Source organism: Rhopalosiphum padi, chromosome 3 (assembly GCF_020882245.1).
Source record: "Rhopalosiphum padi isolate XX-2018 chromosome 3, ASM2088224v1, whole genome shotgun sequence".
NCBI lineage: Eukaryota > Metazoa > Arthropoda > Insecta > Hemiptera > Aphididae > Rhopalosiphum > Rhopalosiphum padi.
The window spans coordinates 20,981,821-21,125,999 of record NC_083599.1 but is presented as its reverse complement, the minus strand read 5'-3'; the positions used below and the strand labels follow the sequence as shown (position 1 = coordinate 21,125,999).

At 27.4% G+C, this 144,179-nt stretch overlaps 7 protein-coding genes and 1 long non-coding RNA gene across 9 annotated transcripts; 6 read left to right on the top strand and 2 right to left on the bottom strand.

Annotated features, from left to right (window-relative positions):
* The first annotated feature begins 38,145 nt into the window (after positions 1-38,145).
* Positions 38,146-45,147, top strand: LOC132926660 (leucine-rich repeat and calponin homology domain-containing protein). Its single transcript, XM_060991035.1, has 12 exons — positions 38,146-39,002; positions 39,077-39,221; positions 40,718-40,950; positions 41,249-41,385; positions 41,481-41,663; positions 41,730-41,809; positions 41,877-42,002; positions 43,915-44,005; positions 44,090-44,299; positions 44,367-44,504; positions 44,582-44,659; positions 44,789-45,147. Exons 1-12 carry the CDS (start codon positions 38,831-38,833, stop codon positions 44,927-44,929), a joined length of 1,734 nt encoding a protein of 577 aa, XP_060847018.1. The 5' UTR covers positions 38,146-38,830; the 3' UTR covers positions 44,930-45,147.
* A 12,622-nt stretch (positions 45,148-57,769) lies between these two features.
* Positions 57,770-63,109, top strand: LOC132924613 (cullin-2-like). 2 transcript variants are annotated; one of them, XM_060989022.1, is made up of 11 exons: positions 57,770-58,313; positions 59,997-60,334; positions 60,400-60,679; positions 60,770-60,936; positions 61,014-61,245; positions 61,315-61,701; positions 61,767-61,997; positions 62,078-62,144; positions 62,217-62,416; positions 62,476-62,673; positions 62,749-63,109. In XM_060989022.1, the coding sequence occupies exons 2-11, from the start codon at positions 60,015-60,017 to the stop codon at positions 62,875-62,877; spliced, it is 2,211 nt and encodes a 736-aa protein (XP_060845005.1). In that variant the 5' UTR covers positions 57,770-58,313; positions 59,997-60,014; the 3' UTR covers positions 62,878-63,109. The 2 variants fall into 2 exon arrangements, with proteins under 2 accessions (XP_060845005.1, XP_060845006.1); XM_060989023.1 differs by lacking the exon at positions 57,770-58,313 and adding an exon at positions 58,635-58,976.
* Positions 63,110-71,110: 8,001 nt separating this feature from the next.
* LOC132927673 (uncharacterized) lies at positions 71,111-82,887 on the top strand. Its single transcript, XM_060992253.1, has 3 exons — positions 71,111-71,215; positions 80,345-80,617; positions 82,639-82,887. Exons 2-3 carry the CDS (start codon positions 80,353-80,355, stop codon positions 82,878-82,880), a joined length of 507 nt encoding a protein of 168 aa, XP_060848236.1. The 5' UTR covers positions 71,111-71,215; positions 80,345-80,352; the 3' UTR covers positions 82,881-82,887.
* On the bottom strand, positions 76,521-77,690 carry LOC132924897 (uncharacterized). The gene is made up of 2 exons (XM_060989339.1): positions 77,315-77,690; positions 76,521-76,673 (listed from the first exon to the last, which is right to left on the bottom strand). The coding sequence occupies exons 1-2, from the start codon at positions 77,639-77,641 to the stop codon at positions 76,521-76,523; spliced, it is 480 nt and encodes a 159-aa protein (XP_060845322.1). The 5' UTR covers positions 77,642-77,690.
* Positions 82,469-113,927, bottom strand: LOC132927674 (uncharacterized). The gene is made up of 3 exons (XR_009661781.1): positions 113,622-113,927; positions 112,142-112,212; positions 82,469-82,863 (listed from the first exon to the last, which is right to left on the bottom strand). It is a non-coding gene; the product is annotated as an uncharacterized LOC132927674 (long non-coding RNA).
* Positions 92,557-98,324, top strand: LOC132924635 (L-xylulose reductase-like). Its single transcript, XM_060989055.1, has 6 exons — positions 92,557-92,629; positions 94,085-94,297; positions 95,394-95,637; positions 96,347-96,461; positions 97,120-97,330; positions 98,028-98,324. The coding sequence occupies exons 2-6, from the start codon at positions 94,150-94,152 to the stop codon at positions 98,129-98,131; spliced, it is 822 nt and encodes a 273-aa protein (XP_060845038.1). The 5' UTR covers positions 92,557-92,629; positions 94,085-94,149; the 3' UTR covers positions 98,132-98,324.
* On the top strand, positions 105,743-123,207 carry LOC132927672 (endoribonuclease Dicer-like). Its single transcript, XM_060992252.1, is given in 29 exon segments — positions 105,743-105,760; positions 106,379-106,536; positions 106,622-106,799; positions 108,265-108,390; positions 109,360-109,532; positions 109,604-109,823; positions 109,881-110,213; positions 110,318-110,445; positions 110,549-110,786; positions 110,857-110,969; positions 111,596-111,728; positions 111,810-112,043; positions 112,126-112,299; positions 113,009-113,222; positions 113,320-113,477; positions 114,576-114,757; positions 114,815-115,029; positions 115,100-115,341; positions 115,423-115,461; positions 117,583-117,726; positions 118,125-118,337; positions 118,392-118,457; positions 118,459-118,534; positions 118,930-119,129; positions 119,198-119,471; positions 120,159-120,379; positions 120,445-120,613; positions 120,947-121,019; positions 122,844-123,207. Coding segments are annotated over 29 exon segments (4,884 nt in total). The 3' UTR covers positions 123,016-123,207.
* A 5,238-nt stretch (positions 123,208-128,445) lies between these two features.
* LOC132924381 (uncharacterized) lies at positions 128,446-134,320 on the top strand. Its single transcript, XM_060988664.1, has 7 exons — positions 128,446-128,565; positions 129,518-129,736; positions 131,144-131,596; positions 131,680-131,778; positions 133,230-133,420; positions 133,732-134,029; positions 134,105-134,320. Exons 1-7 carry the CDS (start codon positions 128,446-128,448, stop codon positions 134,318-134,320), a joined length of 1,596 nt encoding a protein of 531 aa, XP_060844647.1.
* The last annotated feature ends 9,859 nt before the right edge of the window (positions 134,321-144,179 follow it).

Genomic DNA, 144,179 nt, shown 5'->3' with positions numbered 1-144,179 from the left:
TACAACAAAAATAAAATATAATTTTTAGTTACACAACAAAAATAGCATCAGTTATTCGATTTTTTTCTTATGGATTGAAGTTAGTATTTTATTAGCTTAATCTAGTGAGAATTTTTTCGTTTATTTTTCGAACTAACGTTATTTTTCTTTATTTGGACGTCACAGCACATATTTTTACTCTTAATAAGTATAATATATACATTATTCAAGCGACATAATATAACCTACTCGTATTTATTAGGTATACTCGATTTGTTTTTTTCTATTGATCTGAATATTACAACTTCAGCTGCTACATGATTATGTGTTATAGTGTTTTAATAAGATTTCATACAGATTAATTTATTTTATAGAAATTAACGTTTCAATATTGTCGCCCCAGGGTCTGGTCCGAGTGATACGTCTATATGTGGTGTCCTATTTATCGAGTTGGTATATAACGGTTAGGATTGTAATATAATAGATATGGTAATTTTTTTCATTTATATGCGTACATAATAGTGTATTTCTTAAATACTTTAATATAGAAAACCAAGAAACTACCTATATAAAGAACGCGTTACCTGCAAATTAATTATAATTAATATTTTTGTTATATACGCTTATTAATTGTGAACATAGTGAATATGCGTGAAAAGGGTTAGAACTGAACGGGATAGGTCGTATTTTATATTTTTATTTATGACTCATATTTTGTTTTATTAATAATAGCAGTGAAATGTCGATTTCGTTAAACGGGCAATACGCATAGGTAATTTTTTCGCGTCTGAAAATTTTGAATTTATAAGAAAACGAAATACCTACGTAGCGGTACTTATTAGTCATTACCTATTATATTATGAAGTATATTATATACTGCATATATTATAATATATTACTGTAATATTAAATTATTTTTGCACGGATTTCGACTACATATATAGATTTTCATTTTATTCTTCGGTGTACGATTTAACGTTCTGTTAACTACAATATCAATTTGTTATATTATAATATTATCATTTATTCGTAACTATTGCAGTAATACGGCGTATAATAGCTACATATTTAGGTGAATAGGAACGGCCATGTATTTCAATGTACAGTCGCAGCTATACTTGGAATACGACTTTAATTCATTCTATAATAACATTGTTATCACGATGACGCAGAATATGAAATTATTAGTTGTTAAACGTATTCCTATAGTTAGTTTAGAATCTGACTAAACTGTTATTAATAATATTTTTTATTTGTTTTTTTTAGCCTAACAAATATAACTACTGCGAACATTGTGTTATATAATATTATATTTAAATACGGTGATGATCGTCAAATGCCGATTAAGTATTGTGTAGATTACATATTATATTAATATATATGGTTTCGGAAAATATGTTTTGGGTTTGTTATTTACATATTATAGCGATGTATAGTGAAAAACAATTATTGTTCAATTTTAAACGGTTTCATTTAATATTTAAACACATTTTTATCTGTAGTTTGATTACATAAACATTAAACATTATTATATTATTTTAATACATATCGTTAATTATATTAATAATTATACCTAATAAATAATATGTGTGTTAAAAAAAAATAATTGATTTTGTTGTCCGTTAATCGTTATTAATTAAGCAATAGTCCAGATAAATAAATTATTATGTTGACGAAAAACATGGCAATAATACAGCCATACGTCATTAATAATTATTACAAACTTGATAAAACATACTAATACTAACGAAATAAAAATTAAAGAGACGGAATCGATTACGGTTTTAATATAATTGTTTTTCAGCTAGTGTATACGCATAATAATATATGTATTGTATAACAACATTTTAATGCGCATTTCCAGAGAACGTTGGTTGTTGAACACCAGAATACGTATAATATGATGTTATATAATATCTTCGAGTACTTGTACTTAATATTATATTATTATACTTGAATTCATAATATTCAATATTGAGTTTCGTTTCGATTCTGTGTTTAAGTTTCGCGAATATTCGTCTGAGTAAATGTATAATATATTATACAGTGTGATTCATCAAGGATGATGCTGAGTCCCTTTTTCATTTTTAATAATGCAGTTAGGTAGTCAAAACTAGATTTTTGGAATTTTTATTGAATAGTTTTTGAAATCCATGGGATTTGTCATAGGAGTGTCTAGTGACGATATATAAGCTTCTGTTTTTTTATGACGATAACTTTCCTTTTTTATACTGACATTATATTGTGAAAATTTTTCTAAAAATGTTCGTGTATCAAAATCAAAATTCAAATAAATAGTTTTAGAACCATTTAAATTTGTGTGTTAAGTATAACATGTCCGTGATAAGGGTTTTGGAATAAACGATGGGTAGGGTAATTTTAAAATGTTAGTTATTTATATTGTTTTATAATTTATAAAAATGGTCCAAATTTAAGTGGTCCTCTAGTTACTACTAGATAATAGATTCGATATTACATTTATTTTATATTTTTGTAAAACTATTTTTCTCGGAATCTTATCCTTGAGATTAACATTTTAATAACCGAAAAACTATCTATTCATTCTAATTTTGAACTAGGTACATCAACATTACTAAAAAAATTATCCACTAAATAATAACCACGATAAAAACAGTTCCCATATGAAAAACAGAAGTTTGTATCGCTAAACGATTCTGTTTTTAAACAGTACAAAAAATTTCGAAAATTATTTTAAAATGTGATCTTGATCTTGGAGTATAATATATATATTGTACATAATTTAAAAATTGCAGAATTTTAATAAATTTATTACAATATATTAAATAATGAGATGAATATGATTGGTGAATCACACTGTATATAATATCCGTAATACGACGTAATACGTATTATATTATGTATATGCTATATATAACTCGTAAATGTTTCATTATTCTTGCGATTTCTGGTACCAGACCGATCTGTCGATTATAATATTATGTATTTGTATTTTGTAAGTCGTTTGATATTGTTCCTGTGCGATGTTAAAACATTATTGTTATTCATTATCCCCCGCGGAAATAATAACAAATAATAATGAAAATACATTCAGCGTTTCTAAAACGTGAAATGATTTTACATGCAACACGACTGCGTTCGCAGGTGGATCAGTGCAATACTTTCGTAGCGCGCGTTTGTACATTGTGTAGCTATATATATATATACCATAAAATAACAATTTATAATTAAATATTATTGCGCATATCTTCTTATTCGTAATGCCATTATAAACTATTACCGAAGCGTTTTAACTCGCGCTGGTGACGATGATAATATATTTTATAATAAGTGATGTGCGCGCATACTATATTAACACGGAACGCGCAGTCTAAGCTTTTCGATTAAACATGCTTCGGAATATCGAATGAAATTGACATTTAATCGACATCGTCGACAATTATTACGTTATACCATCGAGAGCGTAATAATCATCCGCGGCTTGACCACGCCGCAGACCGTATACGCTATAATATTATTACGGTCGTATATTATAAATTATAATATAATATAATATCATAATGTCGCGCGAATCGTGAATACATTATAATATTATTATTATGTCTTTTGACTTTCAGCGGCGGTTTTTATATTGGTACAGTGCTGTGTACAGACCGTTCTGTGCTCGCAATTACGATGCACTGTGTTATAGCCTGCCGCAGAGAGCCTATTCTCAAAATAAATCGAAAACAGTTTTTTTTTTCTACGGATACACTATTAGACTAGATTCCGCTGTAATGCCGCTAATAACCAGTCAATGTACGACGACGTCGAATTTATCGCGTTCGCATTATATATATTATTCATACGTGTATTGTCGTTAACGTATATATATATATATATATACAGTACCTATATACCAATAGCTGTTTGTAAATGCCAATTGTACGCTAAAGGTCGAAAACACCGCGGTTAACGGTCCAACGTCTGTTTTTGATATCGATATCTTTGTACTGTGCGATTCGAGTCTATTGTTAAAAACATCAATAACAAACAAAATATAATATAATAATAATACATGGCTGCATGTGTCTAATTTACCGACCTATATTAGTTTGAGAATAATGCCGCATTGGCACGCGTATAATATATATATATATATTTATTATTTTATAATATATTGATATAAATTTAAAAAAAATTCTCGTCGTCGCGTCCATTTCAGTTTGCTATACGATTAGCGAAGTGATACTTCTTTTCAGGCAGCACTGTTGTAAAGTACCTATATATATATATATATATATATATATACGTTCCGAGTGTTATAGGTACCTACCTATATAGTATATATTATGTGTGTATGTGTGTGTGTAACACATAATACATAACGTAATTAATACTGTTCAGACGAGTCGCGATAATATATTATTGCAGTAAATCATAAATATTATTGTAAATAAGCCCATTTTGCACAACCCGCACGCGTAAATAATATTATATGTGTATTGTTGTAATAGCATATTATTTTATTATTATTATTATTTTTTTTATTATGAACGCGTATTATAATGATTTAAAGATACAAAATAGTAAATTCTTCTTTACAATAATTAATTGGCTTATTATTAAACCGATATGAATAAAGAATCGTTGACTTTTAAAGTTTATATTTTGATACGTGTTGAAATTATTATTAATAATATTTTAACACGATACACGCCTAATAATGGATTTTTATCATTAAATATATTATTATACTGACAAGGAAATGTAAATATATTATTGTATTAGTGTATTAAAGTATATTGTATTTGTTTAGGTTCAGCTATATTATAATATATAGGTACACCAATATACCTATATATTACGTATTTATATACGTCGTAAATAATGATAAATGGAAATATTTTGCAAGAGTCAAAGGTTAACATTTAGAGGTTAAAAACGAGTTAATGTAAATATCATTTTTAATTCAATAGAAATATGTAGCACGGCGAACTATAGATTTTATGAAATTATATACAAAATATCAAATTTAATTTAATTTTAAACCGTCCTATTGAAAAGTATAATATTGAGTTAAGTACATAAATATATAGAATGCATATTATATAGTAAACACTCTTAAAGGGTATTATAATCTAGTTACGCGTTCAAATTAATAATGTCTGTTCTACGGAACATCAATTTATTATTATATATAATAATATGCACAAGCATTGAAAATAATATTAATTTAATCGTATTATAATATATATATAGTTATTTGAACTTTCTTGTTGCAACGCGAAAAATGTAGTAAATTTTCGAGTCTGTGCGCACAAAGACTAACTAGCTACTATATACATAAATATATATCGTGTACAAAAACTTTCGAGTTACTTATATATCAGTATAATAATTGAGTTACAGCATTATTGCGCTGCGCTGCGTCTGGATTTTACATTATTCCGAATTTGTGCACGTCCATGTAAAACAATATAATATTATTCTTTGCTAACTCAACGATATACAGTATAGTGATTGTGTGATCTACTGCTGTTGGTTATTGTATTACTTAAATCCTCATTTCCTGCTATATCATCGCGCGGTCAATATAATTGTTGATCGATCGGCACGCAACGAACTATTATAATCAATAATATAGTACTCATAACAGGTTATTCAAACGAATAAAAAGACGTTTATCAAACAAGTAGGCAATAATATGATGTGCATACAGTTGTCGTAGTGTTAGCTATATTATGTACACTGCAAATATAATATACAGTCGATAAAAGTTACGAGATTCTCGGTCAATACAAAAACTGCAGGGACAGAATGGCTTTAAAATTCTTACCACGGGCAAACAGAACTTTCCGGTTACTTTTCAATTTGACCCTTACTGCAGTGGCTCGCTAGCATTTATATAAAGGTGATTTAAATTTTTGATTGAAAAAGTTTTGAAATTGTACATTTTGTTTATCACACATTTCCTGCACATAGTACCAACTGCATGGCTGTATCTTAACTAGAAAACTATATTAATGTATTACTTACTACTGTGTATATACGTATATTATTTCTTCAGTAACATACATTTTAGTCACCAATTTTTGGAAATTTTTACCTTAAAAATTATTATTCAATTATTTGTATATTTCATCATTTAACTCCCACCGTATAATGATTAGAATTTTTTACTGTAATTTAAAAACAAATAACTAACCGTAGAATAGATACTTGAAATTTTTACCAAATGTTTAAAGTATTACTAGCATTTTCTGTACGTGAAAATGATTTATAAATATGTTGATGTTTTTTGAGCTACCTATAATAGGTATTATTTTATAATATTATAGACATTTGATATTTTTGGTTTTTTACTATAAATGTCGATAAAGTAATTCACCTTGAAAATGCATTACAAGACTCCTTTTAAGTTGTTCATATAAAAATTAAAAATATCAAAGATAAATAGTTACAATATTTTTTATAAGCGTATAAAGTTAGAATTCTTATAACATGATATTTTTATATCTAAAGCTTGGAAGTTAACACAAGATTCCTCATGCGTAATTCATACTTGTATCAAAAAGTCTGAAAGATATATAAACTCGATTTTTTTCCTCAAAACATTTAAAATTCAAGTTTAGACGACATTCGATATTTAAACGAAGAAATTCGATTATAATATATAGTAATGCTATTTGTTGTAATTAAAAAATATTTTTCATGGGAATTTAAAACTTGTACGTATATAATTATATTTTATATATACAATAATGACATTTTCAAAACATTTAGATTAACTTTATGCAATTGCCTATTTATAATATATGCCATATTATCACTATAAATAGTTAAATAAATTACCATAATAATTAATATACCAATATGGCAATATATTTATATGATAATTGGCCGACAGACCGTCTCCGCTCAGGATCGTTTTTCGTATCCAATGATTTATCGTTGAATTCAAGTTTAACACGTCTATTACAGTGACCGTCCTACTCGATGACGACTGACGAGTTATACATTCGACTTCTATATATTATACTGTTTAGTAGAACGCAATGCGGTTACATAATTATTTCCCTTTTTTAATAATATATTTTTTAATCATAATTCATAGACAGTAAAACCAATATTTTAACCATATCAATATTAAAACAACATATTATTTTGTCAGTTTTATGTCTGAAAAATGAGAAGGAAAATATCGATTTTGTAAAAATAATTTCCTTAGGCATAATTTACGTACGAATAAAAAACATTTAAGCCACAATTTACATATATACAAAGTATACTCGGGTCGCAATTTACATAAGCATAAAATACACCCGGGTCACAATTTACATAAAAATTATAAATGGGATGCAATTTGCAGCGACCCTTATTGTTTTAGAAAGTTAGGTTGTAGAATGCAAAATGTATTTATAGATAACATATGCTATAGAAAAGCAGCCTTGCCAGGAAAGGGCCAAAAATAATTTTTTAGATTATATAACAAAATGCATTGCGCTTGTTGCTATCGCATCCCACTATTCATAAATCATAACATAACTACAATAACAGAAGCAACATGAAACTGAAGCCATAATCGGAACCCATGAATCATGATATCAAAATATTAAAATAAATAGAATATTCAATAAAAAAAAATATAATAAAAATCTAATTTCAAACTTAGTGAGTAATTTACTAAACAGTTGCAAATATCATTTATTATATACAAACGAATTTTCGTTAGCAAATTCTAGTTATTTTAAGACGTAAATACGACGTAAAATGAATTATTATTTATTAAACGTAAAAGTATTTGAAATACGTTTTTTATTATAAGTGTAAAAAATAATTTTTGTTTTTAAAATAATCGTATTGATCACGCGAAAATAATTGGGAGCACTATGGAATAAAAAGATTTATAAATAATAATTTATATATAATTATAATAATTTTAGTGAATTTTTATTATATATTTATTAGGTATTAGATAAACGTATATACATATATATATATTATTCGTGATGAATTGTGTTTGAATAATATAATAAATTAGGTAGGAATATACATTTTTGAACTAGGAAACTTTTAAACGCAATATTATACTGTTTGTTTATAATATTTTTCAAGTACAGTATATATATGCATGTTGAATCATTTATGGTTTCATCCGATCACCAGATCAAACATCATCAAGACATTCCAAACACTCAATCGATCATCACGGACAAATCACGACATTTCTGAAACCGAACTTTACGGACCACACTTTATACTATATCGAGCAAATTATAGTCCGTCCCCTTCACCGCGAGCATACATTAATACAGACCTGCAAACGTTTACGCAGCCCGATCGGAGATTATAATATATCTATTAATCGTTCTCTATTCGCGACAACCCGCGAATGCTGACTGTCGGTGCCCCTCGTGCCCACGTGCCGGTACAATACACACATATTAACCGGATGAGACGGCGCGAAGGATTCGCGGACCAGTCGTCGTGAGTTGCGAGTTCTTTTTCGGGTCATTCGATTCACCGAACACGCCGCGCCGGCGTACTTATAGTCACATAATATATATATATATATATATATATATATATATATATGTGATTTATAACTTTTGGATAACGCGATATTCGCTTTACATGCTAATATATGCTATATATGTATATGTATGTATGTATGTGTGTATGTGTGTACGAATTTAATTGATTTCACTCTATCCCGCTGTTCGACGTGTTAGTATAATATGCCGACGTTTGACCTGCACCGTTCGGTTTACATGCCTATTATATATATAACAGGTATAACCATATCAAACGGACTTTAATGCCGAGCTGCGCATATAATGTAATATATAGGCAATCGCTAAACATTTAATGAATATTATATAATGTCGATAGTGAGCCGTACGATGACGGTCCCTCTCGAATAATAATTTAGTGATGGCCCTGCACGATCGGACTTATATTTCAGCGAACCGTTAAATCAGTTTATATGCGACTTCCCATTTATAGTATTTCGTTTATTTATCAATCAATATTGTGTCGCCTCCGCCGGACGTACAGCTGCAGTGCAGCAAGTCTGCAACGCACATAATATTATGTACAAGATACGCGTATATATTATAATAATAGTACGAAATAGATCCGCGTTTCACGTGCGCGACGCGTAAAAGTAGTGATTAATAATCGTTCGTATACGAGATCAGATCCAGAGAGGAATCGTAATAAATTTATTTAACTAATATCGTCGGACTAGAACGTATATTTCTGCAGCAGTCTCCGGCGCACGCTCGAAACGCAATACGGTTTACAACTGTTTATATTGATTAATACGCGATTTCATTATTATTATTATAATAAATTAATAACTATTACGACATACACGATCGGAATGGTGCGAACAGCGATGTCTTATAATTGCATGTTGATTTTATTTGTATGTAATTATTTACACGTCATACGCAGCATTCGTATAATTATTGTGTTTGAAATCATGTCTTTTCAGTTAATTATTTTTTATTTCGTTTGGTTTAATTTAATTTATGTAAAGGGCTTTTAATTCCTTTGTGTTACATATTATTATACTTACTCGCTGTTTATGCGTTTATGATTATAAGTCAATAAATACGATGAACTTACATGTATGATACCAAATTGCCACACGAGATTTTAAGGCCGGAGAAAATGGCGGTTTGAACTCTTCCTCCTGTCATCAAAAGCAGATGTCAAATTCCTGATATTTTTTTACCTTGTTATACTTTATAACAAAAAATGTCATCTATTTTATCGAGAGATGAGGTTATTGCATACCTAATATAATGCATTTATATATTTTTTATAAAAATAATCTATTTTTATTTATTTTTTATTAAATATAAAAACTATACAAACTTCATTTATTATCTAAAATATTTTAACAAAATATTATATAGTCTGAATTCCATACGTTTTATATACATATATTTTTTTTTATAAAAGGTAATATTATTTACACTTGTAAAGAAGTTGTATATGTTCTATAACATGTGCGAGAATCAAGTTAGTATAGTCACTATACTATAGTATACATTCATATGTGGAGTTACGGAGCTATAAAGCGTTTATTAGCATGCCCTGTACAATTTGCTATTTAAATATTTTTCAGGAATACATAAATTATTTTTATTGTACTATTATATATAATATTTAATTCAAAAAATACCTACAAACTATCATTACACATTAAAAAAAAACCTAAAATATGTCTTAAAAATGACTTGAATATGTGAAAATAAGCAAAATATAATTTTATATACAGCGCGTCGTTAGGTCATGAAACACGTCATTATAATATTATATAGTATACAAACTACATTTTTTTTTACTAAACAATAAAAAGATGCAAAATCATATAAATATCTAAATTTTTGTTTAAATTAGTCATTTGCATACATTAGGTGTATGTCGCATGCCATACAATTTTACATGGGAGATATCAAAACCAAAGTGAAATCCAATACCAGTTGGAGTAAATAGGTAAGTAAACAGTCTTTAATTAGGTATTTAGTTATTTTTATATAAATAATAAATATTATTTATTTTTAATAATATATCCATATCGCTTACAATTTGTTTCGGAGCAAATACATATTTTCTATGTTAATATTGTAGATTTATTTTAATTATTATTATTTATATTATTCCTTGTACACGAAAACGTTTCTGAGATAGTTAGCTAGAATTTGATAGGACTCGTTGGCGCATTGGTATCGCCGGTATCGGATAATGCCATAATATTGGTCAGTTAACATTTAGGTCCGCATTCATGTACCCTGTAACACCAATACTTATAACGACTATCCTGACTATAATATATATTATTATCTACTTGAAATGAATATATTTTTAAATTTTTAAAAATATGTATGTATTTATCAAACTAAATCTTAAAATTAAATCTTATTCGATATAAATATCATAACTCATAAGTATAAAATAATAATATAATATTATACCCTATTACTATTGTATAGCTCGGTGTATGAGTACATTATATTTTTGTGTGTTATAACTATATACAATTACAGTATATCGTGAATAGTGATGAAGAAACAAAACTATAATTAAAAATCCCGTGAACTTGATCTACTATCGAGTAAAATTTGTATGTACCTTGTCATTTGAGTAAGTCACCGACGGCTGAGCTAAATTTGAATTCGATACTAAATTCTGGTAAACAAAAAATGATTCTGAGTGGAAATAATGACCCATCGGCCTATATTTCTATTTTCTTATGATATTTTCTGTTTTTCCATAGTAATACGGTAGGTTGTACTAATTATACACCTACGTCATATTAAAACGTAACTAGAAGTAGTATAGTAACTACGCAGTAAAATAATAATAATCGTAATATTTTATTTCGTCTAAAATTCTAAATGTGAACTTAAATGTTTATAATCTATAACAACAATTGTGTTAATGTATTTTTGATGTTTTTAAACGACGGTAAGAACACTAAGAACAACTTAGATAGGTAAATGAAGGAACTTAATTGTTTAAAAACATGCTTGAAAAATGTTAAATTTAAAAATGTAAAACATTTTACTGTACAAAATTTACAAGTATTTTATTAAAATTACACAAATTTGTTAACAATTAAAATTTTAATTACTTTGTGTTTTTATAGGTACAACTTATAAAGGATATTTATTAATTTTTAAAGTTTTTTGACCTAGTCTAAAAATTGTCAATTAACACTTAAATATTTTTAAATGCCTATATATAAATATTTTAAAATTATAATCCAAATATTTTTTAAATATCATTGTATATAGAAAATAATTATTTAAGTAATGGTAGAATATTTGAAGATTATACATTTAATATATTTTTTTAAATTAGAACAAAATAACTAAAGTAGTTTAATGGAAAAATCGTTATTTTTCTTATAAATATCTAATGGGCAATCATATAAATATTTGATATTCAGATACTCGTAAAAATTTAATGTGCCTTTATGTAAATTTTTTTAAATTCTTGTAAGAATAACTTTGAATTAAATATTCAAACATTAGAGATTAAAATTAAAAATAATATTATGAATTATTAATTACAAAGTAATTTGCAAATTTGATGAATTTAGTCAACATTTTAAATTCAAACGATATTAAAATAAAATTATGTTAATGGATTTACGATACGATTTTTTTTTTTAATTACTGCAAGAGTATTATGTATAGTACACTTTTTATACAATATTCAAGCTTATTAAACTATCTGAAAATAAAAATGTTATAAACAAAAATAAAAAAAAAAACTGTCAAAGGTCAAAATCATTTTGAAATTTACATAAATTGATAGCATAAAAAACCAAAATAAATTGAAAATTATAAGATGTTTAAAAAATATTAATATACATTTTTGGTAAAACTTCTAAGTCTATGGTTATTAATTAAATTTATTATTTACTTTTTAATTACAATAAGTAAAAAAATCGATTTTTTTTCGATAACTTGTTTTGTAAATTTTTCTGTTTTGCCCAATTTCGTTTTGTTCAACCAAATTATTTTAAAATTTTCTTCTATTAAAAAAAAATATAGTTTTTTTAATTACAAACAATTTTTTTTTAAATAAACACACATAATTTTAAAACCAATTCATATTTTTTTTACTTCAATAGATACATATAATTGTATATATTCAACAATATTGTTGGTAACATATTGAAGTTGAAAAGTTTTGGGTTACTTTCAAATTGTTGGACTGTATTTTTGTGGCGATACCCGTATGCAAACATTCAACGTTTTTTGCGACTCGTTATAATGTGCGTACAAATGTACTCGATTGCGCACACGAATTTTTAAACCTGTGATAAATGACCCAAACGTAGGACCTCGTTTGCGTACATAAACAATATCTAAAGTCTAATAAAATTTGAAAGAACTTACAAAAATAATGTTTACTTGCTTTGTAAGCAGATTGCTTACAAACATTTTCCTTCTCAGTTTTACAGGCTTAGGATGACTCTATATACACGGATATTTGAATATCTATGATACTACACGCAGTGGCGTAATTGTGGGGGGGGCAAGTGCCCCCTCTTGCCCCCCTGACAATTTTTTGAAAGCTAAAGGTATATATTTTAACCGTGGTGGAGGGGTGGAGGGGTTTTGATAATAATAAATATATTACATTCATTATACATTGCCCCCCCCCCCTAGATTTTTTCCAAGTTACGCCACTGAGTCTACACGAAATAAAATGACTAAAGCACTGTCAACTCGTGTCTCGGTATCATCACACGTTTAACTAAACAATAGGCATATAGTATAATATGATGACTCAAAACGTATAGCCGAAATATTCGGTGACGGTCGTCAATAACGCACACATTCAACCTAAATTTGCATTAATCGTTTAGAACCGCACACTAGTTAAACAAAAACTTTTGGGATTACGTGTATATGGCGTGTGTCTTATATCGATCTTTTTAAGTTAAATCGTATCATTATTAGTCACTGAGAGTTGCAATTTAAGTCTATATTGGGAATGAGATATTTTAATAGTTGTACGCAAACGAGTCGTCATTTTTCGGGTCAAAATTTGTATTATAGCTGGTTTTCACGTTTTTCAATGTACGTAAACGACGAGCTGTCAGTTTCCAGGTAAAAAAATGTTGTACTGTGCGCAAACGAGTATCACCGGTATTTTTACTAGGAGATGTTTTCTAAATTTTGCGCTCCTATAACTTATCACTATACTATATACTGCAACACACAACTTTATGCTATCGATATTTTTCCCGTGTGAAAAACGTATATCCCATTTTGTTGGACGTTATTAAACTATTCCGAGATTTTGTTGAATTTTATTTCACCGATAGAGCTTTTTTAAGTTTATTGTCTTAGAAATGTGATCCATCCATTCGACTAGAAAATTACTATAAAGCAGAAGCGAACTATCTTTTTTAGACTCTGAATGTAGTAATTGATTTTACAATATGTTTTTTGGAAGACACTTTTTATAGGTAGTAGAGATAACGTTTTGATCTTCAACTTCAATATAGCAAATTGGATCTATTTTATAATTTAGGAGTTAAAAGTAAAAATTTCGCGGTATTGTTTAAATATAAATTTAAAACAAATTTAAAAACGAGTATAATACCTATTTGAAAAAATCAGATTTTTAAAAATTGATTTTGTTTTTTGTAGTCATTAAAAAATAACAGTTTAGTTTGTGAGTACAAGCTTGAAAATTAATTACAAGATACCTCACAAAGTTTTCTTATAGCAATAAAAAAAGTATCAAAAATACATACCCTATAGTTATTATTGAACAATGCTCTGCGCAGTATATTATGTTATTAATCATAAATTGATTCGACCATAAAAGTGCCGTCGAAATTATCGGAATGTTCGTTTTACCCGCGATATTGTACCAAAAGCATGACCGGTATTAATTGAAAAACTCGCCATTATTTAAAAGTTTAAAAATAGTTTTTATTTTTCGTGAATACCTATAGCGTCAATTGTGACATTGTAAATATCTTATACAATATATACATACTAAAATCAATTATAATACAGTAAACGCCGCTTATAAGACTCACTTTGGGACTTGTACAAACTACAAAGTGAGTCTTATAACCGAATGAATCTTATAGGCGAAGTGGGAAAAAAATATTTTAATTACATATTTATGAATTTTATTTTACTACATATTTTGCTTTAATTTTGATCTACTTTAATATATTATATTATATACCTATTATACATACGATAATTGCGAAAAATGTGAAATGCGATAACAATTTGTTGTACACACATTATAGGTAACACACATTATAAAGCATGAATCAAACCCCAACAAGTATGTAATTTTTGAAAACCAATTTATTTATAAATTTTAATCAACAATATTTATTTTTACCATTTTTTTTTTTACAAAATTTGAGTCTTCTAAACGAAGTAGTGAGTCTTATAACCGAATTTTTATATAATGTATTTGGATACGTCCGGACCGTTCCAGACGATTCTGAGTCTAATATAAGCGACTGAACCTTATACCCGCGAGTCTTATAAGCGGTGTCCACTGTATATACGTCATACGAAAATGTTTGTCTTCAATGAGTGTTTATTTTTTTTTTTTGCTTAAATTTTAATTCTGTTCGCGGTTATTTTATTATTATGTTTTATAGAACAACTATGCATCGTCCGCGAAAGCTTTTATCGAACATAATATAATGTCCAATTTTACACATCTCGACCACCTATATATATTTTACACTGCGGTGATTGCAGTGTTACTCGGAACACAAGCTGAAACACTCACAAAAATTAATTCCATTGAAATGCGTACAATAAAATTACACGGAACACAAAAGATCGTGCCTACAAAATGTATTTATTTTCCGCCAAAGATGAAAAACATATACCTAACGTTATATATATTAACGCCCGAGACCCTATTATTACATTATATTCTATTCGCCCGACTCTGATGGTAATACGCGAAGGTCCGATTGGATGTCGTGCAGAGTATCAACTATGCGTGTGTGTGTGTGTGCGTGTGTGCGTGTGTGTGTGTGTGTGTGCGCGCAGGCTACCATATACGATGACGACGACGCTATACGACAGTGTTTATATTATGTATTATTATAATATTATGTAGGCACGCAAACAGCCGCGTCTGACTGCAGCAGGATGCGTTGTGTATAGGTGTATATATATATATTATATTATATACTTAATAATATATTAACAATAGATATATACTGCAGAGGTATCGGTACTATTATAATATTATATATATGTATTTATATTATAATTCTATATTATATATACCTACTTGTGTTATTGAACTGTCTGCATACATATATAATACATACATATATATATATATATACATTTATATTATATACAGGGTGATCCTGCGTTAAAACGTCTACGCTTGTTTTTTAGGTCAATGTTTGTGTTTTTTAAAAGAAAATAAATTTTTATAAACGCGTATTTAAAATATATAATATATAGATGTATACGAATTTTGTTTTCTTTTATTAGCAAAGGTAAGATCTTATTTGTATTTTTAATGAGGATTCATATTCTCGTTATAATTAACGAAGCATTATACATTAATAATTTTCTAAAAACGTAGTGATACCTATATATAATTATTAATTATATAAGTACCTGCGCTATATTGATTATTGATTAAATACGAAAATACCTATAGGTAATATTAAAAAAAAATCCATCAATTCGCTCTGCTATATATTATATAGTTACCTAGTAGATCACTGCAGTGTAAATAATTTGAATTTGGTGATAAAATATTCCATACAAAAAAAACGATTCTAAGCGGAGACGATCTGTCAGCCTATAATACTAATGTCTGCGTTACACGAACGGACAATCACTAAATATTTAATGAGTCAAATATCAATAGTGATATATATCTAAATATGTGATCTAACGGCCCTTATTTAAACATTATTTAGTTGTATTTGTCCGCTCAATTTTAGCGAGCCATTAAATTCGTCAATTTTTAGTGTAACTCAGTCTTATAATAAGTATATTTTATTAATTATTTTATATTTTTATATTCATATTAGAAATTCATTTATACGGTACGCTGAAATAATTTTTGCCGAAAACATCGTATTTATTATTTTATTATATTATTATTATATACCATATATTGTAGTTATTAACTTTTGAGTTGATACTGACTTACCATAGAACAGTATGAATACGTAAAAAATACTAAAACCTAAAATTAGTTCAAACATTTTTAAAAAGTCTCTACGAATAATATTTTTTAATTACAATTTACATTATTTACAATGAAATAACTATACGAGTAATATCGTTATTTATTGTTCAAATATTCAATTTCGTTAAAACGTAAGATGAAACGTCTATAAAAAAATGTTAACAATAAGGATTTTAATTTTTTTAAGTTTTAATAAAAAAAACCCGCTTATGAATAACCTTGTATTGAATTTTAAGTCTTCTCCTTAATATTTCGTGAATTTTTAATTTAAAAATGTATATAACTTTAACACATTTCGTATATAATTTAATTATAAATATAGTTTAAAAATAATTGACTATTTTCGATATTTGGGAGTGAAAAACTTATTTTTATTAGCTTTTTTACTCCAATACAGAAATATTATAATACATACCGTTTAAAATCAAATATATATATCTATGTATCACAGAAATATGCAAAATAATTTTGAAAATTATATCGTACCTAGTAAACGCTAACATGAATATTTGGTCAAAATTATCTACAGCCATTAATTTTTAAATAACAACAAAAAGCCGAAATCAATTTGGTCAAAGCTACTAATTTAATGTAAAAAATCCTATTTTCCATAATTTTGGTTTTTTTTACCAATTATTTTGTAAAGTACTTTAAGTACTATATATTTTTACTTTTTACTCGTCTTGGTAGACATATCTATGTATATCCCACTAAATCCAATTTGCTACAAGACACTACACTCCCTCTATCGAAATTAATTAATTTTTAGTGCTCAAAAACTCAAAAGATTATGACGGATAAAATACATATCACTATATCAGTGTATATCAATATACATTCAGTGCTTCACTCATAATTTAAAACTATTCATTCAATATCCGTATATTAAAAACTACAATAACGAAAAAATTTAGTTTTTACTAAGTGCTTAATTATATTCTCTTAATTAATTCTCCTTGAAAAATAATTAGGTACTTGGAAAATTAGTGTAGCCAGTGAAATAAATCAGTACATCAACATCACCTTGTGTATATAATATATGTTATGTACATTATATAAGTATATGTGTAACCGGTGTACCACACAGCATATATATATATATGGAACCGGATTAATGTTTACCTACATATAAATATATACCTAAATACCTGTATACTTCGTATACCTATATAGTCGGGTGGGTAGTGTGTACTCGTGTCTCGTAGGATAGGTAGCTAATAATACATCATATACCGCTATTCGGCTAGACGGTTGAAACAATAATTGTTATTAAACAATCGTAATTAAAGAGGAAAAAGTGCACCACAACTTCATCGACCTAATATTTTATAGTGTATATGCGATATCAAATAACGCTGTCTGCAAAACATATTTTGAGATATGTCAATATATTATTATATGTGATATACGCGTGGTGTGTAATATCATATTTTATTTAATCATCTCCAACGACTCGGTAATATAGAAACATTATACACACATACACATTTATACATATTATATAACTTATATTGAGTGTACATACAGGGGTGATTCTCCAAGCGTGGGGTAACTAAGTATGCTCGGTGAATCGTCCATTTTTAATTTAGTAATTCAATTATTAAAATTCTGATTCTTAAGACTTTCAAGTATACTTAGGTATACTTATCTTATTAGTTATATTTTCGAGTACCTTCAGAGATTTATTTTTACCATTTAAAAAGTTTCTTGTGGCGATAAAAACTTATTATTTTCAAATAAGAACAACTTTGATGTATTGAAATCATAATTTTAATAAGTATTTTTTGATCGAGAGATACATTACCTATATATCTAGCCATCTAGAACCTAGGTACTGAAGATAATACTCCTTAACCATGTTCCATGAGAATTCAAATTAGATATAAGATTGTATCTAGTACTTAGATATTTATTTTAAATCAGACAATGTTTACAAATTAAACAATGTTAATGAATTAATATTTAATTATAATTACAATAATATCGAAAACATCATAAACCTCTCATCCCAAAACTAGTATCCTTTGTACACAAAGTTAATTAGTTAAACAAATATTACTGATTCGAATTTTTGTATTCATATATAATTACGTTAACATTTAAAAAAAAGTCATTTACACAATACATAGAAAAAAGAGCAAATTCTTATTTAGAAAAATTATCTTGATATCGATACTGGACACTCCTTATTAGATTGAAAAATCTAAAAATTTAAAATATAGGTTTTTAGTATGGTACATGACAATTTCAAAAATTAAAACTTTTATGAATTAATTATTAAAGTAAAATATGGGGGTAGCGTGCTTGGCGAATCACCCTGTATATACCTATATATAGCTGATAGAGCCTCATTCATAGATGTGAATGGGGTGGCTCTCGGGTATAGGAATTAAGTCACCCTAACCTTCATGCAAATATATTAAATTTATTTCAAACGTGTTTTGCGGCTACGCCCGCATACTGTTAAAAAGCAAAATTATTTATACTCACAACAATATTACCAGTTAATTCTGGTACAATAAGCAAACAATAGTTGTATGAAGATTAAAAACGTAGATATAACATACAATTTAGATAGATAATATTACGTAGATTTGTCTAGCCGTCTAGGTATAGGTGCGATGCCATAAGAACAATGTACAAACGTTCGTATAGTGGTTAGATGAGTAGTTTGATGATAGTCAATAATATTGAAAAATATATAAAATACATATTTTATGTGTCATTATTCAGTCATATCTGAATGTCTAAGTGGGATATAAATGTAATATTGTAATTATTATATAATTAATTAGATATATTTAATAAAATTAAATATTTACAATGTATAAAAAATGTATATTATTATATAAAATCGTATTAATATTTTGGATTATGAGTGACGAAATTTTCAGAAGTTTTTCACAGAAGACGGACTAGATATTGGAGGTATACGAAATACGATAACTATCTTTTCAAACGTTAAGAAAAAAAAATGTATATTTTATAATGACGATTTTATGTTAAAAGCTTTTATTTTTTAAAATACGGTAAACTAATATCATTATAGTTTTGTGTAATATATACATTCGTCAAGTATTTTAACCTTCTATTATAGACACTTTATCAAAATAAGTATAAAAAAAACATTCAAGAACAGTATCGCCATAAAAAATTCACGAAATAATATATTTTTCCATAATCCAATCATTTTAAAAGGGTTTTACAAACTAAAAATAATCAGAGACGATTTTTTTTTATGATTTTTAAAATAATAACTTAATAGGAATTAGATAGAAATTTATTTTTATTTATTGTATATATATTGCTCATATTATAAATGTGCACAAACTATTAAAGTAAATAGTGTCCAAAAGCACCTGTCGAAGTTCAATCAATTTATTAAAACTGTTAAATAATATGTCAAATTAAAATAAGTTTTGTCACTTGCAGATAGTTAATTTAGTATATATTTTATCAAACACTATTATGATGAGTTATTTTAGTTTAAATCCTCTTTTTTTTAATGATTATTAAAATTATCCAAATATAATATTGTACACTTATATAATAGTGCCTATATACACTCTACAGTCAAATTGATAAATGTGATAAATATGAATATCTGAATAATAACAAAATAATTATTAAGAATGTAATGTCTTAAAAGTTAAAATAGTAATTAAATGTATTTATCATGATAAAGTATAATATTAAGTATATAATATTAATAAATAATAAGAAAATAAAATATAGGTCATTAAAAAAAAAAAAAAAAAATGTTTAATAAAATATAACGTAAAAAATTGTTTGTTAAAACTAGGTAGAATGAAAAAATAATATCATAGTTGTCAGTTATTATAGCGCATTTTAATGTTATACGACACTTTAATGAATTAAATTTTGAACAACGCCAACAAATAAAAGCAATATATTATATTTTTCTATTTATTCGTAATGGATATGGGTAGGTATTACATATAGGTATGTTCGATTTTATGTCCTTGAGATGTTTTGATTATATTAATATTTAAAGACGCATAAATAAGTAAAACAATATACGGAATCAAAAAAAGAACCATTAAAAGGTTAAGAATATAATATATTTAAGTTTATATTACTAAGTGTTGATTATGCTCGGCTATATTATGACACCTTTATATTATTACGATAAATTATGTTTGAATAAAATCGGAACGAGTTTATTATCTCAAAAATCTACATTCTACCTATTATAGTATACTTATACTGTGGAAAAATACTCCTAATTCCTGTGTGTATACTTATAATACAGTGCCTAAAGTAAGCTATTGTACAGTAATAATATTATACTATTATTATACCTTTATATTTTGCCTTTTATATTTCGTTTTATTATTAAAATTTTTAATTAATAATTATTCTGCAGACAAAATTGATTAATTTGTATACTGTAAGGGGATTTTTCTGGAGATTATATTTTTATGAAAATGTTTTTTCTCAGTAATTGTTTTTCCAAGACCCTAGGGTATAACTGCATACTGTACATCGTGTACATAAATATTATATATATATATATATATTTCTTTGAATTTTAAATAACAAATTTTACGAATATAATAAAAAGAAAGCAATACATTTTTTACACACACGAAAATCTAAAATTCTAACCGTTTTTTAAACTTGGTAGGTACTTACATCTACTTTTATTTTAAATTATTAACTGCAATAAATAAATTCGTTTTTAGTTAGAATGACAAGAAATAGGTGAGCAAAAAAATCAATACTAAACGTAGTACCTACGTACACGTTGTATTGACTTTTCACTGGAAGTAAATTCTCGGGAAAAAAAAAATCACACCTTTATAGTATGACATTCCCAACTCGTAAAATAATAACAGGGTCAAGAAATTTAAAACAAAAATTATTTTTAAATTATAATTATACATAATGAATTTGTAATTATAAATATTGACGTTTTATAAATATGTATAGGTATAATATTATATAGCTATTCGCTAATGTAAGGTGTTATTACAACAAATTTTAGTATAGATAAATACAAGTTATATTGAAAATATGTATATAATATATTGTATTATTGTCGTACGCGAATTTGAACAAGTACTAAATTGTTTTATAGACTAATTTCAATATTATTTTATTGATAATTACCCTGCGTACAATTAGATATTATATTATTACAATATTACATTCTTTATAGTTCATGAGTATCTAAATGATCTAAATGAGTGCGTATGTATATATAAATTGCCATGTTGACATTTGACAGAAAATTATGTCGCCAATATTTCATTTAATAATTACAATATTATAGAAAAGAATATATTGCTTTTTCGATTTTACACGTTACGATATATCGTATACGTTCGTATATTGAAAATTATTAACTTTTCGAAAATAGTTTATTTAATTTAATTTATTTGATTTATTATAAAACTAAAGCTATTAGAAAGCTTCTAAAACTATACTCAAACTCAATAATAAATTAAGATTATAAGGATTTAACAACTAATTCAAAACGTTGTTTCATAATGAATTTAAATCAAGTTAAAATGCATTTTCTAAAACTACTTTTCGAGTCAAAGGCATCTTTACTGCTAAAATAGCCACATATACTCGTACATATTATATTAATAAAAAAATGTATTAATAGTACAATACACAACTAGATACCAAACAATTGTTGAATATTATTTACATTTTTTGTTTGTTGAAAATAGTGCGGCTCTTGACGCATATTTCTAAATACCTTTAGTCTTTATAGCCTTATAGATATGTACTATTTCAAATAATAGTTATACATTTTATAATACAACCAATAATAGAACCATACGAACAGATTTTGTTAAATACTTGAGCTAATTTTTAATTAGTTAATAATTTAAGAGACCACTGCAGTACCGACCGTCTCTTAAAACGTTTTATAGGTTATCTAGTAGTCAGTGTTGAAAGTTTGAAATTAATGTATTTAGTTGAGATTGTAATTTTCAGTGTAAATGTATATATTATACTTACATATTTTGTGTAAAATATTTTATTGATATACAAAATATACCATTCATCGCTTCAACTGTCTATAGTTTAATATTTACAAAACACGTAACATTATACTATTATTTATAAATATAATATTTCCAATATTTTTCTATATTTTTTTGCATAAATTTTTTTCGTATTAAACAAGATATGCAATTTATTTATATATTTATCTTTAGCAGTTACAAATTGAATTTTTCTATTTTTAAGTCAAATTGTTATTGTTTTATTTTGTTTAAATCAATATTTGAAACCAACTACCAAGTAACATAGCATATATAAACCAATAAAGAATTCTTTAATTATTTTCATATTTGTTTACAAAACTGCCTTGTAACCTATTTATTGTTGTATAATCGTCAGCCCGGATCAACATTATATATCTAGTCGTATAAAACCGGATTTCCGTTTCAATTTATTTCTAACATTTTTGCGTTTGATGCGGTAGTATGCTCTGTTTGATAAAATATTAAGAAGCCACATAATACAATTGAGATTAAACGTGATAATTTTAATAGAGCAATAATTAACTCCGTAAATAAATCCAAAAAAATAATATTGATGGATTTAAAAATCTACATTCTGATTTTCAATTCGTCCGGAAAGCAAAAATTTAATAAAATGCTATAATGATTAAAAACTAAAATAGGTACCTACACTTAACATGCACATGTTAGCATTTCATTAATGTATTTATGTATATCTGTTGTAAAATAATTAAAAAAAAAACCATAGAAATCGCTTTGCCGTATAGCAGATGTTGAGTAGTTCTTACTATTGAATAGATCACTGTAATGAATGTGTTAAATTTTAGTTCAATATTAAATCATTATAGGTACATACAAAAACAGTTCTGAATGGAGACGGCCAACTTATACGTTTAAGGTTGTTTTATTATGTATTTATAATACTAAAAGTAACATATATTTGTATTAATAATAAGGTAATTATTAATATAGTAAGGTTGAATTCATGGTTACTTAAATATTATTTTATATTATAAACTCTTGAATGTTGTTATACTGATCGTGGATTTATAAGTACTGTGTAGACCGGTAGGAATAGGTTTGTAGTATAAATAGCTTAAAATGAATCTAAACATTTTGAAAATTGCATTGTATAATATAAATAATAATAAAAGTTGTAGCTAGAAATTTTAAATTCCAACACATAATAGTTTTTTGTATAATTATTCAATTTGCCAAAGTATTAAAGTTTGAAATGTCAATATAATAAAAAAATAATTGTATTTTTGAGATTTATAATTTACTGATAGATAAACAAATTTTTTTGTAAAGCTTCATATTAAAATTCAAGCTTTTTTAGAGGACTATACAGTTTGTTATTATCATGTTGATACTTTAAGAAAAAACTAAAAAAAAATAGAAACAATTAAAAATTTGAAAACTAATGTTTTACTAAGTATAACAATCACTAATTTATACATAATCGTATTGACATAAAATAACAATATATTGAATTATATAAATTTAATGTAATTGGACATTTGTTATGTAACTATAGGTATATTATACTATTTAATATTTCTAAATATTTCAGTTGCACTTAGAAACATCGAATAAAATAGTATTAAATGATTATTTTAAATCGTTAAAAAAGTGTGAAACGTTTTTGAAGGATTCTTTACAATACTATAATATTTAATTAACTCCAAAAATGTCACGGTGATCAACGATCGTGGTTATCTCTGAGATGTTTGAAAAAATTCTGAAAATACATTGAGTAAATCGATCATTTAATTATGATTTCTAACCAAAAAAAAAAAAAATCATAATGACCTACACAAATTAACTGCGAAATTTCAGGTATTATACCAAAGTCTCGATTGAATGATCGGTTTTCAGTTATTTTGCACGCATAACAATTATTCAATTATTTAGATTTGCCGTTTTGAAGGGGTGTCATAATAATATGTATGCATTGCAAGTGTAATTATTTGTATAACATATATATTATGTAGGACAATATATGAACATATACATACGTATAACGTATATTTGCTCGACTTCGTAGAAAAACATGTCTACAAAGAGCCCAGTCTATAATATAGTCTAAACAGCAACACCCTATAAACTTGCATGTATATATAGAACCTATACATCCAATTAGGTAAATTGTTTTTTCTTACATTTATTAGAAAAACATATAATCAGTTTTAGCAGTTATAATAAGCATGAACGTACAAAAAAAAAGAAAAGAATATAAATAACACGAATGCTCGAGGAGAGTGTACCTATATAGTTATACCCAGAAGTATCACTCAAATGCGATAATAATACAAATCCGCAAATACGAATAATAAAAATGCAGTCGACCTGGATTGGATTAATTATAATAATTTAATTAATATATGTTTGAATTAGGGATGGGCCATGGGCCAAAACTAGAACCGATAGGTGTCGTAAAAAACTAAATCAGCGTGCGTTCGCCGTTATGACAAAATTGAAAAAGTTTACAATTGTTTATAATGTCCGTGGCGGTATGGCACGACAGTTGACCACAATATTTCAACAGCGGTTGTCATAATAATATTATTTTATAATACGATCGATATAATAATATAAATGTTAAGTTCAAAAATTATAATTCTTGTCATTGCCTATACTTATCGTAATCATACCTATGGGCAATATTAATAATTAATAGTTATACGTAATCGATACAAACCGAGTACCACTCTGCTGTATGTGCAGTATATTGTATATGTCGAGTGACCCACTGTAATGGATGTATTCAATTCTAATTCAATAATAGTGTCATTGTAATATTGTATACAAAAAACGATTCTGAGCGGAGACAATCCGTCAGATTATATCACTATATATATATGTGTGTGTATACAAGTGCATTTAATGATATTTTATTTATTATAAATATAACAGACAAAATGTCCTTTTACAAATAGTATTGTTAACAGAAAATACAGAATAGATTATAGAAAAAAATTACAAGATTACATTAAATAGAGTAAGTTTTCAAAACATTGTAATAAGTAGGTATATATAATGACAATAATAGTGGATAGTTAAATAATAACTTGAATGAAAAACGTTAAATAAAACAATAATTTCGAAACAAAATATAGTTAGAGGTGTCCATATAAATTATTAAGAGAATTTAAAGCGTTAGTTTTGAAAGACTGACGAGACTTATAAAAAAATCAAGTGTACCTACCTAGTAGAAATAATATTGGTTAAACGGAGAGCTCTAGGGAAGAATGAATTAGTAAGAGCGTTTGTTTTATAAAACGTGTAAATAGAACTAAATTTCGAGTGTATTTACAAGGAATACGGAAATGAATATAATATAATATTAAAATGATATTAAAGTAGTGCTTTTAATATATTATCGTTATTAATTTTTCAGTCAGTTTATACCGCCTTCCCATAAAACACTATGGATATGTTCGTGGTACATAAATAGATAATATCTATTAAAAATTAATCTACTTATAATTTTAAAAGTATTATTGTATAAATTAAATTTTATACATAATATATGTAAATATTTAAAGTCCTCTAGAATAATGTTTTTAAATTACAAAAAAATAATTGTAATCGTTATTCTTTGTTTAAATGCATGTATTGTTTTTTCAAATTTAAAATTCAAATATCAAAAATGAAAAATTCAACATGCATATTTTTTATATTTAGATAGGCTTCAATAAGTAAAATAACTTGGGAGTAATCTTGTATTACATTTTCCAATTTCAATTATAAAAAAGAAGAGTTTTTATGAATATTTCTAAGTTACAAATTAATTCGTAAATTTTCGAGATTTTTACAAATTTTGTTAAAATTTTAACTTTAATTAAATACTTATAAAAAAGTTGTATATAACTATAAAATGTCTATATTTTTAAATTGATTAATAAAAAATCTTTTGTTGATTACTATTGTAATAGAATTTTAAGCATTTTTAATCCGGTGATAATTATTTTATTGGAATTTTAAATTCAAATGTTGCCGAAGTATAGCTATAATAACTATATATATATATAACGATGTCAATTATTTTGTTATAGTTCAAAAACATTATTCGTGGATAAATAGAACTTTTACGTAGGTACATAATAATTATATTTTATACACATGCAATGACATTTTCAAATGTAATGTTTTTGCCAAAAACTAATTCAACCTGCTGTATTAGTGTATTATTAATAGTAAAATAAATTACTTTAATTGCAATATAAAAAAATATGACATGAAATATACTATTAGTGATATTTAAGGCTCATCATGCCCATAGGCCGTCTCTACTTAGAATAATTTTTCGTATACATGCGTATAATGGTATTTTATTATTGAATTAGGGGGACGGGGTGGCCGAGCGGTCTAATTCGTCGGCTGCGGAGCAGCTGGATCCGGTTCGATCCTCGGCCACTGGGCGGCATTTTTCTCCGGGTAAGTCACGGTGTCCGGAGAACAAGTGCTGCCATCCCCCCACCCCGGGGCATGGCAGAAACCTACGGGTGCCCCATTAAAAATTCTGCCAATCAGGCGCCGGGCTTACTCCCGAACTACATACGCCATACGAAAAAAAAAAAAAAAAATTATTGAATTTAAATTTAACACATCCATTACTGCAGAAACTCATTCATTGTTTATTAAATGTTTAAATATTATGGTTTTTTACTTACTATAAAATTTTAAAAATATTTCGATATTTTTTTTAAATTTATTTTTCTAGAAATGTCGATTACAAATTATTCGTTGGGTAAAAAATGCATATGCTTGAAAATTTAATATAAAAGATAATATCAAGCATTTTAAAAGTTAGAATTTTGAAAAAATTCATACAATTTTATAGATTATTTTGTAGTTAGAATTATATTATGATACAATTAAAAAAAATATTTTAACTCATTTTGAGTTCTTTGTAAGCATGCCAATTTTTCAATTTTATTTAGTTTTTTTCTTTGGATAAATAATTATTTACCGAGTCAAAATTTTCAAAAACCTAATGCAACTTAAGTTTTTTTTTTATATATTTATGTTAAAATATTAAAATTACATAGGTATAATTTTTTAATGTGTATTTGTAGTAACAATTTTGATGAAATTCGTTAAAATCACAAGAAATCCCAAACTATTTTGTAGTTACTAGTTAGAAACTCATAAAAACTTTTGTTTTTATATTTAAGTTTTTAAAATTTAATATAAGATTTCTCTTAAGTAGTTTATATTGAACACATAAAATCTCATAAATATTATATAATTTTGTATAGACATTTGAAGTTAAAATTTAAACGAAAATTACCTTTTTAAACGACATAAATATAATATCGTTATAACGATTATTTTGTTATTATTTAAAAAAACATTATTCGTGGAACTTAAAATGTGTACTCATTTTATTATTATGAACTTTATTATATACTCAATGATATTTTCAATTTATTTGAAGATATTATTATTTATTTAAACTATGAATCTAGCTATTATTCTTGGTTTACGATATTTACAATACGATTACCGTGTTATTAAATTTAAGTTATAAAAATTGATATAATATAATAAAAATATTTATTATCATAATAACTAAATACTAAAAATATAAAAAAAGTAATATTTTCCGAAAAAATATTATCAAACTACTGTAATGCTTTAAGTAGAATAAAGGACTTTAATATTTTAATAGTTATATAAAAAAATATCACAAAATATACTTAATGATATTATAAGCTTTTATACCGTCTCCGCTTAGAATCGCATTTCATATTATACTATGATATTTTATCATTAATTTCAGATTTAACACACCCACAATGTTCGTGGATGAACTAACTTTAGAAATATTTTTATTTATTTTAAGTTATTGCCTATTTATACTTGTACAACACTTATCGCCTATAGTATTATTATTATTACTAAAATAAATTACATAATATTAATTTAAATATTTAATAAAAAGATATAATTATGTTAGTTTAGTGTAATAATACTATTATAGCTAAGCTGACCGACTTTCTTCGCTCGTTTATCATTGAATTAAAATCTAACACGTCCATTACAGTGACCTACTCAATATTAATTACAGCGTATCCACGAGGAATACTTGACATAATATACTACACAGCAGAGAAGTCATTTACTTAAGTATCCACTTTTATTTTTTTATATCCGAAGAGACTTTTTATGGAAAATACTCATCAATTTTGAGCAAGATTTTTTGATAGCAAGTTTATAAACCTTTTCCAAAATAATAATCAAGATATTTTTTTAAAATCTTAATATTATTAAATAATTATTTAGTTATGTTTTATTCAGTTCATATATATTGTTAAAACTTTATAAGAAACTAGATATCAGACTGAAATGAAGAGAATATATACCAATTATATGTAATTACCACTCTACCAATTGCTAAGTTTATAAAATATTTATAAATTAATCAGTACTGATAAGTAACGATTGTATAGTATGAAATATTTGTTTTAAAATGTTCTAACGGATATCGGTTAAAAGTGGTATCGACACATCCCTAAATCTATTTTAGTATAATAAAGCCGAAAAGTTTATTTGTTCTTCTGTTTTAACGCACAAATCTCCAGTAGGATTTGAAAAATTATTTTTGCATTTGATAGCGTATGTACGTTTTTACTCTGGAAAAGCTTCGTTCCTGCGTGGTAGTGGACACTGTCAGTGTACAAACATCTATGAGTTATGGCAGACGAAAAAAACACTTCACCAACTTTTTAAAACTTATTTAACCATTAACTGACATTATGGACATTGTCTGCCCTCGTACCCGCTCGCGTTAATATTTCGTTTACGCTAAGTGTTCTTTTTGATTTTTTTTTTGTTCGAATCCTAAGGGTAGCAACGTGCTGTTAAAGAACTTATAACCTTCCTAAAATTTGGACTATCAAATGCAAAAAGTTATTCATAATCGTGTTCTTTTCGATTCCAACATTGTCGTATAATCCAATTTTACCCCTGTCCTCTATAATAGCAAAAAAATAGTAAATATCATAACGATAACAATTAAAAAATATAACTCTACAAGTACTATACTAATATTGTAAGTACTATATTCTCTTCACGAACGCGTTATACGTGAACACCATTTTCTGAGAAATGGTATGAAAAATCGTTATATTTTAACGGTCGCTATGATTTTTTTCAATACTACAATAATATATCATACATAGAGGTATCTACTACACTCGTTTTAATCTCAGTTATTTTAAGATATGTTACGCGTTCGAGTTACCTAACACTCTTCGTATGCATAACGCGCGCGAAACATAATACATTTTATTTTAAAATAAATGTCATTCAATATAATATAATACATTATCGCGTATGCGAATCACATCGCGTACACACACACACACACACACACACACACACACATATTAATACATATATACATATACCTACACATACACGTGTATAATGTAATATTATTATTGTGTCGTAGCGGCAGTCAGTGGCAGACCAGAAGTAATAATAATAATAATAATAATAATAATCATATTCTGATATTCTTATAATACGTATATACTATGTACTTACAATTGAAGCAGTCGAGAATATCAAGAATCGCGAATATAATTTAACTAGATAGTAATAAAACAAATTTTAATGAAAATAAATAATGAAAGCACTACGTTATTATGTGCAAGTAGGTATATATGTATATTATATATACGATTATGTTCTCGACATATATTTTTTTTCATGCTCGGAAAAATACGGTGCATTAAAATTTATAATCCACTTCAAAGGTGAACTCTCAGAGTAAATATAATAGTATATTTTGGGCGTTTTCTGGAAAAAAATTGTTGTTCTAAGTTTTTAATTTGTATATTTCTTTAATCTCGAAATAGCGCACAAAAAATATTATGTATTATATATTATTATACATCCTTGAACTGCGAAGGAAGCTATAAGGTTACTTTTTTACCCACCCAATTATACACAGACGTTATATAAAAATCATTCTCCTTATTCTTATGTTATTATCATTATTATTATATTCTGCGTGTTATTCAAACGTATTTACGTTTACGCGCACGTCCATTGTTCATTCTATTAGCAATGCTGCGGCGCAGTCTATATTATTATCGTACACTTAATGACAATAATATCCGACATCGTTTTTACCGCCCGTTCTTGTATTATATTACTGCGATTTCGTCCACTGCGGGTCGTCACCGTTTTCGTAAGATAACGCCACCGGCGAAACATGAAGATCAAAATTAAAAGCAAAACATTTATTAAGTAACGACCGAGCAAGGGAATTTGTATCACGTACCCACCTATATTACTATATAAATCGCGGACAAAAAAAGCAATTCATATAAAATTTAAAAATAGCAATTTGGTCGAAACAATGTATGCGCGTCTCATATGACTCACATATATATAGCCGCTGCACAAGCTCGTTCATTCAAAGACGATCTTTTCGGAGAATGTATTCATTCATTTTATTTTATTTCTTTTTACCCACATTTTATCGATTTATCCTCCACGCATTACATAAGTACACAGTTCTGTTTTCTTGAAAGTAAAATATTTTGATATTATTATTATATATAGCTAAAACACATTTATAAAATAAACGAAGTTTACTTATCAGCACTGCACTCTCGTATAACGTATTTTTGTATTGTAAATTGCATGTTTAAAATATCCAATATATGTAACATAAAAGTATGATAAAAAAACAAAAATCGTTTACCATGTTGATGAGAATAATATTCTCTACGATAATAATCTCCATAAGAATATTTTCTACTTTTTTGCTTCAGCGTGGATTAAGGGGGGCACGGGGGTACACAATATGCAAATACGGCCCATATTGTAACTTAAAAATATATCAAGTAATCATTTGTATATTTTATAGGTAGTAAAACTAAAAAAAAATGTAAAATTTAAGTATAAGATGTTAAATTCATAAAAATATAAATGCATTTATTTAATGTTATAATATTGTTATTATATTTTTACGTACATTTTATCTTTTAGTTTAAATTATTTTATTGAGCATAATAATAGCTAATATAATATATGTTTTTAAATTTGTTATTTCTGCGCCATTATAAATTATACAGTATTTTATAAAAAAAAATGAGGTAATAACAACATGTTCAAACTATATTAAATTATATTATTTAAAAATGATAAAATGTAATAACTACTTTTTTTTAAACAAAAGAATAATGCATTACATCGTTGATTAAATTTTCATACTATGCATATTTAATTAACGATATTACTTATCAACAGTGAGTAGCTAATTGCTAATATTAAGTTATATGTACGCCAATCAATCATACTGTAATGCACCCAATATTATATAATGTTCAAAATTCAAAGCTTTTCTAATTTAAAGTTTGTTCCAACAACCAAAGTCAAAAACTTTGAAAATTGAATAAAAGGTTTCTCATAAGTTGTTCATATACGAATTAAGAAAATATCGAAAATACATACTCGCCATAATTTTATAAGCGTTAAAGCTGGGATTTCCACAAAATTTGTCAAATATTTAATATTCATACCTAAAATTTGAAAATTTAATACAAAATTCATCATAAGTTGATATTGTTGGAATTTTTAAAAAAAGTTAAGCATAATTCTACAAATATTTTTTATGAGCATCTTAGGTTTAGGTTTTAACGAAATTTAATATTTATGCCTTCTGCGTAAAATAACGATTTTCTTTTTTTTTGGAACTCATTATTCAAACAAAAATAATTATAGAATAGGTACTTGAAATGCTGACGAAATGTTTATACTATTATTGGTTATTATTATTATTATTGTTACTATATAATAAAAGTACACATACGCATAGTTACAAATTTACAATTACCAGTTGTCACATTACAGTGACTTGAGTGACTTATTACTCCTCAATAATGAGGTACACGGTATACACTTGATGATACATATATACTTACTGTACAGAAAACCTAATTCCCTCCTTTTAGATTCTGAACGAAGAGATGAATGTATTGATTTTACAATGATGTGTGTTTTTATTTTTATTTTTGTGTCTGTCATCACTTTTTGGAGTAGTAATAATGTTTCGATTTTTGACTTCAGCCCCTCTAAAATTCATCTAGTTGGTACTTTGGGAGGATCAAAAGTAAAAATGTCCAATAGTTTTCAAAAGCGTCAGGAAAGACCCTGAAAAAATTACGAAAAAACTGGAATTTTTACGCATAACCACTTTTTGACCAAATCGATTTTTTGATTTTGCTGTAACTGAAAAACGAATCATTGTAAATACTTGAAATTTTCACCAAATGTTTATATTAGCGTTATCTATTTACGATTAAATTTTCAAAATATTTTGACTTGAAGATATTTACGAAATATATCAAAATCGCGAAAATTTGCAAGGAATTTTGAAGTTGAAAATTCATAAAATTTTTGTGATTTATACTTAAGGTTCAAAAATCCAATACAAGGTTATCCTTAAGTTTTACTTCAAGTAACTTTAAAAAAAAATTCCAACGTTAATATAGAAAACATTTTATGAGCGTATGAAATTTAATTTTTTACGAAATCGCGTAAAATAACGATATACCTATTACAATTTAAATATAAGTAATAATAATATAATATATCCAACTAATTATCATTGACTGACAAATCATCTCCGTTCAGAATATTTTTTCGTATACAATGATACCCGTCATTGCATTCAAATTTAACACATCCACACGACCAGTGACCTACTCTCCATCTTTATACTATACAGCAGAGCGATACCCACTTGCCCACTTTTTATTATATTGTTTCTATTGGTATTTACAACTGATTTGAATGATTATTCGTTTATATAAAACCTTATATATTTTTTATATTGTAGGCAAAAATAAAGTAAATATTAAATACTAGTATGTTTAAATGCACTTACAATTACACAAAAATTCTGGGGGGCTGAAGCCCAACCAAGCCCCTCCCCCTAGTTACGCCTATGTTAATAATCACATTAATATATTTATTATAAGTAAAAGTAATTATCGCATTTATATACACTATACAGTAATTTGAGTAATTCATAAATATATAATATTAATATATTATTCATAACGTTTTAGTCATTTACATAACTACATAAGAAAGTGATCGATACCCGGAAAACAAAATACCCGACTTATCATAAATATTTTACTGTCTAATTATTCATGAATCATCATTATGATTTACTGTTTAAATGTTTTTATAATATATACGATTATATATTCTTTTCTTTTTTTTAATGCTATTGGGTATATCTGCTCAAATATAAGTTATAATAAGTTATAATTAATAAACTTATTTTTAATTATCTTATTCTAAGATACAAAATGATTTTAAAATTAGAGAGGCGATTGGCAGGTAATTTTGTTTTTGATTTTTGTATTGTGTATAAGAAGTTTAAATTATTATAATATTTGGTATGTTCTGTTGGTATTAAAAGCTTTTGATATAGGGTTTATGTATAATAAACAATGTTGCTATGATTCAAAATCAGCGCGTTTAACTTGGGATCAACATAATAAATCTAAAAGACTATCTTAAAAATAACCATCTGCGCTTTTTAAAAATTACACTATGTAATATAAATATATAATAAACATGCTTTCGTTAAATTTAAACTTCTTATAAAACTAGCTTCCGATAAATTTTTTTTAAGACCAATTTGGATTAATATGGACTTCAGTTGTGCAGGAAATGCAAAAAAAAAGTAAAAAAAAAACAAATAAAATTCAATATTTTTAAAACATCTCCCTCAGAAAATGTATAAATGCTCGTCTCTTATTCGTTTTAAACTTAACATTACAAACATAGATACTAAGCTCATCTATGTATGAAACAGCCAAATACTTTTACAAAAGATCCATTGTTATCTACTCGTCTATCAACTCAACCAAATCTACTTATGCACTCAAAATTTGTCGAGTTTTCTTCTTTATCATAGTACCATACAAAACATAAATGATGGTGTCTTGATGTCTTACAATAATAATTAATAAACATATGTAATGTTGAGTGTCATCAATGATGTTATATACTTATATGGCTATTTTTTTATTACTTATTTAAGTTTTTTTCCCCCGTGATTTTTTATTCACTAATATGCTCATGTATTGTGTATTTAAGCCAATGGCCAATTTGATATAATGATATAGGTATATTGTATATAATTTTAAACAAAAATAAATAAATAAATAATTATAATATGCAATAAGTACCCATTGTATAATTAGTAGGGCAGAGGACTTGTAGCTCTAAAAAAACACTAAATATGTAAGCACTTATGCGCTTAAAAACCCTATAATATGCACTTAAAATATGCACTAAAATTATTTTTTTACAATTTAATTTAAAAATATTAATAAAATAAATAGGCTTTAAAATAAGTCAAAACAATTTTAATACACTTTATTTCAATTACAATATACTATTGTCAAATTTTAATTAAACTGTAACTTTTATTCTTATTGCTTTACTTTTTTAAATTTTATATATCTTCTTCTGACACTAAAAAAAAATTTTCATATTTTAGTAAAAACCATTTTAGCCAATAAATATTTAATTAATACTAATACTACTTTTACCTTGAAAATTACATTAAGTTACAATTAAGTTAAATATGTCTCAAAAAGTATAAAATAGCGTATAAAAGTATAAAATATACCCTAAAAATTAAAAAGTATCAAAATATGCATTTATATGCAAAATTAAATTTCAAAACTAGCTCTATGAAAGCATAAAACATATTTATTTCGTACTCTGCTATTTTTGCGACTGTGCAAAACAAATATGCAAATGCTACAAGTCCTCTGCCCTAATAATTAGGTTTAGCTAGTATAGTAATATAGCTGTGTATAATAGGAACGGTAGTTATCACGTAACTCATCAATACGTACTATATTTTCAAAATCAATAATATATTTTTAGTCTAGATCATGTCTTGGGTAATAATGTGAAACTGTGCTAGGCATGTAAGTAGTTAGTTAAAACATTGATTTTTTTTTTAATTTTTAATATAACTACTTATAGTTAGACAGTTAGTTATTTAATTGTCTTATTGGAATGGTAAATTAACTAGTTAAAGTATCCATTGTAATATCTACCTAACTATTTTTAGTTAATTTAAAAAAAATAGGTACGAAGTTTAAATCATTCTTATATAGGTACATAATATCATATTTTATAGTCTATATAGCGTATACTGTATATGCAGGGAATATTAATTAATTAATATTATAGCTTTTATAAATACACTTTTTATCACATTGTATACAATGACTATACAAATTAAAACAAATAAATATTCATTGATTTAAAAACTAAAAACTAAGTAGACACAACAGTATCATAATTGACAAACCCAGTCTCAATATATATAATAGACAATATATTCTTTTAAGAAGGTATAGTGGGTTATACCTACATTTTAAATAAAATGTTTAAACCTATCTACCTAATTATTATTTAAACAATTGAAAGTCACACAATTACTATATAATATGTGGCTCATGTGCTAATTAAAAAAAAATTAATTAGGTATATCTAATTAATCTTATTTTAAGATACCTACCTATCTAGTTATAAGTTATAACTACATTTCGAATGAATTAAATTATAAACTGAATAGATTATATTGACTTTAAACTTTTAGAGTTTAATAATTTATTGTTTATTAATTCTGTACATATGATTCAACGTTCGCTTGACGAAGATTTAAATAACTTAATTTAATTTTTTTTTCATTAATATGCCCATTGTAAGGCCTTGGCCTTTGCCATTAGGTTAGGTTTTTATTATCGAAATGATAGTGTTCAGTGATGTCTTTGTTTTTGTTTCCTTCGGAAAATTATTGAACAATAATAAAAAAGATCAGAGAACTTACTCTGCTGTATAGTAAGCGTCAAGTGTAATTCGTCATTGAGAAGGTCATTGTAATTTACGTGTCAAATTATAATTCAATCATAATTAATATAATTGCAGATATACAATAAAAAACGATTTTGATCGAAGACGGGTTTTCACATGTTTTCAGACTATATTTTATATGTTTTATATTAATATTATTTAATTTATTTTTCATTTAGTTATAACTTTATAAGGTATTTAGGTATAATATGTTGAACACGTTTTTATCTAAAACAAATCAAATATTTATATTACACATAATAATTTCTCTTTTATCACCTTGCGTATATGTAATAGTATAAACATTTAGTATAGATAATATATTAATATATAATAAATATTTTAACTTGAGACACTGCAATATCATAAAATGATGACGTATACAGGCATACAGCTTTATATGGTAGATGTCTTAAAATTATAATCCAAACATGTTTTGAACTAAAAAAACATAACTAAAACTGTTAATTTTCAATTGAATATCCAATTTCGTTTAAAGTCTAACTTAAAAAGTTAAAAATATGTCTATAAAAAAAATTGTTAGTTCTTTTGTATAGATTCATGCTATAATAACTTATGAAGAACCTTATATATTATAGATTTTCAAGCGCTTTCACTAAATAAAATGTTAAAAGTAGTACAGTTTTAACCTGAAAACAATTTGTAAATTATCGTAATTTTCACAAATTTTTTCAATAGTAGAAAAAAAGCTAAAATACCCATTTATAAAAATATATTATTATATTTAAAAAATACTAGTACCTACAAATATCTGGAGAAAAATTCAAGTCTCTACACAGTTATTTGTTTTTTAGTTACAATATTTATTTTGTAAAGTGTATCTGTATGAGTACCCATAGTACCTACCTAGTATTTACTAGGCATTTTTTACTTTTAATCCCTCGAGGTATATTATAGATACAATTTGTTACCGATTTACTATCAAAAATCACTCTCAAAGTTAAAAATCAAAGCATTTTTATTTCTCCAAAAGGCGACAAAAAGAAAAAAAAAAAAAAATAGGTAAATGAAAACAGAAAAATACACTTCATTAAAAATCGCTGCGCTCAGACATTATTACAAAAAAAAAAAACTACCTTTTACCGAATAATCCCTACGGACGGGTCGCGTGTGTACCCGGTATGGAAAAAAATATTTTAAACAATACTACAGCTAACGAACTATAACACTGGTAATATCACGGTCCGCGACACAATGGATAATAATATTATTTCGTGCCGAAGTATAATAAATAATAATAATAATAATAATAATAATATTAGGGTTATACGCGTAGTCGTTTGGGTCGAGTGCTGGCGAGAGTCTGTACGCATTGTACGCACGCTAAGCGTTATAATAGAGGTATAGGTAATATAGGCAGGTACAACAATAATAATAATAATATTTTAATCGCGTACCAACGCGTCTGTGCCTATTATAGTTGTAGGTACTTATCGACGCAACAGCCGCGGTTGGGGCCACTTGGCCGTTTTCAAACGTCGCGGTGCCTTGGCCCTTGGCCGTGGAACGACAATAATAGTGCATAACAATAACAACAACAATAATCGAACATTATCTCGTGTATTCCTTGACCTTATCACGCGCGGCGGTTCTTATCACGCGACGTCGACGACGACGACGACGACGGTTAGTGTTGTGCGGTCTCCCGTAAACAAATTTCCCTTTCCGGTCCTCTCCGCCCGTCCACCGATCGCCGCCCACTAACGATAACCGAACATCCGACGACCCGGCGATACGTTGTCATCATCATCATCATCATCACCATCAATAATAATAATAGTAGCACCGTAACTCCCAGGGGGTCTACGAGTGCGTTGATAACGCGACTTAATTTTTTTTTATTATATATTACTAGAAATTATTACCTATCGCGGATTCGCTCTATCCGCGTGTTCGGTGTCGTTCGTGGCTGTACAAGTCGCTCTGCTCGTCCGCTCACCTGTCGATCGCAATACCTGTCCGCCCGGGTCGTCGTCGGTCGATTAGCATTCATTCCGGTCCACGTCCGACGGTCGTCAAACCGGCGATGGCGATCGGCGTTTCCGACGTCCGAGGACGAAGCCGTTGCACGGGGCACCACCGGCGTCCGGTCTCGTCGGCGTGTTAACCCGCCACCGACCCGCTCGCCATTTGCCTCACATGCGTCAGCGCGTGTCGTCCGATCGACGTTCGCAGTTCGCACACCGCACGGCACGACGATGGATTGCGCGTCGACGCTGTACTCCCACCGCAACAACGGGCTGATGACCAGGTCGCTGGAGAAACTGCTGGAGGACGCGCATCTGTGCGGCGAGTTGAAACTCGGCGGGCGCAAGCTAAAGGAGTTTCCGGTGACGAATAAATACGATTTGTCCGACACGACCATAGCGGGTACGAACACCACGAGCGCGGCCCGTAAACGTTGTGTGTAACGCGGTAAAATCATCACTCGTTTTGTTTTTCAGATCTCTCCAAGAATTGCTTCACACACTTTCCAGCCGAACTCAGTAAATTCTGGTCATTAGAATCTCTCAACCTGTATCACAATGCTATACGATCAATACCAAACACAGTCACATCACTTCAATCATTGGTGCATCTTGATCTCAGGTTGGTGGTTATATCAAATTCAAGTGTCTACGAATTGTTTAGTTCATTCACTTGTTTCTTTTTTATAACAATTATTAATTCGTATTATTATCATCTAGAACTTTTTTTGATTCACAAGCCGTGGATTTAACAGACACTGTAACATGAATGTTTATATAATAAGAAATCTTTTTATATTTTTCTGTTATGTATTTTTGTTGCAACTTTTTCCTAATGTTGGTCGAAAAACAAACTACACTGTTTTATGAACAAACTTATTTCGAATATCATTTACCTATTGTTTTTATTATCTATAACATCTGTAAACATTTTTTTATAATCATGTCATATAAATCATGAAGTAACCTGAATTTATTACAAATTATTGAAAATATTTTGAAACAGTACATATTATACACCTAAGTATCATTTCAATGACATTTGTTTGTAAACTATGAGTGTAGATGTTTAAATATACCTATGTTTTATTTAACAAACCTAATTGAATACTAAAATGCTACATTGTGTTCTAGTTGTAAGACATTTTTATAGCCATACTATAATGGTGGTATTTCAGTATGATGATTTTAAACTGATTAAAAAATGATATTTCTTGTTCTTTTTGTTTAATCTAATTTGAAATATTTAAAAATAATTTACAAGGGCATGTATTATTTTTAGTATTTTTACGTTTCAAGGTTGAAGTTTTTATTTATTAATTAATTTAAAAGCTTAACATTTTTAGTGAATTTTATCTAGATTTAAAGTCTTAATTATACATGCATCACATAATTATTGAAAAAAACACTATCTATTAACTAGAGCAAGGACTATAGTTTAAAATTATTCAACATAAAATAAAAATAAAAACATCTTTCAAATTGTATTAAAATGCTATATTGTATATATTTAAAAAAATTATAACTAAAGAAAAATCTCTGCTGTTTGGTCCAGTTTTGCTATTCTAAAATAAGAGCACTAATTTCCATTTAATGTTATTATTTCTGAATTTATTTTGTTTAATTATGTCATTGACAAACTTGAATTACTTATTTCTCAATGTACAGAATTTTCTCCAGTCTCAAAATATGCACGTACAATTTTAATCCTCATAATTATTATAAAATATATTTTTTACTTACCTATGTTTACTTACCAGTTACCTTACATAATAAAATCAAAATATTAATATATGGATGTATAAAAGTCCTTGCTCTATTAACACTGTAATATAAATTACTTTGATTAATATTTAAATATACATATACAATCAATCGCACAACTTTAAATAATAAATATACATGTAGAAAATAATATCAATAATCAGATGCAAAATAAAACTATCATAAATATAAAATCAAATAATTAATGGTATTATAATTAAGTAAAATAAGTATATTATGTAGGTAGTTAAAGTATATTTATTTGTTCAAAGGTAGTTATGATTTATCTAAATATCCAACTGTTGCGTATACAAAATATATGTGTATTCATATATATGTAATCTTTTTTTATAGTCGGAACCGTTTAACATGTCTACCATCAGCTATATGTCAGTTACCTCTTGAAATCCTATTATTGTCCAATAACAAACTTAAACAATTACCCACCGAAATTGGATTCTGCAAAACTCTTATTGAGTTAGATGTAAGCTGTAATGTGCTTATTAATTTACCACCACAGTTGGGTCAACTATCCTCATTAAAATGTTTAAACGCACAAAATAATCTACTTATTGAGTTACCATTAGGTAAGTAAAACATTATTACAATAGTTTTTTTAGCATTTTGTAGTTAAATATAAAAAAACTATTAAAAATTATTTTTGAAGTTTAATTACTATATATATATATATATAAAAAACCAAATAAAATAATTAAAGTATACACATTTTTATATCATTACTCATGTACATTTTTAATTTAAATTAAAAATATTTAGCCACTCAAAATAAAATAAAAATTTAAAATATTATTATAATAAAATAGTGTATAACTTATAATATAATCTTAAAAAGTTCAAAAATTAAATTTCGAGTTTTTTTTACAGAATTAACGTGTTTAAAATTAGCAAGATTGAATGTCAGTTTGAACCGAATAGCATCATTACCTGTTGAACTGCGATTAATGTCTTGTTTAGAATGTTTGGATGTAGCCAATAATCCTTTGGTCTCCCCTCCAACTGCTGTAAGAGTGCACATTAATAATCATTTTACATTGTTTAACAATACAATATGTCATCTTTTAAATACTATTATTGTTTTTTTTTTTTAATGTTATAGGTTTGTATTAAGGGTCGTATTCATATATTTAAGTGGCTGGAATTAAAAAGCATTAAAGAAGGCCGAAATCGAGGATCGTCATGGAAGTTCAACTCTCTTAAGAGCAATAATCACAGTTTAGACAGTAATATGGACAGTTTGACATTATCTGAAACAACTAGTTTCGTACATTCTTCAGATGAAGTGAGTTCACTAATCAGAATATTATCATATTGGCTCACAAACTATTGTTATTTAATTATATTTTAGGGTGCAAATGGAAGTACAGAGTATTTAAACAAATCTGACAGAAAACATAGGGAAACAAACAGATACAATAACAATGCAAGGTATTGTATCATATTAACATTTTCATGTGATTATTCTTAAAAATTTGTATTACATTTTTATTTGCAGTCCTGAAATTGTACATGTCAGTAAAAGTAATGGTAACATGTCAACAAATTCAAGTAAAATATACTCGAATAACAATAACGGCATCAAGCTAAATGATAAACCGACACATCACACACAAAGCTATAGGTATGTATAGTATAGTTGGTTACACAAAAAGTGGTCAGTACATTTCTTTGCCTGCATCATACCAGACTAGTAACTATAGATTCTCAAACAGCTCCTTAGCGTTTAATCATTGGACACATATGTTGCGCCTTAAACATAGGCGCAATTAGGGTAAAATTTATGGGAGTGCTTAAAACGTATAGTACAATATGAGAGCCCCCTCCATTATTTATGATAAGCAAAATTATTATACACAAAAAAAATTTTTAATATAATATAGCATATTATAATATCATAAATCATAATACTCATATTGTTATACTAAATTTATTTTTCTGTTATTAATTAATGCAAACTTATTTAAAATGTTTTCAGTATTTATGTTATTGGTAATTTCTCTTTCAATACATATTGAAACTAGATTTTTAAGACAATTTTCTCGCATGTTTGTTCGAAACTAATAATTCTTCAAACTTCGCATTGCAGAAAAAGATTTTTTACAGGTAATTGTTAACTGCAAGGATCTAAATATTATGATCATTTTAAAATGTACAGTTTCAAAAAGATTATAACTTGCTTAAAATTAATAATATCAATAAAATGCTACGTGGAGCCCTGGATAATTAAATTTTATAATAGGTCAATTCGCTATAATATCAAAACTAAAAGTACAATATTGAAACCGGTGAACAAAAATTTGCCATGTTGTGTGTAAGACGGAGACAACATATGTGGGCAGCGGGTACTACATCCTCTTAAAAATAAAACTTACTGATTCTATGTATTTGTGTATACTGTATTACTGTACGGTGTACGCCTTACAGCCTTACAATAAACATATTTAAAGTTTCCATTTATATATAATATTTTGATAAATTATCAATTTTACTGGTAAATACTCGTAAATTATTAATTATTAAATCAGAAATTTTTCAAAGATTGTAAAATACCGGCACCGAAAATTTGGGAGTACAAAGCACTCACAAGCCCCCCACCTCCCTAGTTGCGCCCATGACCTTAAACATGTCTACCCTAACTCATAATTCATCAATTATGACCATACTTTCAAATAGTCAATAGTTAGCTCTATATAATGCAAGAACGCTAGATTTAATATCATTTTTCATTTCAGTATAGAATTATTCAATTCTTAACTAATTATCATAAAAACAGACCCATCATTACTTTATGACACTATACTCTTTTTAATTTATATATTTATTTATTGAAATCAAAATTCTAGAGAACGTTATTTTGATTGGTGGCATATTTTCGATAAATTAAAATTATTTTTTATGTTATATGTTGAGTGAAAAATAGCAATATTCAGAATTTAGGCGGTATTGTACTTCATAATTTGTGATAATCTATCCATAACATGAAATATATCGGTCGTATAAAAATATTTTACCACATCATCTTAAAATATGACAGTTTTATATTATTTGGATAACAATTTGTAAAAAACCTGATTAACATTTTGGGTCTTAGAAAGTATTTCATAATATCTGAAAAAGTAATATTATTGTAAAGTATATTATTAGTATTTAAGTTTTTAGTTCAAAATAAATAGGCAAATCTCATTAAAATTTCTTACTTAACTTTAAACTTCAAATTGCTGTTTCTCTGAACTATACATTTTCAGCTGTGGTAGACTTATTCTAGAAGTGTGATATTATATATGTATTGAAATAATGCTATTTTTTAAAATTAATTTATGATTAATATAATAATAATTTCATATAAACTACATTCAATATTTTAATATGTGAATAAATTAAAGAAACCACGCCAATTATGTTATCCCACTAATATGAAATGGCTGCTAGATTTGTGATTAGCCACTGGTCAGATTTTGTGTTGCTAACTACAGTACAATATTAATGTTTCTTATTATTTTTATTACAATACATATATCTTAATTATTTTACAGAGAATACAAAGAGTTCCTTAAACAACAACGTGCCCAAGAATCTATTTATAAAGGAAAAGTTCAAAACCCTGACAATAATTATGATCAAAAGGTTTGTGCTAATTATTATTATAGTGTCTCAAAAATGATCTCTTTTGATTTTTTTTTTTATTATTATTATTTAATTTATTAACAGGATATCCGTCCATACATTAAACCAAGTACACCTGAAATTGTATCAACGCCAGTCAATAATTTATCATTACCAATGTCATCAAGTCCTAGTAGTCCAAATGTTTGGTCCAAGAATAACACACCAGTCACTAAAAATAAACTTCAGTTCACAATGAAACGGGAATATGATAAAGCAAGAGAAGAGGCAGAACTTGTGAAACAACTACGAAATGTTTGTGTTTATATTATTTTTTTTAATTGTTTGACTATAGATTTAAAACTACTATTTTGTATACTAGACTATCGAATCACGCTTAAAAATGTCTCTCCCAAGTGAACTGTCACCGGCCCTTAATGATGGAGTTGTACTTTGTTACTTAGCAAACCATGTCAAACCTAGATCTGTAGCTAGCATTCATGTACCTTCACCAGCCGTGGTAAACATTAATACAATTAAATACTAAAAAGGACCCAGTATAATTCATGTTGATCTAATTTATTTAATTACTTACAGCCCAAACTAACTATGGCTCGGTGTAGACGGAACGTTGATAACTTTTTGGAAGCATGCCGTAAAATTGGTGTAAATGAAGTAAGTAATTGCTAATTCCATATGTCGATGATGATTTAACTTAATAATAATATGGAGTATAAAATCATATTTAGTAGGGGTTATTATATATATTATTATATTTTTACAATATTATTTAATTGTTTCTAGAAACTGATTTGTTGTGCTGTTGATATTCTGGAGGGAAAAGGTATTGTTCAAGTGGCCATCACTGTTGCTGAACTTTTGAAATTCCATACAACGAAAACACAACCACAAACCGTACACGTGCCATCACTTTTAAATGTATAAGAACAAAACTTATGGAAACGATCTACGAAGAAATTGTGACTGATTGTTAAGCTCATAAATGAAATGCTATTATGGCATTGAAGACTGTTTTAATTCACCTGTTTAAGTGTATAAAAAACCTCAGAAATTTCATTATGAGGCTGAGTAAATTTTATATATTTTTTATAATCAAAACTATATTGATCAATTAAAACGCTAATTTAGTGTACACTACTTAACATTTTTTACCGAGTATAATATTTAGTATTTATTTATTTTTAGTCATTTTGTTGACAAAAAAAAAAACAACAAAAGTTATTTATTTATTTATTTTAAACTTCCTATAGAGCCTGTGTTAACAAATTAAGTTTTGCCATTCCTAAATAAACTGGCTGTACGTTATATATATATTAGTTAAGCTATTGTTTTTTTGCATTTTACTTTTAAATTTTATTTTACTAAATTAATTTTTTTTCATCAATTTTATTATTTTTTTTAATATATTTTGTATAGGTATATTTTATGTTTTTTTTTTTTTAACAATTTAGTATACCTATTACCTAGTAGTTAACCTGTTACTTTAAAATTTATATACTAAAAACAGGAAGTATGAATTTATCTTAGGCAATAATTCATATTATATGTATTAGTACAAAACACTAAATAATATGTAAGCATTATTTTATTACTTTTCCAAAAATGTTGATCCAAACATAGATTTCAAACTGATTACCAAAATTAACTTTAACGTTATTAGGAAAGTATCATAAGTATCAAATGAATATTAAATATTCAGAAAATTATAATTAGCCATAAGCACTAATACATGTTTAATGCAGAATTTTAAGTATTTATAATAAAAAAATAATAATATAAAAATATTTTGTGTTTTATTGTTTTAAACATTATTATTTTTTTTTTTTTTTAATTAACCTATCCCTGCACTGTCATTGTTTGTGAATGTTATACTGTCAGAAGATACTGAAAGGATCATAAAAATAGTCTACTTTACTAAAAGAATATTTTCATGGTTTACTTTATTTATAACAAATAAATAAAATGTTTGTTAGCCATTTAATGTAAATTATCATGTGTATGTATTTATTTTAGTTCAGGCAGTTGAAAAATTGAATTGTCATTGTTGTATTGGAAACTGGATCTATAAATGGAGGCATATCTTACAGCCGTTTAGTCAGAAAACGTCACAGAATGCCCTCATCTCGAGCTAATTATTTTGGATCGTTCATAAGTTACAAATATTTGGCGGCGTTGATCACTATGCATAAGGATTGCTAAATATACATTATATCATTTAAGTGGGTGGCGCCTTGGCGGACGATGGTAGTCAGTAATTAATAAGATAAAAGCAATGTGCATACGAGTTGTAAATACAATTTATCTTGTATTTTAGTGTATCAAATTCACTTATTAATGATACTTCCTATCTCAGATTTTATTTCTATGAACTACCATTTGAAACTGACATCAGATCCACTGAAAATCTATGTAGATTAGTGTCTTTCTAGTCTCTCTAATAATTTGTCGACAACAATTTAACTTTTAGATCTGTTGTTGTATATAATATATATTAAGTTAAGGTATTAATATGTACTACTTGTTGCAAAATATAAACACAATTAGAATTCAAAATTAGGGAATGATTGAATTTATGTAATATGTGATAAAATTTATAATTAGTATTAGTAGGTCAATATAGAAAACTAGCTATGATATATTATAACTTTATAAGAGATAAAAAAAAAATGACTAAAAGTAGCTTTTTGGCTGTCATCATTTTATGTGGTAATTGTGTATGAACACTAATATATTCATTATATGCTTATATTTTGTAGCCATAGGCGTACACACGGGTGTGACTTATAGGGCTATAGCCACACCTGAGACTTTTTTAGGTAGATACTTAGGTAAAAATAGAATACCCATTTTTTTGTAAAGAAAGGCAAAAAATAAATAGCAGGAGAACAAAAATGAATGCTTTAAATAATTGTAATATTAATTCACATAGTGCTTGTACTAATTGTACTATGTACTAGTTTTAACAATCAAATTTATTTTATTTATCTATGTTATGTACATATATATTATATTTTATTTATTTATTTATTTTATGGCGTTTTTGTGAGGGTGGGTGGTCAAAAAAATTAAAAGCCACACCTGAAACAAGATTCTGCTCATGCCTATATTTGTAGCTCAAGAGCCCGAAGATAATTTTTTAATAAAAACAATTTTCTGATCATCGACTTTATGTCTTTATGGTAGTTTCTGGTAGCAAATGTTGAAAATACAAAAAATATCAAAAATTATTTAAACATATTTGAAAAAAAATCAAACTTAACTTCTTTATTCTGCTATTTATAATTTTTAATATAATGTTAAAAATTAAAATATACATTTGTATTAAAAATTGTTATAATTAACAAGTTCGGACCACTCGTGAAGGATATTTGTAATATTTTACAGCTTTTATAAACTTAAACACAACATTTTAAATAATACATTTTACAATCACATAATTTCATTTAATTAATTTTATGATAATTTGATTCACAATAAGTAATAAGTGTTAAAGATAAATTGAACATTTTAATATATAAATCAATATATCTATTTTAAATAAGTACTTAGATGCTAATATACTATTAAAAATATACTTTTATCCAAAATTAGAAATTTAACAATTAAAAATAATAATAATTGATTTACATTTTTTGTACTCACAAACTACAATATTATCTATATTGTTAGGTATGTTTGCCATAGTAACATTACAAATTAATGTAAACAATATTTTTAAATTTTCGTTTTGTTCACTCGAGTACCTGTATGGCTGTATATGTTTATTTTAAATTATAAATGTATGTGTACATTATGTATTGTATTTTATGTTATGTATTTATTTATTATGTATGTAACAGTGTTGGTTTGTAGTGTGAATATAAAAGTATTATCCTACGTTCATTTTCACTAGTAGCCAGTAGGTAAACATATTGTTAAATTATTTACTTGACCTGATCAGTGATCACATGTATAAACTAGCACTTTTTACATTTCTGACAGATTTCTCTATAAATCACAAATGTTTATAAATTATACAGTAGATCAAGTAGGTAGGAAGTTAAACTCATTATTATGATAGGGTCATTTAAAATTTGTTTAGGTAAGTACTCTTGTACTGAGGAACCATATAATATACCAATACTAACCAGTAACCTTATACTAGCATGTACTAATGCCTAATGGGTTACGATCCAACACTTGTTGGTTGTTATATAATATGTATTCACGGCCAATATAAATACTTTTAACCTGTTAAGTAATATATTAAATTAAATACTTTTTAAACAAAATTACCAATTACAAATTTTAAGTGAACATTTCAAGCGGTGAGCGGTGTCACGATCTGATTCCAATTATTATAAATAATAATAATAATATCATCTAAGACGTTAATAATATGAACTACCTCTGAGCAAGTGAATTCGATAAATCGCTAACCGTCTTGTCGTTGTGCAAACCCATTGCAAATATACCGTCTGAGTGTCTGATGAACTCTTGTGCTAGACCTCCCTATGCATAATAATATGGTCCACTCAAGACGAATAAGCCATTTGATCGTGATTTCGATTGTAGGTACTTACCAAGGTTGGGAATTAACGAGTTAAAAATTAAAATTAAGTTAAAATATTAAGTTAATTAACTCGTTACATTCTTTTCAAATTAACTTTTAACTTAATAAGTTACATTTTTTTTAGATTAACGTGTTAACTTCAAGCTATTTTATTCAAAAATATATCTAAATTAAGTTAATTTTTATCTGAAGAATAATTCAAAAATTTTTCGGTTTATTTTAGAAAAACAGGGCGTTTGATAGCTAATTAATACTAAGATGTATCATTTTAAATTTTCCTGGTAATTTTCTTGATTGTTTATGAGACAACAATATTTAATATAAACTGTGGTGTAGATCAGTGTTTCTCAACCTTTGTGTAGTGGCGACACATTATTAAAAATTTTCATATTTTGTGACACACGATAAAAAAAAAATAAGAATAATGCATATTGATTTTTGTAAATATAGTGTCATTCGTGCATTTAATATTGATACTTCCCGCGACACGTTTGGACTTACCCGGCGACACACCGGTTGAGAAACACTGAACTATAGACTATATAGTACTACACCTAAACTTTAATTTGGAATTGTATCTATTTAGTATGCTATGGGCGACCTGTTTCCTTTTGACCGTCATCGATTGCGACTTTTTCCCCGTGGAGACGTGTGATCGAAGTTTAACTGTTTTATTAGAACAGCATAATATGAGTATTATTACGAGCGTCATCTTCACATCGGCTCTAGCGTGTTTGTGCTACTAATTGTCCGATTATTATCCGTGTCCCTATACACCTTTCGTCATGTGTGTCATATTTAATATCATCGAAATACCTATAATTATATTCTATAGATTATGTAACAAACCTTATTACGGCGTAGTGTTTTCTATTTTAATTTTTTAAACTTACGTTGTTGTACTTGTCGATTTAGACGATATATAGTTTTAGTTTATGCGCATAAGACGCATCACACAGTCAGTGGCGATACTTAGATTTTATTTTCACAAGTTTTCCGTAGTATATATAAACTATAGATATGTTAATATGTACAAAAAAATGATAGTTAGGTATACCAATCTATATAATTTTATTTAAATACTATTTGAAATTTTAAACTAACGTACCTACAAGTTAGAATAATCATATTATGTGTACAAATTTGTATTTAAATTAAAAAGTCGAAGCTCCCCTTCCCCATATTATATATTATGTTCGTCTGCTGGACTGAATGTGCTGAATACGGAAAATTACTAAAAAAAAGATTAATAAAAATAAGTTCAACGTATAGATGAAATAATGCAATGACTGCATTATGCGACAATACAAAATTTTACGTGTTAAGTTTCTAGTTGTAAAGAGAAAGTTTTAATTGCGTTGTATATAATATTGTATGCCATAAACTATTACCCGTAATAATTTATTATCATTAATAATTTATTATTTAAACAATATAATCTTGTTGTATTATAATTTATGAGCTTTATTTTCAATCAAATTTATTTTTAAATTTTCGTGTTTGTGTTATAAATGTATAATTTTATAAACATGGTAAATGTTGACTCTTTTTGAGCTATTGATATTGGAATGAGATATTATTTTTATAAATGTTAACAAAAATAAATTCGAAGGCTCGAAATGTTCAAAATAGCTAAGGTTAGACATTTTAATACAATGTTCTTTTTAAGTAGTTTACACTAGAAATGAAAAACCTAACAAGTATACAATTTACAAATTTTTTTTTATGTATAGATATTTGAAGTTCAAATTTGGACGAAATTACATATTATTATGCCATTATGGTGAATAAAACGATGTTAATAATTAATAAATTGGGAGGTTGGGACTTAAGATTTTTACACATATTATGAATTTAACTATATATGTAATGATGTTTCAAAATATGATGTAGGTTGATTTTAAGCAATTATCAATTCATATAATATTATAATTTATAGGTACACTATTTTGCAGCAAGGACGCAAGGTTGTCATAATTTTATCGCAGTTTAAATACAAGTCAAGTGGTCGCGCGCAGATAATGTTTTCCATCGTTGGTGAAAAGGACGATTTACAGTATTTTAAGGTCATTTATAGAAACTCACACGAGTTTGTGACAATAGGACGCATAACGTGTGACGTTTTCGTGTGTTGCCGGTGATAAAGGATAGTCCAAAATTAGAGTCTCTGCCATTAAGGATAAAGCTAGGCCTTTGGAAACGCAGATGCCTTTGATCGGCCCGCTTGCGACTCTGGTCGGAATGACCATCACGCCGTCGTTCTCGTCAGTTAATGAACACCAGTCAGTCCAGTCACATTAGAAACATCTACCGACACCGGATCCTGCGAGCGACAACTGGGCCTCTTTTCGAACGACCTAATACAGTGTTGTATTAATTATTTGGATTAACGTATTCAGAGAGTCCTTTTTTTGCGTGTCACTTATTACTATATCACTGCATAACATATATATACATATATAGGGATCAGAAGATGACCTTAAAAACATTAAAAAATGATCTAAAAAAATTCAAATATGACATAAAAATTACAAAAAATACCCATAAAAAATTACTTAAACAATTTTATATTTTTAAATTGTACTCTATTTTACTATAAAATTCTATATACATTTATTGAAGTTAACAAATTATACAAAATATGACATAAAAATGATAAAAAAATGACGAAAAATGTTCTTAAAAATTATAAATATAGTAGACGAGCACTAACCGATGTTTTAATTTTCGGAATTTCGAAAATATTACGATAAAATAATAAAATTTAGGTATAATAATATTCATTATTACACGACAACGACGACTATAATCGGTAAGATAAAATCGGATAGGTGCGAATCTTAGTCTATGGTAATTTCAAAGATTTTAGTAAATTATCTGCATAATGGTCGACAAGAAACGATAAGAAGTGAACTAATATGCAATCAGTAATAAATTACTAATAATGACTAAAAATGTGGGGAAGTGACTTAAAAAGTAATTAACACCAAAAAATGCAAAATAAAATCTAGTTGTTCAGATTTGCATGCTAATAAAACACATTTGTGGCCAGGAGAGCATCGTCTAAAAAGTTCAAAAAAAAAATGCAAAATTCATCAACTTCCGATCCCTACATATATATATATATATAGTATATACTACTATGAGTCAGGCAACTAGGCAAGGTGCATTATAATAATATTATACCTACTAATATTATAATGTATAAATATATTCTATTTACGGTGTACTTGATCATATTCTCGAATACATGAACCCGAAAGCTTTCCGAACATCAGGAGGGAGGTAATAGCGTAAATCTGAGATTAATATCTGGTCGGTGGTTTTATTCTCCAGCACTTTTAAGTGTAGGAGAATTTCCCAGACCTGGACCCTTTACCAAAAGGCTTGTGACCTTATTATTTTTTACCGTTTACTATAACAACTATTTACTTATTTTTAATTTTATATTTCTTACCACTTTCTATTATTACGTTATTACAATAATATGCTATAAATACATATTGGACATTAGTATAATAATTAAATTCTAATAATTAGGGCTCAGATTTAAATGCATTTGTATTTTACATTATTTTTTTTTTGAATGTCATACGCCTTACATGATGCTTTCCAAGCTACAAATGTGTACTATGTGTTCCAATCACAAAATGTTTTAGGACATTTTTGACCCATTTCTCGTATTATGAGTTATGACTAAAAAAATTGACTTCATTGAAATATAAGTACCTATACTATACGCGTAATATAAATTATTTTCATTTTTCATATAATCCTACTTTAAATTAGACTAGACCGAAATCGTTAATTACTCTTATTGTACAGTGTAATTTAAATGTAATTTACTTTTTACTCATTTTTTTTATATTATATTTTTTTTTACATAATAATTTAAAATAATTTAGTAAATAATGCATTTTTTGAAAGGGCATTTATATCCAAGCCCCACTATAATAAAATAAAGAATACAATGTTTTCGATAAACATTAAATGAATATACTGTAATATTATTAGTAAGATAAATTACTTTAATAGCTATATTAAAAAACATAACGTGAGAATAAACTTATTGAAAAAGGCTGACCGTCAGTCTTCAAACCGTCTCCGCTTAGAATCGTTTTTCGTGTACAGTTATATTATATTATACAATTAAATTCAAATTTAACACACTCATTACAGTGACCAGCTTAACATATTTTAATGTACAGCAACCCGGTTCCCACCCACTTGCCCACATTATTGATATTTTTATTATTTTAAATTATTTATTTTAATTTTAATAATACTTCAGTAAGTTGAATTATTTTTTCCAAAAACATGGGATTTGAAAATATCGTTTTGTCTTTTGTGTATAAAATACATAATAATGTACGTAAAAGTTGTATACCCTTGGGATGTTTTTGCTTTATTTCATAACAATGAATAAAGTTAATCATATAATTATTAAAATGTGTAATTTTGGCCAAATATTAATTTCAAACTATAAAAATAATTGTAATTGAATATATTTTTAGGCTTATTAGTTCTAATATAAACAATATTTAAGCATAAAAGAAACATTGTATTCAATTTCCAAACTTAAGTTATAAAAATTAGAACTTTTATACATTTTTGACTACGAAATACTTGTAGTTTATAGATTTTTGTAATTTTACCGATTGTGCTAACTATTGGGGCCTCCATACTACTGGATTCTAAGGAACATTTTGTAGGCAACTTCTTATACATGTAGTAATCAGCCTTGTCGTTTCATTAATTGTAAATGATCATTGGTACAGTGAAACCTGTACATAATGGACAGTTACAGGACCAAAATAATTGTCCGTTATAGACAGGTGTTCGTTTTAGACAGGTTTCAGTGTTTTATAAGTAAAATTAGAAACATATCTGTTTAAGGGAAAATGAAAATTGTGTACGTATATTATATTAATATTGTACATATTATAATCTTTATCATTTGATATTATATTATTATATTTTACATATACGTTATAAATTTAATTTTAATATTTATCAGCATGTTTACGAATAGACAAACTGCTAGACTCTTTACAACGAATAATGTTCACCTTTTGTTTTAACTTGAAAGATTTGCGAGGTACGGTAAGTGCTTTTGTTTAGAAAAATATGTAAAATTTGACTGCGAACCGATAGAAACGAAATAAAAAGATTAGAATTACTTATGGTTTTCTTTAATACGTATTTTTACAATTTATTTTTGATTTATTTTTATTTAATTGTATCTCAACTTCATAAATTCAATAGGTACTCGCAATTAACATTATCGAAATCGCGGATAATGCTATTGGTTGTAATCTGTGTTTTCACGTGTACTAAATTGGGCTCTGTACTGAAGCTGTTTCGTAGTTTGTATATAAGAGTCCGTTATAGACAGGTCGAAATACACTGAAATGCCTATCTTTTTGCCGGGGCCGGGTCATTTTGTCCGTTAAGAGAGGTGTCCATAGTATACAGGTGTCATTAAGTCAGGCTTCACTGTAGTAGTAACTCGCATATTATACAATATTCCTAATACGTAATAGTATAAAATAAATATGTAATTTCGTTCAAATTTGAACTTAAGAGGACGTCGTTGTACTGTTGTCTCCGTCTTACACACATACGACATGTGAACTTTCGTTCACCAGTTTTAATAGTGTGCTTTCAGTTTTTATATTAGAGTGAATTGACCTATTATCAAACTTTTAGGTAAGAACATTATCTGTGTTCTCTCGTTGGTTTTTTACGATATTTTAATTTTTAAGTGAGTTATGCTTAGTATATAGCGTATGGAAAATATAAATATTTGAAAATGCTCATAATTCATTTAAAAATTAAAATATCGTAAAAAACCAGCGAGAGAACACAAATAATGTTCTTACCTAAAAGTTTGATAATAGGTCAATTCACTCTAATATCAAAACTAAAAGCACACTATTGAAACTTGTGAACGAAAATTTACTATGTCGTATACGTACGTAAGACGGAGACAACACACGCGGGTGCGACGTCCTCTTAAAATATCTATAGTAAATTATACTTGTGTATTTTAAATATTTTTGTATATCCAAATGAACAAAATAACAAGTTATTAAAGTCTTGTATTAAATTTTCAAATTTTTGACTGAGTAAATTTTTTTTTACCGACGTTAGTAAACAAAATGAAATTTTTAATACAATGTATTATATTGTATCAATAATCTATAAATAACTCCAAAAGAGTAATATTTTGAAAATATATCATGTATCAAGAATGATTGTATAAACATAAACTATAAACAATTGGTGAAAATTGCAGGTACGAATGATTATTAGTTTTTTTTATTATGACTGTGTATTAAAAACTGTTATTATATAAAATAGTTATTTTACGGGTGAATACCTGGTAGTATCGTAAGAATTTAAACTTTAAACGTTGAAACTTAAAAAATTAATTTGAATTTTCAGTTGATATTTTTTGTTTGGTAAAGTAAATCCCAAAAAGAAAATCATATTTAATTTTTAAATCTTAGAATTTATAAAAAACTACAAACATTTATTTAAATTTTTAAAATTTTACGAATTTTGTTGAAAGTCTAAATTTAAACGATTTTAAAAGAATATTGTAACTATACATTTTTTAGTATTTTTTAATTGGTAAATAAACAACTTATGGTGAGCCTTGTATTACATTTTTAAGCATTTTTACCTGACAATTAATTTTTCATCAACATTTATAAAAAAAACTGAATAAAATAGATAATTTTAAATGTCTATAAATAGTTTTAGAAGGAGTCAAAATATTTTCAAAACTATATAGTATGTATAGAAAATTATGATATAATAAATATTTGATGAAAAAATCAAATATTTGCAATTATTCCTTTTTGAATTACGTTTAATAGACGCTATTAAAAGTTGGATTTGTGTAAAAATTCTAGTTATTCGTTAATTTTTTTTTTTAAATACTGAGAATTTTTAATATTTAGGTACTTCTCATAAATAAAAACTAGATCCAATCATCTAACCAAAACCACACTAACAGTTAAAAATTGAAACCTTTTTCAACTAAATATTGTGTATATATACATTATACATAAACAAAAAAAAATTGCATCATTATAAAATCAATACATTCATCTTTCTCATGATCGCTCCGCTCAGATTTTTAAAATTGTCACTCTCATAAATTTACAGCTTTGTTTTGTTAGTTGAACACGTTTCTGTATCGGCTGTACCTATAAAGTGAAAATAAATTTGTTGATTAAATCTAGATTTTTGTCAATTTTATCGAGAATTTCTTTTAGTGCAAGCACTCATTGTTTTCCTCGATTTCCGCCACTGTCACAGTCGCCGTCGTGGGTGTGCGTATCAAGGATCCGCGCAGATGCCCGCGGCGCGCCAACGCCCTATACCGACGAGGGTTGTTCCCAGATCCGCTCGTCCGTCGCACCGGCGACCGAAGCCGATGGATACCGACACGTTGGACGATCGGACGGTTTCGATGAATATCGTCGTACCTCGCAACCGACGATATGCCACGCAATACTCGTCCACACGAAAAGAACGAAATCAATAACTCACCGCTTTACAAAATCACACTCCTCTACCCACCTCTCTCTAGTGCAGTAACGTAACAATATGGCGGTAATGTAGTGCTACACATTATGCTCTGTATTTTATATAATACAACACAGGTAATAGGCACAACTACGACATAGACAACACATCCCAGTACAAAATAGGGGCGATAAACGTACAGAAATATTATGCATAATTATGGAGTAGACACTGATACACCCCGTATACTCATAATTAAACGTCAGTTATAAATCAAAACCAACATAATAGGTTGTAACACTATATTAATTTTATAGAATAATTTTTTTTACGTAGGGATGATGCCATAAAGCGTTAGATACATAAGAAATTACACAGTATAGTTTTAAAATCAGAAGAACGCAACCAGTATATTAGCGTACATTCAATTTTTTTATGGGGAAAGGGGAATTAAATTTTATACATAATAATACAATAATATGTTTATCGAAGTGTTTCACGTTTCACTCAATGCAATAAGTTCATTCGAAGACCATAGTTAAAATATTCAGAATTCACACTATCATATTTGTAATAATAATAACAATAAACACTTTTATTATGAAAAATTGATAATAAAATATGTCAATCAGGCCCTTAGCCGCGGGGAGGCGTTTTTACAAATCATCTGATGTTATCATAACCAAAATTATAATAATTATTTTATACTACAAATTATATAGAAGTAAACATAGCAAAACATACACATTTATAAATTTATAATTATTTTTATTAAACTTAATTTTTCATAAAACTTTAATATCAATTATTTTATTTTTAATATTCTTAAAGCTGTCGTGGACCTCCAACATGAGTATCGGTGACCTCCCAGAGGGCCGCGGTTCCACAGGGCACAAGTTAAGAACCGCTATAGTAGCGGTAGTAGCACTATCCTATATAGTATAGGATAGTGTAAACCAAGTGTATACTAAGAATTTAAGACTACCTATATCAACAAGTTAAATCATATTATGACTGAATTTTATGTCAATAACAATAATGTCTATTTCTATACTTCCTCGAACGAAAAACTAATGTTTTTGAGGAGCTAGTGGTGCGCAAGTTTGAGTTGGTGTCCGTGTGCGCGAATTATTATTATATGCTTCCGGCCCGCCCAGCCGCGCAGGGCCCATCGCATTGAAAATATAACTAGAACAATTTTAATAATACTATTGAAAAATAATTAGCATTTCGTTTTAGTATTATATAATTATTTTCTCGTTGTGATTTGATATCATATGCTTATCTGTAATAATACAATTTTCAAAATATTAATGGATTTCGAAATAATGAGCTCTGTTTTTAATGTTTTTATGTTAACTACTTTTTTAGTATTTATTACTACAGTTAGTTAAACATAATTATATGGCTGCACTGCTGCAGTACTTTTTTCCGCGGATATTCGGCGGATAGCTGGGTGGAATATATCTCCTGAAAAATTGCAAATTTGCCGCTGTAAGTTATATACACTTACATACTTCCCCATTTAAATACAAACGTTTATTAACTATTTAATTTTTTTTTTAAAACTGTTTTAACCGCGGCCATCGTACGGTAGATGCCTACACAAGTCCGATTTGTCGTCAGCCGAGAGTTCGCGTAATCAATAAAAATTTCGGGTCCGCTATAGAGAGGCCGCTGCTGCAGGTGGCAACTGTAAAAAAACCACTTAGTCTTCGACGTTTTCGTGGCGGTCGTCTCCCGGCGGGCGTGTCCGTCCCGCGCACGTACGCACGAAGTCCCGCGCACGTACGCTCGAAATCCCGCGCATGTACGCACGAAAACCCGCGCAGGCTTCGGTCGCGCCATGATGTATTCACTGCACCCTACGCACGACCCTCTCTGTGCGTAACGTTAGTGGCTTGCGCTGTTTGCAGGCTGAGCTGGTCCACGGATTACCTTTGTCCGGGCTGTTCGCACACAGACGCTGTTGGTTGTTGGTAGACGTCAACGAATTGAACCGGACGAAACACACACCTACGGCAAACAGTAATATCGTCGATCGCCGGCGTTTAAAACGAATGTTTAATGTGTGTGTGTTGGCTGAAATATAAAAACAGCGCTTCTTCAATCGTATCGATTTACTGCAGCAGATCGTAGGTGGACGCTTTCGGTTTTTGTTGGAATTACAGCTATTGGATACAATACTACAGTCGAGCAATAGGCACACCAGGCACGGTAACATATTATTATTATTATTATTATTATTATTACTATTGTTTAGTTCCTAAGATTTATTCCGATGATTTAACCCAATCGCATTTATTATGTTTATTATTATTGTACCTATTGTTCATTCGGTTTACTTTCACTGCATTCAGTATTGTTAGTTGCGATCGATTGGTTATACGTGTGCGGTGGTATCGATGTACGAAACATTACTAAACGTTACGTAACGTTATTTATTATTGTGTTATCGTTCATGACGTTATCAAAATATGAATAATGTTAATAAAAATCAACCGTTTTGTTGAAAATTTCGCGCATGAAGAGATTAAAGAATAAATCAATAAAAGAAGTATAAATTATTTTAACTTTCTTAGTGCTTACTGCTTAGATATTTATAATTTAATTTAATGTTAATATTGTAAAATGTAAATTAATTATTGAAAACTAAAGTTAGTTTAGATTAATTAATTCCAAGTGTTTGGTAGATAAAGCAAAATAGGTACACTAATTAAAATTGTGTCCTGGTCATTTTTTAAAAAAATTGACTTTTTAAAGTTTTAATTTTCAATGTTAAAATAATAATCATTTTTTTACTATTAAAGGACATATTTTTATAAAAACAAAATTGGCGACCATTTAAGGGGCATTGCTCATTTGTATCAATATAAAAAGGTATATATTTTTCCAACAGCCCATTTGCGTTAAACTTACTTGAGTAAACATTTTATAATAACGACTTGATGTAAGTCATATTTTAAGACATGACATACGTTATAATAAATGTATTTTTATAATTCTATTGATTTGAAAGTTTTGTATATTATTGCATACATTGATTAAAAACAATTTTTATATCAGTGTTTTATTATATTGTAAGGCAGTAGTTAATATTTTTATCTTCACGGGGCATTTCTTTTAACTATACATTTTTACGGAATACTATAGTAATAAAGGAATATAATATATATATTATATAATACTATACAGGACACGCGTGTACCACGATCGAATCACACCTACAGTCAGTTTGCGGCAAATTGGTACGGTGTATAGGTACTCTGTTATCGAATATTATCATTCATCAAATCATTTGCATACGAATGATCGCTGTGTGGTTTGTTATTCGTTTAGTTACATACTGAACCTAATTTAACAATATTTTTGTCTGTGATTTGTTTTTCATTAAAATTATTTAAATTAAAGTACAAGAATGGAGTTTATGATGCAAGATGTCATTTACAGATGGAAACATTGTTAAAAGGCACGGTATGTTGCAAACATTAAATTTTATAAAAAAATGTTTTGTAAAATTTGAATTGATTATGTGGTTAAAATAAAATATAACTTTATTATATTGTATGTCGTGTCTTAAAATATGAACTATGGCACTCATGCTAATTAATTAATGATATTTATATTTGTAACATTCTAACAAGTATTAATAATTTAGTAGGTACTTAAAAATTTAAATAGCATGTACTTATTGTTAAAAAGCTTTTATCAATATTTTGTTGTTGTTTGATTACCCAAGTCTTAAACAATAGTTTAATCTTTTTAGGATTCATACTAAACTTGTCTCAATTAATTTATATTTATTAAAAACATTGCGGAACTTACAAATTTATTATTTTAGTTTAATGAGTAAACACCTACTTATAATCTGATTTTTCATTTGTTTTTTTTTTTCACTAGTTAAAAATTTCAACAAATATGGTATTAAGACCAGGACCAGTAGACTTTAAAGAAAAATGGAAGGAATTAGAACAGACTATTAATGGTATCTTAAGACTAGACAAAATTCCTAGGGATGAATGGTATACACGCTTCAATGACATTTACGCTATGTGTGGGGCCTATCCAAAACCTCACCATATTGAACTTTATGATTCAACAAAGTCGTTACTAGAGAAACATGTCATTAAACTATTGCCTATGGTTCAAACCGAAGATACTGAAAATCTGTTACAAGAATATCATACACAATGGCAGAATTATAGAAAAAGTGTCAATCATTTAAATTCACTGTACCAGTATGTATTTTCTTATCTAAACTACATATTTTAATACTAAGTACCTATATAAAATGAATTTATAGGTACTTTAATATGATGAATGTTTCAAAAAATAATTTACTTGAATTAACTTGTCAACAACCTGATCCAAACGAACCTCAACATATGATGATTGGAGAACTGGGACTTGATATATGGAAATGCCATATGGTTGTACCACTAAAAGACAGTATGCCCAAAATGTTATTGAATGAGGTTGACAAATCAAGACATAACATATCTATGACCACAACTTTGAGTATTATTGGTGGTATTCTTAATTCATTTGTAGAAGTTGAGGAGTCCAATAAACATTCACTTAAAGTAAGTATTTTTTTTGATTGTCATTTATGAGTAATAAGAAATTATATTCATAAAGTATGCCTGGATTTATTGTTTTTTTTTTTTTTGTAGTTGTATAAAAGTTATTTTGAGAAACCTTTTTTGGAGAAAGCTAGTGAATATTTCAAATTTGAAGCATCAAAATTAGTTAAAACATGCACAGTGTCTCAATATATGGTTAAAGTATTACAAATAATGAAAGATGAAGGATTTAGATCAAAAACATATTTTCATGACAGGTACATTTTCAAAGTATTGAAACTATAATTACACAAATAATTATACTTATAAATTATTTTTTTATTTTATTTCACAGCACTTATAACAAATTGCAATTAAGGTGTCGTCAACATATGGTTATTGATTGTTTAAGTTTTTTAAGAGGAGAGTTTGAAGCAATTATTAAAGAAGAGCGATTAGATGACATGCACAATATGTATTTAATTTTACGCAAAATTAAAGATGAATCCATGGTATTAGCTAAAATTTTCAGAGAATACGTACAACAACATGGGATTAAGGTCTTAAAATCTTTAAAAAAATATCAAGTATGTATTGAATAATTATTTTTTAAGTATGGTTTACAACTAATAAACTGTTTGTTCATATAATATTAGATACATGTACATTTTATTGAGGCGGTATTGGATTTACATAAAAAGTATAAAACTATTGTCATAGAAAAGTTCAACAATGATTTTTTATTCAGTGAAGCTCTTGATAGAGCATTTTCAGTAATCATAAATTATAGACTAGTAGAAGATCAACCATCAAAGTCCGCAGAATATTTATCAGAATACTGTGATAATTTACTAAAAAAATCGTATAAAGGCATATCCGAGGCTGAAATTGATCACAAACTAGCACAGTCTATTACAATATTTAATTATTTACACGATAAAGATATATTCCACAGAGTCTTTCAAAGGGATCTGGCCAAACGGTTAATATTTCAACGAACCCAGTCCATAGACGAAGAAGAAGCAATGATCAACAAATTGAAAGTAAATTAATCTAATGTTTTTAAGTTTGTATTATGCTAATGATAAATGATTACTTTTGTTTTCAGCAAGCTAGTGGTTACGAATTTATAAATAAATTACATCGAATGTTTACTGATATCAGAGTATCAGAAGGACTAAATACACAATTTCATAATGAATTCCTTAAAGAAAAGAAATTAAAGAAATTAGATTTCTCTTTTTCTACTTATGTATTGCAAACTGGAGCTTGGCCTCTGACATTAACAACTGAATCATCGTTTGTTATTCCTAAACAACTAACGGCTTATGTAGAAAATGTAAATATTTAAAATATCTATTATATTGGATATTATATAATATTTTTTTAATATGAACCGATTTATTGTTATTATTATAGTTTGTACTGTTCTACAGTGAAAAATTTAATGGACGGAAATTAACATGGCTTCATCACCAATCCCAGGGTACTGTTGTTTTGTTAAATTATTATTAAACCCTTATCGATTTATAAATGTATTTATTTATTGTATCAATAGGTGTATTAAAACTGAATTATTTACCAAAAATGTATATTGTGACACTGCAGATGTTTCAAATGTCGATCATGTTACTATTTGAAGACTGTAATACGTTGAAATACTCTGCAATTAATGATATACTTAAATTAAACAATGATCAATTTCAAAAACACATCAATAGCTTAATAGAATGTAAATTATTAATGCTGGACGGCGATGTAAGTTAACTGATTTAAATTGTGTTTACATTATTTTACAATTTAATTGATTATTTTAGAACGTCACATTGAATATGGCATTTACTAATAAACGTACAAAATTTCATATAACATCATCTGTCCAAAAAGACCTACCACAAGACACTCAACATACTATTAATTCTGTCAAAGATGATCGTAAAGTATACTTACAGGCTAATATTACTCGAATAATGAAAGTGCGCAAAACATTGAAATATACTCAACTTGTGAATGAGGTAAGTAAAGTATAAGAAAATGTGTTATAATATGTAGAATATTATAATATTTACAATACATCTATTATGTTTTAGATATTTTCCCAACCAAATACATTTGCACCATCCACTGTACTCATAAAAAGAACCATTGAGATATTAATTGATAAAGGATATCTATCACGCACTCCAAATGTATCTGATGAATACAATTATGTTGCTTAATATGTTTTAAACAAAAATATTAATTTACAGTGGATTCTGCCTAATGTGGGCACCAGTTAATGGGAGATGGTAAACTGCGGCAAAAAAAAAATTAAGATTATACAATCTGCGGCAAAACCGATAAGATACATTATACAAACTGCGGCAATTTATTTTATATACCTTCTATTATAATATACTATATACACATTTATTGTTTAATTAGAGTATATAGTCTATTAGAGTATTAGGCGTAAAAATTAAGAAAAACAAATTTTTAAAATTGAAAAATATTATTATTATCAACAATTATTTTAAGAGATCGTAATGATAGTATAATCAAAAAACCAATATTAAAATTGAAAAATATTATTATTATTAAAAATTATTTTAAAAGATTGTTATAGGGATCTTATAATCAAAAAAAAATTTTAGTTTAAAAAATAAAATAATAATACAATAGGTACCTAATTAACACTTTGTCGTTTATTTTTAAAATATACTTTTTTCAAAAATTCATATCTTGAAATTCGTCCTTCTTCTTTCATTTGTCGCTGTTCGTTTATAAATTTGTATTTTTGCGTTGTCGCTTTATTTCTTTTTTGTATTACCGCTTCTTCTGCACTTCTAATTTTTATATATGTGTCAACTTGAATATCCTGTATAGCATCTATAAATTTATATAGTGATGGGTGATGATGATAAAAATATGCGTTAAATTTTGAATGGAAAGATTCACATACATTATTTGTTATAACTTCTGATTTCGATGTCCACAAAGAAGGAGGGAATACGTCTTGCATATAAGTTTCTGTTAAATAATCACAAAATTGTACTATTTTATTATTAGATGGCATATCTATATATAAATAAATATATATAGATAAATATATCTATATAAAAAAATGTAGTACAAAACTGGAATGTTCCGTCCATAAAAACTTTTTCCATAGAACATAAGTATTTTAAATTTGTGAGACATGTAAATACAATTATATTTGTTTCCTTATCATTAATTAGCAAAAAGTTTTCATTTTTGTTAGTCATAATATTCATATTTATTAGAACTGTATGTACTTCATTAATATCCAGATATCCTTGGGAAGTGGCGGGTGATATTTGGTTTTTTTATTATATAAATTTCTACGAATATATGAAATATCATTAACCAGTAATTGAGTATCGTTTTCTAAACTGCGAAGTTCTTTTCTTATTATTTTAGATGGCATTTCGTTTATATTACTTTCAGATATTTTTCGTTTAATATTATTACTTACTGCTTGACGTCCAATTGAAGAATCTGATTCATGACTATGATCCAAAACAGATTTTTCTTGATCAAGAATTTTTTCCTTGTTGAAGACCAATTTGGCCTTGCATGTTTTATTGACGCATTCCCATATTTTATTACCATTTGTCTTTGATTCGTATTTAAATTTGAATTTAAAATTGTTTAACACTGTTAATATTTTGCCATTCTGGCTAAACATTGTTGTAAATTCCATGACGTTGAATAAATATTAACTACTAACACTTGTAAGACGTAAGTAGGTACTAACTAGTATTAACAAAAGTACAGGAACCGATATTACCGATATGTTTCGTTAAAACTTAAAAATACATTTGGATTTACCTTACCAATTTGTACGCAAGACAAATTACGTACATGGTACCTACATATTAGGTACACATAGACAGGTATATATGATATAGTATATAATAGAAGGTACCTATATAAAATAAATTGCCGCAGTTTGTATAATGTATCTTATCGCAGATTGTATAATCTTAATTTTTTTTTTATAATTTTTATAATATAATAATAGCGGGCATCCGCTTAATATGGGCAAAATATTTTTTAAATGCTATAATAAAAATGTATTTTACGAATACTTTTTTTTTTTTATTGTTTTCTATATATGTATTCATAATAATATTAAGGAAGCTGAAGCATACCATGTTTTAAGGATTAGTCATGAACATTTCATATTACATGTACATTTTGGCTATGTCAATGTGTGAGAAGTAAATGAACATTAGTGTGTGTAATCCATTATTGTATTTTTCGCGATGAAATTTGAATCCCCAGATTTACGATAATAATCAAAATAAACCATACCTTATGAGAATTCGTCGAAAAATGGTATAGGTATTATTATTTTTCTATACAACTACTTTATCATTCATAATAATTATAGTCGCCGTCGTACCCGCATCATAGAAAAATAAAATATAAATTAAAAATATTAAAATAATAATTATTGATAAGTATATTTTTTTCTGTTTATTTTGTATCAAAAATCATTTAATAAATTACAATTAATAAAAAAAAAAATAAGAACTGAATATTTTTTTGTTAAAAAAGATCTTTTTTTATATCCACGACGCCAGTCTTTTTTGTGTTCCAGTTATAGCAGGGTACGCAATACTTGAATATTAAAAATTTCAAATCTCACTGTACTGTTTGTACTTGAGTACGTATGGTTATCAAATTACAACAATATAAAAATAATATTATCATTGCAGTTGAATAATAATAATAATAATGATACACCTAGTGTCCTACTCAATACATATTCCTAATATAATATATGATTATACATATAATATTATATACGTAGTAATAAATATTAAATTCACCGTGTTACTGGCGGTACGTTTAATGAAATATAATAAGATTAATTTTTGATGTTGAGTGGTTTCGCGGAATTAAAGTAGCGTAGTGAGGTATAGGTAATTCATGGGACGATAACACATTTTCGCACACGCAGGAATATGTCAAATTTCGGTATTAACACACCATGTTTTAAGCACCTAAAAGACCAATAAGCCAGACAAAACTTTGAGACTTGGGGTTGATGGATTTTATTTTTGAAAACAGATTTGAATTTGTCATCTAGTCTTTTAGGTTTCGAACGAAGCAATTTTAGATAATCATATTAATTATTAAAATATTAATAATTAAAAAAAACTATACATTTCCTTTATTTTGAGACTTAAGTACGTGTTTAATTTTTCAAATATCAAAAATCGCCTCGATTGAAACCTAGAAGACTAGAATACAAATTTAAATTTGTTTTCAAAAATAAAATCCATCAACCCCATGTATCACAGTTTTGTCTGGCTTATTGGTTGTTTTACACGTTTTTTTTCGACCTGCTTCAGCCACCTTAATATATTTGTATAGATTGGTTGTACTTTATATTTTTTAGAATTAGGTATATTCTTGTAAGCTTTATATTTATATTTATTATAAACAACGCCAGACGGCTTTTTATGGCATATTATAACAAAACGTAAAATATAAAATAAATATGTTCCGAGAACGGCGTCGTAACGCGTAGACGACGCGTACGCGGTGGAGCGTCGGTTAATAGTTAATACTAATATACTAATAACAAAAGAATAATTATAATAGTAATAATAAAAGATGTCGCCGTAATCACTTATTACTACAGTATCTAACTAAATATTTTAAGTTAGTAAATAATTTAATTTAGTGTTATTAGTTTGTATCTATATTGGCGTGGTTTATATTGTAGTCTAATTACTATGTTTTAATTATAATTATTGTAGTGAATAGTGATAATGAGTTAATAAAATAAATTAATTTTCCTAAAATTTAAACATAGCTGTGTGCCTTTGTATAAATATATTATGTTGTTTGACTCCAATACTGATCACCAAAGCAAGAAATATAACTCTGAAAATAATAATTTAATCTATCTAGTTCTGTGGTGATAAAACATAAGCAATAAGTTCACAACATTGTGTAAAAGTTTCGTGTTCATTGGAATAATATGAATATGTGTAAACTACATATAAATACACATAAGTAATTTAAATAAAATACCTAATAAACGTTGTGACTAGTATTACATCACTCGTAATTTATTTACAACATTAATATTATAATTTATATATATAAGATATAACTATACTCTGTCCAGTAAAATCAGTTTTTCCGCATTCCCCAATTAAAACTGGTTGCCCAATGATACCCAGTCATCTTTAGCCACTAGAATCAAACACCGCTTTTACACTTTATTTGAGTTTCTGGGCTTAATAAACATTGACACTTCAGACTTTAAATTGGAAAATAAAAAAATAAAAACAAAAATAATTATGATTTGTATAAATGTAATGGAAAATTTGACCTGGGTGGAGATGTCTAAACTTAGTCCAGGTCACCCTGATTGATAATCACAGACCTATTTCATAATAATTATTAATTATTATTATTGTATTATTAAATACTATAATGTGTGTGTTTGTGATTTATTGTTTTAGTATAGTTTCTTATTGAAAATCTTAAAATCAAATAGTACTATAGTAGGATTCGTTGTTTTAATTTAAATGTCTAAATAAATAATATTGATATGGATATGATTATATAATTTATATTATAATATACTGTTGTTGTTGTTGTTTATTTTTATTAAAATATATTTACAATCTGTTATTTTAAAACAATAAGTAAGTCAATTACGAGGTTATATTTTACTATACGAATTTACGTTATTATAAAAAAACACAGTATGTTAAATTAATTTAATGTATATAAAATAACCATAATATGTTGGTCATTACTAATTAGGTACGTTAAAAGTTTCAAGTACCCACAAATAATATTTTTGAATGTCAATAGAATAATTAAAATCGTTATTTTTCCTTTTGATATCTAACTTTGTCTAAATTTCAACTTAAAATATCTAAAAAAAATTGTTTATTTGTCTTTTAGATTTGCTAATTACAGAGTATAAAATATTTGTGTGAAACCTTGTATTACATTTTAAATCTTGAGCTATGAAAGTTGATCATATTTTAAATTATAAAAACCGTAAACGATAGAATGATAGATTAATTTTAACCCGAGTGTAGTCAGATAATACATAATTTTCTAATTATATGTATATTGTATATATAAGAAGCTAATAACTCAACCTAACCTATATATATATATTATAGTCAATTCACGTTTAGAAGCGACCCAGGCCGCAGGCAACTAGTTTACGAAGACACACCCATGCGCTGAAGAAGGCCGCTTGTGGGTCGCTTCTAAATGTGAATTGACTCTAATAGATATACTCATTAATTATTATTTATTACCGCACAATTAATGTTTCTAGTTTGTAACGCAAAAAAACTGGAGAAAGTGCCAATGAATGTTTAAAATCCTGGAGTACCTAATACAATATCTTTATGCGTTTATATAAAAAAATATGTCCACTGTCTAGAGTTAAGAAAAGAAATCTCAAAAAATTCAATTGTTTTTTATTATATATTACAGTGCTATCTGAAATATTAGGGAATTGTGGAATTGAAAATTCGGATGGGATTTTATATTTTTATTATGCAAATGGGTATAATTCGTGTTAGGGTTGAACTATATAAGCAGCTCTTCGTGCACCATACGAATCAACCTGGGCCGTTGTGGAAATTCAGTGACAGTTGGCAAATTTTATACACGATTTTTGCTGATCAAATTTTTTTTCAAATATTATCGTCAAAACATTATGAAATAGAAAATTTATCTATACCTTTTACCTACGATTCTGCGGTAGAGTTGATGCCTGATGGTAAGAAAAAAATTTCGCGAGTCGCTGCGGTTAGTGTTCGGACTGTTCTGCAGTTGAGTAGTTGCGGCGTGTACCGATCTCACTGACACGTGTTATAACTTATATAGTTATATATGTTAGGTACGGTAAATGATGTTATTTCGGAAATTAACGTTATTTTTTACGTATGATTTGGAAAATGTTGATTTGATTATAAAATAATGTCCAACGAGTAATGATAAGATTACATATAAGAAACATCACTAGTGGCGTAATTATGGTGGGGGATATGGGGATATATCTCACTCCAGGCGGTTATAATCATTATATTTGTAAACTACATAATAATTATGAACTTTACTAACTTAAATATTTAATAAGAATGCTTGAATGGACTTACGATGTTATCAGTGCATCGGGACATTAAGTTGAACCCCCATGACTTTATGGATATTTTGTCGAAAAAAACAAAAAGGAAAATTGACTTGATATTATAATTTATGAAAAATATATTTAATTTAATTTAATTGTTTACTTTTTTGTCTTTGAAAACCATTATTATACCATTTATCTCATTTATTTTATAATAATAAACTAATATAATATTGTGATCTATCACGTATAATCTTTATTTTAGTGTACGTAGTTATATTTATTTTACTATTTTTCCTAACAAGAAGTTAACAATATATGATATTTTAATGGTGAAGGGTGGTGTGGGGGGCATAGCCCCCCTAGAATGATAAAATAAACTTATATCTCAGTCTCACCCCAGTTAGGTTACATGATTTTTTCAAATTGTAGTATTTGAGATTCACTTACATATCTGATCTATAACAACAATTACTTGTGTACTTGGTAAATAACGTTTAATAACCGGCGAATAACGTTAATTTCCATTTAACATCATTTACCGTAACATATATATAAGTGTTATAAACTTAAAACTTATAACCGTTCGCACGACGCGATGACGACGTCTCCGTAGCATGGGCCCCTGTTAGCCTCATTTCGTTTTTCGAGGTCATAATTCGTCTCACGCGGTTATAACCGATGTTTGGCGGCAACTGGCAAGCCCCGGTTGGCGATCGATTGGGCCCCGCGACACATCAGACGATAAGCGGGCTACTTACAACACGAAACTTCAAACATTTTTTTTTTTTTTCATTGCCTTGTCTTTGCGGTCGTATCTAATTGTATTGGATTCACTTAATTGTCGTGAATCAGATCTGCTGGCCCGTAGGGCGGTTCGATAGAGAAATAATATCAAAAAAACGCGTGAAACGATGTCGAATATTTTGCGTATTTTACAATATTTTCGTGCGCGTATTTCGGCCGTCGGTGTGAAGAAGATGTTTTGTATATATGTAGAGATTGAAATCGGTAGGTATACCTCCCGGGCACGGCGTGTCCAGTTCATGCATTTTTGATATCCGTAAACGCCACTTAGCCTTTGACGTGCCCAACAAACGGAAAGTTTTGGTACGCAGATCGATCCACTCTGACGTTTCGTGGGTGAGGAGGGGCCCCTCGCGTACTTCATCGTTTAAATCGAAGTACATCGGCGATAAACAAAACGTTTCGTACCCGCACAGCGTTATGTTGCCGCTGTCTTGCTAACACATAAAACGAGGAATTTATGGTTGAGAAAAATTTGCGTTATTACACACCAACTGTCGTTTAGAGCAGTGTTTCCCAACTTCTTTTACTCGCGGTCGCGGAACCTTTGCAGAAGCTTGAACGTTTTTTGGAACCACTATATAATTTTTGGAGCTATTCTATGTTTAAATCATAATTCAAATCAAAAATATTATTAATTAATTTATATTTTCCCAAATTTCTCACGGAACCCTTGGCACCGACTGACGGAACCCTTAGGTTCCGTGAAACACCAGTTGTGAAACACTGGTTTCGAGTGTTGTCACACGCTGTTTTCGACACGACGATAATACCACTCACGTGAGTGCCGATGTGTCCGTCTTATGAACGCACAACTACACGGAATACTGCAGTAAGACCTCTACTAGATACGATGTCACCTCTCTATAAGTAAGAACTAAGAACTACTACTAAAATAAAATTAGATTAGATATATTATATAATGTACGTATAGCAAAATTTTGTAAATGTGAGCTGTTCATAGGTTTATTGTTTAGTAAGCGTGTACAGTGCTCAAATATATTTTTTTTATCTCTGTACAGCTATCTGACTTTGTCCGATAAAGTTAAACCGATCGAGTTGAAGGAGATCGAAAAACTGAGTACAAAAGAAATCATCATTACTAGATTTAAATGTGGAAACTCAATTTAAAAAAAATTAAATTTTTTAATACACTATGTATATGCACATTATCGAAACTATATGCATAATAACCTATGAAACGTATGATCGAGGGTTAGGGCTCGACAGCCAGGGCGGCTAAGAACTTGGAGGTAAATCCGACCGATGTTAGGCCGGACACTGTGTCACGGCTTCGGACGCGCGCGTGCTGCTCATACATTCCTGGTAGTCGTAAACGCGATTTGGCCTTTGTGGGGGTTGCGGAGTCTGGACTAACCCTTGCGATATGCGAACGGATACACCGCGATCGGTCACGTCGGAGAGAGCGCGCTGCTTGTAATCGTAGCACAATAATCTACTGCATTCTACAACACGCGTCGTTCCCGCATATATTATATTATCATGACGTTGTCTCCGGCTTGCTGACGTACCACGAACATTAATTGTGTTCAGCAGTCCCAATTCTGTGTAGAAAACTTCAATAATCGAATGAATCCGATCTATTATCAATAAACTCAAAGGTAAGAACATAATCTGCGCGCTGTCTCGTGGGTTTTTTTGCGATATTTTATTTTTTTTTTGTATGTACTTATCTACTAATTACATAAATAATAATAATAATAATAAAATGCCAAATCCAAATTTGATTTTGGTGAATTTGTATATATTCGTACATTGCCGATAACATCTTAAATATATTATCAATTTATCATATTGATAAATAAAGATATATAGTACAGTAATGCATAAAATTTTATTATGATAACCTATAATCAAAGTTTTAATAAACCAATTTAAATACAATTTGTCCAGAAAAATATAAAAATATAAATACAAAAAATCGTTTTAAGAATACATGTTATTCAAAATACATTAAAATACTACTAAAATGCTTTTGGAATATTAATTACCTAATTTTGAATAATTTGTTTTTTTTTTATTTTTAATATTGAATAAAAAAATTCAATAAAATAATCTCACGTCATTTCTATTTAAACTGCGAATGGTGCTAAACCTAAAATTGGCATAACTGATAATATATTATTTAATTAGGTAATAAATTTAACCCACGTAATTTATTATGTTAGTATTTTACTAGAATCTTCGATATTTGTCACTATATTTTCCGCAACTTGTGAAAAATACATTATTAAAAAGGTCGGCAAGTGGTAGGTATCGTTCTACTACTATACAGTAGATGTTATTAAGTGGCTCACTGCAATGAATGTGTTAAATTAAATATGATTTCAATGATACATACATTGAACACGATTTTGAGCGGAGACGGTCTGACAGCCTAAATCATTGAGTCTATTTCATGATAATATTTTTTTTTAATATTGCTATTAATATTAAAGTAATTTATTTAACAATTATTATTACTGTAGGTAAATTTTATTTTTATGCAAAATATTGCATTTATAATATTATTTATATTATTAATATTTATATAGTAATTAATAGTCAAATAAGAGTCAATACCACCTTATTGTAAAATAGTGTGCGATTTATAGTATAAATGAGTAATATCAGCGGTTAAACAGATAACATGGTTTAAAGGTCAATTTTTTAGACAAAAAAAAGTCGATTCTCCACACTTACAATTGTCTATCTATTTCTTTGTGTTTTTTGTATAATACGTATACGTTTCCGAGTATTTAATACAAAATATATCATTTTTTATTTAATTAAACAGGTTATAATAATGACCTCTGGATATATGGCAAACCTACTTCAGTCTTTCAGACGATAGATTATAATAATAACTATTGTTAGTGTTATGAAGTGGGTATAACACAATTGCTTATGATTGTAGATTGCGTATGAAATGGTATGCAACGTTGTCAAATTTACTAATTACATCGTATTATATATTATTTTATACCTAATAAATATCGAATACATGTACAGTTCTATAATAATTTATAAAAAAAATTGTAGTGGATAGTATAAAGTAGATTGAAGTGTTTAGGTGCATATTGAAATGAATCATCTGCGAATAGCTCTTAACAATTCATCATAAATTGCAAATTTTCTTTATTTGTGAGGCAAACTAAATTTTTTTCAGTCGAAACATGAACAAAATTTTTTTCTCACAGCATATAACAATTATCATTTTTCATATTCTGTAACTGACGTAGGTATGGCATAATTTAATTAACTCGAAAATAGGGGATACGGTTGTCTTCTCTTATCATACATAGCTTTCCGAACTGAAATAATGTCTTTTATTTTGAAATTACAACTTGCATTATTCATTAATTCTTTTCTAATAATTTTGATAGGTCGTGTTGAAATTTCATCTAGGTATGAGTCAGGTTATTTTGTATTAAGTTCAAATCATAGTAGGTACTTAATAATAATTTACATATACTCTATAATTATTAAAACCGTCATTACAACATGGAACGATATTATTATTAATAATTTATTATTGTTATAAGTAACAAGTATTTAAGTATTTAAATATTTAAGGGAAGTGATTTATCGAATATTATTCTTACAAATTACATACTCATACAACAATGTAACCTATATGTATTCATTAACATAGTCGTATGAGTAAATATTTAATTTTAAATTATAACTTACAAATATATTTACGTTATATTTTTATAATTAATAAAAAAAATATATAAAACGTTATTATTTTATTAATAGACCGTGTACGTATTAAGAAATGCGTTTAATTTAAAAATAAGAGCAATATTTTGTTATTTTGTATTTTAATTTGTATTATAAATAATGATGATATAGTTGATTTAATTGTAATTATAATGATAACTAGGGCTTTGATTTCAATGCATTTGCATCTTTTTTTTGGGATATCTTACGCGATGCTTTCTAAGCTACAAATATGTTTCAAGTACTTCGCAATCTAACCACAATAATTTTTTGGGGCAGTTTTTTGCTTTTTTTGCATTTTTAGCGGATTTCATCATTTTTGGGGCATTTTTTGACGGTTTTAATGCATTTTTCAATTTTTTAGGACATTTTTGACCTATTTGTCGTATTATGACTAAAAAAATTGACCTCATTGAAATATAAGTACTACAGAGTAGTATAGTACTACGTAATAAAAATTATTTTCATTTTGAACTATTTTAACTAATTTAATATCAGGTTTTCCGGTTTTTACAATCTTTATGTCACACCATCTAATTAGCCGATATTATTGCACACAACTAAACTTTTATCGGATTATTTTCTTATCGAGTGATAATATTATATCGGTAATTTAATTTTAAATTAAAATTTTTTTTTGTACATTGTCATTTTTTGATATTTTTAGGGCATTTAAATCCGAGCCCTAATGATAACTTAAATTTATAAGCTCAATGTTCCTCCTGTATGCTATATAATACATGTGTTATATCTATATATAATATCCATAAAAAAAATTTTATCTCTCAGATATTCAAAATTTTACTTACTATTATATAGACCACGGAGATAAAGATAGTAAAAAGTAGAAAGATAGAGTAGAAAGTAAAAAAATATTTCACTACCCGACAATTGAGTGGCCTAATGTTGGCAGTGTTCACTAGTTACGACATGCACTGCTCGCGGACGAATCAACAGGAAGCGTTTCTACTCACTAAGACACGACACACTCGCGGCGTGTTAAGTTTCATCCAGACGACGTACCTACTCGAACAAACTCCCAAATGCGCGGTGTATATCTAAACGCCGTGTACACTGTCGACATTGCGGTGCCCGACCAAGCACGAAAACCAGTGTCTCGGCCGATATTGTTCGTTCCGCAATCGTGCAGTAAATCCTTTAAGGAAAGAGTTAATAGAACTACGCTACACCCGCGCGTGGTGCAGTTGTCTCCGTTTTAGTCGTCTTGCAAATATGTAAAATATAGCGAAAACCGTTTTGCGTGGTGAAAATACCGAGAAGGCTGTGCAGTCATAACTGAGCAACGAAATCGTCACCACAGGAGAACTTTGGCTGTGAAATATCGTTTTTAGTTTTTCGATGTCGGAACTACGTAAAAAGTTATTCGAGTTTGAAAAACACAAAAATAATGTATTTTTAAACAATAAAAACTTTTTTCGTATAAATGATATCAAATAAATAAAAACTTAAATTTCACAGATAATGTTCTAGACTATATCGCATATCGATTTGGAGTCTTAACTATCACTTCAACCCGAGTGGTTCTATCCCGCGCAAAACTGCAATTATTTTAATATGTCTTAGTAATATTGTCTTACATATTTTTTGTAAGACGGACAACACGTGCGGGTGTAGCGTATTCGTTACGGTGGCCGCCATACAACGGAACGTATGTCTTTTTACTTTTTACCTATGACTGTACAATTTATTATGTTACCATAATAATTACGGTAGGCGTACATTTAATATATTACAATGCAATTTTAACATTATTGTAAACCATACAGATTATTAATTGGTATTTTTTCGACAGCCAAACTGTTGAATAGTAAGTGGCGTATTCCGAGGGGAGGGTCCTCCGTGTCTGGACACCCCTGGCTTAAAAATATGGTCTAATATAATATATTATTATTATCATGTTGTACACATGGGTAAATATATATATTTTGCGCCACTGCAGCTTGGTGTATATCGGGTACTTCAGCAGAAAATTTATAAATGGACCGTTTTACAAAGTTAAAGTTAGTGCCAATTATGAGTATACTGTATTTAAAAAATATATATTATATTATTTTTGTATTATATTTAAATATCGAGTAAGATTGTCTCATTATACATATATTTAAAAATATGTACACGTAATAAATATTATAATATTAATACTTTATTGTGTGGTGTTATTATTTTCATTCAAATTATCTGCTTCTTCATTTTTGGATACAGTTTTACTAATAGTTGATACAGTTGAATTCGTTATGGAACCACGAGATCTACAACAAAATATATAAGAATGCGCGTCATTTGATTATTGAGTGTAAATTAACAAATAAACAGAAGTTGACACTCATTTATCTCACTATATTGGACTAAAGCATTTAATACATTGCCTAAACAAATGATTGTTAATAATAAGGTGAAAATGTGAATTTTCAAGGAATAAAAATATATACCTATGTGTATAATCATAAAAATATAATGTAATGAACATTTATAATGATATGCATTTAACTTTATACGCATATGTGTTACCTATAGTGCTATCTTATACCTAATATTTTTAATTAGTATAATAATAATAATTATTAATTATTATTAGTATTCTAAAAGTCTAAAAAATTAAATAATTTAATTCGATGAAAAATATATCGTTTTTATTATAACGAACATTTATTTTATTATACTTATAAGTTATAATGAATGTTCTAGCTTCAAAAACATGACTATAAACTAAAAAAATAACACAGTAAAGAGTACCTACGAACGTAGGTTTAATTGACGAATAACTCTATGCATAATCGGTATGCTCGTTTTAATAAAATAATTAGTTATGTTCCATAATTGGATTAAAATAATATTATATATTCTGTTGTCATTATAAAATTATTTATTTTATGTAGAACTATTTTTTATTAGTGTGTACCAACTGTAAATATATCGTATCCAGGTAATAATAAACGATTATACTGCAATTTCTGAAAAAATTCAGCAATACATGTGCTTAAAATGTAAAACAAAAATTTTAATTGAATGGTGTTTGGACTTTTGGAAAATCTGGTTTATGATAAAGAAAAACAAAAATTATATTCTTTTGCCTATAGCTAATTGTTCACCGAACTTAACATTTTTTTACAGAGCATTAGCTTCACTTTTTACTTAGGTACTTCATATTTACTAAAAACTAGTTAAAAACTATTATTTTTCTTACTGTTTGCTAGAAGGCGGTCCATCTGCAGGTGAATGTAATTCTGGTTCCATGGGCCGGTGGCTAAATGGTTTGGCGATCGTTTGCTTGAAACTATGATTAGCCGAGTCCAAATCTAATCTAGGAATTTGTTTTAGGTACAACGTCACCACCTAAGCAAACGATATTTCACACTCAACATAACGTATAATCAATAAGGTTTTAGTCATACATTAAAGTTTTGAAGACATATTTTGTATCGTTGTTTTGACAAAATATTGTGCCAGAAACGTAGCTTAAATAAATCGTCAGTCTTAAAGAACATTAATACTATATGATATAATATAATATTTATATCTGTAACACAAATTAAAGAACAATTTCCAGCTTTATAACATAAGTATATACCACCTATTATTGTTGTATACTATAACTGAGCCTCTATGCCTGAACTAAAAAAAAAAATACTAATTGAGTCCCGAGTAGTATTTTCAGTAAAATATAAAATCAACTGTCCAGACACAGCGGAAAATGTGCCTCGTGGCATTAAAATATAATAATATGTTATTGTCACACTTACGCCGCACAGTTGTGCCGGTGTGCCGCGCGTCAAAAGCCGCTTTGGATGCGCCTTAATATACGTACAGGGGTATGGAGACAACTACGCGATTTCGTTTATATAATTTTTACGAATTTCGTCAAATAACATAATCACATATTATTTAGGCCAGAAATGTTTTTAAAATTATTATACTCTTTACAATGTTATAACTATTATTAAATGCGTTTGATTATTATTAATTAAGTGACTGACTTGTTTGCAATCGGTCGTTGTTAGGTTTTCGACGACTGCATATACATTATTCACGTTTTTATAAAGAAACCAGTCGAAGAACACATCAAATGCGATGTTGTCGTCCAGTGGCAATACCATAGTGAACCGGGGTAGCGCATAGTATAAGCGATGTGGTCGATTTTTCAGCACTTCCGAACTGGAAACCAACAGTTTGCCCAATGATCTTATATGAGGAATTCCGCATAGATTTATTTCTTGTTTACAGTGGACGTGCACAAGGTCCATGTCCGTGAAGTGCTCGAGAACTGTCATATTCAGCAATCCGTTTTCCTTCGTCAGTTCCATTGCGTACAATATAACGTAGCGTATCAGATAATAGTTAATATATATATGTTTGTGTGTGTGATAAGTATTATGATATGTATTACTGTTTATATAGTATACTGAAATTAAAAGAGTTCAATTGATTAAATACCTACTGTATTAGTGACAATTTAACAAAATGTCAGTTAATACGTATCCATGAAAACTGTATATTTACAATTGGTGTGTGGCGATGATTTGTTGCTGTGTTAAAATTGGATTTTTGAAATTATTCGTTTGAATATAATCCGATTGAACGGTATGATTGTATAGTATTATTCTAATACAATTATTTGGATATATTGGAGTATTAAATACATTTGAAGTATTTTTTACAAAATTTAAATAATTGTATTTAAATTATATAAAGAAATCAGTTTCATCAATTTATTATAAAAATAAATAGTAACATTTTAAATATTAAAAAAAAAATCAAATAAAAATTTCGAAAAATATTGACTTTATAAAAGAACAAATTTTAACTGTTTTGGGCCCCAACATGTTATTATCTCTACAAATCTTCAGAGAATTGATTGTAAAATTTTTAAAATTTTTATGTGAATATTGGTACTTAAAAATGTATATTTCTGGAATGTTTGTAACAGTTTATTACACAGTTGGTAGGTATGGTTTAGGTATAAAGATTTGTAAAAATTAAAAAAAAAACCACATTTTTGTTTTTAAATACTTTGTGAGTATATGTAAAATACATTATTTTATAAATATTTTTAATACTTTTTCATGCGAATACTAGTATTAGTATTTTAATGCTTTTTTAAAAGTATTTTTTACACGACTGTTGATGATTACTAATCATATTGTTGTTAAACTGATTTTCGGGTATATTTTTTAAATTGTCAGATTCATGAATTAGTTTTAAAATGTATTAAATAATAATTGTTATAGTGTTAAAAATTATTGATAAGCTTGTTATAACATAACACGTTTACGAGGTGACGTCATGTTATATTATATAAATCAAGACATTATATTCTATTTCAATTGAATTGATTTATATTTAATTAAAATAGAATCAAATAGTAATGTTAGTAACATTTTTATTAAATATTTATTAGATTAGAAAAACAAATAATCGTTCAAAAATTACCATAATATACAAGAAATATTAATATAAGTTATAAACTTTTGGAGAATATTTAAGGTATATCTACGATTATTCGTTTTTAAATTATAATAAAATTGTTGTTTTATGCGTGAATATCCAATTTTGTAAAAATTTAAAATTTCAGATTTCCATTAAAATTTATTTGTGGAATTACACACAATTTTTTTTAAATCCAGTAATAAAAACGTATTAGGAACCTTATATTAAATTTAAAAATCTTGGGCATAAATTATAAATATTTTATGCATTCTTATCTACAATATAATTTGATAATTTTTTCGATTCAAAATTATAACTTCAAATACTCATAAAAAAATAATGTTAATTTACATTTTTTTTTTTTTTTTTACTTCATTAATGAAAAACTATTGTATATGAATAACTAATTTTCAAATTTTTTTTTTAACAGTAATTGAAAAAAATTGAAATTTTACATGACTAAATAAAAGTCAAAAAAAAAAAATTTTTAAAAAACATATTTTCAAAATTAAACATGTATTAAAAACATTTAGTGACATGTTCATTAGTTCAAGTATCTACATTTATTCGTTTTTCAGTTACATTAAAATAAGATAATTGATTTTGTCAATAATTGGTTTTGTTATATTTTACTTTAAAAGCTGTATACATATCACATATATCTAGTTTAGAGGTTACAATAAAAATATTTGGTATATACAATTGTGGCGATTTAATATTAAGGATGTAATTCCTGCACTGTTATTACCGGTTTTAAAATAAAAATTACTTAGGTAGGTAGTTACTACTTACACTTTTATAAAATAGGTAACTTCTAACTAGACATTTTTTATAAAAATATATAAAGAGTGTGATTAAACTTTCTTTTAATAATCATAAATATGCACAATTTTTTTAAATTTTTTTTGTAAACAATAATGAATAATATTATTAATTTCCTCGTTATACTTCAAAACATATATTTAGAAATCGATTCAAATAGTTGTCACGAAAAAATGTATTTTTTATAGAAAATGTAACCAAACCTTATGAGTTGAATTCGCCATCGAATATTCTAATGTTAGATGGTAATTATGATGTGGAAAATGTTGATTTTTTTTTATGCATCTTTAACAGAGTTTAAAGATCAGGTTTTAAAAACTATCAATAATATATTGAAGTAATTGAGTACATTTAAAAAAATGTAAATTATGAAAATAATTGTAATTTTGTATTAAATTGTTTAAACAAGCGTGTATTGATTTTACAAAGATGTGTGTTTTTATGTACGTTTTATTACACGATAAGTAGTTGAAAAAGCTCTGATTTTTAACTTGAGGGTGGTTTAAGAGTGAAAATAGTATCTAGTTTTTAGGAACGAAATAAAATAAAAATATACAAGTAACATATTATAAGAATATGATAGGTATGTCATATTTTCCGGTATAGGTAACAAACTATACGCGCGAATACCTATAACATAATAACATATAGACATTTTAATAACATTTTAATAAACATTTAATTAACATTTTAATAAATTATTTTTTAAACATTTTGAATAATATTATATCGTTGTATTTGTGTTATTACCAATATAGTCACTACAATGAAAACGTTTAAAACGGGGTTCAGCAAATCATTACCGCACCCAACACTTCATGCAGACGATGGTAACAACGGTAATCTGGGTGCGAACTTACAGATGTGCCAAACCAAGTTGTCTCGGGGGCAGAAATCTAAACGCCGGAGACGTCACCGTCGTAAGACTAAAGCTGTGACCATTGCGGCGGCTGCGGTAGCAGCGGCATCAGCCGCGGCGGAAAAGGCTCCGGAAGTGGCGACAGTCCCGACAGACCCTGAATGTCCAAATGGTATGTGATACGGGGAAACACCGTAAAATGTTTGTCTTTTACTTAGCTCATCTAAACTTTAAATACTAATAACTCATAAACTATAATTTATGAGTTATTAGTATTGAAAGTATACACGTCCGCATTTCGTATTTTATGTTACAAAATACTTTGAAAAATATTCAGTTTTAACATATGAATTTAGAATGTATGCTGTTTAAAAAAGTAACAACTTGAGTGACTGTACCTACAATATAACGTTATAACAAAAAAATATTAAGTATATAATTATCTTTTTTTTAATTTTGTTTTATTTTGATTAGAAATTATGTAAGAAAAAATTATATTTAAAAACGTTAATAGATTTTGCAATAACGAGAGTTCAACTATAAATGATCACTAGATAGTACGTATGTTAACAACTTATATTTTTTTCCTTTGATTCTATAAAATGCTATATCTTAGTTAAAATTCGTTTCATGCTCCATTATTAATACAGAAAATACTAATTTTATTTTGCATTTTTTTGAATTTTTAGGCATTTTTTAAGCTTTTTTTTATTTGTTATATCATTTTTAGGTATTATATTTTGAGGCAATTTTTAGTAGTTTCTTACAATGAGGTAAATGTTTATCTCATTTTAGATTAAAAAAAAAAATGTTTTTATTTAGAAATTATTTAAATTATTGTTTTCAGAAACTTTCATTCAAACAAAAACTATGACAACTTAAAATTTTTTTTATTTATATTTTACTTTTTAATTTATCTATAATATAAAAATGAATCGCAAAATGTGTTGGTAAGCGCATAACTCAAAAAGTACCCAACGGATTTTAGTACAGTTTTCACTAATCAATAGGTCTAGATTCAGGGAAGGTTTTAATATACAATTTATTTTTTTTTTCCCACCCGGCGTTGCCTGGGCAAAAGTCACTTCAGGTGAAAACCGAGATTTTAAAATGTAAAAAGATGTTTGTATTTCTTCTAAGTGGTTGCTAGGATACCATAAATATGTCTAATTTTGTTTTATTTTAATATTTAATTTATATTTGATATGCCTCCTATAAGACGAAGCAATTTAGGTAGAAGAACCAGAAATGCTAAAAACCAAGCTAATTACCGATCTAATCGTACTGCACAAGAACGTGACGACGGAAATGAACGTGAAAGAATTAGATATCACAAACGCGTGAAGCGCGAGCGCGACATTCAACTAATAATCGCGCAAGTTTGAATCGAGCTGCTTTCAGTTACGATGTGTCAATGGACTACAGTAACTACCAATGTGTTGTTATTGGTTCTATGAACTCGGTTTGCTCACACTGATAACAGACAAATGTTTTTACAAACATCTTTTTACATTTTAAAATCTCGGTTTTCACCTGAAGTGACTTTTGCCCAGGCAACGCCGGGTGGGAAAAAAAAAAAAATAAATTGTATATTAAAACCTTCCCTGAATCTAGACCTATTGATTAGTGAAAACTGTACTAAAATCCGTTGGGTACTTTTTGAGTTATTTTTAATATATATAGAGGTATAAACATATTCTTATTTTAAGTTAAACTTGAAATTTAAATGTTTATTAAATTTGGTTTACAAAAATGTTTAGGTTACTTTTATTTTTTAAATTTTTATGGCGTAAAAGCATTTTTTTGGGGGAGTTATTTTTGATTAATTTTAGATCATTTTTATTCTATCTCTAATAATCAACCTATATATTATATTCATAAATATATTATTATGTTGTTTTTTATGCCATTCCAGAATATGTAAGCTATCAATCTACCATTGTCTTGGTAGATATTATAGTATTGTGTGGTATGGCCTTAAACGTTGTTAATCTTAACGAGGTTAGGTTATATTCACAGGTACTTTCTAGTAACAACATAATGTATTAGAATATGACAGGTATTCCATATTTGCCGGTATAGGTAACAAACTGTACGCGCGAATACATATAACATAATAATAACAATACACATGGTACATTTTAAATAAATTATTTTTTAAACATTTTGAATAATTTTTTCGTTGTATTTTAGTTATTTTCAATGAAGTCGCTATTGAAGCCAAGACAAGCGAACCACGTCCAGACGGTGGCAACACCGGTATACCGGATGGTCCGGATGCCGCCGATGTCGGTTCAAAGGTGCGCCGTCGCAAGGCGTCCGGCTCGCGCCTGAAGCCTTCACGTCTGAGGCGTATTGCGGCTAGAGCTGCGGCTAGGGCTGTGGCCACGTCGTCACCAAAAACAAAGGAACCGGATCCTGAAAACATTAACTAAATTAATTTTTAACCGTAACATATACTTATTTATTAATATAAATATTATAAGTATTATATAAACATGATTTATGTCAACGTCGATTATTATCTACTATATAAGACCTATATTATTGATGTATAATAAATAAATACGAGTATATTGTTCGGTACATATGTATTTATTTAAAACATAACTTTAGGTATATATACGAAATTGGAATTATCTGAATATCTAATAGTATATAAAAAGAAAAACGTCATTCCGTTTTATCAGGATTTTAATGTATTTCATAAATTGTGATTACACGATTATCGTCACATTAGTTTTTATATCAAACAAGTTATACCACATTTTTTTTTTTAATGCTTGTGTATTCTAATATTATTTTATGATATGTCAATATCGGAAATTTACGATTTATTTCAAAACCATAAAATGAATAATAGGACGATTTTTTAAAAACAAACAATATTATTAATTTATGGTTTCGATTTAGGCGAATAAATTATTTTGCCCTGCCCCTCCCTAAATGTTTTCGAGTTACGCCACACAGCGTTCATCTGTATTAATAATTAAATGGCTTTTAAATATAATATTATAAATGTGTAGGTACGCGCTGTCGCATAACGCATCAAAACTCTGTTCAAATTTAATTCGATCACAAATCGTCGATAACGTTAACTGCAATGTACTAATAAGAATGAACTAAGTCATACGCTTACCGAAATCATCAACGGTCAATGTGTCTTATAGCCGTGTAATGATATTTGATAATAATATAATATACGTATGCAGCGCATTCAGCAGGTGGTGTACCTATTATTGGCCTTTTGCCGTTCACAAACCAAAAATATAATCGATGAGTGTAACGCGTGCAGTGAGCGTATGAAATACGCGTATATATAATACATTATATACATGTGTTTACTATAGATAAAAGCCAAAAGGCTTCGATTACATTGGTCATTGGTCACTATTAGAGCGTTACGTACTATGGAGTTTTATTACACGAAATAATTGGGGGAAAAAAGTGAATACAGTTTGAAATTATGAAGAACAAAATATTATGTGCATTTTGATTTTGGTCTGGCTATATTATTATACTTGTATGGTTTTGTATATCATTGTTAAATATTAGTAATTTATAGATGTTTCTAGTGTTTCGTTGCTGTTGAGACATTCGGTGAGATGTTGTTTAGGACATTATATTTTAACCATTCTTCGTTAAATTTACGACATTCTATAAAGTAATAAGTGTTTTATGGAGATTTCAGAGTCGCAAGTATAGTGCATGGTTCGAAGTCAGTTTTGTCGATGGGATGTTTATGGGAGATATATGGGCCCTATTCTCAGGAGTGTCAGTATTTTATCCTGTCTTCTCGTTAAATGTAGAGGGTTGATTCGATATATTTATTGTACCCTAATGTATCATTCCTTCAAAAAACACATTATATAAATTCGATGGGGCGGATAAGTAGTTTTTCGTGTTTGAAAACGCTGTTTTATGGTTTCAGTAATATTCGAAACCAGTTTAGTACCGGCGGCGTTATGCTATATAGTGGGTAAGTAGTATATGTATATATATATAAAAGTATTTTATCTTAACACGACAAACACTAAGGAATTTCTTTTGTTAGTTTGTTACTTACATGTGTCCGTAATATATACTACTCACACGCGCACGCGCGTGCGTTGTACGAGTATTGTTCAACTGCTGGGCGATAATTCGAGGTCGGTAGGGTCGTATCCTGTAGAAGTGTTCGATCGCACGATTCACTCTTATTTTAAAACGGATCTATATTTTTTGATGCTACAGTACTAGAATAACTGTTTAACACATTTAACTAAGTGTCAAAGAATATTTCATAATATTTATTTTAATATCGTTTTGATAAAAGTAATTTATTTTACTGCGGCAGGCGGAAAAAATATTCACGGAAAATATAATTTACATTTACCGATATGTTTATCACATACATACATACATACATATATATTATGTATAAACATCATTACATAACTTTTCACACCCGTAATATTTTGATGTTATAGTCTCCATTTAATCGAAAAAATTTAAGAATTTTTTAACCTGGTTATCTATCTACAATGTAGTTATACCTACATTTATTGAATAGTTATAAAATATATAATGTTCAAAAAATTGCATTTTTACTACTCAAATGTAACTCTAAATATCTACAATTTTGTCAGTTGTATATAACATATTTATGATTTAAATATTTTAATAAAGAACGTCACTATAATATTGAACATATTATATTTTTATCAATATTATTTTCTATTTAGGTACTGATAATATATTTTCAGTTCAATAATTAACATCGCCCATCGGTAATTAATTCTTCACACGTTCTTTTTAATTTTTAATTTATTTGATAGTACGATTTTGTAAATAGTTAAGTCTTAAGCAAGTAAATATTTTATACAAAAATGTTGATAAATAGTTATTTATATATTTATATTTTTTTTTTTTTAGGAACTGAAAACAATTTTTTGTTTGTTTAACATTACTGGTTTCTATTTGCCAATTTTAGTCTTTACGTGCATATTTTGTTGAGTTTTTTCTATTGAAAACTGATATGAGGCTACTCAAATTATGCATACATAACTTTAAGCTATCACTAAATATTCCTTGGACAATAAAAGTTTGAGTGCTGGTAAAATTAGTTTTTTTCTGTTTTGATTTTGTTTTCGTTCTCTGACAATGATGTATATTATATTTGACATTTGAGTATAAGCTATACAATAGTATAATATTATTACGTTACGTTACGATCGTAATACAATATTAATGCATATTTTATAATAAATAAAAATAAATATAAAAAGTATATAGTATGTAACACTATTGATTTAGTACCTATAGGCTCTTGTGTGAAAGAGCTAATCAGTGTTTGGACTTGAATATATTATTATATTTTAATTTTGTGCTCATTTAAAATGTTTTACTGTTGTTCGTTGTATTTTACATTTAATAATTATACATTTTTATAATGTGTGCACTGTGCAGTGATAAAAAGTGTGTGCGAGCCTCAATCACTGTATGCTCATAAATTATACATTAGACAGTTTTAAAAATTTCTTATCGGCTATTAATGATCCCAGTATAATATTATCCAGAACGACACTGACCTATACCGATTACCACTCGTTAATGTTCATCAAATCAACGTTATAACAACGTTTATTTTTTTAACAGTGTTAATGTCAGCTTATATGCTTGGCGAGGTCATATTTTAGGCAATTGTTTTAGCAGCTAAACATCATCATCTACAGGCATCCATACGTAATAATATTTTACACGGAAAAAATACACCTGTAATTACTTATCACTTGTAATATTCGGGTAATTTCCTTCCCGATTTCCCAATTCAGATTTATATGGTACCTACTGACACAACCGCGTTTAGTTGCGGTGATATTATTAAAATTGGTTTGATTTTGTGTTTCTTCAAAACGTCGTATGATCCAAATTTTAATTTAATTTTGTCCTGTACGCATTGAGAAAGATGCTGCACAGTTATTATATTTTTATAAAATAATAATATACGCTTTGATACGGTCGAGATCGTGTGAAAATGTTATATACGCGCTGCACAGTACAGATTAATTAAAGTAAATTTTATTTGCGCAAAAACCTTACGTATGAGTGTCTTTATATATTCGTTTATAAATTTACATATTATATTAAATCGTTTACCTACCATGTTTCGTGTGGGAACTTACCAAACCCCATTTAGCGGCGGACTTAATTGGTTGGCGGCGGCTGACTATATACGGTCGGCACGAGAAGACATTAAAAAACGGCATCGATCATTGTTTTTTTTTTGTTTCTATTCATGCCGGTTGTGTTGAGAGGGTCGTTAGTGTGAAGCACACACCGCCCCGTCAATCGGCCCGTTATAAAGACGTAAATTGGATGGGTACGGCGCGCCGACAATGCCCCGTGTTTATTATCCGTATAATATAATATTTAAGTGACGATGCTGCACGAGGGTCAAGAACTGTGAAAACGGTATACACAGGCCCCGTGTTACGATGCAAACACGGAGAAAAATATTTAAATATGTCCTATGGACATATGGTATAAGCATCCCAAACGTGACGAATTGTGTACTTGAAGTCTTAGTCCCCTTTCCGGTTCATAATATTGTATTATATTCATTGAATTTATAGTATATGTATTATATAGATCTATGTTTTTCCTTTTTCGAGTATCCTGCCGATTGATCGATAGATATTTTTAGAAATCTGCAGATGTGGAATTTCTATATACAATTATTATATATATTTCTTTGTCTGCTCACCCTCTTTTCGTACACGCCTCGTCAGCGTATGTATAATATATATGTATACACACACATGTGTGTGTGTGTGTGTGTGTGTGTGTGTGTATATAATATACTTAAACACTTGCGGTGGTTATTATTTTTCAGATTCGTATCGATATTGGTCGCTAACCATTGTGTTTACCGACTGGCGATAGCAGCTGCCGTCTATATTGACGCAGTAGAATAAATAATTGAATACCTATACAGGTCTCATGATGTGGCGTATCCAGGTGAGGGCCAAGGGTTGTAACCTCGCACTCGCCCCAAATATTGTTGAATAGCAAAAGAATTGCTAAATATTCAAATATTATCATTCATAGACGTGCGCAGAACATTTTTTCTGGGGGTACACAATATACTAAAAAACAGATATAACATTTTTTTAATCCGTGAAATATTATCTAACTCAGTACCTAAACACTAAACTAAGCTGAACTCACTGGCGGTGCAGCCCTACACCCCCTCCCCCCGTGCGCACGCTCATGCTCACATTATAATAACAAATATTATATACAAATAAAATAGTTTAAAAAAATTAAAAATAATAACTGAGCTAGTTTGTATCGTTGACTGTGTATTGTATCGAATAAAATAAATTTCAGATAAAATTTGTTCTGCGCAGCGCGTTTAGATAAAATGACCAAAATGCGTCATTAATATAACCATTACATTCCTGTAGGCTGTAAGATATTGTATAGTATACGACGTATACAACTGAATATCAGTACACTAGTACAGCACTACACTGCGGCTGTTAATCCGCATCACATGGTATAGATAATAATACGCATAACATTAACAACGATCACTATATTATCCATATCTTTTGTCATACAATTCTCAATTTTACCCTCTTAGCGTGCATTTTCGAATTTCAATAGCGTTATTCATAATGATATTGTCCTTGTTGAAATGTTAATAATTCTGTCAGTCTGTAGTTCGTAGTAAGAACGACAGAACAACTGTTGTAGGAATCGTTTTATTATTTTTATTATTGAATAACTTCAGTAAAATAAACAAATAATTAAAAAAACGAGATTTTAAATAGATGAACTTACAAATTATACTATAGTCGTATAATTTTAATATTAGCATCTTATTGTCATTATATTACTATGTTTTAATGTTGCACAATCGAATTCTTCTTGTATATAACTTGACATTGTTATTATTGTACAGTGAATTATTGGGCTAACGCCTGTTATTATAATAAATATATAAAAATGAATATAATATGTACATTTATAATTAAAAAAAAGAAGATAAATATCTACGTATTTAAATACTAATTATACTTCTACTAAAAATAATAAAATTAAATTAAATTCTGAATAATATGTTACTGTGTTTTATTGTGAGACGTAAAAATAATACGTTCTTGTCTACTTGTTCATTTCTTAGAATATATTATTATATAGTTATACCTAAATAGTAAATATATGTAATACGTATATGTGAATATTGGAAAATATTTGTGTGACAGGTACATCGTGTTTTATATGAACATCTCCTAAATTTTGTCGTACATAACTAAAATGCTACTAAAATAATATAATCAGACTGATAATAATTCATATTACACAAACTTATAACGTACTAATTGTACTCGAGCTCGGGATAATATATAACATTAATTTTGGATTTATGGAAAAAATCTTTATACTACCAGCGTAGGTATAAAATAAAATAATATTTATTATTTTCTATTAAACATTTTAAAATGCATTTTTATTTTACTTACATCAGGGGCAAAGGTTATTTACGTTTTTCGATATCTAATGTTAACTTATCTCATTTAAATTATTATACTTGTATAGTATATTAATATGTATAACATTATATTTTTTTTTTTATTGTTGATTGATAATACAATTATACATATAACTGAATAAAATTGATCTTTAATAAGTATTTAACAATCTACTGATTTAATTAAACAGGAAATTATTCATTACAAATCGATAAAACCATAAGCTATATCATAATGAGTTAAACAAGATTGTTCACACAATACAACGAAAAACCAAATAAAAGAAATACGTTTCCTTTCAACACTAAAGGTTAGGTTAGGTTATAGTACACTAGTTTAGTACGAATCCGTTGTGTCTAATCTATACTTTATGTTCATCGCAGAAAAGATGCGTTTACACTCATACCCGAACTGGTACGTTGACTACGTCAAGTTATTATAACGTATAACCACAATATTATAAACAATCCTAAGATTAGAAGAATTTATTTGACTCTCATTAATTATAAACTAGTTTTCAATAGATTTCAACCTATTAAAATAATAAAATAACGATGCAGTTGTCATAAAAATATATATAAATTAATAATTATCACTGAAATTATATTGTACTATATTGCCTATATCATATTAATTTTAGTTGTAGCCACTCAAAGTCATAAATTACTTTGTTTATCATGTTCGTATAAAAACTAAAATATACCTAAGTAATAAGTTTAATATTATTAAACATTTAATTTTTTTAAATTTCAAAATATTATTTTTTTTAGTAAAAATAAAAAATATTGAATTAATTATCTAAAGTTATAGTCAGAATGTAATTACTATAAGTTATTATTTAACTTAATTTTCTGATACATAGAAAGAGGCGGCCATACTCTACGGCTGATATGATATACTTTATCTATTACTTATTAGTATAATAACGTGAAAAATGTACATTATAATAAAATATAATTAGTTAATTATTTTATAATATAATTTATTAAAATTATCCATAAAAAGTATCCGTAATTTAGAGTGGCCAGTATTTAAAGGTTTTCAATTAAAAAAATAGTGAAAATGTCCTTGTTTCAAAAACAGTCCGCTATATGTTTCCTTTCGGGAAAGTTTAAATGTATTTTTATATTTAAGTGCAAAAATATTTCACCTACACAGGTAATACTTTGTGCAGATTTTTAGAATTTCTATGCGTATACTTAATGCGGTCTTGCGTAGAGAATATTATTAAACATATTTTAAAATTTTGTGTAGGATTTATTACATTTTTATTTGTGAATCAATTATCGCTCTTTAGTTATTTATTTATAATATTAGTCTTTACTTTTATTATACAAAATCTAGCAATAGTAAAATACGATTTTTTTTAAATAATTATCTTATTGTAATAAACATTTAACCTAATTCTACAATTAAATCATAATAATATACAATTATATCTACTATAATGAATAATATTTATGTCGGTAGTTTGTGTTTAATTTACCGATACTTGAACATAGTATAGGTAAATAATATGTATAAAACACAATGTTTAAACGCAGTAGTTTCTACCAATATAGTCTGTAAATACTTATAGATTTTTTTTTTAACAACTAACTATAGTGAATATGTTCAAAAACACAGCCGATTCCCGAACGTTCTCTCTTTTAATACCGTGGAAAGATATAATTTATTATAATAGTAATATTGTGCGATTAAGGTTATGTCTAAAGTTCGATTTGTTTGATCGCGTCTATATTATAATGGCGTAGTCGTATAGTATTCTTTAATAGTCGGCCATTACTGCTGCATGCAGTTATTCAGATAAACGTTTTAGCGCGTGAGTCACTCTAACGTCATCGGTGTGGGGGCCCCGAGAAGTGAATTAAACATAAATAATATCACGTCAATTTTAATAACGCCGCCGCTGCCGAGCGCGTTTTTTAACCTAACTCGTCGTTGAGTTTGGTGTGTGTGTGTGCGTGTGTGGTGGACGTACGACGCTATCGCATACATCGTTGCCGAGGCTTCTCACACCAGCGCTTTGGCCGTTTCCGCCATTAAGTCGCTATATTATGATAAAAATACCGTATTTTTTGTTTTAACACGTAGTACAGATATATTATGTATTTTATGAAACAGTACTCCGTCGTAATAATTTCATTATATACGTTTTGTTTTTGGTCATTTGGCTATCATACTCCCACATATCTATTAGAAACACGTCATATAATGTAATTAAAAATTAAAAACTGTTGCGGCGAATAAGTACAATTGAAACGAAATCATTTTATTACAAATCGATTTAACATGGAATAATACATATAGACGTCAGACGATATTGGTGGTTACTCGTCGATTTATTTTTTAAACTTTTTTCTCAAATCTTGTTTTCACGCCTTTTTTGCCCTGGATCCCAACAATATTATAAACTCTGTTCAATACACGAGCACAAGACATGCCGTTTTAAGCGTTATAGGATATTTCACGTTTACGTCGTCGAGTAAACTTTTCGAAAATCAAAACCAAAGTACAACAACATTATTTATAATAATGATAATTTATCGATAACTAACTGTATATTATATAAGCTGCGTGTACCATCGCGTATGATCGCAGTAGGCTAATGTTGCTAAAATGACCGGTGATTGTTGACGTTTGCGATTAATGCTTGGTAAACGTCAACCATACTTGAGTATCGTGATATCAGGGGCGGCTCCCGAGACTTGGTTAGGGGGGGGGGGCTTAGTTTTAATTTTTCTTGGTTCTTCGTTATATACATAATATAGATAGCAGGCACATACCGTCATATCTACATACTTGTACGAGTCTATGATAGTCGATAGTATAATTTGTTTTTAGCTTATAATTTTTTTTTCAACAGTATACAATTTTTAAGAAATACAGGCCTGGGGGGCGACCCCTAGGGCCCCCTGGAGCAGCCCCTGCGCGATATATACTATAGGTACGATTTCTTCCATAGTACCCGATGAGACGTTGTCTCTCTATCACAATGTTTCATAATATAGCCAAGGTGTTGTATAAGATTCTACTTTAAATAATAAACAAAAATGTACTTAGTTGAATGAACTGGAGGGTAGTGGTCTTTATAACTACAGTAAATTCGACGATAGTATAAATAAAACATAATTATGGCATAATAAATATTAAAATATTTACTATGAAGTTGAACTATATTTGTTTATCAGTTTGCTATTCATTTATCGACTATCGAGTTAGTCATAATATATATATTATATTCTACTCTATCTATATTATAACTGTAATCCCAAGTCCTTTTTAATAGAAAAAAATAATTGTGATTTTTATGTGACAACATAATAATATATAGTCATATAGCCATATAGGTTAGGTTATACAGTATATATATAGGTACGTTGTATAGCTGACGTGAATAACCAATAACTATTCTCCTATTTTTTTTATTACAAATTATTTATTAGTTACTCTCACGGTTGTCCATTTTCTAGTAAGTAGTAGGTATTATCCATCAGAGCGCGCCGTGCTTATCCGAATTCAGAAATACCTCAACGCTTGTGCGTTCGTCCGAAATTTGTTTAGTTACGTGTTGCTTTGTTAGTTTCAGACGTTTCAGTCGTCTCAGACGTTTACGGCAAGACACAAGTAGTGTTACGCAGTTTGTTGCATTCCATTGGTCGGTGGTAAGTTTTTGATTTTTTGTTACAACTATTTTTAATTTTTTTGTGGTAATATAACAAGCTTTATATTTAGCTCTGTAGAAATTTCATTTAAATAATTATACAAATTGCATTAGTAAAATATATTAGTGCAATCACGATATTATTGATTAACAGATTTAGTCTTTGTTTTATTAAATTTTAAGGTGAAATGTATGTATCTATTATTTAGTATTATATATTTATATCATTATTAGAAATAAAATTATTGTATATGTAATTAAATTACATTGTATATTATATCAAGATCATATTTTTATTTTTTATTTTACATACCTATGAATATGTATATAATATATTTTATTTTGTAAAAAAATTTTAAAAGATTTTCATATAATATGATGCATTATCTAAAATTACTAAATGAAGTTCAAATTCAAAGCATAAATAGTATAAGGTATATAAAATAGAATAAAATCTCAATTATTAGGTTGCATGCCTATATCTAATATAATATAAACCATTAATAACTAAATAGTTCAACAAGATATATAACCACATTATTTTTCATTTTTTAAATTATCTTTAAGTCTATATAGATTTACTAAATTGTATTTATTGAAGTAAATAATTAATTAAATAATATAATAGGGTACCTATCATTAAATTTATACTTGTCAATTACTTTGCATACCAGGCCTTAAAATATAAAAAAAAAAACTTGAAACTATTATTTAAGATCGTTAAAATGTTCTCAGTTCACACACTTATAATTAGTAATATTTATAATATATAATGTTTCTAGTTTCAATACTAAGGATATTAATAACTCAATAGTATTTTGTATTTATATTTTTATTTTATCAAAAGTTTTACACGTTTTATAAATATCTAACGGTAGGTACTTTTATTGTCATAATATTATAGTAGGTATATAGAATAAATATAGCTATGGCTACGGTAGGTAGCAGGTACTAATCTAGGAAAGCAGCTACATAGGTATTTTAGAACAAGTAGTATAATATATTATAGTTATAGATTTTAATTAACTAGATATACTTAATAATTGTATTATTAGCCAATTAGTTTTTTTTTTTAATGCAATATATAACTTTATAGATTTAATGAAAAATAGTTATAAATTGTAGTAGACATCTTATAATTTGGTCTTTAATACATGCTTAATTAGATTTACTTATTAAAACATAAATCAGTTATGTACAAGTACTACAGTTAGTTTAATTATATTTTTTTTCAAGTAAAGAATAATTAGTTATCATAATACATAGATGAACTTATCTCATTATTGTATAGGTACATAATTATTTTCTTAAGGACAATAGTTAATATCTACAACAGGAAATACCTTATAATTGTTGATAAAATAAAATTAAGATGATTACTTCAAGAATATAATTATATATTTGATTATATTTAAATATCTATGTTCTTATTTTATATTCATTTATGTTATTACAGATAGCATTGGTAATATAGAAGGTTAATTAATTGAAGTTGCTCAAAGAAGAAACATAACATTCAACATGCTTCGTTCCTTGTGCAAATCTCATTTAATAGCTGGGCGAAGTATGGCCGTTCAAACTCTATCAAGAAATATGGCTGGTCAAGCGCCGCAGATGATGGAAGATTACTTCAAGGATAAAAAGATTATAGTTACTGGATCTTGTGCTGGTAAATTAAAAAATAGTTAATATTTTATTATTATTATTATATACACCTGTTAAAGTTAAACTTTTAACATTGACACATGGTGCACACATGTATAGGATATAATACCTACATAATACCTACACGTAGGTACAGTTTAATGCTGGAACATATTATACATAATAACATAATATAATATCAATACTAATGTATACTAATGTATGATTGTTTGATGGATTCATATGCAGTAGTAAATTTGATTAGCGTTATTAGTGTTTGTTACAAGGCATTTAAAATATTGCTTTTATTTTAATATTATGTAGAGATTTTGGCACAAATTATGCCTAAAGTTAGGTAAGGCTATCGTTATAGTTGTAAACGCCCTATTCTTGAGTATTATCCCGTTCTTTAAGTAGCGCCCGGGAATTGGGCCACAATAATGAACCTTTTTTTCAAAAAGGTATAAGTGCGGTAATTAAACCTCTAAAATTTAACATTTAGAACAGGTAGACTCGGTGATTTGGTACACTATTTTAAAGAAGGGGAGGGACATTAAAATCCAATAATTAAACTTTAATTCGAAACCTAACTTAACCTATACTTATTACTTATTCATACTTAGTATTTACTTACATTAGATATATTAGTTTATTCTAAATTCTTTATCTACAAAAATTGACATATTTAAATATTTTACTCTCCTTAAAATTAAAGGATAAAAATATTTTCGAATCATGAATTACATATTAATATTTAATATAGGTAATTACAATTTATATTGACTTTAGTCACAAAATATTAATAGTTTTTTTCTACAATATAATATGGTTTTAGATTTAGCCGATTTAGGAATAAAATGTGATATATTTTTTTTCTTTACATACTATTATCAAAATATAAACTCTAATATTTTCGATTTTATAAAATATTAAAACTGAGTATATTATGATAATACTATTATTTATTGTTATAAAGACTAAATGAAATTTTTGTTTAATTATAGGTAATTATAACTAATCAAACATTTTTAGATTTATTACAATCAATTTGTTTTTAAAGCCGATTTACATTAATTATTTTATAAATAATATAATAAATCAGTCTGACCATTTTTTTTTAGGTATGGGTGAAAAAATTACACAGAGATTATTAGATTTGGGAGCATTTGTTTATGCAGTGGTGGAGAAAGAAGAAGGCGCTGCTAAAGCATTACCGGGAACAAAACAAATATTTTGTGATGTTTCAAATTGGGAGGACACTTATAAGAAGATGTATGACATCGGACCAGTACATGGTTTAGTCAATAACGCCGGTGTAGCTGTTATAGAGTCATTTTTTGACGTCACCGAAAATGGTTGGGATAAGTTAGTATGATTTTAATTTTTTTTCTTTTATGTAGATATTATATTAGCATGAATATAGAGTTTATATAGCATAATATGCAGGTATTTATTCCTTATAATATTAAGTCAGATAAATCAAAGTTAGACTTGTTTTTCGTTCCAAATACGTGTTTTACTTTTTTTTTTTAAGTTTTTACTCCTAAAAGTAAAAATAATAAAATTCTGAAATCTTAAAAATTAATTTAATAAAAAAATAAGCGTATTTCGTTTTAATTATTAGTGATTTATTTTAACTTATATTATGTATATTATGAATATACATTAATAATAATAATAATGAATATAATTAATACATACGAGTATAATCGAGTGTGAAAATATAAATTAAATTAATCGAAAATAATGAATAATATTATCTGGTATTTTACCTAACCTCATCATTCAAACATTTTTACTGCAATCACCCTCTCCTAATGATTATTTGTGTTTTTAGTGACCTTTAAAATGTATACATTATGTATTACAATATGTATAGCATAAACATGTATAGATTATCACCAAATATAAATACAAACATACGATAGAATAAATAAATAAAATTATGTTTAAACATAATGTTGATCTAGTATATTCTAGCATATATAGTTATGACTCATAAGTCTTCACAAATGTATAATTATTTTTTGCGAAAAGACAAGCAGCTATTTCTTATGGGGTATTTTGTTTTCAGGACTTTGAATATCAATGCCAGAGCCTTGGTGAGAATAAGTCAGGCTGTGGCCAAAAACATGATTGATGCCGGTATCAAAGGATCTATTGTAAATATTTCCTCGACAATTTCAACAGTAAGTATTATGATATGAAGACGTACTATTATATTTTTTACAATAACTAGCATCGACCATATACGACGAAATCGTCGTTGTAACTAAAGTAACTCATAGTCGTATAAATGTTCTAAATTGTGTACCAATGTGAACTAAAATAAAAGGTTATATATTATGTAATAAAATGTTTATCTATGAACGTTAAAAGTGGCGCTGAATCAAATTGAAATAGCTAGTACAAAATGTTAAAACAATTCGATTGACCCGCCCACCCACTCACCGTTCAAAAAAATTTAAGCTTAACTATAAATAAATATACTATTTTAAGTATATCTAAATAAATTATAATTTAATGATATTTTGACATTGTAGTGTTTAATAAAATTATAGCAAAGAGACGTGCAGTATTTGGTACGCTGCAGTAGGCACCTAGGTACTCAATATTTTACCCGCCCACACATTCGATTTTCGAGATAGTTCAATCGAATTACACAAAATGCGTATTTGGTGTCACCGAACGTTAAAACGAAAAAAAAAAAAATTAAACACCTTGTAAAAGTCAGATTATGATATAAGGCTGCTCGAGCGTCACAATATTATTGACTGGACCGTTTAATCGCATCGCACTATATATAATAGTCGTTAAACAATATATTATTTATGTTTTACTTTCTAGAGAGCTATACCCGATCATACGACATACTGCGCATCTAAAGGAGCCGTGAATCAAGTAACCAGAACAATGGCAATCGAGCTGGGTCCGTATGGTATCCGCACGAACAACGTGAACCCAACTGTAGTGTTGACCCGCATGGGTAAAATCGCGTGGTCCGATCCCAAAAAATCTGAACCCATAATGAGACGAATCCCACTGGGCAGATTCGCAGGTACGTGTACAATATAATATTCGAAGAGTATGCCGAACCGAAAACCGGCTGCATACTAGTTGCGATCGTGGATGATTTTTGAGATAAGTTGCGGTCACAGCAAAGACTGAGCTTTTACACTAATAATAAAATGAGTTAAAAAAATTAGAATTTAAATTATATATTAGTAGTAACTAGTATGATATTATAATGAGTACCTAAAACATTTAATTTGAAATTTGAAGCTGACGGTTTTTAAGTAGTCCATTCTGGAAATTTTGTTGGTATGTACAAGTTCCATACTTTTATATTGGAGTTGACTTTATAGAGCTATTAAATACCATTTGATGTAAGTTTATACTATATAATAATATACTGTATAGTAATATTAAATGATTATTAACCGTAACCGTAGTTTGTCAACTGAAGTCGATTACTGTTGTTTTTGAAATATAAAAATACTATACATTTAAGAAATATTTATATATTTTTGTTCTTTTATCTCCCACTATTGAGTTATAAAAGCGCAAACGGTGACCGCAGTTAGTAGGTAACCTTTTAATTGGTTGACCGCAACTATGTAGTACGTAATTTTTTGATTTTGACCGCAACTAGTAAACACTGCGATAACCCATCTCGATGCCGTACGCTCGGTCCAAGAACACATATACATGATTTACTGCGATATTAAATTTAGCGTTTTTACTTTATTTTTTAGAAACCGACGATATTGCCAATGCAGTGATTTTCATGCTCAGCGACTATTCCACTATGGTAAACGGAACGTCTCTCGTAGTCGACGGCGGGTTCTTGGCAGGATAGACGACTTCACTGCAAAACAAAACTATCAGGGGATTCACTAGTTCAACATAAAAATGTACTTTGTTTTGTCTACGTTTCAAGTATAAAATTGTGTGTAATTTATATGTGATTATATATATATTTTATTGCATGCATTGTACAACGACTCATATACATTTTGACAATAAACTGTGAATTCTGAATTACGTAATAATGTGTCTTACATTTTATACTAGTAATAAGTTTAGTTTTGTACTCCTTTAATCATAAGGTAATAATAATAATATTGAATTATCATAATATTTTCACTATATTGGTAAATGGTAGAATTTACCTCTATTATTATATTTAAAAGTAAATCTATTATCTAGGCTCTTTATAAGTTTTTTCAGATTTTTTAATTTCGAAACAAGTTTAAAATTATAAGTTGTTGTACCCCAATGTTAAAATGCAATAACTAAAATAATTATTGAATAACACATTATATTACACATTATATATTACAAATATCGTATATTGTACGGTTGTAATTTTGTAAATGTTGTATAACCATAATCAGTTTAAAATATTTATTTGTGTATATTGCACGGCGTGGACTTGATCCGGCAGAACAACGCATTTATTTATTTTTTTGTGAAAATATTGTGCGCAGTACGAGGCATCGAGTAAAACGGTGACGGCTTCACGGGTAGTTTGTGTGCATGCCAAAGCCGTAGCAACAATAACACATTCGCTATTGTCTATTTGTAAGTGTGGATTTTTTTTGTTCCTTTTCTGATCACCCTTAGTACAGAAAAGTGAAAAAACGTGTCTGCTACGATTATAATATAATGTATCACACACACACACACACACACACACACACATGCGCGCGGTGTGTTCGCCGACACCCTCGTTCGTCGCTATATTTAACCACCCCGCAAGCATCCGCAACTCCTATTGTGGGACGAGTATAAGTAAGTATTTTTGTGCGCCGAACGGTCGCCACTCACCACCCACGGTGTAGCCGTGCACCGGTCGCACACACCGGTGTTGAACAGGTTTAACCGGGGGTGACCAAACTATGGGCCGCGAACAAGTTTTTCGCAGACGCTCCGAAGGACGAAAAATAGGCTGAAAAAATATGTGTAATATCCTGCAAAGGTGTCGTGCACAAGCGTCGCTATATCATCATCATCACCTGTGTTATAATTTACGAGCTGAAAGATTTCATTTATAAACGCGACAGTGAGAGAGTGACTATATACTACTATTGTACATATATATATATATATACACAAGGTGATTTTTTAAGCATGTTCGCCCCATTATTATGTTTAAATTATGCATATATTCAAATTTTGATTTTTACATAGTTTCAAGTTGTTAAGAAACAACGTTTTTATTAAAAAATTATATTTTTAAATATTTTTTATCCTTGTATTTTTTTAAGTTTTTTACTTTTTTGAATGACAACATAGTTTTAATTTCATATTCCAAAGTGGAAAAATTGTTTGATTATTTTGATACATAAAAATTGAATTTAGGGTGAGTAGTTTATGAGTTATAAGTTATAAGTTATAAGTATTAGTCTAAATTTAGATGCGCGGAGTGGAGTGGCACTACCTCGTAAAATGTTTGTCCACTACTCAGTTTGTCTAAACTTTTAATACGTATAACTCATAAACTACAGAAATTCTGAAACTTCTGAAATTAAAACTGTATGTTATCATTCAAAAAAGTAAAAAACTTATAAAAATATAAGTATAAAAAATATTTAAAAATATAATTTTTTAATAAAAACGTTGTTTTTTAACAACTCGAAACTATGCAAAAATCCTAATTTTAATATATGCATAATAATGGGGTGAGCATGTTTAAAATATCACCTTGTGTATATATATATATATATGTCTCGCCCCACATGCGCCGCATACTCATATTACTCGTGTATAATATACATATTACATACATGTCTTTCTGTGATCAATCGTTATAATGGACAATATTGGAATTGTACAACTGCGACACGACGGGATCGGCAGATGTTCAACACGCAGTCGGTTACCTCCCCGTTGTTAGAATTTCGGATGAAAAGTAAAACGGACACCTGCTAGCTGCTATCCGAAATGCATATAATATACCGGGTGATCCGTAAATCCATTTACCGTAAAACACTTATTATTTTAAAAACTATAGACGTTCTTGGATATAAAAACAATATTTTTCTAAAAAAAATATGTATTTTATTTAATGACAACGTGCATTTTTAATTTCTTATTTCAAAGCAGAATATTTTTTTGGAGTACATTACATGAATAAATAAAAATCGAATTTTTTAGTAGTTAACGATTTATATAAGTATTTCAAATTTAGATGAGTGGAGTGGTTATTATATAAATTTTGCTTGAAATTTGATTTTGATAGATCGAAAAACTCCGATTAATATTCTACTTACGAATATAAAATTAAAAATGTTTGTTGTCATTCAATAAAGTAAAAGTTAAAAAAAATATATCGATAAAAAATAGTAAAAATATCATTTTTTCTTCAAAAAGTTGTTTTGCAATAAATTAAAATTATTTAAAATGTATATTTTCAAAAACTTCGATGTTTTCTGAAATAATGAGTGATTTTTGTTAAATTAATCACTCCGTATATTGTATTCAATATGTTATACACACAGCACACAAGTATACTTATATATGTTATACAAGGATGAAACGTTGACACAGCTGTAGGACAAGTCCTATATTATTTAGTAACAACCCTCGTCGATACGGCGATACCTACAATAGTTTCAACCTACTAACTTGTTATTTTATACTGAGTATAAACTATAAAGCGTAAAATAGAAATCCATTTGCTCTTTCAAAATATGACTGACAGTTTATTAATTATTTGATTATATAAAGTAATATAAAATATATTAAGTAATATAAATATAAGTTATTTAAAAATATTTTACATCACGAGACAGAAAATAAAGCAAAATCAGTATTTATTTAAAATAATGCAAACAGATATTATAAACATTTATAGCAAATTTAAACTCATATTTGTATATTCAAATACTTTGTAAGTATTTGTAGAACATATTCTTATAATAATATTTTAAAAGTATTTCTTACAAGACCGTTACCAAGTAAAAATCAAAATGTGTATAGATGATTAATATAACAATGTATAGGTGTATATAGTTGATATAAAAATAAAAATCACAGTTAGTATTTATTTAATACACACCTACATGCATATAGGTAAGCAATCGTTTGTTATCGAGTTTAAATTTTACTCATCCGTTACAAGGACTAGGTATACAATAGAAATGGCAAAACACGTACTTTTCGTTTTATAGGTATAATATATTTTGTAAATAATTTGTAATTAAAAGTAAGAATTTCACATATTTTACAAATAGCCAGTCGTCGTTGAATTTAGCTTTGAACTCAATCGCCATTTAATCGTTTTCTAGTCGATTGTTAAATATTGAAATAACAACATATTTAGCCGTTGACCGTCGTTTACTGTGTAATTATAATATGGGTATAGTCTCCAGTGTGTATAAAAACAATTTTCAGAACAGATTATATTTAGGTAAACAAATTGTGTATGCATTCCAATGTTCGGCGCGCCCGAATCAAAACAATAGAACGTATATCTATAAAAGGGGTTGGAAAAAAGGAGGGATAACGTTCTGGCGTTGGTCGAGTTCGACTGACTGCCGTCGGCACACGCAGTTTTCTCTTCACGCGCCGCGTACGTTGTTTTCTCAACTCGGGACTGACGGTGAGTAAAAACCAACAACTATATCAATACATACTCGTCTTATCGTGCACACGTAACAATTATTATAATATTATAATATTATTTTCATCGGTACCTATTTTATTATTAGTATATAATATTATTATCATTAGGATAACAACAGACGCGCCTATTCGGGTCAAATATATTAATTTGTTCGCAGGTTTTTTGCGTACGAATAATAAATATGACATTATAACAGTATTATTGCTTTTTTCTATATTGATAATATGGCCGAGTCGTGATGACTTGAAGTTTTTTTTTTACCACTACAAACGTTAACTATTTAACGTTGTGTTTCTCGACCGTTGTATTATGGCGACACACTATTTAAAATTTTCATACTTTGTGGCATCACGCAATAAAAAAAATAATAATAAGAATAATACCTATTAATTTTTGTGAATAACATAGTGTCAACATTCAGTGGCGGCGCCAGGATTTTATGCCTGGTAAGGCCAACTCGAGGCACGTAATTTTACTGAATATATAATACCTATAATCAGGGGCGGATGAGGGGGTTAGATCCGCTCCAAAACTTTTTTTTTACCGCTAACGTTTTGAACAAAGTGTTGGTAATGACAATTCATGTTTGCTAAAAACCTATTACGCCACTGCCTATATAATAATAAGTTAAATCTTTGCTCCACATTTCCTAGCTCCTGTCGGCTGCCAAGTATACTTTAACTATTTACATAATAAAATAAAACTATGTTGTAGTAATTACAAATTCATAATTTAATGTAGAAATTATAAATCGTAATTTGATATAACACTTTTGTAAAAACAAAAATCACTCGATTTTGACTAAGATGGCATATCAATAATGTAATATTTTTCTATAAAATATTGTGTTTGGATAGCATATAAAAATGGATTACACCAGTAATATTCCCGTCGGACGTTGTTGTGATTTAATGACCCGATAACAGTGTTATAATAAGTCATAACACTCATAATCATCGATTACGTATATTCAGTGGGATTAATAAAAGACAATGAAAAATATTTTATATATATGTATATGTATATATTTATATATATATAGGTGTTGATGGGAATTTTAATATTTAAAATTTAAAGCTTTCATAAAATTTTAGGGCGGGCCAGTGGACGGGCCAGGGGCTTTTCAGGAAGCGCAATAGCCCGCCCTTGGCGCCGCCACTGGTCAACAAAGGTTCGTGTATTTAATATTAGTACTTACCGCGACACACCGGTTGAGAAACAGCGATTTAACATGTTTAACACGAAAAACATATAAATCGAAATAATTACAATAAATAGAAATTAGTCTATCCCTCTAGAAATAGTAAGTTAACGAGACTCGACTGTCGACTGTTATCGTGCGATACGTACGTATAATAGGTACACGCGAAATATTATTTACTCGATTCTGTTTTCATAAAATATAGTTATATTTTGAAAACTAAAATAATAAATTTGGTTTAAAAAAAATAATTCATCTATTACGGCCCATATGAAATTAATAGTTGCTATAATGTTAGGGAGCATTTTTTTTTCAATTACCTTATTGGTAGAATTATTATGTGTTTGAACAGTATGTAATAACATACTACGTTATCGTATATATATATATTTTTTTTTTCTCTAAACAAAAAAAAAATCATTTAAGTACCATATTGTCCATATAGGTAATTTTATATTTTTTCCCAGCCATAATAATTCAATACAACCAACATATTATTAATTAATGTAAGTGATAGTGCAGGTTCTTACTCACGCAGAAGCTTCTATAAACGAAGTAGAAAAAACGGCTATAACACGATTTCGCAAATGTTGCGGAATCGTGTTGATTTTAATAGTCACTGATATACATACACGACTCCGCAAATTTAATATACGTATATATACATGATTCCACATAATTTTAAATGCAACGTTGCCATACAAATATACAATTAATTACTCTTGTTATATAAATTGTATATACATTTTATTCGTTATGTTGCGGAAACTCTGGCCAAAAAAACTTATTTTAACAACGGAAGTAACGACATTTTTATACGTTCTATCGAAATTTTCGTGATATCGTTATTTCATTGTACGAGTACACTAGAGCGATTTTGACGCGCTGTGAAAACGCGCGTGTATCGCCCGAGTACCGCGAGTCGTTTTAACGCGCGTACCGTGTGCCACCGTCATATGCGTGCCGCGCGCCAAAATCACTCGAGTGTGGCTCGGCCCTTACAATAATATAAATTTTGTTTTCGGAATGGCAACGTTGCATTTAAAATTATGCGGAATCGTGTATATATATATATTAAATTTGCGGAGTTGTGTATGTATATCAATGGCTATTAAAATCAACACGGTTTCGCAAAATTTGCGGAATCGTTCTCCACCGGAAAAAACGGTTGGAGTTTAAGTGGTTACGCTACAACTTACAAGGTCTGATATTTCGGCGATTAAGGTTCTTACCAAAAACATGAAAACTCACTGCCTCGTATGGTGTGATCTACTAAATTTAGCATTCATTAATAATTATTATATAGTATACGATGTATACGTACAGTAGTAAAATATTAATTAATTAATTTGTATATTATTAATACAATATAATATACAACTTGTTTCTAAGGTTAAATACTTTTGTATTTCGGAATTTGGTATTTTTAGAGTATTATAGTATTATACAACGGTATAAGTACCTATTGTTCAATCAGTGGTTGATCAGTGATCTATCGTATTATATCCTGCTTCGTCTTCGTCTTCCGTTCGAAACCACCGATCGACGCAATCAACCGCGAGGTTGTCCGCGGATGAAAATTTAGCGGGCAGGCGGGCAGCGGGGCAGCCTTAATTTTTTATCAATAATCAAACATTTTTATTAATGTAAATTAATATATTAGGATGTATATTTTTAAAAAAATTTAAAGTAACATAATATTATAGGTATATTAAATTGTACACTTATAATAGTAACTAATTGGATACAAATTGCAATTTTATATTATTTTTCCTAAATTCATCAATAACTTTTTCTGTTAAATTGAGTTCTTCGATTTTTTTTCTATGTAAACTTAACATACAATTACTATTTACTACATAAATTAGACCCAATAATATTTAGCGATGAGACTTATTATTTTCGATTTATAAAAAATTATGATATAATTTTATCAGCGCAGCTATCGTACGGGGTACGTTGTTATACCTACATAATACGTATAATATAATTTACACAAATTTCTACTAAAACGATAAATATAATGTATAAATTATAAATTATGAATTGAGAAAGGGTTAATTTGGTCTATACACGGCATTCATATTTCAAGTAATTCCGTGGGTTTAAATGTCCAACTATACCCAAGGATCGAAAAGAGGCAAATTAGCCAAGGGGTCAATTTGGTCAGTAAATATTAAATGTGGATCAGTAAATTTTCTGAATTACAGTATTTAAATTAATGTAATTGAAAAGTATCCAACCCTGCCCTTGACTACGTAATACGTATACGAATTGAAATCATCATAAAAATCTGTTTATTTTGACATTTGAATATTTTGTTTATTAAATCACAGTATCACACTATCCAATTCAGTGATTAGATAACCACAGTTAGCAAGTCCATAAATGATCTAAAAAATAATCAAATGGCGAAATATCAAATTAATATGAATTAAAAAAATAAATATTTTTTAAGGACCTTATAGTAGCTGCAGATATTATAATAATTATTATATCATTTAATTATTTTATTAATTTAGAATACAATATAATATTATAGTGAAATGTAAATAAGTATGTATTTAAATGTAAAAATTGTTAACTTAATCATATTTTTTGTTAAAGATTGGCTGTTAATATATTCGAACACTTTGAACATGGATCAACCACCAAAGGTAATATACGTATTGTTAATTATTTTAATATTTAATTGTTCTCAATTATAAAAAGACAAATTTTTATTATCTGTCAATAATTTATTCACAAAAATGTAAACATATTAAGTATTAAACCAAAGAATATCATATTATAGGTAACATATAATATAATCTCATATAAAATGAAAATTGTTTATTATTGATTAATTAACAAGACATGTGACATTATGTATGAAATCTTTAAGTATACAAAATCAATACAATTTGATAAAATATGAAATTAATTTATATCGAATCTGACTTTAAACATGCAATATCTGGAAGTCTAACAACTAAAACATAAGGCTATATTATGCATAATAAACATATATAATATGAATAATATTAATAAAGTTACCTGTATAGTATATTGAACGACTCTGGTTACACGCGTGTTAAATAATATGACCAAGTATCGGTAATAACTAAGATATTTGTTTTTATGTTGTTTCTTCAATTCCGTATAATTGTAAAACAATGTTATCTGGACACATTATGTAGGTGTTAAAGGTGTAAAAAAGTTGTTTGCGTTAAGATAATAACAATTAAAAAATGTCCATATTTAATTATAATTATTTATTCGAATTTTTTTTAAAGGATACTTCAAGTGAAGTTCCTCAAGATGATCAACTCGAACTTTTAGAACTTTTAGAGAGTATTAAAAAATCCAACACAATTTTATATCTACCTACTGGAAGTGGCAAAACCTACTTAGTCACATTGCTTATTAAACACTTGGGAGAAAGTCTAACTAAGTTTGTAAAACTTTTTAACTAGTTTAACTTATTAAATATTTACAAGTGTGGGGTACATTAATAAAATATTTAAAACAATTTTCAGACCAAAGGGTGAAGGAAGAAAATGGACATTTTTTATCGTCCAATCTGTACCACTTGCTAACCAACACGCAGACAACTTAAGAGGACATTTGCCGTGGAATATAGGTACATTTAGTGATTGTATAAGTACTAACGTTTGGACTCAAGTGAATTGGGATACAATATTGGAGAAATGTCACGTGAGTATCATGATTATTAATTAGATTGTAAGTATATACATAATCGCTTCATCGGGTATAAATAACTGAGGCGAGGATGCTTAAAAGAAGTTTATGATTAAAAAACGTATAAGAATAATATCTATATTTTAAAATAATTTAGTTTAAGAAAATGCCGTTGATACTTTTAGGCTACAAAATTACATATTCCAATTTTTTTTTCAAAGTAAACTTAGGTAAGTAGTTGAAATTTAAAAACAAATGATTATAGATACTTGAGATTTTTACGAAATTAGTATAAACTATATAAATAGTATTAAATAAAAATATTTTTACATTTTTGAACCAATTCATAAATATTTGACATTTTTTTCTATAAAACTCTATAATAAAAATGTTTGCCAAGTCAAAAAGTTTGTAAATTTAAAAGAAGGTTCCTCCTAAGTATTAAGTTTTTATTTTTGCTATTAATTATTGCATTGGTACGGTTTTTTTTTTAATAAGTATTTAAAGTTAACAATTTTTACAAAACTCGTAAAAATAATAAAAATGTTAAATTTGCAAATTTTTTCTGTCGATTTAAAGATGTTTAAAATTTTCAATTATTGTACAATAGCCTAAAAAATGTGATACACGTTTAGCTTTTTAAAAACAAAGTCAATCTATTTGTTACTTTTGGAAGGTCAAAATTAAATATTTCCATTATATATGTATTAAAAAGTAATTTTATTTTGTTGCTATTTAAAATATATTTAATTGGAATTTGTAACTATTAAGTATATTATTATATATTTTATATACACAATGACATTTCTAAGACATAAGGATAATTATATGCTATTGCTTTGCTTATTAATTATACCTATACTACGAACAGCACGAACCTATTAACATCGCTCCACGGTAAGTCCGGTATTGGCTCAAAATTAATATAAAAAATATATGATATACATATGTAGGTTGGTAGGTATATACTATTTTACTTATAATAATTACATATTTATAATACAATAAATGCAATGTTCTCAGAGAAAAAAAGTCAATGTACTATAATACTATAATAGTAAATTAAATGACTTTAATAGCAATATCAAAATATACATCATGAAGTATAATAGGTATCTATTTGGAAATAATGTTAGCCTAATATATTATTAAATACCTATATTTAGTCCGTCTTCGCTCAGAATATCGGAATTTAATACATTTTTCGTATGCAATGATTTATCAATGAATTACAATTTAACACATATTATATTACACTGTGAGCCACGAGGAAGTATAATAAAGTTATAGTGTATAGCAGAGCCGTTAGCTACTTATTTTCCGTTTTTTTAACTGTGCATTTTCAAATTTTGAATGAAATAAAATAATTTATTATTCAGTACAAGACTGGGTTGTCCAATTTTATCAAATAGTTTTAATTATGTAACTATTTTGTAAGTAGATCCGAAAAGTTTTTATTTGTTTTTCTTAATTCTTTTAGATTCTGATTATGACCGCTAATATGTATTTGAACAGTCTAAATCATGGTTACTTGGACATCAAGGATGCAAATCTTCTTATTTTCGATGAATGTCATCATGCTGTATCATTTCATCCATTTAAACAAGTAAGTACCTACAATACATTTTAAAGTTCCTCGATAAACTATGAGCATTTTACCACTAGTTTTCTAAATATTCATGTAGGTATGCAGTACCTATTATTACTATGCTTATTATGTTCTTAATATGTTAAATAATATGTTATATATTTTTTTAAATTTAACTTTCATTAAAGTCAAGTTATATAACCTAACCTGGCTTTATTTATTACCGAATCTTGTAAGTTTGTGCATTTAAAACCACTGAAATATTTAAGCAATAATTATGCTTCAAAAAATTTTTGGATTATATAGCTATATTATGTAATACATTGCAAACAATTTTTGATTTTGCTATTAAAATACATTAAAAACAAAGTAAATAAATATTATATTTATATTATTATGAAGACTAGCTACATAAAATAAACACATAGCTTATTATTATACCTCAAAATCTATTGTAGCTAATTGTTGAACTACTACCTAAAATTGTTATCAAAATGGAATTCTATTAATTCTAAATCCAAAAAAAAAAAAATATGTTTATGTAAAATAAGGCAATTTTTTACAAGCTTTGCTTAAAGCAATGTATTAAAAGTTGAAATCATGAACAATATTGAAATATTTTCTAAATATAAGATATTATATTTTTATTTAATAAAACTAAAATATATAATTTTACAAAACTATTATAAACTAGCTATTACGTAAACATGATTAATACAAATTAATTTTCCGTATACGAGTATAATATAATTTGACAAATTTGTCAAATTTGTGGAATATAATACATATTATAATGTACTAAAATCTGTAATAATGATATAATATTTGATTTATGTTCTTAAACTTAAATTCATTGTAAAATTGCATTAATTTGAGTGGAAATCTTGTTATTATATAAGTAAAACATTGATTGTATCTGCAGTGACGGATAAAGAAAAATTAAATCAAAAGATATTATAATTTTTATTTATCTATTAAACAAATTAGATAATGCAAGTATTTCATGATTCGGATTTAAAAAGTGATGACCGTCCTCATATTCTTGGACTCACCGCTACTTTGATTAACAAAAATTCCAAAAATGTCAGAGATGAACTTATCAAATTGCAAACAACATTTAATAGTACAATAAAGACTAAATGCATTGAAAATATTCAAATGTAATTATAAAAAAAATCTAATAATAATATTATTATGAAACTAATAATTAATAAAATAAAAAAAATGACAGTTTTTCAGCACGTCCAAGGGAATTTATAAGTTTATATGATGAGTATATTTTGGATGATGAACTTAAAGTTGTCAGTAATAGAATATCGACAATGCTAAAACACTTAAGATGTCTTCAGTCTAGTTTCAAAACCGAAAAAATCAAAGAATGCGATGAAATTTATTATTTGGAAAATCAAAAACAATCAAACGATTTATCAAAATTTTTGATTGATATAATGGTGAATTTTAATATTATTTTCATAAAAAATAATAAATAAAAATGTTTTTATTTTTAGATGAATCTCGTTGACGGTGGTCCATACATCGCATTTTTAGTCACTTGGCATTTTTTGGTGGAAATTGAAAAGAAAAAAAAAATTTGTAATGATATGAATAAACTTCCTATTTTATACATAGTATTATCAGAAATAACTTTAATTCGAAAATTGTTGTACGACTACATGAATAAACACGCATCTCTCCACAAAGATCATACAACTACATTACACAATGTATCTCCAAAACTGACAAAACTAATGCAACACTTATCTACTTTAAAGTCCACAGATGCCTGTTTAGTATTTGTTGATAGCCGATTAACTGCTAAAATTTTATACCATTATATCAAGGTATGTTAAAAATAAAATAATAATTATATACTATTTAGTTTAAACAGTTTAATAATTGATTAGTCGATTTTTTTGTTCTAATTATTTTTTGATTTATATGGCAGGATTACACTCAGGAATATAATCAAAACAATATTGTATGTGACTTTATAGTTGGGACAAGAGGAATAATGAGTACCGAAAACAACGAATTGAAACATAAAAAACGACAAAATAATGATATCATTAAGAAGTATTTTATAATTAATCTATTACTTTATATACATAAATTATCCTACTTAAATTATGTAATAATTCATAATATTGTTTATTTATTTATTTATTTTTTTTTGTAGGTTTAATGATAACACTATTAATGTTCTCGTATCAACAGAAATATTTGAAGATGGCGTTGATATTAAAACTTGTAACTTTATCATTAGATTTGATTCTCCTAAAACTTTTCCTTCTTATATACAATCCAAAGGAAAAGCTTGTTCTTCTGAGAGTACATTTATTATTATGGTGCAAAACTCGCTGAATTTTAAAAACATTCAATCTGAATATATGAAAATGGAAGAAGAAATTGAAAAAGTATTCTTAGCTTAAAATTTCCTATGAGTTGTCCATTTTGAAAAGAAATAATATTTTAATTTTATTTTAGGTTTTGGTAGAAAATCATATTGATGAAGAAAATGTTAATGAAAATATAACAACAGTGTTTAAGACTAAACATGCTACATTAACTTATGGAACTGCTTTTAGTATTCTTATTAGGTATTTAATTTTAGAACAAAAATTATTAATTTTCTTAAATACTTATAAATAGGGTCTGAATTTGTATGCTTAAAAGTAAAAATATGTTGATAGTATATTAATATACTTAAAAATAAAGTTACAAATATTTTTCTAAAAGTAAAAAAATATGAAAATTGATCAATAAAAATTTAATACATGAGAATAAACAGAACATAATATGTAATATCATAATATTAAGCATTTATGGCTTATGAATAATACAATATTATTGGTTTGCATAATTTAATCAGACTAAATAAATACAATTTTCAAAAACAATCAATAAAGTATAATTTTAAACAATTATATGATAAATTAAAATTGTATAAGTAGTTACCATAAGATTAAAATTAATAATTTAGTATAAATTAGAAAAACTAATTAGTAAATATCCCTCAACTCTTAAAAAACTGACAAATATCCATGGGAATTTACTAAAAATACTTTCCTGTGAACTCTGTTATTAATGTATTGTCTTCATAGTTTACAACTGCATATAGGTACACAAACAAATAACACACGCAATAACATAGAAATCCTGACACTAGTTTTAAATAAATATATGAATATTAATTTATATTTTTTTTTATTTGGACAATTTATAGGTACTGTTTATCTTTGCCTCAAGATCGATTCTCGAATTTGTATCCGGAATGGTATATAGCTCAGAGCAATAATCAGTTAAAAAAATACAAACTAATACTGCCAATTAATAGTGTCATTAAAACACCTATCGATGTAATAGTTTATTTTTATTTGTAAAAATTATTAAAATTTAGTTTTTTAATTAATCATATGGTAATTGTTTTTATTGTTTAGGGGTCATTTTATAAGACAAAAAAAAATGCTAAAAAAAGTGCAGCATATAACACGTGCATTGAATTGTACAAGGCTGGAGCATTAGATGAATATTTTATGCCTGTGGATAATAAAAATAATGCTGCATTCAATGATTTAAAATGGTTCCCACATTGGGATGAGAAAGATATTGAACCAAGTAAATACAATTTAAAAGCGGGAACTACTAAAATGAAGAGGGCGGTGCCCATTAAAGTAAACTACTATATTTAACTATTCATAATATTATGACATTTTTTATATGTTCGGTAAATAAATGTATAAACATTTTAAATAGAATACAACACACTTACACGGATCACATCCGATGGAAAACAAACCATCGTATTTACATGTTATTCACTGTACTCCTGATTACGAACAACTGAAAGAGAGTAAAAACGAAATATTTGATAAATTATTAAAGTCAAATAAACAATATGGAATTTTAACAATAAACAAATTACCACAAGTATGTTAACTAAAAATTTATTTTTGTGTTGTAGAAATAAAACTGAATACTTTTAAATAATTAATAGGTAAACAGTAAAATAAACAACTAAAATATTATTATTCAAAATAAATTTAACACATGAATTTATTTTTACTGCATTTACATTTAAATTTTTTTTACATAGTTTTGAATTGTTAAAAAAACAACGGTTTTATTAAAAAATTATATTTTTAAATATTTTTTTATGTTTTTTACTTTTTTGAATGACAGCATAGAATTTTAATTTCATATTCCAAAGTAGAATAATTTTCTGAGTATTTTGATACATAATAATTTAGGGTGAGTAGTTTATGAGTTATAAGTATTTAAAGTTAAGATGCGCGGAGTGGAGTGATATGAGGTTACTCCGCAAAACGTTTGTCCACTACTCCGTTTGTCTTACTTATTACACTATTTCTTTAATTCGTCCTTTATAAACATAAGGTACTATAATGTTTATATTATATTGGAATTGGATATTGCTCAACATAATATATTATGTCTACTGGAATTAAATTAATGTACTTAATAGTCAATAGGTAACAATTTAAAAAAAAGTGCAATAGGTATTATTAATACATTTCATACTTTTTCTCATAATCTAAAATCCAAATGATGCATAAATCCATAAGTATTATTATTCCAACTAATTTGATCAATTACCAATATTCTTTGTACACTTATACAGGTATCGAGTTTTCCAATATTTTTACCTTTTGGTAACGTTAATGTTAGCATAAAAGTAAATGTTGACATTATTTACTTGGATAGTGAAAGTCTTAAAAAGCTTGACGATTTCCATAACAAATTATTTGTGGATATATTGGGCGTAAAATGTTGTCTTGCAAGAAACTATGATAATGAAAAAAATTCATACTTAGTAGCACCTATCTTTTCTACAGGTTTGATTTTTCATATAATATGATATAATATATTTATATGAACAAATAATAAAATATGTAGAAACATATAAAAAGGTAAATATTTTTTAAATTTCAGATAATACTTATAAACTGGATTGGGACGTTATTAATATAAACAAATTAGTAGAGACAGAAGAACCTACTGTGGAACAGAGAACATCTAAATTCTACGAAGAAGACCTCAAGGTATCTAGCGTGATTTCACCGTGGTACAGAAGCGTAGTACAAGACAAGGTAAAAATATTGTTTCTAATTTTCTATTGGTCTTAAAAACAATATTCTTTGAGTCGTGTCAACCGGCAGTTTAGAATAAATTTCCGAAATTTAAATTTGATATTGGCTAAAGTTAGACAATAATAAAATAATTGCTGTACCTACCTTTCCACGTTTCATACATAACACGATATTGATATTGTAAATCGTAATATTTTACACGATTATAACTTGCGTTAGAATTTAAATATCGATATAAGTCCCGGCGATGTCCCATAGATGATATACTCATCTACAGTTTTGATAATGAGTTTATTCGTTCTAATCGTCTAATGTCAAAGCTGACAAGTCACAAACTTACAATTACCCACTAACAACGCATTATTCGCGGTTTTGCCAAACGCAGATTTGCTATTTTGTTCGCGTGTGACGTAGGTACGCAGGTACGCAACAAGTGCGAGCGATGGACATCTCGGGGATTCGATTATTTCGATTACGATCGTTTTTAAACAGTGCGACATGGCCAATAATTACTCAGTGCCGTGCGCGTGTAATGTGAATGTGTGGGTAGTTTGTCATAATAATTGGGATATGATGTCGGTGGCTTCTAGCAACCGTTATAGATAACCTTGGGCTTCTCGTACCTAACTAGTTACTGCTGTGTTCTACTAAAATTGCATAATCGTCAGCGTAATCGCCAATAGGTAACAAAAGTGTTTGAGAAAATGTTTTGATGCGCATTATGTATGTAAAATGAATTTTAAATGAGATGGGAACTGTTCTTGCACCTTACAGTGGACACGATTACTGGCAAAGTTTTCATAAATACGACTTGAAAGCTTGGAAAATAATAATTAGTAAATAATAACCATAGGTAGATAGGTAAAGAAAATTATCTATTTTCTGCTCCTAATTATTTCAAAAATATTATAGAAAATATAAATTATCAATGAGTAAGTATAGAATATATTATATTTTATAAAATGTTTAATTTTTAAGCGTCATTACATGTATAACGTGTATACCATATAAAACACATAAAAAATTTGTTTTTATTACATACTAAATTAAATAATATATTGTCTAAGTTATGTCGGTTTTCATGTTCTTATTATTTAGAATTATGTTGTAACTGAAATTCTCTTTGACAAGACACCTGAAAGTTCTTTTCAATCTTCTACGTATGATAATTATGCAGAATACTTTAGTGACAAATATAACATTAATGTTACTCGCAATGATCAACCTTTGATTAAAGTGAGACCATTGGGCCAAACAAAAACTAATTATTTAGTTCCCAGGTAGTATAGTATTGAAGAATTTTATTACAAAATAATAATTTGTGTATTTGTTTTCAGAATCTCCACAGGTATATCAGAAAAACGAAAAGAATTTACTGAAATACTTATACCAGAATTTTGTATTTGGCATAAATGTCCATCAGTTTATTGGTTAAAAGCTTTAATGCTGCCAACTATATTATATCGATTAGAACAATTATTACTGGCAGAAGAACTTATTGTAAAAATGAATTCTATATGTAACATTGAAGTAGAAGACAATGAAATAAACAGTAAGTTAAATGTGTTACTGCATTAGTTTATTTTTTAATTATTTTTTTTTTTTGTTGTGTGTGTTAGCAGATGATACACTTGACATTGATCATTTTTGTGGCTTTTATGAAAACAAAAAAAAAAAAAAAAATACTATATTGGCAGTTAGTGAAATATTAAAATATTCTCAGCAAAATAATATGGCTGATGATTGGAATTCAGGCAATTCATCTGTCGATATTGATAGGCAAAAAAACATAACAATGTTGGATATACTAAATTATTTTACGTTAATACACAATGATAAACCCAAGAATAGTGATGATATTACTGTGAGTAAAAATATAAAACTATCTTACAAATTTCTTTAATATGTATTTATTGTTAATTAATTAAGTAATTATTTATTTTAGAACATTCAACAATCAAATAATTCATCCAGTTTAAACGAAGTTAGTAATACAATTAGTATTTCAACATAAATTAGTATTTTTTCTTTTAGTTAAATCAAGTATTTTAACATCATATCTTGGTGGTTAGGAAAATCTTATGATAGCATTCTAGTTATTAGTAGCAAATATTATATTATTTTATTATCATAAAAAAACAATTTTAAATAATACCAAGCAATTTCTTATCTTACCTAATATTTTTACAAAAATAGTGAAACAACATGTTTTTATTTAATTATTTAAACTTTAGATAATAGATATGAAATCAGTACATACCAGCTATAATTAATGATAAATGTAGAATAAATATTTTCTAGGTCCCATAAGTAGAATTGTTTTGGTATATTAATTTTAAAGCACATTACGAGCATTTTAAATTTGGAAATTTTTGAAATTTTTGAAAATCTTAAATTTTTTTAAGTGCGTTAAATAATATTCTTACTTTTAAATTTTCATAACATATACATTTCCTTTAATAATATAAGCGATAGAATTAAATATGTTAATCTGAACGTAAAATTTATACTATGCATGGAATTGTGAGACAGATGAAATCAGTATTACACTATTACGTAATCTTGATGACTTAGAAGGACATCATGCCCGCATCATATCGTGTTGTCTCCATTTTAATAATGTACAATATAGCGAGTTAGTTTTCAGCAGAATCTATTTTATGCTGTTAGCTTTCATATTAGAGTTTATCTATCATAAAACTTAATGGTCAGAATATTATCAAATACATCACATAAGCTATAAAAAAAAATTAAATACAGTGAAAACTTTAACAAAACCTGTAAAAATACAAAAAAATATTGACAGAGTAAACAAGTTCAAACAACGATTACAGACTATTTCAAATAATCGTAAAAATATAATATATATATAATAATTATAATATAACTTAATAAAATAAAAAGTTCTAATTAAATACTCATGTCATATTGTCATGTAAAAATAATAATATTTATGATGAATACTAATATATCGGTACATACTTAAATAATTTAAATTCGATTTTTTTTAAAACCCTCTATAACAAAAATGTCTTAATCCTTTTCGAATTTGTTGACTGTTGTAGATAGTTTTCACTGAATAATTTTAATCCGAGTTATAGCTGTGGAAAATGTTAAAACTTTAAAATATAAATAATAAATATCAATAAAAGCCTGAGTGATGCCCTAGATTAGGGGCGGCCAAACGGTCGATCGCAAACGATTTCAAAGTCGATCGTGTTAGAATTTATTTTTAGGCTACGCACACGAAAATTAATCATGGTGGTAGTCAACAACATTATCGATAAATAGAAGTCGATCCTCAAAGTTGAAGTATATTTTTAGTAGATCGCGGCCAAAAAAAGTTTGGCCGCCCCTGCCCTAGATAATATTCCCACCTTCATGTTTGATAATTAATTAACTAACTCTAATATTAAAACAAGCACCATAAAATGATTCTGCTAAACACAAATTTGGTATTATGTATGATAGTAACACGGAGACAGCAAACATTAGTACGATATCCTCTCAAATTGTTAAAAAAGTGAAATTATTAAAATGTTAGCTTTTTAAATTCAGCCAAGAAAATAAAAATTATGTTTTAAATCTGTTTTTGATCTTAGTTTGTAATAGATATTAAGTTATGTTTTCCAATATATTACCTACAATTTTTTTTAATTTAATATTAATTCATAAGCCACACAATTAATCATTAGTTAATATTGTACTATTTTTTTTATTCTTCTATCCATGGATGTGTAGATATTATACATAATATATTATTAAAATTTAAATATTTGAATATTTTATATCATAAAATAAACATAAGATTAACTACTATACCTAAACATTTTAAGTTGTAGAATTATACATTTTTGAATTAGAAGTAATAAAATTACAACAATATAATCAATTATCATTTGAAAAATAAAATATAAATTACTTCCATAATAATTATATTACTTTTAGATAATTATTGAAGTTCGTAATAATATTTTTATTTGTAACATATTACCTTTTAAGTATTATTATAATACTTAATAAAAAATAAACCTATAGTATGATAGGTTAATATATATATGCTATATTAAGTGTAAATATAATTAAATCAAATTCATTATTTTAGATAGAAATGGATGATATATTCAAAAAAGCGTTGACCGCAATGAACAATTTAATTTTAACGAAGAACGCACCACCTATGTTGAGTCCACTATTCAAAAAAGCATCAAAACAAAGTATCGCGCTTAAGCAGAGTGATATGTTAAAAGTAATAATAACAGTTTTACTTATAAATAAGACATTAAAGGCACTTACATTATTGTTACTAAGTACCCTTAAAATATATATATATATTTTTTTACCTTTTACCGTGTTTGAACAGTTAAATATAATAAAACTGTTAGTTAATGGCTTTAATCCTTGAGTTGGATTAAAAGATAAAAAATCTTTAGTTACATTGTTTGAGTATAATTTCATTTAAATGTATTGAATAATGCTTGAAGAAATAATTTAAATAATTTTATACAGAAATGCTAAGTCACAACTGTGTTAATTGTGATTAATTTAAAACATGTATTTATATTTATTTTTTACTGTTTATCAATTTTTTTTTATGCGAACTAAAATTTTAAATTATTTACCTATTTTGTTAATTTTTATATTTAGATTATAACACCACCACTTTATAATGACATGTTTAATTATGAACGAATGGAAACATATGGAGATAGCTTCCTCAAATTTGCTGTATCATTGGTATTATATGATGCGTTTCAATCAGATAATGAAGGAGTTCTTAGTGTCTTAAAAACAAAAATTGTTGGGAATCAAAATTTATTTTATGTTGGGAGGAATTTAAATCTTGGATCCTATTTAATGGTATGTATAGCTTGAAAATTTGTAAAAAAAAAATTTTAATTAATTCAAATTTAGTTAAATGTTTTTGAATCAAACATGGATTGGATTCCTCCGTGCTTTGGCATTCCTGAGCAAATTAAGAAAAATCATTGAGGAGAATAAATGCTCATTAGAAGTAATTCAACAGATAATTATTCCTAAAAGCGAACAAATTACTGGTAAAAATTTAAAATATTGATTTTTTTTGATTTTTTTAAATAGATAAAATATAATTTTAATTTTAAAATAATTTGTTGAAATATTATAAATAAATATGATAAATCTTTTCATTATTATTTTCTCTTTGCTCCCTTCACTATGGGTTGAACCATCCTTATCCTCTACCTTCATAAGGCTCTGCTTTCTTCCCTCAACTTACTCACACCAGTTATTTCCATTGCAATTATTATAAATATATTAGATAAATTAAATTATATATATTTATGTATTATGTGCTTGAGTATTTTTTTAGTTTTAAAAATATTTTTCACATTTTATGAAAATAATGACAACTTTGCATTATAATAAATGCATTAAATTAATTTCTTATTTTAAATATTTATTTTAATTTTAGGAGTGCTATCAGATGCAACTTTAACTGCTATTAAGAAGGAAATATCGAAATTCAAGCAATTTTCAACCTCGTATATTTCTGATAAAGACGCCGTTCCAGACTTTGACCATTCATTATCTGATTTATTTATGTACAATCAAACAGTTTCAGATAAAATGGTTGCTGACTGTGTAGAATCATTGATTGGTACTTATGTATATGTAAGTATGATTAATAATAATATAGGTACCATCTGTATTTTATATTTCACAATTTGTTTTCATTTTAGAACTGTGGAGTTGAAGTAGGTTTCAAGGTTCTTCACGGTTTGGGTATTATACCTAAGCAATTCATTGATACATTCAACTCTCAACCAATCGAAAATGTACACGTTGGTTTAAATTTTTCAAATATATTACCTGGACATGAACTACTCGAACAAAGAATTGGCTATTCTTTTAAAAACAAGCATCTATTAGTTCAAGCTCTAACCCATCCAACCTACAATTTTGGGTCTATTGACTGTTATCAAAGACTTGAATTTCTCGGAGATGCTTTACTTGGTTTGTTATAATTAGCATTATATAATGTATACAAAATTATTTAATAGACGACATAAATTTGTATTTATAAATGTTTTAAACACCTATCCTATGTATCTTATAAATGGTTAAATAATGCAGACATAATAACACATGGTTGGCCAATTAGGTGCCCAATTCAGTATTACATTTTTTCGCTTATTACTTTTACAACCAATGATAATATTGATATTTCAAGTTACTTGGCCCATATAAAATATGGTAATTTATTTGGAAAGTATTATTAAAAATTTACAAATTAATTTTAATATTTTTCAATACGACTTACAACATATTCTTTAATTATACCTATATATTATATATAAATAAATACAAATATGTACAATATACATATTATCATCATATAATAAAGTATCATAGTCTATTATTGATAACTTTCATTAAATAGCTACTGTAATTATTGGATGGTAAGTTAATTTTAAAATTGGTAACACATTAATATACAAAGATTGAAACGAGTATCTACCTATATGTATGTAAATGTAATACTCTGCTTAAAATGATTTTTCTAATGCGATGATTTTTCTTTACTTTAACAACATAAACTTTCTTATACAATTTTTAAATCTAAGTTTTATACTGTATAATTCCTTAAAATATCTTAATGAATTTCAAAAATGTATTCATTGAATTTGTATGTTATTTCAGATTTCTTGATTACAACTTATATAATAGAGCATTGTCATCAAAAAACTCCTGGTGAAATAACTGATATTAGATCTTCACTAGTAAACAACATAACATTTTCTTCATTGAGCATAAGAATTGGACTGCATAGATTTATCTTAGCCAAGTCTCTGAAAATGACTGAAGCAATAGATCGTTTTTATAAAAATCAACAACAAAACAATTTTAAAATTGGCCAAGAAGTAAAATTTTATTTTATTATTTTAATACATAAAATACACATTTGTAAAATGTATCATACTTGTAGGTTTTATATCTAATAGAAGAAAATGATTGTTATGCTGCTGAATCTATTGATGTGCCCAAAGTATTGGGAGACTTGTTTGAGGCATTAATTGCTGCAATTTATCTGGACTGTAATAGAGATTTAAATTTTGTATGGACTTTATGCTATAGATTTATGGAAAATGAAATCAGTAAGTTAATAAATATTATTTAATATGTTTTTATGTTTACATTTTTTTTTTAATACTGTACAACTTCTATATTTAAAAACTACAAATTTGAATAATATTTTCTGTAAATTGTACATATTAATAATAATATGAATGTATTCAATTCAAAATTAAATTTAAATTTTTTAATGAATAGAAAACAAAAATACAATTTAACCTAGTTGAAGTTTTTCAAAGTATTTATACTTTGTTAGTCTCAATATACTATTTAATTATCATCCATAATTATTTCATACAAATATGTTTATTTTTTTTAATGTATTATTATCATTAATATTTATTTTATTTTTGCAGAAGAATTTTGTACTAATATTCCGAAAAATCCTTTACGTATTTTACATGAAACTAAGTTATCGCCGAATTTCAGGTTTGTACTAAGTACTTAGATTAAACTTACATGAATTATTTGAGTATGGTCTATATACAATTTACCTACTAATATAATAATATTTAATATGAATAAAAATAAAATCTATTTTCAAGGTTTCAAATTTATAGAAAGAATATTTTTTATTAAATACATTTTTTTAGCAAATTTAAATTTAAAAAAAATTAAATTAGTGTCTTTACAGTAGATGTTGATTATACAGTGTAACTTATCATAATTCCATTTTAACTAATGAGTTAAATTTAAATTCATTGATATTTCACTGCATGTGTTGTCTCTGTCTTACTAACGTACATCATAAAAAAATTGCGTTTAGAAAAACAAATGTTGTGATGTTAGCTTTAATATTAGGGTAAATTTACCTATTATCAAATTTAAAGGTAAGAATATTTTCTAGAAAATGATATGATTTTATTAATACTATTGCATTTTAAAGTGAGTTATGAACATTTTAAAGTTGTAATATTTTACATAGCTATAACTCACTTTAAAATGATAATATCAATAAAAGCATATGTCATTTTCTATATAATATTCTTACCTTTAAATTTGATAATAAGTAAATTTACTCTAATATTAAAGCTAACGCACTTAAAATGTGTTCTGCTGAACGCAAATTTACTATGATGTACGTTAGTAAGATAGAAACAACATATTATGCGGTATGGGACCTCTTAATAAAATCAGTCTGATATGTTGACAAAATAATTTAGATTTAAATATCAAATGCTCATAAAATTTTTATATAATTATATAAGTCATCTCATAATAAACTTATGATAAATCTTTATTATTTTTCCAAACCTTGGATATTAAAATTTAAAAATTTATATAAAATATATATATGTTAATATGATTATTTTTAAATTACCACAAGAAAAACTTATGAGAAACTTTTAATTAATTCAAATTTAGATGAATTGGGATATTTAAAGAAAAAATCATAATTTAGTGAGTTTGTTATTATGTAAAAATATTTTACATTTAGACTTGAAACTCCTCGCCATTCCGTACATAATTATTTACTTTGTACAACTTTCAAAATATTGAGACTAATTTCATGATATTTATTCCTCGGACATATTCACTACCTTAATGGTACATGCCACATGGCATTGATTTATAAAATTATAAGTTTGTAGCAATTAACAATAAATAGTAATGTATAATTTATAATCTTTTAATAATTAATAACATTATATAATATATACTTTTAATCTCTCTGAAAAAAGTTAATTAAACCTTCCGCAGTACTTATAGAAAAATAAATAACAAACATCAATATGTAATGAAATACTACTTAGAAATATAGTTTGATGTTCAGAATTTGTTTTTCATTGTATATTCAATAATTTAGTAGTTAGATTAAAATTCAAGAGATTCATTACTGTCAGATTTACTCAAAGAAAGTTGCACTCGACACAAATTACTTATACACCAAAGCCACTTTTCCAATTTATATCCTTCCATCCACCAGTACATACTAACTACTAAGTCAAGTTTCAACCATAGAACCACCCTAACACAATAATTATTGTAATAGGTACTAATTTAGTATTATTATTTAATGTATGCTTAATAAATACATAATATTTTGACAAAAATGTAATAATTTAAGAATTATGATTTGAAAGTATTAATTTTTCTATTATAATCTATCATTTTTAAATGTTTTGGTATATGTATATTTATTATATTTTATTAAATAAATGATATGCGTTGAAAATTATAAAAACTAAATTGATAATTTAAAATTAAAAAAATTTGATTATTAATAAACATATATTGGTTTTTATTTTACAGTAAACCTGATGCTGCTGACGAATCATTGAATAAAGGCTTAGGAACCATGATAAAGTTACAGATAACATTAAACCAAAAAGTTATGAATATATATGGATTTGGTCATAATAAAAAAGAAGCCAAGGTTGCTGCTGCCAAAATGGCTTTAAAGAATATGAAAAATATTATGTAATATCTAGTTGTTTGTATTATGCTTTTTCTTGTAAAATATTTAAACATTTATTAATTATGGAGGCTGAAGCAGGTTGAAAAAACATGTAAAACTATCAAAATGCTAGACAAAAGTGTGAAGCTTGTGTGTGATAGATTTTAATTTGCAAAGTTGGCAAGTGGTGCCAGTGGCAGATTTAGAATTTTGTTTTTCTTTGGGTGGAGGGATATTTTATTACATTAGTTATTAGTACATATTTTTATAAAAACACAAAAATTAGTACAATGTTAAAGTATATTATTAATTATAATGTATTATTTAAGTGTATACACATAAAAAAGTGTTAAATTAAAAACATTTGTATTAAAAAAATATATAATTAAATATATAATATAATTTGTGTTTTATAAACAAAATTGTAAACATCTCGAATGTTATTTTGCAAAAAATCTATTACTTCTTCTGGTTTTATATCAATTTGATGATGAATATTTAATAATGTACCTTTTAAAATATTCTCTTGAAATTGAGTAATTTGGTTTAAGCTGTTGTATTATAAACACTATATTATTTTGTCTGTTCAAACACCTAGTTTTAATAAATGTTATAAAATTACCCAAAACAGTAAATAAACTGTAATTTTAAAATATTCTTCCGTACTTGAACGTTTTAGTTAAATATTTATAAAGTTGAGTTATCTCTTTTCGTATTTTAACATTACATTCCTCTTCAACTACAAATCCTATACCTATTATACAATTATACTCTTTAGTATCATTAATTTTCGACGAATTAGAGTAAACAGCTGGTTCTTATTGTGAAACAGTTTCATTCAAATATTTTCACTTGTAAGAGTACTGTTGACATCGACTTTTTTGTTCTTAAAGAAAGAAGTAAATATTTCACTTTGACGTTTTTGTGACATTATAGAACGAAGACAACTGCATAGGCATGCGAACAGGGCATTCCCAGGCATGTTCTGTGATTTTCAAGGGCTGAAGCGCCCTATGACTCAATCTACCTAAATAATTAAATTCATTCAATTTTAGATAATTTTTTTAAAGCGAATTAAAAAAAAAATCAAATTATTCATTATTATTAATTTAAGATTTAAGCAAGATAAATTTGTCTCAGTTAATGCTATGATTGGTATGGCATGCATGTTAAATATGAATATAACTCAAAATACTACAAAAATGTTCACATTTTCCAAGGTTTCAGAGGAAGATTTATTTACGGAACTGAAACTTTAAAAAAATTATCAAAATGTTATGCAACTAAATGAGATGATACTAATGAATTTGTTTATGAATGAATAATTTATTGGTTGAAAAAACTAGAAATTTCACAGTATATACTTGTGTTTTTAAAACTTTAAAAATGTTTACAATCATACCTGTAATAAAGCTATAAGAAAGCTGTACGTGTAAACGCGTTTTTTCAAAATTAACCATAATAAAAACAAATTTAAAAAAATTAATTATGCAGTACAATGGGTCATGGACGTTTGGAGTCATTATTACGCTGCTTTTCAGAGAACAAGAAATGGTATCGAAGGTAGATTTAAATGCAGTAATATATGAATTTAATAATATGGCTAATAGACGAATGCCTCTCTAAGTACATAAAATACATTTATGATTTCTAGCTATATAATTCATAATTATTATATTTGTTAGATAATTACTCTTTATTTTTATTTACTATATTACCTGTTTAGTATTTAAAATAATATACTCAAAATTATATTAAACTATGTAATAAAATGGGGTTATAAAACGGTAGATTAGACATCAGAAGGCGCCGATGATAATTAATATGGGCACTGGGCACAATAGCCGCTTTTAGAGTCTGCGCACGCCTGTATGAAGCCAAGACGATACTCATGCGTGTAAAAACGACAAAATTAAATTTGGCGGTGTAGCCGTGGTTTAAATAAATAAGACGATGCAAATATTTTCAAAGCGTAAATTTATTGAAAAATATTCAAAATGTGATTAATTGTAAATTATTCTTAGTGCAGTTAATTATAAAAATAGACTTAAAAGTCGCAGGGACCGTTTCGTGATGTAAACCGACATGAAAGTGCTTGTGCTGGCTCTGGTACATCGCGTCTGCCGGAGTCCTCTCCACAGCCTCCCTTATATAGTCGGTTTCCCCCTATCTACTCTTTTCTTCTCTCTTCCGGTCAATCGGATGTGCGTCATTTATATTGTTCACGCGTTATTACGCAGTTTAGGATTCACGCGGGTGTGCGATGGCCTAATCAGATCGTACTTAGACGGATAATACTTAGACGTAGCCCTTTCCGTACACGCCCATATAATATGGTATTCTTTGCCATATTAATCATATTACTACTGCACAGTTTTGATATGAACGTATATAATATGGTTCGTTGTTTATCAAGGGACTTTATTTTTATATTTTAGGTCCGGTGTATTTTTGGTAGGCTGGACTTCTCAGACCTATTTCGCTCTTTTTATGTTATCTTTTAACGCTTTCCTAGTAATTTTTTGGCGCTAGTCGCGAGATAATTCGGGTGTTTTAGTAACCGTTTTATTACCGTTTGCTATATTGTCATGAACCATCACTAGTCGTCTTTGAAGTGTTGACATTATTATTATTACATATTACTATTACTATTCTGAGATGTCAGAGCACGTAGCAGTACATAACATATTTTTTTATCAAATAAATAAAAACTTGCCAAAAAAATAAATAAAGATACATCACTATATTTTGTCGCCATTTGTTTTCTATTTGCTTAAATAAGTAACATACATAATTCACTCATATTAGGTAAGTACCTAAATATAGTTCTTTTATCTTTACTACTATTATGCAGACCCCATGAATGTGATTGATTTTACTTTTATATTTTTCAACGACAAAATAAAGGATGCCTATAATATTAATTAAAATTTAAATACAGATGATAAACATTATTATTAATATATAATATAATATTATGCAATGACGCCTTATCGTCCGACGTCGGCTCGCTGGAACGCGAATAATTAGCGCGGCCGCCGTAATTCCATTAGTCTCGCTTGTACCATCGTTGTTGTGCTGAGACCCGTAAAATAATATATACTTACGTATGAGTTTTTTTTTAATTGGTGTTCATTTTATTATAAATTTGCAAGGCGCGAATCGCCACTGTACTATTATATTTCGAGTAGGCGCGAATCGCCGTCGATCGTTATAAAATATAACATTTTATAGGCGCAAATCGCCACATTTTTTATTATAATTACTTATTTGGCGCTAATCACCACATCTTTAATTATATTTATTTTAGTGTTTTGTGAGTGTGTCGTGTGTGACATGTGTGTAATTATTATATAGCTGTATAGCTGGCCAGCCGTGCACCGACAAAATGTGAGTTTTATGTTATTATTTATTTATATTTTATATTGGTTGTGTCCAATCGGTAATAAGTCGACAATTATATTATACATTATATTATATTTGATATTTAGCGGTATAATATTATATGTTAATCAAAGGTTGTGCCGAACAGGGAATTATATTTTATATTTTTTTATTGTCGGGCCAAAAGGGCCGTAATTATTTATTATTATATTATATACTTCTTACCATAACTGCATTTTAGTTACCATTTATTAAGTTACCTATCTGTCCATTAGTTTAAGTTCACACACCTACACAATATACACACTTATACATAATAATATACATCTCACATAACAAGCATTACATAGCTCAACAGTATATTTGCCCGGCAATTCCGGCCACTTGCTGTTTGAGCTATTTACATCACTACACACCAAGCTATTCTAGTAAGTATCATATAAATTATCAGAATTGTGAGTGTTAGTGGTGGGCAATAAGTTGGTGTCCGGGGGGTGTGCGTATTATTATTTTATGTTCCCGGCCCGTTCAAATATATCTACGGTGCTTTCGATCTAGTAACATCATAATATTTAGGTAATCAAACTTTTAAGTAGGTAATACTGTTTACGAATTGATGAAAACATAATTATTCCAATCTATTTTACTACAAAACGTCATCGTCGAGAGAACACATCTCGTGCGAGTGTGATGTCATGAAGATGAAGCACTTCCAGTGTTAATAATAATGGTTTTCTTTTCGAGTGTATTTTAATAAATAAGAGATGTGCAAACGGATACCGTTCTGCTGTATAGTAGATATTGAGTGGGTCACCGTAATAATATAGATATTATGTGTTAAATTTTAATTAAATGATACGTCAGCGTATACAAAATATGTTTTATATTGCTATTATTAAATTGTTGTTAAAACCTATAACTATCGATAATTTTTAATTTAATATTATATTTACGGTGGTCTGGTGAAATATTTCTACATCTACGAGTTAGGTAGAATATTGTGCACGCCAGACAATAAATTTTAAAATTTTAAATTGTAATAAGTATAAACTTAGGTATAATTAATAATTTGTATCATCTACGCGTTCAGTGTTGCTTATTATAGTTTATAGATTTGAGGGTCTACGACACAATGTAAAAGTTATTTAAAAATAACATTAGATAAAAAAAAAACTAAAGTAGTTCGGTACTATGAATGTCACGGCTGTCATTACAGGACAAAATCATTGAAAAACTATGTAAATGTAACATATGGTTCATTTTTTATATCTTATATGAGAGTTTAGAAAATCGTATTCACCTCATATATTATATATACAAGTTACTAGCTGAATAACCCGACTTCGCTCGTGTGTTAAATAGCCGATTCGTAATAAATTGGTTTTTTATTATAATTAAACTATTCAAAGCCCAGTCATATAATAATGTATAAGTACTATTTTTTATAATTATTTAACTTAATTTATGATATTTATAACTGAAATGGCAAAAAAGACGAAATTGGAAATAATGAGAGTAATTTAGTCGTAGAAGTATTTGGAATTACTTTGTGGAAAAAATTGTTTATTTAATTAAATGACACGCTAAAAACTTGTAATCTTTAAATACAACTTCCCTCCCCATTAGACAAAAATATCGGGCGCTGTGATGACACTCTGAAGAGTATTTGGAACATCACTGCGAAAAAAAATTGATAAATGTAAAATAGTGTCGTCACAAAATTGGAACATAAAAAGGCCTGTTTTTTTTTATATAGATATATATAATAAATAACTATTAAGGATATAGGTATTTACTACTTATCTACTCAAAGTTATGGTATTCCATATCGACATATCGGCTATTGTACCTGTATTATTCATTATAATTTATTATACAATTTGAAGAATTTATCAGTAGTTGGTGAAAAAAGTCATTGTAAGATGAATTGTAGGCTTTACATGGCTAAATATAGAATTTTGACTTGATTGTAAGTTTGTTACCATAGCTAAAATTATAGATAACGATAAATTTAAATAAAAATAATTGAAATTTTAATCTCGTGATTTGTTTTTATAATAAAATTTTTTAAATATGTCGTTTGTAGATGATGAAAAATTCAATATTCTTTCTCAGGATCTTCTGGTGTACATAACACACCTCGAGGAAGCTTTTAACAGTATTGGGGAATCGGAGGAAAAAATAATCATACAGGTAGATCGAATTGTTTTTCTAATAATAAAAATACCGTATTTGAAATCGAAGTGGTTATTAGTTTAACTAGGTATTATAGTGTAAATACAGTAGCATAGCTGGAGCTCAATCTAGGGGGGGTATTTTATAAATACTACTATATTTTTTTATTGCATATAAAAGTTATAACTGTGATCATAGGCGCAAAAGGGGGGGGGCTTTAGGGGCTAAGCCCCCCAAACATTTCCCACATTTTTTTAAGCTTTATCAGTATTATTATAGTGAACGATGCAAAATTCGTTTTAAGTATATATAATTCGCAAATGCACAAATTTTATTTGTCGTGATATTATTTTTATTATTATTGTATTACATTGTAAGTTGTAGTCATAAACCATAATACCTACTAAGAACTAAGAATACTAAGGATTCTTATTACGGAGTCTATGGTTGCAGGTTTGTAGCTCATATTGATGTACTATTTGGCTATTATACGTTTATACATCATATTTTATACGCCTATGCGGGTTATAGAGTATACAGTATAGTAGTATACTATAATGACAGGTATACCTGTTAGGTATACCGTATACGTATACTTATATGTTGTATTAGAACATTTTTTAGGTTTTGATTACTTGCATAAATGCTTCATTCAATAGCTAGGGCTTCAGCCCCCCCCCCAAATCTCAAACGTTATTTGCGCCTATGACTGTGATTAAAACATCATCAATAAAAAAATTCCAAGAGGGGCATACACCTATAGCCCCCCTCATCTACGCCACTGGGTAAATACGAGAATAAAATAAATAGTTACTGAACTACCTTATTATAGTTATTGCTACATAATATTCTTTAAAATAAACTATTCAAAACAATCAAATATTTTATATTGCAATATAGTGTTATAATTATAGACATATTATACTAACACAGTATCACTAATTTAAAAATGCATTACCTATACACGCAGGAATGGTTATTTATGATCCTCGAACATCTCCACGACGATCTAGACGAGGCTCGTATCCGGAATATGGCGCTAAGCCAAATGCTGATGGACATCGAGAACAACAAACTGCGGACTCCATTCAATGAAAGGCCGTCCTGTCGGTCTTACACCGAGCTCGTCGAGTGGTTGAAGACTGCGTTGGATCAAAACGCTACCTTGGAAGACGGAGATGACGATGAAGTATAGTGTAGTATAAAATTATATACTTCTATTATATATCGTGGACATAATGATATAGAGGCGTAAACATATTATATGAGCGGACTTACATTTTTCACGAGACTTTTCATTTTTATGGTTTCGATTTTTAAACACAATAATATATATTTTACATATTATACACGTCGTATTATGTGCAAAAAGCGCCTCACATCCTATTTATTACCCAATTATCAATACATATATATATATATATATTACATTATTACAGCGTCAAATCAAGAAAAAATTTTAAGTGGGGCACATTATTTATATTTTCAGTAGATTATGTATTAAATTAACATAAAATAAATGAATAAAGTTTCAACACTAACTGTCGATTCTTAAATAGGCATTTATTTAGTTTTTAAAATCATATATATACGTATAAATAAAAAAAGACTAATTCAAATTTTTTCTGTAGTCTATTGACGGGGGGGGGAGCGGGTGCCTCTGTGCAGCTCCTCCTGGATATTCCACTAATGGATATAGGCCGCTAGCTTGTTACATTTATCGGATATATTTATTGAAATTAAAAGTGAATACAGCTGCGGTACAATACACTGGAAATACATCTACTTATCCAATATAATAATATTACCTACTTACCTACTACTATACTATAGTTGTATATAATGATTAGGGGTGGGATTTATATGTAATAAAAAACCAAAAATATGTACATATATTATGTAATTTAAATGGACAAAATATGTAGTATAAAATAAAAGATATGTAATAAGAACAATTTAAAATTATGTTAACGTGTAAAATTAAAATAAAATTCTAAATAATTTTTGAATAATATACAATTAATTGTTTTTAATTTCTAATCAATTTAATTTAAAAACTATAAAAAATAAAGATATTTTCACAAACACGCGAACGCAAGTACTGACACTGTTGAAAATTCGTAAATTTCCTAATAATTGTTGAGTATAAAGTATAATCTAAGATCATTAAATATTAATGTATAGTTATCGAACAGAAACAAATAAGATAAATTATAAACAAGTTATTAATATTTAACTAATACTTTCATATACTTATTTCCTATATGCATTATACACTACACTTACAATTTTTACGAGTACTATTATCGAAGTATAAATGTATAATATTACTAAACCGCCAAAATTGTCAAAATTTACGAAATTTGTAAAAGAAAAATGCAGAAATTTTACAAATAATGTTAAAATATGTATTTATGACGAAATATGTAAAATAAAATATGTTTTATTTTATTGCAAATCACGTGAAATGAATTTATCATTTGCAATACTTAATTTATCATGTTTTAGTAAAAATATGTATTTACTTATTACAAATCCCAGCCTTAATAATGATAATGGAATTAATAAGAGATTATGATGTCAATGTTCTACGTAGATTGAAGATGTCCAGGAACCCGAAAACCGGGAAATGGACGTTGCCGAATTTGACAATTTGATGTCTACCGATAATCGGACCTACGTAGCCATCCGCACTTTACCGAATGGCGGTGGCATATTTGGATACATTGCTATTTCAATGGGCGATGATAAGGACACACAATGGCTAAATTGCAACGGCAAGCCGATAGCTACACCGGTGCCGTATAACTTGCGCGTGGAACAACTGCAATCGGATGCCCAGCAAGAATCGATGTGTGAGGAGACGGACGCCAAACAGGTGTGGAACGTTTTGAGAAGCAGGAAGTCGATATGTCTAAGAAACGAATTTTACGATTTCTACAAAACGCTGTACGAAGACGTCCAACAAGAAATGGTGGCTGAAGCGGATACGTGTGTAATCAGAAAGTGTTCCCATCCGTTTATCAATAAGTTACTCGAATATCTTGTGGTGAGAAATTATAATTATTGTTTACACGGTAGTAAAACCAACAACCGTACGATGTTTAAAAGTGTAACTATAATTATGTATAGGTTGACTTGAAAGCTATCGGCGTGAGCGATCTCCAAATATTTAACAAAATCAACTTGCTTTCCATTTTGAAAAAGCAAATCAAATCTGTGATTTGTCAAGTAAGAATATGTATTTGCGTCTTAAACACCTATAATATTAGTATATTTTTGTCAGATTTAAATAAAATAAGTGGTTTACAACGGAAGTCTAAAGAAGTAAACTAGAGTAGACTTGATGTATAATATATATATATATATGTAATATATAGGACATAGGTGCCTATATATGTTGGATGGTGATCACTGTTATTTGAAGTTTGATACAGGGCAATAAGACATTAAAATGATATATTTAAGTTTAGTTTCTTATGCAAATATAAAATTACATTTTAAGACTAGGCAATTTAAAAGTAGTTCACACAATTATTGGTTGCTATTATTTTACACGTGATTTTTCAATAATATCTTAAAAATAAAACAGAAATACTTTACTTTTCGCGCAATTTAGGATGTAGCTGATTTCCGACTGGATTATCTACGATAGAGCCTACGAAAGAATCGTTTTAATATAAACACAAATGCATAGATATAAAAAAAAAATGTATAAATTAAATTGTTCACAACATTCTTATGTGAAATCGTATCTACAGTTTTTGTGATCTTTCTCGCGCAAAACTATTAACAATTACAAATGTCTCAAAATAATGATATATCATATATTATGTAATTAAGAGTCATTGTTAATTTGTAAAACATGAGCAATTTGAACCATTTTTCTATCGTTACTAGGTCACTAGGGAGGTACTTAGGGGGAGATTTAAACTTAAAACAGTCTAACCGCGACTAACAGATTTGTTTCAAAACTTGAAGAAATTTTTTATATTTACCCATTAGATACTATCACTATATTAGCTATAGTTTTAGGTTCCTATCAAACACAATTAAAATAGTACATAGTTATTACCTATGTCCTATAGTCCTATACTATAAAAACCTATATGTTATTAACCTGTAATTAACTAGCCTTATATTATTTATAATAAAAATTGTACTCAATAATAGGAAATAATACATAGATATTTTATTTTAGTTTTAGTTTTTATCTAAATATTTTAAAAAATTGATATAATAATAATAATAATATAATTATTTTATAATATTACAACAACTATAAATAAAACATAACTATTAACATTTTTGAAATAATTTGTCTCATAAGAACATCTTAAGTTTTATTATTTTTTAAACACAATTTTTTGGTCAAAACACATTTTCATTTAAAGAAAAAACTGGAATCATTTAAAAAATTATATTATTATAATAACAATATGTTACTAGATAGGTACCTACCTAATATTTTTTCATCAAAAATTATATTAATTCATCATTATAAGGCAATATAAGTTAATTAAATATATTTTCTATTAAGTATTATTTTTTTTTTATTCTAAACTTTATAATCTAAAGAATTAATTACAGACTCAGCTAAACCCACTTATCCTTCATTGATTTAAGTCGATAGTCTGATTTAAAATCAAATAAATATACACAATTCCAAAATTGCGTTTTAGATAGAGAAACGGACTGATAATCTGGAAACCGCGATGCAAGTCTCAACGATTTCGCCCATCGATTTATTACCAACAAAATGTTGTTATAGTTTTATATCTTCCACTCTTTGGAATGAATTACATCAACAACGACCTGGGACTAAGTATATAAATATACTGTCATATCAATATCCCCAATATTTCTTACCAAAGTAAGTATACGATTTACGTTTATTTTGCATACAGATAATGTTTAAACCTATAGTTGTTTAAAACGTGATAAAAATCCTTAGCGTACGATAATTATTTTTCACCAAAATATAAGTTAACCTATTGAATTAAATCTATTACAATTTTTGATACCTTTAATGTTCCAAATATTATAATGGCTAATAAAGCGATAGGTAAAATTTGTGTAATAAATCTACTAAAAGTTTACTCGAGAATAATAAACTATACCATACGCCTACACTTATTTAAATTAAAAAACTTTAATCATTGTCATTTCTTTATTTTTTTTTAGATATTTTTCAGTATTAGTACAACAAAAGAAAAATATATTGAACAATATCTCTAGGAAATATTGTAAGATATTGGATGAAATGTTCGAAGATTTAGGAGCTTCTATTATGTCAAACATGATGAAGTACAAAGACGCTCATTGGGAATGGCATTTGGCCCAAGAAATTGTCGATGCTTACAACAAAGAAAAGACTTTTAAAGACAGTTTGTGTGCGGTTGAAAGTTCTGTTGATGAATCGACACAATCATTTTTGGAAGTTCTTTTAAACGAAATAGACATGTCTCAACAAAAATTAAAAGTAATTTATTTTAAAGCTTAGGTTAGGCACTTGTATTGTGGTAATTTCTATAATATTCTATTTTGTTTTTATTAGGCAACGGAGAAAAAGAATAATCAATTGGTAGAACAATTATTCAAAATAAGAAATGAAATATTGGATAAGGAACGAATGTATACACGAGTGTTGATCGAGTTTGAAGAACAAATAAATAAATTGAAAAAACAAATCAACGTCGAAAAACGCGATATAGTGATTAGGGATAACACTATTGCGGAGCTTCGAAGAAAACGCAAAGAACTATTAAAATAAATACGCTAAAATTAATTTCAAATACACTCTGTATGACTATTTCAAATGTAGACCATATATTTTAAATGGATTTTATTGTGTTTAAAACTTCTTTGCGTTTTCCTCGAGGCTTATTGTAACAAGTAAACAATCAAAACGTTCTAGTCAATTTATTTGTATTTTTGTTCTTCAAACTGTCATTTGTAACTTGTCATTTATGATGAAAAAATATATTTAAAGTTGATTTTAAATTGCTAACCATCGCTATATTATATAACACGATCTATTTGTATATAATATCATTTTATACACGCATAGATTAATCATTTATAACCTGCTGCAGTGGCGATCTAGAATTTTTTTTTTTTTTTTGGGAGGGGGGCAAAATTGTTCATATTATTTTACGATTATATATATATTATATATCATATATCATACGATTTTGTAAACAAAATATTTAAGATTTGATGATAGGCCTTATTACAAAATATATAATATAACTGTCATGGGGGGAGGCGTGCTCCTCGCCCTCCTTGAATCTACCGCACTATCATCTACAACCATATGTTTTAATGTATTCAAATATCAAATGGTAATTTTATATCAATTTTTTATGTAATCAAAATGTAAAGCACAAATTACAGGATAACAGCTTTAGAAATGACTGAGGACTACAATAGGATTACAAGTGGTTATCCTCTCGTTGCATAAACATATACTTTCCCATTTATTCTGAGAAAATTAAATAATATTAATTTTAATAGTTTATAATACATACATGACATGTACCTATGTTTCTTAGTTTTTTTATTTTTATTCAAAATGTTTATTATGGTCAAATGGGTAAATGGGTTAAAAGTTTTATTTTTTTAAGGCATTATAAATAACCTTAAAACGCATGTTTCTTGTACATAAGTATGACGTTTGTTCTAGTATTATTTTTTTTACTGTCTTGTAGCAGTAGGGTGGTTATTGCTGAACAAGATAATATTTTACTTTACGGGATATGAATATAAAACATACGAGTATTTGAAATTTTAATCAGTGGGGTAATAGGTATATTAACATTTTGTTGTTACTCCTTTTAAATTAAATTTACTAATTAACCACTTGTCTTGTTCAAAAATCTGATTTTTATATTTAAAAATAGTTTTTGAAATATGAACTCAAAAATGTAGGTAAGTTAATCGTTTGAAGTTTTTAAAACGATAATGATACAAAAAAAATTAAATATATCGGATATGCTTTTTGAAATGACTAGAGCTTATTGTTATATAAGAATCATTTTGAATATATTATATTTATGTATTTACGTTTAATTATTTGGGTATGATTATTATTTATTATTATAAGTTGGTCTAAACATCTAAATGTTTTGTGATATATTTTTTTTAACATACAATTTTACGCAGTTATTACAATATTTTATTTTATTTATTCAAATCGCTTACATTAACATTATATTTGTTAATTAAATTGATCTAATGCCAATTAATGATAACTTTCAATTTCAAATTATTTTTAAGGTTTCGCCAATATATTTATTACTTACTTCAAAACGTGTACAAGAGAGTTTGTTTTTATACTTTCATTATTTTATGAGCTTTTATAATGAACATCGTTTATTGATCGGGGAAAGATGTGAATATTATTAAATATAAAAAGGTAGGCAAATGGGTACCGTTCTGCTATAGAGTTGACATTAAGTGTACGTCGTCATTTAGTAGATTACTATGACCGATATTGTTAAGTTTGTATTCAAAAATGATTGTTCAACGATTAGGAAAGACAGTCCAACTTTTTTGCAATCAAAGTTAACCAACAAGTGTTCTAATAATAATTATACAATATTTTCACATTATATTATTGTATTCTTATTCTTTTGTAATTTCGCGATTTTTTTTTTTAAGTAACGGGAATTTTTGGAATTTTAAATCTTATGTAGAGCAATGCCGTATTGATTTTACAATGATACGTGTGTTTTTTTTTGTTTATGTACACGATAAGTAGATTAAAAAATGCTTCGATTTTTCACTTTGAGTGTACATTAGGGCAGATTTGTATAGATCGTATTTGTATTTTAAAATAAACATAAAAAATGATCAGTATTTTTTAAAATATTAGGAAATACAAAAAAACAAAAATTAAAGAAAAACGAGAATTTTAACGCAAATTTAAATTACGACAATACCGATTTTGTATTTTTGGTGTCACTCAAAAACTAATGAGTTATTAGTGTTTTACCATAGATACTTGACGGTTTCACCAAATATTTATATTAGGTACCTATCATTTTCTATACCTACATGGTTTAATTTTCAAACTACGAGTAGGTATTTTATAGTTAAAGCTAATTAATATCTTAAGATATACAAATTTGATAAAAAAATATCTTATAAATTTACATATACTGAAACTAAAAAAATCTAAAATGCAAACAAACACAATTATTTTTTATTTATATTTTGTATTTCAATATTTTGGATGAAATTACGCATTTTAACGGAAATAACCTATATCAATTACTTTGTTATAATTCACAAATATTATTCGTGGGCACTTAAACTTTTATTCGTGTTATGAATTTTACTATCATATCAATATCATACCTATGTAATGAAATTTTTAAAACATGTAGATTAATTTTAATATATTACTGATTTATACTATATATTCCTATTATAGTAATTGTTGTGCATGACACTGCGATCGATTACCTATCATAATAATTATTTAAATAATTAAATGACGTAGCACCATCAATGTCACCTTGTTGTGTTAAGGTAGGTGAAAAACAGAACACTTGTATTTTTAATTAATGATAAATCATCACCAGTTATTTAGTATAATATAATAAAAATAATAATATGCTTTAACTCTACTCCCACTTATATGACTCTTATAACGATAGGACATGTGGGAACGTGTTGTTTGTATAGTGATCTGACCTATTGGACTATTATTAAAATACATATTAAACAATCCCAATGTCAAATTTCCACCAAAGTCGTAATAACGTTGTTCGACCTTTGATATCGATTTTAACACGTACACCATAATAATATTATATTAAAAGTGATGTATTTTAATAATCGTATAGGTATATCGGGTTTACTTCGCTATTCAGACTATTTTATGATATTTATGGTGAAGTGTCATTAACTCATAAGTTATTACTTATTAACAATAATAGGTATAATTTGATATAAATATTTATTATTATAAGAATTAAATTAATGGAATGTTTTCCGTAATTTATACTAAAAGTAAAAAATTTACTCAATAACTATATCCTTAAAACTTATATTATGAATAGGATTAGGATATTTATGCACTAAAAAACAGTTAAATATGCACGACAAGTTTTGAAAATATGCATTAAAAAATAAAGAAACGTGGACAAAAAAATGCAATAAACATATAGAGACAAATTTAATAATTAGGTTGGTACTATTTTGATGCGCTCGTTATTGTCTAGCTATTACATTTTTGTTTTTTCTTATTTATTAAATAAAATATATAAAAAAAATAAATTTTAAAATGAGTTGAATTATTGTTGTTTGTTTTAAATATTTCGTTGTAACCTTCGTTAGGTTAGGTACGTACGTCTTTGAATCTATTGGAAGAAGAATCTCTCTAACACGAAACTCGCAGTATAGGTTCTCTACAGTCTACATTGATCGTTAACTAGATGACAACCAACTACAAATTATTAAATGTTCTGTTAAAATATTTTATAAAACCGTAATGGCTCGCAGTTTCAAGATAAGTTTTGATTGTGACGATTGACGATGTTTATCCAAAATTATTATTAAGTATTGGTACCTTTACTGCGTATAACCATATTGAATTTTCAAAAATATTTAAGCGATAATTTGTATAATATTTTGTAAAAGACAGATAATCAAACACATATCAAATTCAGTTAATACAATATAAAATCACGGTATTTTTTAAAATTTTGCATCAAAAACCATAAAATATGTGCTTAAAAACAGAAAAATTACAAATTATGCACTTATAAATAAAAAATGGTAAAAAACGATAATGGTAAGACGATCTTAAAAAAATATGCAAAACCATAAATATCCTTATAAATAATAAAGACCAAATTTTTGTGCAGCTAACGCTTAAAAAACGTACAATTAAAATGCTGAAATGTGTGAAATGGTGAAAAAACAAATTTTACTAAGAATTATCTAACAAATGTTTCATTATAAGTACTTCTAATTTTATTTTTATTGCTATTTATTTTTTATAATATTATTATTTACTAGTTGTCATTAACTTATTATAAGACAACTATTATATTAAAATATAAATTAAAAAAAAAATAATTTGAATAAAATAACAATAAATTATACATACAATAATAATAAACTGACTTACAATATTTGATTAAAATTATATCTTCTATCACCTAGTATGTGTTTTAATTGTAAAACACGATTTATTAACTACGGCTGCTGCGGATAGACTATTATAGTACTGCATGTGCATATGCAATCGACAATAAATTGTAGCAGTATCGTTATTATCTTAATAATTACGTTGTTTTATGTTTAAATATATATGATTATATTATTAGATATAAAAGTCTATTATTAAGTAAATAGATGTAATAATTAGGGCTCGGAAGTTGATGCATTTTGCATTTTTTTTTGGAACTTGTTAGACGATGCTCTCCTGGCCACAAATGTGTTTCATTAGCATGTGAATCTGAACAACTTATTTTTATTTTGCATTTTTTGGTGTTTATTACCTTTTAAGTCATTTTTACTGATTTCACATTTGTTCACTTCTTAATTCTTATCATTATGCCGATAACTTACTTAGAACTTTAAAATTACCATGGATTAAAATTAGTACCTATCTAATTTTATCTAACCGATTACAGTCGTCGTTGTCGTGTTGTAGTGAATATTATTATACCTAAATTTTATTATTTTTTTTTTTGTAATATTTTATTTAATTTTAAAGGACACTTTTTGTAATTTTTACGTCATATTTTGAGTAATTTGTAAGCTTTGATAAATGTATATAGAATTGTATAGTAAAATAGAGTACAATTTAAAAATAAATATATTTTTATTAATTTAAAACAAATATTTGTAATTTTTTCAGGTCATTTTTTAATGTTTTTAAGGTCATTAACTTCCGAGCCCTAAAGATAACTATAGTTACAAAACTTTTTTTGTTTTTTTTTGTTTTTTTTTGTTTTTTTTTTGTTTGTAAATGATTCAATAACTTTTTCGTTATCGATTTCTTGAATACCAACCAATTATATATATCCCACATCTAATTCTTATTATTAATTATTACCCATATTGTTGTGTATGTGAGCGCCGTGCAATTTATACGCGAAACGACTGATCAGCAGTCGATATTATTTTTCTAGTGTTTCCTAAAATATTTTAAACAGTAATCGTGGTTTCACTGGCAATGGTTTCATTCATCATAAACCGTCGTATGCCCATGTGGCCATATGCAAGCGACATTTTATCGGTTTATGGTTTATTCAATCTGATTTCGATACCTAGGTAATTACGAATTACGATAATAAACATAGAATACGAGTAATATTAATATATTATTATTTTTACCTGTAAAATAAATAAGCATAAAATATCACAAAAAAATCGTAGCCACATATTTTATTTTCGTTGGCCCTAGGCCACTGTTCCTATGTACTAATACGGCCCTGATAATATAGGTTAATAATACAACACTTTTGACATCAATTCGTTTGATTTTTTTTTTTTAGTCACAGATTATTTGTAAAAAAAAAAGTACCTTGAACAAATGAAAAAAATAAATTAAGATTAATTTGAAAATTTTAAGTTGAAAAAAAGCAAAATTTTTTTTGTAGAGATCTGTTGTGTGACAAGCGCCATGACAGGAAATTCTTTATACATTTTATATACATTCTATGTACATTTTACATACATTCTATATACATTCTAAATACATTCTATATACATTCTATATACTTTCTATACATATTTCTATATACATTTTTGTTTATACACAATTTACACGAAGAAGATAGTTTATAGAAGGACAAACTTGATAGCCGATAGGCTATTTGTTAGTCATTAGGTATATGCGTTCATCACACAACAGACCTCCGAGATTATAGTGAACGTCTGGTCGATTATATATGTAACATTCCGTCCGAAACGTCACACGGCAGAGTAACCGGCAGTCGTTCTTAGAGTACCCATTTTCCGACTTAAAGACGGAAGCGGAACCATAGATAGCGCCATGATATCCTGTCCGTGAACTACTGAACTCGGTCAACACCTACCGTGATTTGAGTTGAACTACTTGTTCGCCGAATTTCGTGTATCCTTGATCGTGGCTTTATAGCATAGTCACAAGCCTGTGTTTGAGTGTCTATAGTTCAGGCCCGTGCGAAAAATTTCATTATGCGTGGGTGGCGAGTGGGTTGAAAAATCAAAAAATGTATAAAATAGATACACAATAATTATTAAATACTAAATAGCATTATAAATTTATATTTATTATTAATTTTATAAGTAGGTATGTATTAAACATATTTTCTTATCAATACTACGAAATAATATTGATTATATATTATGTTGTGCATTCTTACAAATAAGATTATAAAATATATCGATAAAAAATGAAAAACATTATTTATATTTTTTCGATAATTTAGGGGGTGGGGAGGGTTTTCTCCGGGGAAAATCCAACACGGTTGCACAGATCAACTGCGGCGGATTGGTTACGGCGCCTCGATGCAGTGGTGCACGTGTGGTGTTTTTTTTATAAGTCAAAAAGTTTAAATCAGAAGCTGAGTGCGAGTGTCCAGTTATTCATTATCCATTACTCAGTCTCGCAGTATATTCATAGGTCCGTGGGAAAATCGGAAAATAATCAAATATTGCAAGATATTGTACATGCTGGGTGATATTTATGTTATACGAGTGTCGAGTATATATAAAAGTCAGATGCCACTCACTCTCACATGGTACACATTTTGTGCTCGCTTAGCATATCATATGATCAATCAGAATAAATGCATACAAATGTGTGCTCTAATTATGAAATGTACTTAGCTGATAGACAGTCCACTCAAAATTGATATATCAGTGTGTAAGATACGCACATATTATAATTTGATATAACAATAATATAATATAATATAATATAATCTAACACACTTATTATTGTACTATTGCAGTGATTGACTCGGGTTAAGCGATGTACTTACAACAGTACTCCCTCGTTAACACGAACACGACGAGACTACAAAACTACCTGTTGGTGTTGAAAAAATTTGTGCAAACCGATACGTTCAACAAGAATTTGTTTGTATTATCAGAGAAGGTTAAATCGAATACGTTATTTTACGCTCAAATACATTTTTTTTATTTATATAATATTCAAAAAATAAATTTACATACTTCATATAAAATTATAAACAAATTTGAATTAATTTTTTTTTATTAATTTAAGACTCACGTAAAAGTCATCGATAGACTTCTGGGTGAATATAGCTTGATAATTTTCTAGGCACTGTTTTCTGGCCGTAGCTATTGATGAAACTTTACCTCATAATAATATATTAAACTATGGGTATTTTTAAGAATAAATGACAAGGTCAGGAGTGTCGATTTTCTTTTGCCTAGTCGTTAATTGTTTATTAATGCCTATATATTATTATTACGATTTATTGGGATCGTGAATACAGATTAATAAATATTATTTATTTTACACTTTTTTATGTTACACCTGAGTCTGCGTTGTCTTACTCAATAATAATCTTATTACTCTGGATATATAATTATATATTAATATATTTTCTTACCTGATAATCGTCTTTGACAATAAGATGACAAATAAAATCTAAACGAATACGTCGGCATTGAAAAAGATGTTGAAATGAAATCAAAACAATAGTGATTCGGATTTGAATATTAATTCATAACTTCACAACAAGAGAAATAGTCAACGATGGTATTAATATGGTTAAATAAGCTCTGCTTATAATAAGTAAGACGGTGTATCTGTTGCAATGAACTGGCTGTTGGATGGCAGCAGACTTGTCTGAGAGTCAAAATGGGGACTCTACTTATAGCATTCACCTTTTGACTTGTTGTTCCATAATAAGTTATTACCGTATATTTTTGTGAAGTATTTTTGTGTAATAAAAAACATATTATTTGATACAGATATAATTAATAAATATACAGTAGAAACCGTTTATAATGACATTCGAGGGACTAGTCTAAATTGGTCATAATAACCGATTGTCATTATAACCAAAATGACAAAAATTAAATTAAAAACTATTTTATATACGTCATGCAATGAACAAAATATTTTTTTTTCAATAACATTTTTAATGCGTTATTATATTATATTATATAATCTGTGTATCCTTCCCGTAATTTTGGCCATATAGTTTTTCGAGCCAATTTTGTGTTATTTCAGTGTTTACCGAATTGGATTCTCCACTTATTGTCGAAAACAAATATTACGTCTTGATCTAAATCTTTGGATCCAACCAGTGGAACAATAAAAATTATGCTTACCTAGGCCTTTAGCTAATTCATTGGCTTTCCGTTGAAGAATTTGTCCATTTATTGGAATGCATAAATTTCTTTGATTTTTAAACCATCGTAGTAAAACCGTGTCTAAATCCATATGCGTACAATTTCTAAGTTTTTTAACTGATAATTTTTCGTTTTGAAACATTTGTTCTATTTTGTCTCGAGCTTTCCATATGTTAGAAATTGTGGAGTGACCTACGCCTAATTCATTAGCTACGTCGGACTTTTTTCATCCTTTTTTAAACGAAAAATAACATTTGCTTTTTCTTCAATTGTAAATTGCTTTTGTTTACTATTAAATATAAATATAAATAACCGTCATAACATCCGTATATAGTCACTATACAGACGTCATTGTAATCGATACAAATTATTAGTACATACAATATAGGAGTCTTGCCCGGACTTGCAATCTAAGGTCATTACACCCGGTATGTCACTACAACCGGTGTCATTGTAAACGGTTTCTACTGTATATATGTATGTATAATTATTAAGCGGTGTGCAGTTTTATATAATATTAAAGTTCGGGGATACAAGTATTTATTGGTCATTAATATGTTGGTCATTGGGATGTACCTAATTAATTATGGGCTAGGTATGTAAAGTAATGTAATAGATTTTTACTTATGAAACTATTGTTTTATAAATACAGTTACCTATTTGTTAAGTATTGGAAATGTAATAGTTGACAATATTATGATGATATTAAGTTATGAAACTGAGTGGCGTAATAATGTGAATGTCATTACAGTGTCTTAACACACAAAAATAAATCGATAAAAAATACACATCATTGTAAAACAAATATATACATCCACCTTATATGTCCGCTTAAAATTTGAAACTTATTATGCACCTATTATGGCCTATTTATACATTTTAAGTAGAATAATTACAGAGTTCTTCACTTTTAGATCGTATATTTGTTGTATGTATAACATATTTTTCTATTTTTTCGTACGATGATGAAGATAATAAAGATTGGAAGAAGAAAAACTTTCAACTGTTATTTCGAACAGTAAAATAAAATATAATAAAAAAAATCTTACTAACGTTGTTTTGTAAACGAGGATAAGGTATAAATCGTGTTTACTTTTGTTACATTTTTACTGACACTTAAATCGACGGAATCTTTTGATATAATATTTTAAATGATAATCGGCGATGTGGTGGTGTTCGGATTGTGTTGGAGCATATAATCGAAAACGAAACATATGTCTTACTCTAATTATTGTTGTAGAAAACACTTCGTCGTGGTTGTCTCGTCGTTTCCGCACAGGATGCAGAGAAGAAGCCAC

Coding starts and splice junctions, on each gene's coding strand:
- LOC132924613 (XM_060989022.1), top strand. CDS start 60,015: ATGGTATTAAGACCAGGACCAGTAGACTTTAAAGAAAAATGGAAGGAA. Junction 61,246..61,314: donor AATCTTTAAAAAAATATCAA/GTATGTATTGAA, acceptor ATATAATATTAG/ATACATGTACATTTTATTGA. Junction 62,145..62,216: donor GCTTCATCACCAATCCCAGG/GTACTGTTGTTT, acceptor TTGTATCAATAG/GTGTATTAAAACTGAATTAT.
- LOC132924381 (XM_060988664.1), top strand. CDS start 128,446: ATGTCGTTTGTAGATGATGAAAAATTCAATATTCTTTCTCAGGATCTT. Junction 128,566..129,517: donor AGGAAAAAATAATCATACAG/GTAGATCGAATT, acceptor CTATACACGCAG/GAATGGTTATTTATGATCCT. Junction 133,421..133,731: donor CCCCAATATTTCTTACCAAA/GTAAGTATACGA, acceptor ATTTTTTTTTAG/ATATTTTTCAGTATTAGTAC.
- LOC132924635 (XM_060989055.1), top strand. CDS start 94,150: ATGCTTCGTTCCTTGTGCAAATCTCATTTAATAGCTGGGCGAAGTATG. Junction 95,638..96,346: donor ACCGAAAATGGTTGGGATAA/GTTAGTATGATT, acceptor TTTTGTTTTCAG/GACTTTGAATATCAATGCCA. Junction 97,331..98,027: donor CCCACTGGGCAGATTCGCAG/GTACGTGTACAA, acceptor TTTATTTTTTAG/AAACCGACGATATTGCCAAT.
- LOC132927673 (XM_060992253.1), top strand. CDS start 80,353: ATGAAAACGTTTAAAACGGGGTTCAGCAAATCATTACCGCACCCAACA. Junction 80,618..82,638: donor AGACCCTGAATGTCCAAATG/GTATGTGATACG, acceptor GTTGTATTTTAG/TTATTTTCAATGAAGTCGCT.
- LOC132926660 (XM_060991035.1), top strand. CDS start 38,831: ATGGATTGCGCGTCGACGCTGTACTCCCACCGCAACAACGGGCTGATG. Junction 41,810..41,876: donor AGATACAATAACAATGCAAG/GTATTGTATCAT, acceptor TTTTATTTGCAG/TCCTGAAATTGTACATGTCA. Junction 44,505..44,581: donor ATGTACCTTCACCAGCCGTG/GTAAACATTAAT, acceptor AATTACTTACAG/CCCAAACTAACTATGGCTCG.
- LOC132924897 (XM_060989339.1), bottom strand. CDS start 77,641: ATGGAACTGACGAAGGAAAACGGATTGCTGAATATGACAGTTCTCGAG. Junction 76,674..77,314: donor CAACGACCGATTGCAAACAA/GTCAGTCACTTA, acceptor TCGTTTGCTTAG/GTGGTGACGTTGTACCTAAA.